General features: G+C 42.6%; 3 protein-coding genes across 6 annotated transcripts in view; 2 read left to right on the forward strand and 1 right to left on the reverse strand.

Annotated features, from left to right (window-relative positions):
* Window positions 1-19,106: 19,106 nt before the first annotated feature.
* Window positions 19,107-28,186, reverse strand: LOC118375016 (protein kish-A). Its single transcript, XM_035761509.2, has 4 exons — window positions 28,053-28,186; window positions 25,185-25,294; window positions 20,080-20,114; window positions 19,107-19,948 (listed from the first exon to the last, which is right to left on the reverse strand). The coding sequence occupies exons 1-4, from the start codon at window positions 28,053-28,055 to the stop codon at window positions 19,878-19,880; spliced, it is 219 nt and encodes a 72-aa protein (XP_035617402.1). The 5' UTR covers window positions 28,056-28,186; the 3' UTR covers window positions 19,107-19,877.
* Window positions 28,187-28,192: 6 nt separating this feature from the next.
* Window positions 28,193-81,828, forward strand: LOC118375015 (DNA repair protein XRCC4-like). 4 transcript variants are annotated; one of them, XR_004823715.2, is made up of 7 exons: window positions 28,193-28,340; window positions 36,794-36,967; window positions 38,309-38,508; window positions 60,146-60,306; window positions 74,208-74,305; window positions 78,264-78,440; window positions 81,517-81,828. XR_004823715.2 is itself a non-coding variant. In XM_052461212.1 (6 exons), exons 2-6 carry the CDS (start codon window positions 36,829-36,831, stop codon window positions 81,588-81,590), a joined length of 672 nt encoding a protein of 223 aa, XP_052317172.1. In that variant the 5' UTR covers window positions 28,193-28,340; window positions 36,794-36,828; the 3' UTR covers window positions 81,591-81,828. The 4 variants fall into 4 exon arrangements, 2 of the variants coding, with proteins under 2 accessions (XP_052317172.1, XP_035617400.1); XR_008063791.1 differs by lacking the exon at window positions 81,517-81,828 and having other exon boundaries at window positions 73,317-74,305; window positions 78,264-78,311; XM_052461212.1 differs by lacking the exon at window positions 78,264-78,440.
* A 53,511-nt stretch (window positions 81,829-135,339) lies between these two features.
* LOC118375017 (versican core protein-like) overlaps window positions 135,340-144,179 on the forward strand; it is a 32,557-nt gene continuing 23,717 nt past the window's right edge. Inside the window, exon 1 of the mRNA XM_035761510.2 lies at window positions 135,340-136,429. Within this exon, the coding sequence (XP_035617403.2) occupies window positions 135,340-136,429 (1,090 nt within the window). The remainder of the gene's footprint in view (window positions 136,430-144,179) is intronic.

Here is a 144,179-nt window from a genome sequence, read left to right on the forward strand (position 1 = left end):
GGTGCAAAACATTTGACAAACATGAGTGCCGCTACTGTGTCACCCGACTCCTCGCTATTGTGGCTTCCATCAAACACATCAAGTACTACCTTGGTGACCTGTCCTTTACTGTAAGGACTAACCACTCTGCTCTCCAGTGGCTTATGTCTTTCAGAGAGCCAGAAGGACATGTGGCACACTGGTTGGAGGAGCTTCAGCCGTACGACTTCGCAGTGGGCACAGGGCAGGGGCACGCCCCTCTAATGCCGATGCAATGTCCCGTCGGCCCTGTACTGCAGACAGTTGCCACCACTGTGAGCTGAGAGAGGGATGGGAGAGAGAGCTGTGTGCAGAGGACGGGGTCTGTGCCACAGTGTGTCGGGTGTGTGGGCCTGTCTGCTGTGAGCTGCAGACTGTAGACGTGGCTGAATGGGCGCAGCAGCAGGGACGGGACACAGACCTACAGCCAGTGCTTAAGTGGGTAGAGGCGAAGCTGAGGGCATCATAGTAAGACGTGGCAGCGCTTTCACTCGCGACCAAAGGGTTGTGGTCAAAGTTTGAGAGACTGCGGCTGGCTGATGGCATACTACAGCGGGCATAGAAGGAGTCAGCTATGGGAGAGGATAGGTGGCAGGTGATGGTCCCAAAAGGATTGCGGGAGGCTGTGCTCCAGAGCACTCATGGGTGGTTGGGGACTGGACACTTTGGGGTCACAAATACACTCTGCCGCCTCCGTCAGGGCTTTTACTGGGGGCAGCACAGGAGGAATGTGGAGGACTTTTGCAGCCCAGTGGGGGCTCCCATGGAGAGGGTGTGAGTGGATGTATTTGGGCTGTTCCCCACCACAGACAGTGGAAACCGCTGGATGCTCACGGCCATGTACTATTTTGCAAAATGACCCGAGGCCTATGTTCTGCCTGACCAGGAGGCAGAGACCACCGTCGATGCCCTGACAGTGGGGATGTTCAGCAGGTTTGGAGCTGCAGAGTGCATCCACAGCGACCAAGGCAGAAACTTTGAATCCCTTGTGTTTGCCACCATGTGTGAGAGGCTGGGTATGCCCCGCACTACTACTCTCCATCCTCAAAATGATGGCCTTGTGGAGCGCTTCAACAAAACGCTTGGACATCAGCTAGCCATCGTCTCTGCAAAACACCAGCATGACTGGGACAAGCATCTGCCTTTGGTCCTCATGGAATGCGCAGCCTTGCGAGGGTTAACACGTTTAACTGTCTTGCTCACGTCGGCCACAGAGAAGGAGAGCCCACAGTCCTTGGTAGCGGGCTGGGTCGGTGGCACTGTGTTTTCCTCAAAGCGGGTGAAGAAGGTGTTTAGCTTGTCCGGAAGCAAGACGTCAGTTGATTGCCTTACGGAGGGTTATTTCATAGCATATTAGGGGATTTTACGCAGCAGGTTAGGAAATTTAAGTTTAGATTAGGAAAATTGTTAGCTAAAATCCCCAAATATGACTTTTTACAATAATTTGACAAAAGCTGGATCCCTTTAAGCCAGGACCCCTTTTCAGCCTAGACTACATGGTTGCTTCAAGGCGTGGTCATTTTTATTGATCTGTTGTCAGTGTCAGTAGAGTAGGCCTAGATGACCATCGGATTAAAAAAGTCTGCTAATGTCTCCAGTCATATAAATGGTAGTAGAATTGCATGATAAAAAAAAAATCAAAGACCAAATTTTTCCTGTGCAAAGGAAAGAAGCATCTCTGATATAGCCTATAAACCTATCCCACTACGTGATTATTAATAGCCTAAATTATCACCATCCAATCTACTTATCACATTAGGAATAGTAGGCTTACATTAGTCAGCAAATGTGATGATAGATGCAATCCTTTGTTATAAATGTCAGGATTTGGCCAGGGTTGTTCCGGTTTTTGGTCACTAGATGCCCCCATTGTGCCTTTTGACCTTTTGTTTTCCCTTGATCCCCATTATTATTTGCACCTGTGCCTCGTTTCCCCTGATTGTATTTAAACCCTTTGTTTTCCTCAGTTCTTTGCTCTGTGTTTGTATGTTAGCACCCAGCCCTAGTACTCTGTGAACTCTTGTTGATCCCGGTGGACTCTCTTGTGGAATTCTGTTTTTTGTTCTTGTTTGTTTGTTTTTGAGTATCTTTTGAGGCTTTTTGTGCTATACCTTCCACCTTGTGGATTGACCTTTTTGTCTTGGAGGATTACCTTTGTTCTTGTGGAATTCCTTTTGAGGTTGTGGAGTTACATGTTTTCCTGAAGAACTTCACTTTTTACTTCATTAAATACACCGTCTCAAGTACTGCTGTGTCTGCCTCATCTTCTGGGTTCTGCCGACTATTCGTGGCTCAGTTGGTTAAGTGACTGTTTCTCACTCCGGAGACCCGGGTTTGTAACCGGGTCCTGACAATAAAGGGGCATTTTTATGGTGACATTTTTTTCTCCCCAAAACTTGAAACTCAAGGGTAGCCACTCGGCTGTTGTTGTCAGACAAATTAATGCGGTGGTAATCCAACATGGCCTCCAGGAGGCGTTCGCTGTACGTCAACAGCAAGCCCTCTTTTGTCTGGACACGTTCCCTCTCCATGTAAAATTCACAAGAGAAACAATGTTTCTGAGGTCGGAAAGGCAGATAGTGAGGCTTATCGAAATTCTAAAGTGAAACAATGTTTCTTGAGGTCGGACAGGAAGATAGCAAGGATTATCGAAATTCTAAAGTGAAACAATGTTTCCGAGGTCGGACAGGCAGATAGTGAGTCTTATTTGTTATATTAGCCCCCGCTGTACCAAACCAAATACTAGCGTGGAAGCAAGGGGAAATAATGTGATTTGGACAGCAACATGACCATTATATTCTTGAGACGCAGTGATCATTTTCACAGGCATAGTGACGTGCCTGTAATGGCCAATACTGCAAGGATTGGAAGGCTGCTTGACCAATCAGCATCCAAATAACCAGCTTTATACATTTCCCTAAGATACTAACAATAATATGTTGTCTTTATGTCTGGTGACATAAACAAGCATTTCCTACATGTAAGTGTACTTTTCTTTAGATAAATACCCTATTGAATTATTTTATTGCCAAACAAAACCCCCCAAAATACAACAATGTATCAAGAGTGTACAAAGCTGTCATCAAGGCAAAAGGTGGCTACTTTGAAGAATCTCAAATATAAAATATATTTGGATTGTTTAACACTTTTTTGGTTCCTACATGATTCCATATGTGTTAATTCATAGTTTGATGTCTTCACTATTATTCTACAATGTAGAAAATAGTAAAAAATAAAAACCCTTGAATGAGTAGGTGCATCCACATTTTTGACTGGTACTGTATGTGATTGTCTAATTACATTTATGTCAATAAATTATACCATGACCAGTCAAATCAGTTAACATTTCCCTGAATATCAGCATTGCACGTAGTTTGTGGTATTATGTTTCTGTGAGATTATTGATCAATATGTGCTGTGTGAAAGGGACCATTGTTTTGCTTCCAAGAAGAAAAGCCTGGACTGAAGTGACCTTGTTCTGTGAAAGCTCGAAGAAACAGGGGACTTGGATGGAGTAGAAGAAAGTGTGGAGAGCAGTCATTGGGCAAGTGTCCTTAGAGACCTGTGCTCCACTCCCTCCCTCCCTCCCTCCCTCCCTCCCTCCCTCCCTCACCAGCCGGGGATCTCCACTTAATGTTGAGAGTTAGAATAGTAGAATACACCAGGTGAAATTTCTAAATTTCACTTGTTATATCAGTCACTGACATTCACTCAATTAGCCTGTGTCATCTAGAAATGAATAGACTGGTAACTGAAAAAGTGTGTGCGAGCAAGGAGGCCTACAAAACCTGACTCAGTTACACCAGCTCTGCCAGGACGAATGGGCCAAAACTCACCCAACTTATTGTGGGAAGCTTGTGGAAGGCTACCCAAAACGTTTGACCTAAGGTAAGCAATTTAAAGGCAATGCTACCAAATATTAATTGAATGTATGTAAACTTCTGGGAATGTGATTAAAGAAATAAAAGCTGAAATAAATAATTCTCTCTACTATTATTCTGACATTCCACATTCTTAAAATAAAGTGGTGATCCTAACTGACCTAAGACAAGGAATTTTTACTAGGATTAAACGTCAATAATTGTGAAAAACTGAGTTTAAATGTATTTGGCTAAGATGTGTGTAAACTTCCTACTTCAGCTTGATATTTTAAAACAAATACTTTTAGACTTTTACTCAAGTAGTAATTTACTGGGTGACTTTCACTTTTACTTGAGTCATTTTCCATAAAGTTATCTCTACTTTCACTCAAGTATGACATTTGGATACGTTTTCCACCACTGGTGGGAAGAACCTGAAGAGAAAGTCAGAGTATCTAAATGGAGATGGTTGTTATCATCGATCAGCTGGCTCCACTCAGGCATATGAGTGGGCAAGTTGAGTGAGCATATGATTGAGCATGTTGTGTTGTTCCCTGAGCTGACATTGTTTATACAGTATAGAAGGTCTGACGGATGAGGCCAGAAAGGCAAGAAAGACAGACATCCCTTGATCTGACTTACTCAAGCAGCTTTCTCCAAGCTCATGTTTGGAACCCTGCCTGCTGGACTCGGGTGTCTATCTCAAGTGCCTGAGTGGAAACACTCTTCAGGCCTCCTGGAAGGGAGACAGAAACTTTGAGCACTGGCAGTGAGGTAATTTACACAAGATTACTTATTTTCTGTGTCATTATCATACAGAACGCATCACAAAGCAAGTTTCCATGGACCCAGGTTTATTTGGCAAAAGCAATGTCGCAAAAACAATCAATGCAACGTGTAATGAGCATGGAATTCAATAGGGTGCTCTTGACACAAAGCCTGTTTTTGCATGCACAGCGCCATTGAGGACTTTCGACCATTTTAAAGTAGTCAACTGGGCGGGACATCCTGAAGGATCTCAGCAGGAGAGGTCAGACAATGAATGTGCTCCTGAGTCCTGAGAAAACATTATATAACTGCAGGTGGCAGTAAATCAACAACCTTGGCTTTGTTGCCTGTTCAGACAACAGATTTCAGGTGGTAGTATGCACCCTTTCAGTCTGTTTACTGACTGTCCATAGACTCTAAGTACAAGAATAATAAATTGAGTACTTTAAAATTCAGATAGCCCTCAATGGCGCTGTCCATGCTGTCAAAGAAGCCATATTGGCAAAGATGTGCCCTCTATCCAACTCCATCGGCCTAAGATGTCTGAAGGTGAATCGAGCAGAAACCCCAGCAAGGGTTTGTCTGAGAGGCCATCCTCATTAAAAAGTGATGCCCATGTATATATCTGGCCATCGCCCTGCCCCACTTTCACCAAGCAACTATAGATCAGGTAGGCTGACCTACTAAACCCAACACCACCCTGTAGAGATACAATTGAAACAATGTGGGTGGTGGGAGGACCAGTGGAAGATGAAACACTTTGTTTCAAAGAGGATAAAGTTACTGATAGTCCCGCCTGTAAAACTTCAATAGGCTTGTGGTCTGTCTTAAAATGGAAAATGTGATTGGATGGCACTAATAAAACATCCTATCCTGCATAACACTCTGTGAGCTACTTTAGTGTCATTTAAGGCTTCTGTCAGGAGTTGAGGATACACAGACACTGCTCTCTGTAAGCCTGAAGTTGTTACATTTTACTCGTAATTGTTCTGTGTCAAACTTGGTCTACACACTTTGAAAGCGTTGTACCTTTGGCTAGTGCAACTGTGTTCTAAGGGTTTGTAATAATATCTTCCCACTTGGCACAGACGTCAATTCAACGTCTATTCGACATTGGTTCAATGTAATTGAATTGAAATGATGTGGAGACTATGTTGATTCAAACAGTGTCTGCCCAGTGGGTTATTATTTTCATTGTGGTGGAATAATCTCTTCAATCTGTCTTTTCTGCTAATGCAGTGGATTGCGATGCAGACCAAATCAAAACATGTCAACACCCTCTAATTAGCAATCAGAGTTGGCAAAATAGTTGACTTGCTTTGTCTAATTTACACAAGACCGGGCTTTGGTTGTGCTCCCTCATTAGCATGGCATGTTAACATGTTTGGTCCACAATTGCTAGGAAACACCAGTGCCTGTCCAAATCATTCCCCTCCAGATGCATTTTCCCCTGTCAATTCAACCACAATAATTAGTTGCCTTTTGTTGTATCTCTATCACTCTATTATCTGACAGCCTATCATATGGAGTCAAGGCTGTAATGGAACTCATTGTGTCAATGCTATGGCAACAGGCATCCAGGAGTAAAAGGTTCTAAGAGTCCCCTTCTGTTCGATCAAAGGTCTAATTGGCTCTCAGGGATTCCATTTGTCCCATAACATGTTGCATTGTAGAGCACAGACCTGTAACTGCAGGGAACATGCTTGGAGTGAATGGCCATTTGGGACATACTCCTTTGATATGGTAAGAGTTAGTTACTGAATCCAGTTACTGAGTTAGTTACTGAATCCAGTTACTGAGTTAGTTACTGAATCCAGTTACTGAGTTTTTTTACTGAATCCAGTTACTGAGTTAGTTACTGAATCCAGTTACTGGGTTAGTTACTGAGTTAGTTACTGAATCCAGTTACTGAGTTAGTTACTGAATCCAGTTACTGAGTTAGTTACTGAATCCAGTTACTGAGTTAGTTACTGGGTTAGTTTCTCTCACGTCACCCCGCTCCTCCGCTCTCTCCACTGGCTTCCAGTTGAAGCTCGCATCCGCTACAAGACCATGGTGCTTGCCTACGGAGCTGTGAGGGGAACGGCACCTCAGTACCTCCAGGCTCTGATCAGGCCCTACACCCAAACAAGGGCACTGCGTTCATCCACCTCTGGCCTGCTCGCCTCCCTACCACTGAGGAAGTACAGTTCCCGCTCAGCCCAGTCAAAACTGTTCGCTGCTCTGGCTCCCCAATGGTGGAACAAACTCCCTCACGACGCCAGGACAGCGGAGTCAATCACCACCTTCCGGAGACACCTGAAACCCCACCTCTTTAAGGAATACCTAGGATAGGATGAAGTAATCCTTCTCACCCCCCCCTTAAAAGATTTAGATGCACTATTGTAAAGTGGCTGTTCCACTGGATGTCATAAGGTGAATGCACCAATTTGTAAGTCGCTCTGGATAAGAGCGTCTGCTAAATGACTTAAATGTAAAATGTAAATGTTAGTTACTGAATTACGTTACTGAGTTAGTTACTGAATCCTGTTACTGAGTTAGTTACTGGGTTAGTTACTGAATCCAGTTACTGAGTTAGTTACTGAATCCAGTTACTGAGTTAGTTACTGAATCCAGTTACTGAGTTAGTTACTCGGTTAGTTACTGAATTCAGTTACTGAGTTAGTTACTGGGTTATTTACTGAATCCAGTTACTGAGTTAGTTACTGAATCCAGTTAATGAGTTAGTTACTGAATCCAGTTACTGAGTTAGTTACTGAATCCAGTTACTGAGTTAGTTACTGGGTTAGTTACTGAATCCAGTTACTGGGTTAGTTACTGAGTTAGTTACTGAATCCAGTTACTGAGTTAGTTACTGAATCCAGTTACTGAGTTAGTTACTGAATCCAGTTACTGAGTTAGTTACTGAATTCAGTTACTGAGTTAGTTACTGGGTTATTTACTGAATCCAGTTACTGAGTTAGTTACTGAATCCAGTTAATGAGTTAGTTACTGAATCCAGTTACTGAGTTAGTTACTGAATCCAGTTACTGAGTTAGTTACTGGGTTAGTTACTGAATCCAGTTACTGGGTTAGTTACTGAGTTAGTTACTGAATCCAGTTACTGAGTTAGTTACTGAATCCAGTTACTGAGTTAGTTACTGAATCCAGTTACTGAGTTAGTTACTGGGTTAGTTACTGAATTAAGTTACTGAGTTAGTTACTGAATCCTGTTACTGAGTTAGTTACTGGGTTAGTTACTGAATCCAGTTACTGAGTTAGTTACTGAATCCAGTTACTGAGTTAGTTACTGAATCCAGTTACTGAGTTAGTTACTCGGTTAGTTACTGAATTCAGTTACTGAGTTAGTTACTGGGTTATTTACTGAATCCAGTTACTGGGTTAGTTACTGAATCCAGTTAATGAGTTAGTTACTGAATCCAGTTACTGAGTTAGTTACTGAATCCAGTTACTGAGTTAGTTACTGGGTTAGTTACTGAATCCAGTTACTGGGTTAGTTACTGAATCCAGTTACTGAGTTAGTCACTGAATCCAGTTACTGGGTTAGTTACTGAATCCAGTTACTGAGTTAGTTACTAAATCCAGTTACTGAGTTAGTTACTCGGTTAGTTACTGAATTCAGTTACTGAGTTAGATACTGGGTTATTTACTGAATCCAGTTACTGAGTTAGTTACTGAATCCAGTTACTGAGTTAGTTACTCAATCCAGTTACTGAGTTAGTTACTGTATCCAGTTACTGAGTTAGTTACTGGGTTAGTTACTGAATCCAGTTACTGGGTTAGTTACTGAATCCAGTTACTGAGTTAGTTACTGAATCCAGTTACTGGGTTAGTTACTGAATCCAGTTACTGAGTTAGTTACTGAATCCAGTTACTGAGTTAGTTACTGGGTTAGTTACTGAATCCAGTTACTGAGTTAGTTACTGAATCCTGTTACTGAGTTAATTACTGAGTTAGTTACTGAATCCAGTTACTGAGTTAGTTACTGAATCCAGTTACTGAGTTAGTTACTGAATCCAGTTACTGGGTTAGTTACTGAATTCAGTTACTGAGTTAGTTACTGGGTTAGTTACTGAATCCAGTTACTGAGTTAGTTACTGTCTAACATTTCGACAGAAATGGATTCATAAAAATACACAACATAACACCCACTGCAGAATGAGGGTCATGGATTATTGGAAGGGAACATGTGATAGAATATGAAAACATAAAAGAAGGTAGGTAGTAGATTCTGTAGCTACACTCTAAAAAAATGAGAGGTTCAACAAGGGTTCTTCTAAGATCCTCAAAGTTCTTAGAATAACCTCAGGGTTCTTGGCACTGAATGTTGCCCCCAAAAGGTTCTTCCAAGAACCCCATAGGAGGTGGGGTTCATCGAGGAACCTCCTTAGTTGATGGGGGTTCTTGCAGGAACCTAACAGCCCAACTGAAACATTTGGATTTGAATTTGAAAGGACAGCAGGTGCAGGCAGTTAACTGGGAAATGTAAAGATATCCACAATTTAAGGTAAGGTTTGTTCCTTGTATGATCTAAATTCATATTGATTCACGATGATCCTATCAATCTTTTCAAATTTGTGCAAATATTTCTAAAACAGAACATGAACACAATTCAATGGATATCAATCAACAGAGGTAAGAATATGTAGGCTATAAGAACATGTTGAAGGCTAACTGCATTGGGCGCAGATGACTGAACTGCTCACTTTTGTGTCTATGTCTGAAGGTAAACAGATGAGGAGGTATACAAAGGTATGTCAATTGGTATTGGTATGTTATGCACATCACATGTATCATCCTCCTCCCTTACCTCTTCAATGAATATCCCATAGGCCTCTACATTATGGACATGGTATGTTTATGAAAGCCATTATCAAAAAAAATAATGTTCATTCACATTTACCATATGAATAGTGTTCGTATGTTTTGTTAATCATCTGTATAATTGCACGTTTTTGGATTCACAGACTAAACCTCTGATGAATATAACAGGAAACCTGCTCGATCATCATGCACTGCAAAATAATTGTGGCTATGGAATTACCATAACATCAACACAACAGAGGATATACCCAGCAGTGGACTTGGGGCTCTGCTGGGAGTTTACCTCACATTTGGATTTTGTCAAATTAAGCCCAAAGGGTTCTTCAAAAGGTTCTTTGAGTGTCTATTAAAATTTTTGTTTTTGTTTTGAAGGAACCTTTTAAAGGGTTCTTCAAAGAACTTATAGGGGTTCCCCCACAGTTTCAATTTGAAGAACCCCTAAAGGATACTCCAGGAACCTTTTCTTTTTTTATAGTGTATTGTAAATGGTTGATGTATTATTACCATTCTTGTTACTATGTCCACACGTCCAAAGGTGTTTATCTTTGGGACCAACAGTAAAGGTTGTTTAAATTATGCAAATGATGGTTATATTATGCATGACTTGCCCAAGCTAGATGTGTCTAGGTGGAAATATAGAAGACAACCTGAGATCTAGTATTCACTCTCTATGTTTGTAGAAAGTAATGACTCATTGGTTCAGTAATATGAAATCCTAACTGTGGTTTGATAAGCAAAGATAAGAGACTAGCTATTTTGGCAATGCCAATTTATCTATCCACCCATGTAGGTGAGCATTTTTTTTATGGGAACTGGTGAAAACAGGATTTCTCATAAAATAAGTCAGAAAGTGATTATTCAGAAAGATTAAGAAGAGTTAGATGACTCAGCATGTTATCAATGGGTTATTCATCATTCTGGCTAGGCTAGCCAAAACCTCATTGCAAGACCTGCATGTTTCAACGCATTCACCTCTACTTCCCATAGGTAATGCTGCCAGTTTGATAATTATCAACTGAACAGGAATATTCTGAATCTAAAATGAACACAGAGATTCAATCAGATAGAGAACTATAAGACAGAGTTAATTAATATATTGTCCACCTTCAAACCTAGTTATAATCTAGTGACCCAGGCCTGTGACCCAGATTGGGGAGCTTTGACGACCCTGAATCCACCAGGTCAGGTGTTCTTTGAAGTGAGAGAGCTTAGGTTTTACGTAACCTTTCCAGGACCACGGTTAACAGCAATTCCAAGCTATGGCTGACTCAGCCATCTTGGCACAGGGAGAGGGCTCCCAGGGCCATGTGGGAATAGCCTGTTACATACCACTTCTGCCCAGGGCTGTCGAGAGCGTAACGAACCGCCCTCGGAGCGAAAGCCATCTTCAAAGGAAACACAGTGCCCCAGTTTCTGAGGCCGTGGGGAGTTGCCCAGCAGGACTTTGCTTTTCTCTTTCTCTCGTTAGTTTTCTGTAACAGATTGCATCTGTTGGGGTGAAGGTAACCTAAAAGTCACATGCACGCACGCACACACAAACACATTTTACTATCCTTGTGGGGACCAAAAAATTAACTCCCATTCAAAATCATATTTTCCCTAACCCTTAACACTAACCTTACCCCAGACCCCCACAGGCCTCTCCTGTACACCCCGTTCATCCATGACTGTGTGGCTACGCACGACTCCAACTCAATGATGGGTCCTGAGATCCTCAAAAGGTTCTATAGCTGCAACACCGAGAGCATCCTGACCGGTTGCATCACTGCCTGGTACGGCAATTGCTCGGCCGCCGACCACAAGGCACTTCAGAGGGTAGTGTGTACAGCCCAGTACATCACTGGGGCTAAGATGCCTGCCATCCAGGACCTCTACACCAGGTGGTGTCAGAGGAAGGACCTGAAAATTGTCAAAGACCCCAGCCACCCCAGTCATAGACTGTTCTCTCTACTACCACATGGCAAGCAGTACCGGAGTGCCAAGTCTAGGACAAAAAGGCTTCTCAACAGTTTTTACATCCAAGCCATAAGACTCCTGAACAGGTAACCAAATGGTTGCCCGGACTATTTGCATTGTGTGCCACCCCCCATCCCCTCTTTTACGCTGCTGCTACTCTCTGTTCATCATATATGCATAGTCACTTTAACGATAACCACATGTACATACTACCTCAATAAGCCTGACTAACCGGTGTTGTATATAGCCTTGCTACTCTTATTTTCAAACGTCTTTTTACTGTTGTTTTATTTCTTTACTTACCTACACACACACACTTTTTTTTCTCAGCACTATTGGTTAGAGCCTGTAAGTATAATATATCAAATTTGCTGAAGACACAAAAAGACCTGATTACCAAAAACGACGAGACAGCCTACAATGAGAGTCTTGACCACCCGGTACTCTACCTTAGAGACTTTTGCCCTATGTACATAGTCATTGAACATGGGTCACTTTAATAATGTTACATAGTGTTTTAGCCACTTTATACAATACATGAGTATGTGGACACCTGCTCGTCAAACATCTCATTCCAAAATCATGTTATTAATATAGAGTTGGTCCCCACTTTGCTGCTAGAACAGCCTTCAATCTTCTGAGAAGGATTTTCACTAGATTTTGGAACATTGCTGCGGGGACTTACTTCCATTCAGGCACAAGAGGATTAGTGAGGTCAGGCACTGATGTTGGGCAATTAGTCCTGGCTTGCAATCGGCGTTCCAATTAATCCCAAAGGTGTTCGATGAGGTTAAGACCAGGCCAGTCAAGTTCTTACACACCAATCTCGACAAACCATTTCTGTATGGACCTTGCTTTGTGCACGAGGGCATTGTCATGTTGAAACAGGAAAGGGCCTTTCCCAGAATTGTCTATGATGTCATTGTATGCTGTAGCGTTAAGATTTCCCTTCACTGGAACTAAGGGGGCAAGCCCGAACCATTATTCCTCCTCCACCAAACTTTACATTTGGCGGTATGCATTCGGGCAGGTAGCGTTCACCTGGCATCCGCAAAACTCAGATTTGTCAATCGAATTTCCAGATGATGAAGAGTGATTCATCACTCTAGAGAATGCGCTTCCACTGCTCCAGAGTCCAATGGCGGCAAGCTTTACACCACTCCAACTGACGCTTGGCATTGCGGATGGTGATCTTAGGTTTCCATGTGGCTGCTCGGCCATGGAAAACCATTTCATGAAGCTCCAGATGAACAGTTATTGTGCTGATGTTGGGGAGTGGAGTGTTGCAACTGAGGACAGGTGATTTTTATGGCGTCAACCATTTACATTATGAGGGTATCATTTTTCACTTTGTAATCCTTTCTCATTGGAGGGAAAAAGACTGAAGACTTCAGGAATGAGAATGTTGTGTTCTTTGCTTAGCTGCCTGTGGTTGCTCTGTGTGACACCACAGCAATAACAGATTTGGCCTCTAAAGCTTCAATAAACTAAAGAGAAACAATTAAACAAACAGAAAAGGCCATGGATAAACATGGGGTCAGACAGAAGGTAAGAAGTGAGAAACTAACTCTGTATAACAACAATGTATTAATATCCAATATAATCCCATTCTAACTAACTCCAGCCATGCATATTGCCTTTCTAACATCCTACTGTGACATCCTCCCTACCTCTCTCATCAATAAGCCATCTCTCTCTCTCCTCCCTAGCTAACATGTTGAAAGGTCTGTTAGGTCTCCTGTGTGACTCCTGTGATCCGGTCGTGGTCAGTTTATTAGCTTGATTGCCTTTGAAGATGTCAAACGAGTCCATGCTAACGATCAAAGGAGCACATGGTCTGTCTGGTCGTACCATGCAGGGCCTCAGTTTAAGATTTGATCATCGCAACATGCTCTGAAGGCAGTGAGAGGAATACATGATGAACCCATTCCACCCCAGAACCAGTAATACATCTGCTGTGCTGTTTCTCTATAGACATGTCCTCAATGCTCAATATGACAGGCTTTTTCCAGTCATTAATGTAGAGAGGAAATCTAGAGGATAGAAACTCAACCAAATGAGCTAAGCTTACTGTTGTACTGTTGTCTTAGGTCCTCAGGCTTCCCCACCAACCATCCATCAATTTCAACTTTCTAAGGAGAGGGAATACATGTATTAGAACAGGCCTGACATGAACCATATCTATTCATATGAATTAATTGCGCATTAAATTGACCAGCGTATTAAATTAGGTGTTTTGGATCAGAAATCTTAATTTCGTGCCACTTCATGGAGTCACTTACATCTGGGCTTCAGTTTTATACCTCATAAATGTAGAGGTTACATGGGTTTATCCCAAAACATACCAAATTACAATCAAAATAAAAACTTTATTTGAAACCGTATTCTTAAAAACTAAACTGTAGTACAGTAAGTTAGGTGCTGGACCAACAACTGCCAACCATGAAGCCAACATGGTAAACCAAGACCAGTCAAAACCAATTGGGGATATACATTGTGATAATGATGATGCTATTGGCTATACAGTAACTATTTAACACAGCAATAAATACAAAGTGCTTATCCTTTAAAACACTACCCAGGGAATCGGGAGAAGCAGCCTTTGCCCAGGGATGAAAGACAGGGCTTTGTTTCCTGAGATGACTCTGTCATCATTTGTCTGTATGCCACTGTAGAGGTGAAATCATTATACACAGCTAAGCTATTCATCCCACTAGTTTAGCTTGATTAATACTCCATTTAGTTTGGGGCTGGCTGTATAACAATTATCCTGTTTTGGGTCAGCCTGTCTAATTGCACAATAACTAAATAAAAAAACAACAAAAATATATCACTTTCATGATCCCTGAGTGCCAAAGACACAATTATCAAGACATTTTTGACCATTTCATTAAATTAACTAACCGTTAGTTGCTCCTGTCAAGCTAACTCTGTGTATTGTCACAGTGGGGATTGAGACCTGGGGAATAGCAGAGAGTGGAATGTTTTGTGTTGGCGTTTCCCAGAGTGAATTGAGACCTACTGTTGGTGCCATGTCAGGACAAGTCTGTTGTGATAATGTGTGGTTTTCACACGAAGTGTGTGTGTCACGGGAGGCTGCCGAGGGGATAACGACTTATAATAATAACCAATCATTTGGAAATCCAACTGAAAGGTTTAACAGGAAATGGCCAGTCTGTTTTTTTTCTGGTTCTTACCCTTTGGCATCACCGTGGGTAAATTCAGAGCAGCCAACTCAAATATATTACCAAGAATCAGGAAAGACTATTTTATTATCGACATGAATGGGTGAACTGTTGTTTTGGGCAACCTACTCCAGAGTTTTTTGCCAGTTAGTCGTTTTTTGTCAATGGTTGTTAATTGAGTAAGAGGATTTAGGCAGATTAAAATGAACAGAGCAATTAAAAGAAAGCACATCTCCACTTTCACAAGGGTTGACATGTGCCAAACTGTTTAAGTGTTAGCCAAGCTTAATGTCAATAATTAACATTAGTCACATCTCAGTCCTGCCATACTAGACTGAATAAACACTGAGGACTCCATTTTGTTTTAATAATCTGTACTATCCCTCTCCCTCCATAATGGCATTGCTACTACCATCACACAGAGAAAAACAGACCCGAGTTTCCCTTTCATCTTCAACCAAGACAGCTTGGTCCACAAGCCCAACACTGTCTCTCAGGTCCCATATCAGGCCTCTTGAAGATAGCAGCAGTGATGACTGAGGCCACTACTCCTCAGTGGCTCCTGTATCTGCGTCATGGCCTGATTATCACTGCATTACCGGCAGGCTCTGCTTGATGGGTCATCTTAATCAGAATATGGCAAAACAGATACGCACCAATATGGGGACCGAGGCATTCTATTGATGGACGCTGCCAGTTAGGCTACCATGGTTCTTGTATGTCGACACTTCTGCCTGTTAAGTTACCACAGTTGACGTTTTTCTAACAACTGACAATGGGGAAAAAGCGTAGGAAAACGTGTGTGTGTTCTGCATTGATACCTAGTGAAATGTAGTGTTTAAGCTTTTCACAAGTAGTTGGTCTCACAGACAAGCTTCAGCAAGGCCCAAAGGTTCAAAACGAATTGAGAAAAAGTTTCCTCTGCACTTTTAAAGTAGAAGACTAAACAAGAACAGAGCACTACTGCATTAAGGGTGCAGAAATGAGAAGTGGCGTCTTGTATCGTTTGTCATCCTCACCAGAGTGCTACAACCTTAGCAATAGAAGAGTGATGAGTGTGAGGTCATAGGCGACAACACAAGGGCATCAAAATCCCCTCACCGTCTCCCTCAGTCAGGAGAGAATCCAGAGGAGCTCAGATAGGGTAAGCACATTATCCTTATATGACCCTACTGTAAACATTACAATAGACGTACAGTGGAAGTTGACATACACTTAGGAAGGAGTCATTAAAACTTGTTTTTCGACGACTCCACAAATGTCTTGTTAACAAACTATAGTTTTGGCAAGTCGGTTAGGACATCTACTTTGTGCATGACCCAATTTTTCCAACAATTGTTTACGACATCTACTTTGTGCATGACCTAATTTTTCCAACAATTGTTTACAGACAAATTATTTCACTTATAATTCACTGTATCACAATTCCAGTGGGTCAGAAGTTTACATACATTAAGTTGACTGTGCCTTTAAACAGCATGGAAAATCCCAGAAAATGATGCCATGGCTTAGAAGCTTCGGATAGGCTAATTGACATCATTTGTGTCAACTGGAGGTGTACCTGTTGATGTATTTCAAGGCCTACCTTCAAACTCAGTGCCTCTTTGCTTGACATAATGGGAAAAATCAAAAGATATCAGCCAAGACATCAGAAAAAAAATTGTAGACCTCCTCCACAAGTCTGGTTCATACTTGGGAGCAATTTCCAAGCACCTGAAGGTACCACGTTCATCTGTACAAACAATAGTACGCAAGTATAAACACCATGGGCCCACGCAGCCGCCATACCACTCAGGAAGGAAACGCATTCTGTCTCCTAGAGATGAACGTACTTTAGTGCAAATCGATCCCAGAACAACAGCAAAGAACCTTGTGAAGATGCTGGAGGAAACCGGTACAAAAATGTCTATATCCACAGTAAAACGAGTACTATATCGACATAACCTGAAAGGCTGCTCAGCAAGGAAGAAGACACTGCTCCAAAACCGCCATAAAAAAAGCCAGACTACAGTTTGCAACTGCACATGGGGACAAAGATTGTACTTTTTGGAGAAATGTCCTCTGGTCTGATGAAACAAAAATAGAACTGTTTGGCCATAATGAACATCGTTATGTTTGGAGGAAAAAGGGGGAGGCTTGCAAGCCGAAGAACACCATCCCAACCATGAAGCACGGGGATGGCAACATGATGTGGGGGTGCTTTGCTACAGGAGGGACTGGTGCAATTCACAAAATACATGGCATCATAAGAGAGGAAAATTATGTGGATACAGTGGAGCCAAATAGTATTTTGTCAGACACCAATTGTGCAGGTTCTCCCACTTAAAAAGATGAGAGGCCTGTAATTATAATAATAATAATCATCATAGGTACACTTCAACTATGAAAGACAAAATGAGAAGAAAAAAAATCCAGAAAATCACATTGTAGGATTTTTAATGAATTGATTTGCAAATTATGGTGGAAAATAAGTATTTGGTCAATAACAAAAGTTTATCTCAATACTTTGCTATATACCCTTTGTTGGCAATGACAGAGGTCAAACGTTTTCTGTAAGTCTTCACAAGGTTTTCACACACTGTTGCTGGTATTTTGGCCCATTCCTCTATGCAGATCTCTTCTAGAGCAGTGATGTTTTGGGGCTGTTGCTGGGCAACACGGACTTTCAACTCCCTCCAAAAATGTTCTATGGGGTTGAGTTCTAGAGACTGGTTAGGTCACTCCAGGACCTTGAAATGCTTCTTACGAAGCCACTCCTTCGTTGCCCGGGCGGTGGGTTTGGGATCATTGTCATGCTGATAGACCCAGCCATGTGTAATCTTCAATGCCTTTGCTCATGGAAGGAGGTTTTCACTCAAAATCTCACGATACATGGCCCCATTCATTCTTTCCTTTACACGGATCAGTCGTCCTGGTCCCTTTGCAGAAAAACAGCCCCAAAGTATGATGTTTCCACCCCCATGCTTCACAGTAGGTATGGTGTTCTTACCAAAAAGTTATATTTTGGTTTCATCTGACCATATGACAATCTCCCAATCTTCTTCTGGATCATCCAAATGTTCTCTAGCAAACTTCAGACGGGCCTGGACATGTACTAGCTTAAGCAGGGGGACACGTCTGGCACTGCAGGATTTGAGTCCCTGGCGGCGTAGTGTTACTGATGGTAGGCTTTGTTACTTTGGTCCCAGCTCTCTGCATGTCATTCACTAGGTCCCCCCATGTGGTTCTGGGATTTTTGCTCACCGTTCTTGTGATCATTTTGACCCCACGGGGTGAGATCTTGCGTGGAGCCCAAGATCGAGGGAGATTATCAGTGGTCTTGTATGTCTTCCATTTCTTAATAATTGCTCCCACAGTTGATTTCTTCAAACCAAGCTGCTTACCTATTGCAGATTCAGTCTTCCCAGCCTGGTGCAGGTCTACAATTTTGTTTCTGGTGTCCTTTGACAGCTCTTTGGTCTTGGCCATAGTGGCTGTTTTAGGTTGTGGACAGGTGTCTTTTATACTGATAACAAGTTCAAACAGGTGCCATTAATACAGGTAACGAGTGGAGGACAGAGGAGCCTTAATTTACAGGTCTGTGAGAGCCAGAAACCTTGTTTGTTTGTAGGTGACCAAATACTTATTTTCCACCATAATTTGCAAATAAATTCATTAAAAATCCTACAATGTGATTTTCTGGATTTTTTTTTCTCATTTTGTCTGTCATAACTGAAGTGTACCTATGATAAATTACAGGCCTCTCATCTTTTTAAGTGGGAGAACTTGCACAATTGGTGGCTCACTCAATACCACTGTATATTGAAGCAACATCTCAAGACATCAGTTAAAGTTGAAGCTTGGTCGCAAATGGGTCTTCCAAATGGACAATGACCCAAAACATACTTCCAAAGTTGTGACAAAATGGCTTAAGGACAACAAAGTCAAGGTATTGGAGTGGAAATCAAAGACCTTACCTCAGTCCTATAGACAATTTGTGGGCAGAACTGCAAAAGCGTGTGCGAGCAAGGAGGCCTACAAACCTGACTCAGTTACACCAACTCTGTCAGGAGGAATGGGCCAAAATTCACCCAACTTATTTTGGGACGCTTGTGGAAGGCTACCCAAAAAGTTTGACCGAAGTTAAACAATTTAAAGGCAATGCTACCAAATATTAATTGAATTTATGTAAACTTCTGACCCACTGGGAATGTGATGAAAGAAATTAAAGCTAAAATAAATAATTTTCTACTATTATTCTGACATTTCACATTATTAAAATAAAGTGGTGATCCTAACTGACCTAAGACAGGGAATTTTTACTAGGATTAAATGTCAGGAATTGTTAAAAACTTAGTTTAAATGTATTTTGTTAAGGTGTATGTAAACTTCAGACTTCAACTGTACCATAGTGCATTCCAAGGGTTATCTAGGATTGACAGATACCAAATATGAAATAAGCATAGATGCATGGATCTTAAAGTACTTGACTATGTAACAAACTGGGCGCCTCAAACAGTTTCAAAAAAGGTTATTTAATAAATAGACCCATTACAACACGAAAAATACACTGCTCTGTGAAACTGACATGTAGTTAAGACAATCAGCCTTATGACTGCTGGGTGTCATGTTATTTTGATCACATTGACTTCCAACAATAACCTCTCAATAATATAAAGGAGATATGATAAGACTATGAGCTTGTGTTGTAAATGCATTATAAACTTTCCAAGTTGCAGTTCAATTAACAAATATAAAATTCCCCACGAAACAGGTGTTCCCCGATCGTAATATAATTTTCATGGAAAGCATACATGTCCTCAAAAAGTTACACTTCTCAATTACAAAAACACAGTAAAGTTAGTTTAGTGCCCAATCAAGGCAAAATACAAACCACTGTCTTTCACGATATGTTTGAAATTCTAAGACCAACCTCTAGCACAAGAGAGGAAACAATGTTTTGATCCCATGAACAAAGAGAGGGTGAAACTGAGTCATTAAAGTATTTGACTGAATAGTGGAGGAGACATTGTCCCCCCATGACTGGAGTAAACATTACACACACCGACAAGAGTCCCTGGTGAACTTCACACACTCCTTATGGGCGAGGGGACAACCACTGACAACCCCAGCCTCATACACAGACCCCTCGCTCTATCCATTACTATGGTGGAGATGAGTTTCCCCTTTCTCTCTATCCAGGTTCTGCTGTGCGCTGTGGATCGTACAGTCCATTTGAAGCTTCTTCTCCTTTCTTGTTCCTCTTCTCCCCTCCTCGTCTGGTGTGCTACTGTACAAACAGGATACTGAAAGCCATCAAGACACAGCAAAAAGCCACCCAGGGACTCTTACGTTCACCTAAAAAAAAGAGAGCAAGAGAGAAAAAGAAAGAGTTATAAGACTGTTCGGTCACAATTACTCTTATATAGCAAATCGACATATTAGCAATCAGCTAAACGATTAAGAAAAAAAGGCTGTACATAGCTTACCTATTCTGGCACACTTCCAGAATATTCCCAAAATTCTGAAAGGGAACAACATATATTTAATTCAACAGCTCAATAAAAAATGTATAACTTCATAATTAAACATGGTGGCCAAATCCTACACAATCCCTCCTCGAGCCTATCCCCTAAGCCACATCAAAAGGAAAGACAGAAATACTTGAGTCTGAAGATAGGACTTGGCCACTATCACATCCCTGCTGCTGTAGGGGGCTTGAGGTTGAGGATGAGCTACTGAGCCATGAGGTGGCAACCAGGAAGGCCTCTTTCACAGATCCACTGTGTGTGATAACACAGGAGAGACACTGGACATTGAGCATTATCTCCACAGAGGAGACACAGACAGGCCAGCCAGTTCACATCCGTGCCCATGTACAGGCTCTTATCGTGGTGGTAGAAGAGGAGGCAATGGCGCCTCCTATCTGAAGAAGCTCCATGATATGAATTCTACTCAGCAGGACTAGACACCTACAGTGCCTTCAGAAAGTTTTCCACATTTTGTTGTGTTACAGCCTGAAATCAAAATATATATGTTTTAATCATCTACACACAATACCCTTTAATGACCAAGTGAAAACATGTTTGTAGAAGTTTTTGCACATTTATTGAATGTGAAATACAGATATATAATTTACATAAGTATTCACACCTCTGAGTCAAAACTTTGTAGAAGCTGAGTACAGCTGTTAGTCTCTTTGGGTAAGTCTCTAAGAGCTTTCCACACCTCGATTGTGCAACATTTCACATTCTTTTCAAAATTATTCAAGCTCTGTCAAATTGGTTGCTGATCATTGCTAGACAACCATTTTCTTGCCAAATACATTTAAGAAGATTTAGATTTAGCAACTCCAGTGTAGATTTGGCCTTGTGTTTTAGGTTATTGTCCTGCTGAAAGGTGAATACATTTTTTTCTCCTGAAAAACACTGCAGTCTAACAAATACAAGCATACCCATAACACGATGAAGCCACCAATATGCTTGAAAATATGGAGCGTGGTACTCAGTAATGTGTTGTATTGGATTTGCCCCAGACATAACACTTTGTTTTCAGGACAAAAAGTTGAATTGCTTTACCACATGTTTTGCAGTATTACTTTAGTGCCTTGTTGCGAACAGGATGCATGTTTTGGAATATTTGTTCTGCACAGGTTTCCTTCTTTCCACTTTATCAAATTGGTTAGTACTGTGACTACAATGTTGTTGATCCTTAAGTAACTACAATACAGTTGATCTATCCTCAGTTTTCACCTATCACAGCCATTAAACTCTGTTTTGTAGTCAATATTGGCCTCATGGTGAAATCCGGCAATGGAGTTAAAAAAAAAAATGTAATGTAATGAGTTAGGAAGGACGCCTGTATCTTTGCAGTGACTGACTGGGTGTATTGAACAAGTGTAATTAATAACTTCAACATGCTCAAAGGGATATTCAATGTTTTTTTTTTACCATCTACCAATAGGTGCCCTTCTTTGCGAGTCATTGGAAAAGCTCCCTGGTCTTTGTGGTTGAATCTGTTTGAAATGCACTGCTTGATTGAGGGACTTTACAGATAAGTGTATGTATGGGGTATAGAGATGAGGTAGTCATTCAAACATCATGTTAAACACTATTATTGCACACAGAGTGAATCCATGCAACTTATGTGACTTGTTAAGCAAATCACATTTTCACTCATTAACTTATTTTAGGCTTGTCATAACAAAGGGGTTGAATACTTAATGACTCAGACATTTCAGCTTTTCCGTTGATTAAAAAACATAATTCCACTTTGACGTTATGGGGTATTGTGTGTAGGTAGGCCAGTGACAAAACATCTCAATTTAATTCATTTTAAATTCAGGCTGTACAACAAAATGTGGAAAAAGTCAGAGTGTGAATACTTTCTGAAGGCCCTGTAAAACCAATTCCCTCTCAGGAGAAAAGATTTGGCATAGGTCCTCAGATCCTCAAAAGGTTCTACAGCTGCATCATCGAGAGCATCCTGACTGGTTGCATCACTGCCTGGTATGGCAACTGCTCGGCCTCCGACCGCAAGGCACTGCAGAGGGTAGCGCGAACGTTCCAGTACATCACGGGGGCTAGTCTTCCTGCCATCCAGGACCTCTACACCAGGCGGTGTCAGAGGAAGGCCATGAAAATTGTCAAAGACTCCAGCCACCCTAGTAAGAGACTGTTGTCTCTGCTACCACACGGCAACCTGTACCGGAGCACCAAGTCTAGGTCCAAGAGGCTTCGAAACAGCTCTCTGCTGAACATCTAGTCAAATAGCTACCCAGACTATTCACCCCCCTCCCCACCACTGCTACTCTCGGTTGTCATCTGTGCATAGTCACTTTATGTCACACCCTGGTCTTAGTATTTTGTGTTTTCTTTATTATTTTGGTCAGGCCAGGGTGTGACATGTGGTATGTTTTGTCTTGGGGTTTTAGTAGGTATTGGGATTGTGGATTAGTAGGGTTATCTTGTAAAGTCTATGGTTGCCTGAATTGGTTCTCAATCAGAGGCAGGTGATTATCGTTCTCTCTGATTGGGAACCATATTTAGGCAGCCATATTCTTTGAGTGTTTCGTGGGTGATTGTTCATGTCTCTATGTTAGTTTGCACCAGATAGGCTGTTTAGGTTTTCACGTTACGTTTGTTGTTTTGTATTGTTCGTGTTTATTCGTTTTATTAAACATGTATCAAAATTACCACGTCGCATTTTGGTCCGATCCTTGCTACACCTCTTCGTCAGAGGAGGAGTTAGAAGAAAATTAAAGTGTCACAGTTAACTCTACCTACATGTACATACTACCTCAACTAACCGGTGCCCCTCTCACATAAACTCTGTACTGGAGGCACCCCCCTGTATATATTGTTATTCTTTACTGCTCCTCTTTAATTACTTGTTACTTTTCTCTCTTATTCTTATCCATATTTTTAAAAACTGCACTGTCGGTTAGGAGCTTGTAAATAAGCATTTCACTGTAAGATCTACACCAGTTGTATTCGGCGCATGTGACTAATAAAATGTGATTTGAATTCCGTAACTGGCATTTCTAAGACTGCATTTTCATCCACAGATTGAATATTTAGGTGTGTGTGTGGTCAGACAGATTATGCTCCTGTGTGTGTGCTAGTTGGCCAACAGCACCTCTCCAACCCAATCCCTCAATGACCAGAGCAGGCTTTCCATTCTAAACTCTTGCACTATGAAATAAATTAGCTCATGTATCTGAAGTAAATGTTTTTGGGGCAAACAGAATGTTTTCCAGTGATTGTTTTATTTTGCCACTGAAAGAGTGTAGTACAGGAAACAAGTGTTGTTTTAGGTCGTCACCAACAACACATCCTTTTCATAGAGATAAGAATATTGGTCGATGTAGCAGTGATACTTGCCTCAGAGATTCAATCAACCGCAACACGCATTGGACCCATGATGAAACATTTGCTGTGGCACATCACAACCAAAAACACTCAAGAACAAATCATTCTTGCGCAAAATACTTACTGCGTCCCTCCTAGCTCTAGCTGTGTGAAACTAGGTTACCTCAGCCTCATTATAGTGAATCATGGACTGTGTTCTCCCAAGAAAAACAATGACCCAATGGAGAGGAGAATAGGCTGGTCTAACATTCCCTGACAAGTTGTTTATTTGTTGAGAAATAAAGCAAAATAGTTTAACAAAAATATGAATGTGTCACTGTCAATAGCTAACAAACAAGGCTATCTAGAGGCAGGTTAATAGAAAAAGTATTGTTCTTCTAGTTGAACTTTATGGTACACTGCTTTGTCCTTATAACTGCATTATATCTGGTAGCCCAGTGCAGTAACATTCCGTCTTCGGGCATAACATTGGAGAAGCGTCCCACATTAGAATGTATATCGATAGTCGGTAGGCTGTTGTTAAATTGGCATCACTGAGCAGTGCACAATAAAGTATTAAATCCAGTTGTTAGACGCTAACAGAAAAATGCGCTGCGCACGGGCATAAAAATTGGTCAATTTATGCGCAAGTCTACAAAGTTAGACATTGTCCTTGTGTTTCTTTGGGGGGAAACATTGTTTTGCTCACAAGCTTGGTTGTTTTTCTTCTTTTTTTTCTCTTTTTCCCCCCAATTTCGTGGCATCCAATTGGTTGATACACAACCCAACCAAGCCGCACTGCTTCTTAACACAGCGCGCATCCAACCCGGAAGCCAGCCGCACAAATGTGTCGGAGGAAACACCGTGCAACCTTGGATAGCGTGCACTGCGCCCGGCCCGTCACAGGAGTCGCTGGTGCGCGATGAGTCAAGGATATTCCTACCGGCCAAGCCCTCCCTAACACGGACGACGCTGGCCGGTTGTGACAGAGCCTGGGTGCGAACCCAGTCTCTGGTGGCACAGCTGGCGTAGTACAGCGCCCTTAACCACTGCGCCACCCGGGAGGCTCAGCTTGGTTGTTTTTCAATGATAGTTTGAGTCTTCTGCTTCCACTGACAGCAAAGAGACGCCCTCGTCAGCGTATGCTCAGAGTACATGTCCTGGTAATGCGTGTGAATGTTGGCCTGTTTAAAGGTCTTACATCGGTTACGGAGAGAGTGATCACAAAGTCATCCGGAACGTCTGATGCTCTCATGTATGCTTCAGTGTTGCTTGCCTCGAAGCGAGCATAGAAGTAATTTAGCTCGGTAGGCTCGTATCTTTACTAAGAAATGTCTTGTTTTAGAAACATCACAAAGCATGGTCATCTGCTTTTAGTTTCTTCTTTTATAAATGCATGGCAAAAATATATTTTGTCTCGAAAAAAATATGAAAAAATAAATAATCTACCTGCCACAGTGGCTGGTGGTCCAAAAAGTACATTTTAGGCCCTGGTACCATCTAACAATTTGATTTAAATATTTATTGGGCACTGTAAATAATGCCTTTTTAAAATCAGAATTTTCTACCAATTAAGGACCTTCTGACATGGAAAACTTGACACAAACAGTACAATAACAGATCGGGAATTAAGTTGCACGGTTTGCTTGCGATATACTCATAGACCTTGTTCATTGCGGTCTGTAACATGGGCTACCACCCCGAGTTGCCCTTAAATGTATAAACTGAACTCAAATGGTACCTACCCTGACTTGTTCTTGTCTAGCAGGCTGGGGGCTAGAGCTCTGATGTAGGCACATGTACAGATGAGCAGAAGAATCACAGTCAGAAGACTCTGGAAGTTAAAAATGGCAGACTGCAAGAGGAGAGAGTGACAAATTAAAGAAATGCATCAGACAAAATTTCACCAAGAAAATAGGTATTTAAATAAAAAAAATTAACATATAAAACAAATTCTTAGCATCCCAACAATTGGGCATACAATATTTGAAATCAAGTTTGATCTGGTATAAAGGCTCAAAACCTAGCCCAAGCCTGTAACATTAGCTAGTGGCTGCTTTTGCTGAGGACCTTCTCAAAAACATTCAGCAGTTGGGCATCATCCTGTAGACAACATAACGTGCAAACCTCATTATACATGTGGCGTGTGCTGCATATGTATTTTTAACACATACATATTATTCAATAATTTCCCCCACACCACTGGCGTGTGTGAACGAGCATTTGCGTAGCCATCTCTAGAATACAACTTGGTTCTATTTGAGACACTCCACAGGTCCCCTCCTTACTGGATTTCAGCCGGATAAACCCATGTGGGTGCTTGAAAGACAAATGAGAAGAGATTAAAAGATAACTAAAAAGCTTTTCTTTTATAGATTTGCAGAATGTATGAGTCACATGCATAGGGTTGCAGATTTTATTGTAGGGTACAATGTAATTAATATAATTGATTCATAGTTGAATTTGGTATTTTAACCTGCGCGTCACCATTGTGTCTGGTGGGGATAGACAAAATACACATGCGCATGATGGCGCGCATGGCCGGTGTATTCAGCATGTCAAGCCTAGTTCCCATTACCCATAAGCACTCAGTCATGTTGCGCCCGGATGTCATGCATTTCAATGGGGACATCCACAACTGAGTGAAAATGGAAGGGTCCATTGCTAGACTGAGGCTGCATACTTTGAAACTTTCCAAACTTTGCATCATCTTCAGTCCAGCCAGACTCTGTTGAAGAACAGGAAGTTACCAAACCACAGAAGATGAAAATATGTGGTTTTCAGTGATGGCTTTATGGGATAGCTAGCAACTTGTAAACAATTAACCATTCCTATAAATAAGTACCATTTTAATAGTAATGTTAAATAATACACATTGGCTGTTAAGACAACAAGATAACTGTTGCTTCCCGTTTAAGTTTAATGCGATGGAAATGACGTTTTTGATGCTAATTATAAGGTGGTGGTGGTGGTGGGGGGTGCTGGCTACAATGGAATCTTCAACCTAGCCTACCTTTTAGCCAGCTAGCTGCGCTGCAGTACAAGCTAGCTTGACTTGCTATATTTAAACATTAAGGCCCAGGGGGATGTGGTATGTGGCCAATATACCACGGCTTAGGGCTGTGGTATACGGCCATATACCACAAATCCTAGAGGCGCCTTATTGTGATTATAAACTAGTTACCAACGTAATTAGAACAGTAAACAGTATTGTTTTGTCATATGTTCAGCATCCATGGGTCAAACCACCCGGTTTATAAATTAAGTTAAAGAAACAAGTTGAGAAAAAAGTAACTTTACAAAACATTTTATATTATCACCCGAAACAATATGTATCATGTCTTGAACGAAAAAGTCATATTTTGCGGTGGGTATAATTTGTGGAACATTCCAACAGGATTCCGTTCCAAAAACTTTGTAAATAACAAGGTTGCCAACAAACAACGCACACAAAGTTGTATAGCGGCAGAATAAGATACCGGGGTAGGGATTGGGCGATTTAATTACGTGTTTTACTCACAATGTTTATTCCCGAAAAAATGCCTGTACTCACTCTGGTAGCCTATCGACAAACTAAGAATAAGTTGATGCCTATTCGGCAGCTAGTTCGCTAGGTGGATTGATCATGTTACTTTGTATGCGTTGTTTGTTGGCAACCTTGTACTTTACGAAGTTTGACACATTCCTGTTGGAACGTGTCACAAATTATACCCATCCCATATTTCGCTAGCTGATGAGACAGGCCCTCCTCCATATTGCGTTACAAAGGCTCCGCCACCAGGCAAAGACTCAGTAAAGATGATGTAAGGCGTAATTCAAAACACAGGCAAAGACTCAGTGAAGATAATGTAAGGCGTAATGAAATAGGTCACGATGTAAACGGCGAATAATGCCGACTTCACATTCTAGTCGGAACTGGGATACTCGGAAGTGTTCGACTTGCTGATTCGTTGAACGCTGCTCGTGTATAAATAGAACCAGTTTAGAAAGTCGGAAATGTTAAAGTTCTGACTAGCACGTGAATGCGGTATAAAACACAAAGGCATGCTACATTGGTGGCCCGGAACGGAAAGGCTAATGCCTCGTTAGAAAACAATTGGGAGCTCGGAAAAAACGATTTTGGGAAAATCGTTTTGAACTGTCATCCAACTCGGAATTACATTTCGAAAACTCGGGCCTCTTTCTAGAGTGCCCACTTTCCAACCCGAAGATCACTGACGTCATCATTTGAGTTCCCAAACCCGGTTGTCTTTAAAACACCAGACGTGGCACCAGACGAGTTTGCGAACTGTTACACTGATTGGCATCTACCAGGATATGCAATCGACATCTAACAAATATACTATTAAATGAAAGGGCTAGGTCAGTATGATAGGAGAAACTGAGACAACCAAGATCGAGATGTTTTGTCGTGATTTATTGCCCTTGTTGGCAAAGCTAGCTAACGTTACAGTACTGTTTGCTAACAAGCAAGCTAGCTACACATATACTGTCTGCAGAAACATTTGCCAGCTACTCATGTCATATAGAGGTAATTGGATACTATATACGAAAACCTATATCAACCATTGTCACGAATTGATATTGAAAAGTTGAACAACTCTCACTCTTACCATTTTTGTAGCTAAATTTCTCAAAGCCACATCACACTTCCTCTTCGTCCTTAGAAATGACCTAGTTACGAGAGCGTCATTACGCAATCACCCAAGCCCTTCCCTGATTGGCTTACAATTTACTGGACATTTTTGTGGGGTTAGTGATCAAACTTCAAATATCTTTGCTTTCAAAACATGCGTTGATTCTCTGAAGTGCAGAATTTAAAGTATGGGGCACTAACTAGCGCAAACTATTAGCTACGCGGAAGTCAAGGTATTACTCTGAGGTGAACTCATTCATAAGAGGCAAGTTTCATGTAAGATTTGTTTCTCTTGCGTCATGCAGGTTACATGCGATGTATATCGGAAAATGTTTTTATTCATAATGAATGCGTGCAACGTTGATTGAGAAGTTGCTTGCTTACTTCCTGATGAAGGTGTGGTCAATATCAAATGAGCTACATTTGAATGGAGAAAAATAGTGAACGATACTAGCTAGTTACCAAAAGTTCGGTACAACACAGTCATATGTTATATTATTTATAGTAGAGCTCTCAGCGAACAGTGACCGTTTTCCGACAGTTTACAATCATGTAGGCAGGGAAGGAGAATATTAACAATTGGACATTACTAAAGTTTCTACATTTAAGGTTACTGGAAATTATGTGCTCTCTTTTTCTCTGACGTTTAGACATGTTTGTGGTCATTTCCTCACGTCACAAGTTTTCACAATATGCCCCCTCCCTCTGACCATACATAGAAGACATCTTGACATGATTGCATTTAAACCATGTTTTATGATCTCCCCAACGCCTGCCTCTTAGACACTCCTAATGTACCATTAATGCAAGAATTTTGAATCGAAACCACACATAAATCAACTGTGTTCTACAGTAAAATGCAGAGGGGAATTTGGTCATGATTTCTTGGAATTGAGACTTGTTCGCTCCAGACGTGTTTATTTGAATCGGATTTGGAATGTTTGTTGTAATTCAATCTCTTTTAAATAACACACTGCACACTAGCCTTCTTCACCTAGTTATTATTGATATTAAAAAGACATGTCCTTGATTAAATAATTTAAGGTCCTGGTCATGAGTCGACAAGACAATAATCAGTTCCCAGGGGGGTATTCACTAGGATCCAAACGGGGAGGGACCTACTGGAATTTGTCCAATAGGAGTTTTCATTGCAAAACCTTTCGCTATGGTCCAAAAGTTTTGCTACGGTGTGCGACTAATGAATACACACGTGGTGTTCCAATGAATAGTATGTTACACAATTAGCCATGTAAATAAAGTGTTGCAGTGTTGGTACAAATTCTCGTTTCAACTGTGATGCCTCGTGGTTTATGTATTTAGGCCGACACAATTTAATATTTTCATTTTCCATGATTTAGATATGCAACATGTAAGCTACAAAGTAATATCCATAGTTAATGAGCATATCTACAACATTGTGCAAGCCATGGACAGGTGGGTTTATATAGCACCTGCCAATGTAATGACCATTAACATTGGTTTCAGTGCCACTTGATATGCCCTGAAGCTCACTGTTAACAAAAAATATTGAGACACCATATTTTTCAATCATGCCCAATCTGTTCAAACTCCCATGGGCTGATCATGAAAGACTGGTGGCGGAGGGGCGAGCAACTTCATGAACTAGGCCTAGTAGCAAAACAAAGTCCTAATATTTCACAGTGCTGTTGTCATGCCGCCAAAGTGATTCTCTGATGTTTCTGCCCATAGGCAAATCATCAGTTTTGCAAGTGCAGAGCATCTTGGGAATGTCAGTTAATTACACTGCTGGTTATCCAGGCCTTGGCTGCAGTGACTTGGCTATATGCAATTAGAGAATCACTTATCTCTTGGAAGCACCTTGAATTAGTGGCTGGGGTTGTTTGACTTCATATCCTCCATAACTCATCCTCTATAGAGAATTACCTTTTATCACCTAGGCCTAGTTCACATTTTTTCAGGCAGCTCAATGTGCCCTATACAGATCATAGTGTCACATGGCCCTAATCTTTATTTCTTTCTGGTACATTTGTTTTGATTTTGACAAAATAATTTCCCTTGTATCAAAAGAGATTTGCATACAACAGTTTGTAATGTTTTTTATTTTTTTTATTTCACCTTTTATTTAACCAGGTAGGCCAGTTGAGAACAAGTTCTCATTTACAGCTGCAACCTGGCCAAGATAAAGCAAAGCAGTGTGACAAAAACAACACAGAGTTACACATGGGATAAGCAAACGTACAGTCAATAACACAAAATAAAAATCTATGTACAGTGTTAGGGAGGTAAGGCAATAAATAGACCATATTGGCAAAATAATTACAATTTAGCATTTCACTGGAGTGATAGATGTGCAGATGATCATATGCAAGTAGAGGTACTGGGGTGCAAAAGAGAAAAAAACAAAAACAATATGGGGATGAGGTAGTTGGGTGTGCTATTTACAGATGGGCTGTGTACAGGTCCAGTGAAAGCTGCTCTGACAGCTGATGCTTAAAATTAGTGAGGGAGATGTAAATCTCCAACTTCAGTGATTTTTGCAATTCGTTCCAGTCATTGGCAGCAGATAACTGGAAGGAAAGGCGGCCAAAGCAGGTGTTGGCTTTGGGGATGACAAATGAGATATACCTGCAGGAGCGTGTGCTACGGGGGTTGTTGCTATGGTGACCAGTGAGCTGAGATAAGGCAGGGCTTTACCTAGCAACCCCACTGACCTGGAGCCAGTGGGGTTGACAACGAATATGTAGCGAGGGCCAGCCAACGAGAGCATGCAAGTTGCAGTGGTGGGTAGTGTATGAGGCTTTAGTGACAAAACGGATGGCACTGTGATAGACTGCAATACCGGTCAAAAGTTTTAGAACACCTACTCATTCAAGGGTTTTTCTTTATTTGTACTATTTTACATTGTAGAATAATGGTGAAGACATCAAAACGATTAAATAACACATATGGAATCATGTAGTAACCCCCAAAAATTGTTAAACAAATAAAAATATATTTTATATGTGAGATTCTTCAAAGTAGCCACCCTTTGCCTTGATGACAGCTTGGCACATTCTTGGTATTCTCTCAACCAGCTTCATGAGGTAGTCACCTGGAATGCATTTAAATTAAAAGGTGTGCCTTGTTAAAAGTTAATTTGTGGAATTTCTTCCCTTAATGCGTTTGAGCCAATCAGTTGTGTTGTGACAAGGTAAAGGGGTATACGGAAGATAGCCCTATTTGGTAAAAGACCAAGTCCATATTATGGCAAGAACAGCTCAAATAAGCAAAGAGAAACGTCAGTCCATCATTCATTTAAGACATGATTGTTAATCAATACGGAAAATTTCAAGAAGTTTGAAAGTGTCTCCAAGTGTAGTCGCAAAAACCATCAAGTGCTATGATGAAACTCTCCCATGAGGACCGCCACAGGAAAGGAATACCCAGAGTTACCTCTTCTGCAGAGCATAAGTTCGTTAGGATTACCTGCCTCAGAAATTGCAGCCCAAATAAATGCTTTACAGAGTTCAAGTAACAGACACATGACAACATCAACTGTTCAGAGGAGACTGCGTGAATCAGGCCTTCATGGTCAAATTGCCAAAAATAAACCACTACTAAAGGACACCAATAAGAAGAAGATACTTGCTTGGGCCAAGAAACACGAGCAATGGACATTAGACCGGTGGAAATTTGTCCTTAGGTCTGGAGTCCAAATTGGAGATTTTTGGTTCCAACCGCCATGTCTTTGTGAGATGAGGTGTGGGTGAACGGATGATCTCTGCATGTGTATTTCCCACCTTAAAGCATGAATGAAGAGGTGTTATGGTGTGGGTGTGCTTTGCTGGTCACACTTGTCTGCGATTTATTTTGAATTCAAGGCAAACTTAACCAGCATGGCTACCTCAGCATTCTGCAGCGATACGCCATCCCATCTGGTTTGGGCTTAGTGGGACTATAATTCGTTTTTCAACAGGACAATGACCCAACACACCTCCAGGCTGTGCAAGGGCTATTTTTAACACAAAGGAGAGTGATGGATCAGATGACCTGGCCTCCACAATCCCCCGACCTCAACCAAATTGAGATGTTTTTTTGATGAGTTGGACCGCAGAGTGATGGAAAAAGGCAGCCAACAAGTGCTCAGCATATGTGGGAACTCCTTCAAGACTGTTGGAAAAGCATTCCAGGTGAAGCTGGTTGAGAGAACGCCAAGAGTGGGCAAAGCTCTCATCAAGGCAAAGAATGGCTACTTGAAGAAACTCAAATATAAAATATATTTTGATATGTTTAACACTTTTTTGATTACTACATGATTCCAAATGTGTTATGCCATAGTGTTGATGTCTTCACTATTATTCTACAATGTAGAAAATATGATGAAAAACCTTTGAATGAGCAGGTGTGTCCAAACATTTGTGTATATATATATATTTTATTAACCTTTATTTAACTAGGCAAGTCAGTTAAGAACAAATTCTTATTTTCAATGACGGCCTAGGAACAGTGGGTTAACTGCCTGTTCAGGGGCAGAACGATGATATATATATACACTGCTCAAAAAAACAAAGGGAACACTAAAATAACATATCCTAGATCTGAATGAATGAAATATTCTTATTAAATACTTTTTTCTTTACATAGTTGAATGTGCTGACAACAAAATCACACAAAAATATCAATGGAAATCAAATTTATCAACCCATGGAGGTCTGGATTTGGAGTCACACTCAGAATTAAAGTGGAAAACCACACTACAGGCTGATCCAACTTTGATGTAATGTCCTTAAAACAAGTCAAAATGAGGCTCAGTAGTGTGTGTGGCCTCCATGTGCCTGTATGACCTCCCTACAACGCCTGGGCATGCTCCTGATGAGGTGGCGGATGGTCTCCTGAGGGATCTCCCAGACCTGGACTAAAGCATCCGCCAACTCCTGGACAGTCTGTGGTGCAACGTGGCGTTGGTGTGGATGGAGCGAGACATGATGTCCCAGATGTGCTCAATTGGATTCAGGTCTGGGGAATGGGCGGGCCAGTCCATAGCATCAATGCCTTCCTCTTGCAGGAACTGCTGAAACACTCCAGCCACATGAGGTCTAGCATTTTCTTGCATTAGTCCTTCTGTAGCTCAGTTGGTAGAGCATGGGGCTTGTAACGCCAGAGTAGTGGGTTCGATTCCCGGGACCACCCATACGTAGAATGTATGCACACATGACTGTAAGTCGCTTTGGATAAAAGTGTCTGCTAAATGGCATATATTATATTATTATTATTAGGAGGAACCCAGGGCCAACCGCACCAGCATATGGTCTCACAAGGGGTCTGAGGATCTCATCTCTGCACTTAATGGCAGTCAGGCTACCTCTGGCGAGCACATGGAGGGTTGTGCGGCCTCCCAAAGAAATGCCACCCCACACCATGACTGACCCACCGCCAAACCGGTCATGCTGGAGAATGTTGCAGGCAGCAGAACGTTCTCCACGGCGTCTCCAGACTGTCACGTCTGTCACATGTGCTCAGTGTGAACCTGCTTTCTTCTGTGAAGAGCACAGGGCGCCAGTGGCGAATTTGCCAATCTTGGTGTTCTCTGGCAAATGCCAAACGTCCTGCACGGTGTTGGGCTGTAAGCATAACCCCCACCTGTGGACGTCGGGCCCTCATACCACCCTCATGGAGTCTGTTTCTGACCGTTTGAGCAGACACATTCACATTTGTGGCCTGCTGGAGGCAATTTTGCCGGGCTCTGGCAGTGCCCCTCCTGCTCCTCCTTGCACAAAGGCGGAGGTAGCGGTCCTGCTGCTGGGTTGTTGCCCTCCTACGGCCTCCTCCATGTCTCCTGATGTACTGGTCTGTCTCCTGGTAGCGCCTCCATGCTCTGGACACTACACTGACAGACACAGCAAACATTCTTGCCACAGCTCGCATTGATGTTCCATCCTGGATGAGCTGCACTACCTGAGCCACTTCTGTGGGTTGTAGACTCTGTCCCATGCTACCACTAGAGTGAAAGCACCGACCAGCATTCAAAAGTGACCAAAACATCAGCCAGGAAGCATAGGAACTGAGAAGTGGTCTGTGGTTATCACCTGCAGAACCACTCCTTTATTGGGGGTGTCTTGCTAATTGCCTATAATTTCCACCTGTTGTCTATTCCATTTGCACAACAGCATGTGAAATTTACTGTCAATCCGTGTGTCTTCCTAAGTGGACAGTTTGATTTCACAGATGTGTGAATGACTTGGAGTTACATTGTGTTGTTTAAGTGTTCCCTTTATTTTTTTAGCAGTGTATATATACATTAAAGAAATATTACAGTCGTATTTTACATATAGAATTGCCATCTCTTTTAATGAACAGACTGAGCAAACGTGTAAAACCCCCAAATAAATACAAATAATAAAACAAAAAACACAGTGTGGTCTATTCAGGAATCAAGTTACAGTGATTATTATAAAGTGTTTGTTTGGATTTAACCCCAAAAAACATTTCATTGTTTTTATTTCCAAGATTTCATCATGACAAAATATTTCATTCACAAAATGTATTCCCACCCTGTTTTAAATTTACCCCCCGTGTTTTTTTGTCTTAATAGACAAGGTAACGTTTTTATAATCATTCTTAGAAATTGTTTGAAATTTTTACAAATTAGATGCGCTGAAATAAAAGTCCCTCCCGAAAAATAATAGTGATTATTATGTCTAAACTTGCAAACAATGGAATGCATTTAGCTACACTCGCAATAACCGGCTCCCCGTTATTTAAAAAAAACAATCAGCTAAATATGTGTATGTGACCAATACAATTTGATTTGATGTTTACATAGGTGTGATCCAATCGTGTTGATTTTTATTCTGAGGGTATCCTGCTATTCACACACTTGTTGAATAAGTAATTGAGGCAGTCTAGGCTGTTCAGGTGAGTGCTGGTTGCAGCCCTGTTTAAACCCTTTTTTGTTAATGTGTTCATATATGTAAATATACCCTGTGGAAATGAGGAACATATAATATTTTTTTTACACTAAATATATTAAAAAAATATACCTGATACAATAAGAAAATGTATATATGATTTCATTCTTAGAATAAAATGTAAAATTTGACAATACATTTTATACACAAATTAAAAAGTTTGGAGTATCTTTGTCGATTTTCCGACTGTTGCATTTATTAGAATAGTTTTTAAACAATTAGCTTTTTGGTCTTAATTTAAGGTTAGGGTTAGGCATACGGTTAGGAGTGTGGTTAAGATTAGTGTTAGGTTTAAAATACACTTTTAAGATGAGAAATTGAAGATATAGGCAGGGTTTACTTTGTGGCTGCGGTAACTTTTGATGACCCCTACAGTAGGGTACTGCACCATTGAGACTTCAACCATTGAGACCCTGTCAAACGTGCTTCAGAACAGAAAGGACAGAACATAACATTGGGAAAGAGGGGAGGAGTGAACAAAGAATTACAGAGTTAGTGAGAGGAGAATAGAGGAGTGAGGGGCTGGAGGTGAAAGGGAGGGAGTTTGTGTCATGATTTAGGGATACAGGGATGATTGTGTGTAAGGGATATGAGGATGACATGGCCAGAATTCCAGCATTGGCTTTGAAGCTCTATGGGCATTGCTCCATTCCTGAGAGTCAGCACAGTGTTTATTTAATTGGAGTGTCCTGTCATTACTGCAGGGTCATCGTCCCTTCAGACAGATGTTACAGTAACTAATGAGAAGCTGGGCTCTCTTTATGAGGTTAAAGTTTACCCTGCCCCCCTTCTCTCCTTATCCTTTACCCCTCCATCCTGCCTAACCAAACCCTCCTCAGAGCACAAAGGGTCAACTTTAATCTGCTGTGTGTGTGTCTGTGTGAGAGAGGACAGGTCTCAGCTGTACCACTGATTTTGAATCACCTTGACCTGCTCCTTGGGCTTTTTTAGGGAGAAAAAAATGTGTGTACACATAACTTTTGGCTCCCTCTCCGAATGGGCTCCTTTTCATTTCTTCAAATGTGTCCAAATGGCCAACTGCCAATGAAGCTGTTCTTTTCACTCAGCCCTATACTTTGGCAGGCAATAGTCCAACTCACCTCTCACTTCACCTGGAAGCTGTAATCATGCTTTTTGGCATGGACATTCGTAATCAAGTAAAAGTTTCCCTGGCTTTGTCGAGGAAAACACATTTTCCAATACATTTCTAATCCATCAATGGTTTCTGTATTGGGAGATTTGAAGAAATGTTGCAGGTAGGGGAATCTGAGATTGGTTTGTAATCCTCAGATTATCATTTTTGTGATTGAGGATACATTTTTGTCTGGCAAAACCTGCAGGGATTCAAGTGATTCAGTCTAGGCCTAACATATATGTTTTGATACACAACATTCTAATTGAGTTAGCAGTTAAACAACCAGGATGTTGTGCTCTTTTCTTTTATTCTGCACTTTGTTGGTGGTTAGAGAGCCAACACCCCAATGCCAGACCCCATGGATGTCCCCTGTGGTTTTAACGTCACACACACATATACAACCTCCTAAAAGGCCCTTTGTTGCAACACACTGTATGACACTGCCCAATCCCTGAGTGAATTTGCATGGGGGCTTGTATTCACAGTAAACCATGAGCAATGAAACAATGCCCGGCATTGATGCAACCACTGTTAATACTCCAAATACGTAACATATATATATATTTTTAAAAGTTGTCACATCAAGAGTGTTTTATGTACATGATGAAGATTGTCCTTGTCTAAAGTCTGTCCCTTGGGTCTCTATCTCTGCAGGTCTGGAGCTAGAAGTGGGACGGTATTTGGGAGGCATGAGTGGTACGGTCCGTCAGATCAGTGTGGTGTTGGACCCAAGCATCCCATATTTCCTGCGGGTGGACTGGGCCGAAGACCTGGGTGCTGGTTTCACTCTCGCCCTCAGTGACGGCAGCTCGTCCTGGATCGGAGAAGGTAAGGTCTAGATGCGGCTTACACAAGCATGTATGTAGATGCGTGCACACACACACACACACACACACACACACACACACACACACACACACACACACACACACACACACACACACACACACACACACACACACACACACACACACACACACACACACACACACACACACATGGTAGAGGCCCGACTCCTTCACCATCCTCCAGACTGTGTTGTCACCAGGTGTGTTTGGGGTTCTCTTCATAAGGCTTCTTAAGTAGGCACCTGGCCCAACTATGTACCTCGACTCATAGCACTGTGACTGCAGGTCTGTTAGCCAGAGGGACAGCAGCGGGCTTGTTTCATCATCCATATTCACTCATATGGTGCAGCTTACAGGTGTATTACATTGATGAAGCCTTACAAGGCCTGTCTTTGTGTGTGTGTGTGTGTGTGTGTGTGTGTGTGTGTGTGTGTGTGTGTGTGTGTGTGTGTGTGTGTGTGTGTGTGTGTGTGTGTGTGTGTGTGTGTGTGTGTGTGTGTGTGTGTGTGTGTGTGTGTGTGTCCGAGTGAATGCCACACTGTCTTTCAACTAAGAAGTTACTTAGTGCACCATTTGTTTTGTGTCATTTAGGAATGGCAACAAAGCACTGCTATGTTTGCTTTCATGTACACATGGAACAAAGCTACTCTCTTCTCTGGCTGTCCATCTGGGAGATGACAGGCAGTAACAGTATTGTGACAGATATGCACGTGCATGTGTGAGTGTGTGTGTTTGAACCTGTGTTAATTGGGCCCCTGGCCCCTTGGAGAACAGCTAATGATCTTCTTCTTGGCTTACTTGCATGCTTTCCTTAAAGCTGGAATTCTTAACTGGTGAGACTGCCATGTCTGTTTGGGATGTTACAACAACAAAGAACTTACTGAAAATGAACCCCCCCCCTCTGATATCGTAGCACGTGCGATAGGACAGCAGTGTACTGATTTTTAGATTTTTTTTCACACTGCCGAATGCCCCTCTACATTGTTTTTATCAACAAAACAAAAACAATAGCAAAGGCGCTGGGGCAAACAGTGGTGCTGTCTCCCATAATGCACATTTTCCCCTAATCTTTAAGCCTCCTTTATACATGCATTGTACATGCATTGTCCTTCCAGTGAGACTTCGGTATAGTCACGTCAGCAATTTTACACAACTCCAGTCCTATTTAATGGCATCAATATCATTGACTGGCCAGTCCACACACCTACATGTAGGTAGCTAAGTAGAATCTCTGATTAAAAAGTGAGGATCAATGCCTGAAGAAACCTTGGAGACTAAAGTTGTGTCTTCTTGTTTTAACCCCTGCTTTGTACTCTTACAGTACCAGAGGAGGAGATGACTGGGAAAGCCACAGAGTTGGGAGTGAAAAGGGAGAAATATGTTGAAGATCTTCATCAGGCACTGACCGGAGGAGGAGAAAGCGAAAGAGGAAGAGTGGCAGAAAAGGAGGAGTACCTGTTCCACCTCTCCTCTGACCACTGTTGTCTGTCGTATGACAAGAAGACCCAGAGAGGCGTTTTGGTAAGTGTCAGCCATGGCTACTATAGCATGACACCCCACACGACTCCTTCCCTTTCAGATGGAGATACAGGCTACATCCCAATGTTTATGCTAACATACCAGGTAGAATAGTAGCCCAATCCACTGCTTGTTTTTACTCATATAGATGTAGGATATGAATTTGATCACACTGTTGCAGGAGAACTTTCCTGCAATACAGGACATTTAAAACATATAGTTCATTTAAAGTTTAAAAAGTATTCTGTAGTTTGTAAATTCCACTTTGAAATTTCAGACTTGATTTTACCTTACGAAAGATTTATCCACCCCTATAAAAATGTACATTTTTTATAATTCACATTTCTTGTTGCTGCAGATTTATTTTCCTGCTGTAGCAAACTGGTCCAAATTAAGATCCTACATCTGTACTACTCCTGGACCAATGGAGAGTTTCCATTGAACATTCTTTTTAGTCAAGGATTTGAAAGTCGGCTTAATCTGGGCCTGTGAACATGTCCCCAAATGTACACTGTTACTTGGCCTAATGGCTCTTATTGCAAGATCCTCTAGTCTTCTGGTTTCCCATAGGTTTTTCTTTTGTTTGACCACAATTTGTTTTACCACACACTTCATTTCCCATGATGCCCCAAGGACGTAGGTCACTAGCCACACACAAAAAATACACAGGAAGAGGGTTTACAAGGGGCTGTTTAAAGATAAGATGTATTGTTTCTCCACAATCCAGGATAAAGAAGGTTGTGTTCCCTTGAGGGCCACTTGAGGATAAACCAAGATAACAATCTGGCAATTTATTACCCATCTTATCAGAACAGAATGGTTTAGTCCCTGTGCGTAAATCATGCATAGAAATCAATGGGGGATTTGTGAGAACATTCTTTAGTCTTCTTAGTCTCAAGGTAGGATTTGGTCCATATTGTCCTGTGAGTGGGTGTTTAAAGCCCTGGGGGCCAGGTCACTGGGCGTCCTGGGACCCCTGTCCTGGTAGAGAGAGGGAGGGCTGGAGGGTAAGAAGCTCTGTTAGCAGGGGCCATAAATAACCTGTTTATGAACTAGGGCCGGCTCCATCTAAGACGATGTGAGACAAAAGGTCAGTTACAGAGGACTAATACAAACTGTGTGTGTGTGTGTGTGTGTGTGTGTGTGTGTGTGTGTGTGTGTGTGTGTGTGTGTGTGTGTGTGTGTGTGTGTGTGTGTGTGTGTGTGTGTGTGTGTGGTAGGCCTTTGTTGAGGATTCCTGGGCTCTGTTTGCATTAAACTTTAACAACTTAGCTGGGTTATCACCTGCTTCTTTTCTTAGCTCTTTTTCTCTCTCTCTTTCTTTTTCAACACACACAGAAGTTGAAAGTATAACATGTCTTCTTAGCAAGATAATTGTAGTGTACAAAAGTGACTAAGATGAGGCAAGTTTCCTTCGGGAGCACAAGAAAGGAGAAGAAAGAGTACAAAAAATATGTTGAACTTAACCTGACATTAATATCTGATGCACATGACCCCTAGAAGTTGTAATGATACACTATATATAATATACGGTTTTGCTGTTAAACTGCTCTTAAGCAGGTGTTTTAGATGAGTTACTCTGACATCAAACTCCTAACAGTGCATTTTATAGCCTCACCATTGCTGGTGGAAAAGATCAAGCTTTTAAATCGACTTGAAGATTGTGTATTAGCAAACATTGCTATGTATTAGCATTAGCAATGTTTTTAATACTGTTATTATGGTAGTTCATGACACAGTATGCTCTTGATATTGATATTGCTTGAGTTAAGTCACTGTTGGAAACATTAACTAACGTTCTTTCCGAGAGGGAGAGGGAGAGGGAGAGGGAGAGAGAGAGTGTCTCTTGCCAGGTGGTTAACAGTCTACACCTGTTGCTTCAGAGTCTGAGGTAGCATTGTGGCACCAGGTGGTATTCCTCATTTTGGCTTGAATGTCCACAGCAGCTTGCCCAATCATTATGTCATCACAGTGTCCCTTCACACTAGTGATTGTATAATATAGCTATGTAAAGTCGGAGTGTTTGCAAAAGAAACGACCTGGGTGCTATTGCTATCACATTCACTATACTCGTAAACTCTGATCTCGGGTCAGGAACACTGATCACACAATCTATTAATCTATAGGTGCACACACCCAGTCTCTGCCGAATAGTGGACTATCTCTGTAAAATGTGTAACATTTTATATTGCCTGTAAATGTTAAGTTAACCACAGTACTCAGTAGTGTGGTCTAGTTGACAATGAGAACAGTGACAGATAGCTGTAAAGAGTGGTGTGTGGAGTGATGAATCAGGCTTCACCATCTGGCAGTCCGATGGACGAATCTTAGGTTGGCGTATACCAAGAGAACACTAGCTGCCCGAATGCATATTTCCAACTGTAAGGTTTGGCGGAGGATGAGTAATGGCCTGGGGCTGTTTTTCATGGTTCAGGCTAGGCCCTTTAGTTCCAGTGAAGGGAAATCTTAATGCTACAGTGATATTCTAGACAATTCTGTGCTTCCAAATTTGTGGGAAAAGTTTTGGGAAGGCCCTTTCCTGTTTCACCATGACAATGCACACAGCGAGATCCATACAGAAATGGTTTATCGAGATCAGTGTCGAACACCTTTGGGATGAATTGGAACGCCGATTGCGAGCCAGGCCTAATCACCCAACATCATTGCCCGACCGCACTAATGCTCTTGTGGCTGACTGGAAGTGGTGTACTCCTTGCAAGTCCCCACATCTAGTGGAAAGCCTTCCCAGAAGAGTGGAGGATGTTATAGCAGCAAAGGGGGGACCAACTCCATATTAATGCCCATGATTTTGATGAGCAGGTGTCTACATAATTTTGGTCATATAGTTAATGAGTGCAGATTATACTGACATGCTTCGTTGAATTTTAGATGTCAGTGGATTATCACAAATGGTAGAAGGGATATAACACTCTCAGTCAGCTGGGACTTCTGTGGCAATGACGCTAACTTTGTGGGTTTTTACATAGCTCCCTTGGCCTCATTTCAACAGACACCAATTCATGGTTTTCTACAGTAGCATACTGTATAGCCTATACAGTATGCTACTGACTATACCTTGTCTGTTTTTTTTTATTTATTTGACCTTTATTTAACTAGGCAGGTCAGTTAATTAAGAACAAATTCTTATTTTCAATGAAGGCCTAGGAACAGTGGGTTAACTGCCTGTTATGGGGCAGAACGACAGATTTGTACCTTGTCAGCTCGGGGATTTGAACTTGCAACCTTTCGCTTACTAGTCCAATGCTCTAACCACTAGGCTACCCTGACACCCCAGGAATTGTCTATACCTTGTCTGGGATTCCCTTCCTGCTTAAAAACACCTACAGGACCTACTTGCATTGATTTCAAGCATAGTTACACATACTGTGAATGCGTTCATATGCATATTGATTTGTTGGGCTTCAGTAAAGAAGTCCTGTGTACTATGGTATGTTGGACTATACTCTTGTAGAGCCTCCCTACGTTATGAATCACTCTTTACCCTTCTACACAATCCACTAGCCACTGTATGCTTTTTCCCCATTCGCACAAACTGCCATGCCTGGGGGAAAATAGCACCCCCATGTTCAGTATATGGCACACACTCCACACTACGTTCCCTCATGACAGGCCTGCCTGAGTTGTCACCATTCCACACAGACCACAGCCTGATGTGTGGCTGATGTTGTTGGCTAGCCTAGCTGATGGGGGAACACCCTGACTGTCACTGCTCCTCTTATTCCCAGAGGACAGGGCAGGTCCAGGAGCATCCAGTCCCAGGGAATTCCCAGAGGCTTCCTATGGAGGCTCTCCAATATTTTGAGGTTTTACGTGTTGAGTCACTTCTCTCATACCCTGTCATCCCCATTGAAAAATGGCACCGGAAGAAATGGCAGCAGTTTTACGGGCACCCAATCAATTGTGCTATTATGTGGGGTTTTTCCGCGTTATTTGTAACTTATTTTGTACATAATGTTTCTGCCACAGCGATCACTCACCTCAGATAAGAAGAAGATTTTTTCTTCAACATGCAGGATGCACAAGACATTCTCCTAACACCCGACAAGACCAACATCCCAGTTATCTGCAAGAGGAAGAGATGCAGGTACAGAGGACACAGAGCAGGATGCCTCGTGAGGATCTTCAGAAAGCGAGTGGGAAAGCTGCCGTTACCGTCAATATTACCCGCCAACGTGCAATCATTGGACAATAAATTAGACAAGGTACAATCACGAATATCCAACCAACGGGACATCAAAAACTGTAATATCCTATGTTTCACGGAATCGTGGCTGAATGATGACATGGATATTCAGCTTGCGGGATATACGCAGCACCGGCAAGACGAGGGAGGGCAGTCTGTGCATATTTGTAAACAACAGCTGCTGCACAAAATCTAAGGAAGTCTCTCGATTTTTCTCTCCTGCAGTAGAGTATATTGTGATACATTGCAGGCCACACTACTTGCCTAGTGAGTTTTCAGTTATACTTTTCGTGGCTATGTATTTACCACCACAGACAGATGCTGGCACTAAGACTGCACTCAGTCAGCTGGATAAGGAAATAAGCAAACAGGAAACCATTCAGCCAGAGGTGGCGCTCCTAGTGGTCAGAGACTTTTATGCAGGGAAACTTAAATCAGTTCTCCCAAATGTTAAATGTGCAACAAGAGTGGAAAAAATTCTAGATCACCTGTACTCCACACAGAGACGTGAACAAAGCTCTCCTTCGCCCTCTATTTGGTAAATCCGACCACAACTCTATCCTCCTGATTCCTGCTTTACAAGCAACAATTAATGCAGGAATCACCAGTGACTCGGTCTGTAAAAAAGTGGTCAGATGAAGCAGATGCTAAACTACAGGACTGTTTTGCTATCGCAGACTGGAACATGTTCCGGGATTCTTCCGATGGCATTGAGGAGTACACCACATCAGTCACTGGCTTTATCAATAGTGACTGTACATAATATATAATAATAATAATATATGCCATTTAGCAGACGCTTTTATCCAAAGCGACTTACAGTCATGTGTGCATACATTCTACGTATGGGTGGTCCCGGGAATCGAACCCACTACCCTGGCGTTACAAGCGCCATGCTCTACCAACTGTGCTACAGACACACCCCAACCAGAAGCCATGGATTACAGGCAACATTCACACTGAGCTAAAGGGTAGAGCTGCAGCTTTCAAGGTGCACGATTCTAACCCCGAAGCTTATAAGAAATCCTGCTATGACCTGCGACGAACCATCAAACAGGCAAAGTGTGAATAAAGGGCTAAGATTGAATTATACTACACTGGCTCCGACGCTCATCTTATGTGGCAGGGCTTGCAAACTATTACAGACTACAAAGGGAAGCACAGCTGCGAGTTGCCCAGTGACACGGCGGATTACCAGGACGTGTGCTCCGGGCTTGTGCTGACCAACTGGCAGGTGTCTTCACTGACATTTTCAACATGTCCCTGATTAAGTCTGTAATACCAACATGTTTCAAGCAGATCACCATAGTCCCTAAGCCCAAGAACACAAAGGCAACCTGCCTAAATGTTTACAGACCCGTAGCACTCACATCCGTAGCCATGAAGTGCTTTGAAAGGCTGGTAATGGCTCCCAGAAACCCTAAACCTATTCCAATTTGCATACCGCCCAAACAGATTCACAGATGATGCAATCTCTATTGCACTCCACACTGCCCTTTCACACCTGGACTAAAGGAACACCTATGTGAGAATGCTATTCATTGATTACAGCTCAGCATTCAACACCATAGTACCCTCAAAGCTCATCACTAAGCTAAGGATCTTGGAACTAAAAATCTCCCTCTGCAACTGGATCCTGGACTTCCTGATGGGCCGCCCCCAGCTGGTGAGGGTAGGTAGGAACACGCTGATCCTCAACACTGGAGCCCCCCAGAGGTGCATGCTCAGTCCCCTCCTGTACTTACTGTTCACCCACGACTGCATGGCCAGGAACGACTCCAACACCATCATTAAGTTTGCAGACGACACAACAGTGGTAGGCCTGATCACCGACAATGACGAGACAGCCTATAGGGAGGAGGTCAGAGACATGGCCGGGTGTTGACAGAATAACAACCTATCTCTCAACGTAACCAAGACTACGGACATGATTGTGGACAACAGGAAAAGGAGGACCGAACACGCCCCCATTCTCTTCGACGGGGCTGTAGTGGAGCAGATTGAAAGCTTCAAGTTCCTTGGTGTCCACATCACCAACAAACTAGAATGGTCCAGACACACCAAGACAGTCGTGAAGAGGGCATGACAAAGCCTATTCCCCTCAGGAAACTAAAAAGATTTGGCATGGGTCCTGAGAGCCTCAAAAGGTTCTACAGCTGCAATATCAAGAGCATCCTGATTGGTTGCATCACTGCCTGGTACGGCAATTGCTTGGCCTCCGACCGCAAGGCACTACAGAGGGTTGTGCGTACGGCCCAGTTCATCACTGGGGCTAAGCTGCCTGCCATCCAGGACCTCTACACCAGGTGGTGTCAGAGGAAGGCCTTAAAAATTGTCAAAGACCCCAGCCACCCCAGTCATAGACTGTTTTCTCTACTACCGCATGGCAAGCGGCACCAGAGTGCCAAGTCTAGGACAAAAAGGCTTTTCAACAGTTTTTACCCCCAAGCCATAAGACCCCTGAACAGGTAATCAAATGGCTACCCGGACTATCTGCATTGTGTGCCAAACCTCTATTTTTCGCTGCTGATACTCTCTGTTTATCATGTATGCATTAACTATACAATCATGTACATACTACCTTAATTGGGCCGACCAACCAATGCTCCCGCACATTGGCTAACCGGACTATCTGTATTGTGTCCCACCACCCCCCATCCCCTCTTTTACGCTACTGCTACTCTCTGTTCATCATATATGCATAGTTACTTTAACCATATCTACATCTACATACTACCTCAATCAGCCTGACTAACCGGTGTCTGTATGTAGCCTCGCTACTTTTATAGCCTTGCTACTGTATATAGTCTTGCTACTGTATATAGCCTTGCCGCTGTTAAGGTCATTCTTGCAGCCGCTCAGTTGCATGCATTGCCCAGAGCCATATATTTAGATGAATACCTACAGTACACTGCACTTGACACATGTTCAGGTTCTCTTGTTTGGATCTTCAGTTGATCCATTGATGCTCCTCTGTGAAAGCATTACTTGAACGAATTGACATGTGCTAGTTTGGTGTTGAGGTGAATTTGGATACTATCAGGATATTGTCAGCAACATCATCTGTCAGGGGTTCTAGAGAACTAACAGGCTGGGGGATAACTGCTTTACCGTGTCAGACAAATCCTTTTTTATATATTTACATATACAGTACCAGTCAAAAGTTTGGACACACCTACTCATTCAAGGGTTTTTCTTTATTTTGACCATTTTCTACACTGTAGAATAATAGTGAAGACATCAAAACTATGAAATAACACATGTGGAATCTTGTAGTAATCAAGAAAGTGTTAAACAAATCAAAATATATTTTATATTTAAGATTCTTCAAAGTAGCCACCCTTTGCCTTGATGACAGCTTTGCAGGCTCTTGGCGTTCTCTCAACCTTTGGTCTGAGAGAGAGGAAAAATATCATGCTTTTTGCGGACTATGATGCTTCCTATTGGATTTATATGGACTAGGAAAGTTCCCTGTCCTTTTCTTTGCGCTACATTAACTCACATTAAAGATTGTACTTATCCATATTATGACTAGCCTATACATGGCCTTTCTCACTGTGTTGCCAGTATCCATGCTATTGTACTACTGTAGGGTGTCTAAAGGTCCATATCATGTCCAACCCATTCTATACCAATGATACCACTGTCTCATCTAGCTGTCTCTACTGGGCGTGGAGCTGCTCCAACGAAGGAAACTAAAGAAAACAGTGTGATTGAAATGAAAATGAATTGTCCCCACCCAGCCCAAAACCAAACACGTCTGTGAATACCACACATACGTCATTGTTGGCAAACAGTCATATGGTGGTGCCCTTGTCTAGGGTACTGTGGCTTTTGTTATGCAGAATGGATTGATAGATACGCAGGGCGACTTGACTGTTGAGCTTGCCAACCGAAACAGACAAGCTCTGATACAGGTAACACTGCAAGGAAAATATCTAGATGCCTGTTTTACTTAAAGAACTGCAGATAATGTCTTACTAAGAACATGTTCAGTGTTGGGCAGAACAAGTAGTGTGAAATCCAGAATCATTTCAGTCCTAATCCAGACCCCTCTCAGATACAATAGTATCCTCTCCAAGAAATAATGGCGTCCCGTTTTGTGTTTCCATTTTCACAGTTTTGTGTAGTGGTGCAATGACGCTAATTTGTGTTTGGATAAATCGCTAAACCAACAAAAGCAGACAGGGACCAGAGTGACTGAAAAGTAGGGCAATTAATGCAACTCAAATAGTGTATTTGGTTGCAAATTACAAAGAAATTGAGACGGCCAGTTCTGTATGACAATTGGAAGAAAGCTGAAAATGAAGATTCCCCAGACCACAATGGAGGATACAATTTAGGACTAATCCATGTGGTCTGTCTGGGTGTCCATCATTCATCTTTTTATCTGTTTGCACAAGTTGCACTTACAGGTATTTGTTAAAGAACTGCAGTCATTTTGACATGCAGATTTCTCCCACAATCTTGCTGGAGTCTTTCTGGTACAATCAGAAATGTGACCCAATAGTGTCATCATGTTCCATGGCACACTAAACTGTTTAGAAAGCCTCAAATTATCAGTCTTTATCAGGGCATTGCCGCCTCTCACTTCCGTCTCATTATCTTCCCCACAGCCTCTGCAAGGTGGATCTCCTGCTGACAGGGCAAGCTTTCCGCTAGTTGCCCACACTTCCCATAATAAAGACCCCCTCCCACCCCAAAACACACACACAGTGCTATACAATCACACACACACACACACACACACACACACACACACACACACACACACACACACACACACACACACACACACACACACACACACACACATCATTGTTTTCCAGAGATACATGCCATTTTGAGCTGGGAAAGGGGTATATGGCTATGATTAATGGTTGGGTGGGCTCCAACAGTAGTCCTGTCTGTTGTAATAATCTGTACTGTCTATTAAGTCCTGTCTGTTGTAATAATATATACTGTCTATTAAGTCTTGTCTGTTGTAATAATATATACTGTCTATTCAGTCCTGTCTGTTGTAATGATGTGTAGTCTCTACTAAATCATGTCTGTTGTAGTAATATATACTCTCTACTAAATCCTGTCTGTTGTAATGTGTACTGTATATTAAGCAATTAATGGGGTTTCACCTTGTGGACTCTGCAACAGGGTCATTTTCCTTAAAGTTTCTTATATCACAGTATGGATGAAATTGCTTAACTTTTTGGAAAACCAAAGGATGTCTAGATTATCAAGTAGACTTTGCCTTTATGAATGAGTTCATTGTGTCCCTGCTCCCAGTGTAACCAGGGTGACTTCAGGACATTCACTTGGAGTTGGAGGCTCCCAGTGTAACCAGGGTGACTTCAGGACATTCACTTGGGAGTTGGATGCTCCCAGTGTAACCAGGGTGACTTCAGGACATTCATTTTGGAGTTGGATGCTCCCAGTGTAACCAGGGTGACTTCAGGACATTCACTTGGGAGTTGGATGCTCCCAGTGTAACCAGGGTGACTTCAGGACATTCACTTGGGAGTTGGATGCTCCCAGTGTAACCATGGTGACTTCAGGACATTCACATGGGAGTTGGATGCTCCCAGTGTAACCAGGGTGACTTCAGGACATTCATTTTGGAGTTGGATGCTCCCAGTGTAACCAGGGTGACTTCAGGACATTCACTTGGGAGTTGGATGCTCCCAGTGTAACCAGGGTGACTTCAGGACATTCAGTTGGATGCTCCCATAAGGAATGCCTTGTTCCCCTCTATGCCCACTATGTGTTTCCATTTTCACTGGGGTCATGTCCCTATCCCTTTGTCTCCAGTCCTACATCCCACCTCCCCTCCCTGTTGCTGACCTTCTGTTCTGGGCACTGACTGTCTGGACTAGGTCTCTCACTCTCTCTATATCTATATCTATATATATACATATGTATATATATATATATATACATACATACACACACACACACACACACACACACACACACACACACACACACACACACACACACACACACACACACACACACACACACACACACACACACACACACACACACACACACACACACACACACACACAAGGGAATCCCCTCAGACACTTACACTGATTAGCACTAGTTTATGCCTCTGATTGAAGCAGAGTGGTGTGGGTGTGTGCTGTGGGCAGCCATACTACAAAGATCTAGATACCATATAGAAAAAGTAGGTATCCCAACTCCAGTCTTCCCCCCTCTACTTCAACAGGCTCTCTGCTCTTTTCCTTAGGCTATTACCCTCCCCTCACCCCCGTCTGTTCCTCTCATACTGTGATTCCTTACTCTGTTATTGATGTGAGGGGGGCTGACAGGAGAAGCTGGTAAAGAAAAGCCTGGGCCCAGTTTTTCAAAAGTTATCTACCTGTATTTCGCCTATCGGATAGGTTGCATATAAATACAACGAATAGAACAGGCAAATATTTTTTCACTTGTTTGGGACTCCTGTTCTATTCATTCTATTTCTATGCATTTCATTCACTCCAATAAAACTGAGCCCTGGCGTATTGTCCTAAGCTGTACTCCGCACGCTACCGCTGGGATTTATCTGTGTCGGATGTATAAGACAGGGGAATAATGGAAGTGTGTCTGTGTGATGGGCATATGGGCACTGTATGGCGGATGGGTGTACATATACAGTATGTTGGCTGTTACGCCTGTATTGAGAGAGCACATGGAACATGTTTTCTTTGAGGATATATTTCTTAAGGATGTGTGTGTATGGCAGTTGTGTGTTAAACTACAAAGTGGGGAGGTATATTCTGAGTGTGGAAGATGTGTTTGTAAATCTGGACATAGCGGGTTGGGGTAATAAGGCTGGGGAATGTATGGTATGTATAAGTCATTTTGTATGTGAATGGATTATGCCTATCAAGGCCATGTATCTAATTTAATAAGTTATTTTTACAAACATTTACAAATGTGTGTGGTATCCATTAGCTTAGGTATTTTTTGTTTTTTTTTGTATTCTGAAATGTAACCTTTATTTAACTAGGCAAGTCAGTTAAGAACAAATTCTTATTTACAATGACGGCCTACCAGGGAACAGTGGGTTAACTGCCTTGTTCAGGGGCAGAACAACTGACTTTTACCTTGTCAGCTCGGGGATTCGATCCAACAACCTTTCGGTTACTGGCCCAACGCTCTAACCACTAGGTTGCCTTCCGTCAAATCCATGGCTTCTGTTCTCCTTTCCCTATTGCTTACACAGTGTAAGTGTAACTTTCAACATGAATCTCATACATTTCTCAAGGATGTCATGTACTTGGACTGTTCAATATTCATAGAAAATATACCTGGTCTATAGTGTTTCCTTGCAACAATTCCTCACAGAGATACATCTCAATTGTCTGAAGGACCTTCCTCCCCTTGACCTTCCTTCCCTTGACCTACCTTCCCTTGTATCCTTGCTTCCTTTTCGTTATATTCACTTACAGAAATAACCAGACAGGTGAATGCAAATTTCCCTATTTAATAGCAAGTATAGATGTGCTATGGAGTGTGTTCACAGCACTAGCAATATGCAAATGCACAATTCACAAGTTAACAAATTCCACATGAAAACAGAAAGATGTGTTTGCTCTGTCTGAAAGGAGGCCTTTTTTTCAATACCCCCGCTCTCTGTGAAAGGGTAGCCTATATCAGTCACACAGGATGGCAGTTCTGGTCCTGCCCAGTTATCTGCCCACACCCTGGCAAGGCCTGGCACATGGCATAGACTTTGACCTTTTAGCTTTATCACTGCGTCTCAGAAGGAAAAGAAAAGTAAAGGAATGATAGAAGCAAGACTTCATCCTGTCTGTCTTTCCATGGAGACTTCATCCTGTCCGTCTTTCCATGGAGACTTCCACCTGTCGGTCTTTCCACGGAGACTTCATCCTGTCAGTCTTTCCACAGAGACTTCATTCTCTCGGTCTTTCCACGGAGACTTCATCCTGTCTGTCTTTCCATGGAGACTTCATCCTGTCCGTCTTTCCATGGAGACTTCCACCTGTCGGTCTTTCCACGGAGACTTCATCCTGTCTGTCTTTCCATGGAGACTTCATCCTGTCCGTCAATCCACGGAGACTTCCACCTGTCGGTCTTTCCACGGAGACTTCATCCTGTCGGTCTTTCCACGGAGACTTCATCCTGTCTGTCTTTCCATGGAGACTTCATCCTGTCCGTCTTTCCACGGAGACTTCCACCTGTCGGTCTTTCCACGGAGACTTCATCCTCTCGGTCTTTCCACGGAGACTTCATCCTCTCGGTCTTTCCACGGAGACTTCATCCTGTCTGTCTTTCCATGGAGACTTCATCCTGTCCGTCTTTCCATGGAGACTTCCACCTGTCGGTCTTTCCACGGAGACTTCATCCTGTCTGTCTTTCCATGGAGACTTCCACCTGTCGGTCTTTCCACGGAGACTTCATCCTGTCGGTCTTTCCACGGAGACTTCATCCTGTCCGTCTTTCCACAGAGACTTCATCCTGTCCGTCTTTCCACGGAGACTTCATCCTGTCCGTCTTTCCACGGAGACTTCATCCTGTCCGTCTTTCCATGGAGACTTCCACCTGTCGGTCTTTCCACGGAGACTTCATCCTGTCGGTCTTTCCACAGAGACTTCATCCTGTCCGTCTTTCTGCACCTCTTCTAGTATAATACGATGTGGTGATCCTTTGGTGATTTTCTGAGATGGAGAAATCAACAGTTCCTGAAAGAATGGCTGTTCTGCTCAACAAGTCTGAAATATGTTTTGTTTTTCACGGTGTGCATCACACACACACACACACACACACACACACACACACACACACACACACACACACACACACACACACACACACACACACACACACACTGAGTACGTTTACATGCACAGTAATAATTTGATATTAAACTGATTATGCCAGTAGGCAGATTATGCAATAGTCATGTAAACACCTTACTCTGCTTATCTTAATTGGCATAAGGTCAAAATCAAAGTAAACTTACGCCGATTAAAACACCTGGTTTTCAGGGCAGTCTTTCGAATTATTAGGACATATAAACACCTTAATCGTTGTTCCAGCAGTGTATTTGATCTGCTCATGTGTTGACGCCAGCCGGACGAGCCTCCCTCTAGCGTGAGTGAAGTGAATTCAGAACAACTGAATGTATGCATCTTAGAAGTAGTTTTCACATACAAGCTTTATATGTCCCAAAAATAACATGGTTGCTGCGGTAGAACGTTTAGTTTGCTTGGTGATTTTCGGCATTGATCAGAGTGCCATCAGGTAACCTGATTTCAGATGTGTCCATGTAAACAGGATTATTAAGGAAATCGTTCTTCCAAAGCATGTAAACGTTTTAATTTGAACTATTATATTCATCTGACTTTTCACAACAATCACATTATGTAACCATACTCATTGTTTGCATTAGTCCTGTGATCTTTTGTCTCAAAATGTCTTAGATGGAGCCGGCCCTAGTTCATAAACAGGTTATTTATGGCCCCTGCTAACAGAGCTTCTTACCCTCCAGGCCTCCCTCTCTCTACCAGGACAGGGGTCCCAGGACGTCCAGTGACCTGGCCCCCAGGGCTTTAAACACCCACTCACAGGACAATATGGACCCAACATAGCCTAAACACATTACATTGGTCAATGGCAAGAAGGACTTGTGTCAAGGAAACAGTTTGTCGTCAGAATGAGAGGGAGCAGAGAAACAAATGTGCACATAATGATCTTCAAAATATAATGAGCTGCAAAACCAACTGAATACAAGAGGCCCAGAACAGGAGTAGCCAAGCTGCAGTCGACTTCAGGGCTCACTCTGACTTGTCAGCAATGCTCAGCGTGTTAGTGTACACAAGGGTTATAGTTTACCCCATGCTATTATGACCTCTTCTACTCCCCTAACCTATCATTATAGTGATAAATGAAACAGCACATCTTACAGGCAGAGTAATGTGAACCAGGGTTGAACCACGGGGTCACAGAGATGTACTGTACATTACAGTATAGATAGACTGACCTGTGATTAGCCACACTGAGCTGACTGACACGCTGCCCTGGCACGGGGGTGAAGGGGGAGATCTGACGAAAGAAGTGAAGGGGGTTAGAGGTAAAGTAAGAACAAAGCCTTAAGTGTTAGTCAGTGTGACACATCATTCCCTGAACACACGTACACTTTCTAAACCTTTGCTCAGATTCACCTTTGCGCGTTCAGACATGTAACGGTCACTCACACAGACCTGTGTACAAACACCCTCTAGTTAAACAGCTCTCTCATTTGAAACTCTGCAAATTACTTTTATCATCTCTTATTAAGCACGCCTACAGTTTCATAGACTCTCAGGCTGTGGGGCTCAGCCTGCATAGGATCAGTCAGTAACATCTTCATTTTGGTCTTATTTTTACGAGGTTGGAAAGCTGTCTTTCAATATAACCTGGGTGGTCTCCTCTGAATCCTGAAGCCATTAGTGCATTGTTAAAGTGCTGATTTACATGGCCATGTCGTAATCAGCCCTCGTTGTTGGGGCTCTTTCACAGCCGTTACATCGGCTGTTTGGCAACACCAAGGCCGATGGCAGCGCTTAGGTTAGCAATCACACAAAACAATGACAGGGAGTCTGAGGGGGGTTTAATGTGCATTGTGTTGTCATGTTTTTGAGTGTTGAAAGTTATATAGTTAGTGAACAATAACATATTATGCTGTATATTGAAAACAGAAGAGCATAACTTTGTTTATTGAGAAATGAATGAGGCAGAGCTGTATAAAGGGCCCTATTCGGCAAGCCAAAGTATTGAATAACATATAAACTAAATCAGTGATCTCCAAACACAATGAAATCCTTACAGGAATTAAACATTGATTTTAGTACCATGAAATACAAACACTGGTGGAAAGAAATGTCAAATATTGGACAACAGTTTGTCCAAAATTGAAATTACTTGCAGAAGTCAGAATAAACTAGCATTGTGCAAGTTATTTAAATACTGTATAAGAGTGAACTAGCATTGTGCAAGTTATTTAAATACTGTATAAGAGTGAACTAGCATTGTGCAAGTTATTTAAATACTGTATAAGAGTGAACTAGCATGGTCTAGTCACAGTAAGAATGAGGAACACTGTGCACATATAACTTCTCACAAACTTGTGTTCAGATTTCCTTCATTTTACTGTGACTGGGCCTGAGTATTTTCTGAAAAGTGTGGTGTGGAGGTGTCGTCTGATTTCTGCTTGTGTTTTCTTCTTCTTTGTGAGAGAGAATACACGGGGAGAAAGAGACCAACAGAGAGCAGGAAGGGAAACATAGTGAGAACGGTGATGATGAGGAGTGTCTACTTTGACACGATCAGGTTCACCGTGCCAGGAGAAAACAGCTGTGTGGCCTGCCAGGACAACTCTGGCCTAGACAAAAATTACAAGCATTTAATGAGAGCTTTTGAAGACGCCAGCCTTTATTACAGTGGGTCAACGACCCCAACACAGCCCAGAAAAGATTTAGCACCTCACTACCTTCTGGTTTCCCAACTCATCATGAGGCATTGCATCCTCTTTCTCTATGGGGGATTTGGACCTGAGGTATGCATACGTAAAATTAACTTAATTCCTTTTTTTACACACGTCCCTCTTGAATTTAAGTATGTGGAAATGCATGTATTAATTCTCTCATAGTTCCACCACCTTTAAACGTGAGGAAACTATGAATAAGGTCCAGCAACCTATCGGTTCCAAGTGGAAAAACATCAACTTTCTTTTTTCTGATAGAAATAACACCATTCTCCATGCACTGTAATTTATAACTTGATAAGAGCTATTAATAAGACCTAGGTAAATGATTCATCTGTTTGGATAAGGGGATTGTAAATATAAAATTACACTTGTTTTAGATCTATTTTAACTTGTAGTCGGTGGAAACAAATGTGAAACCAGTCATATCACACACACACACACACACACACACACACACACACACACACACACACACACACACACACACACACACACACACACACACACACACACACACACACACACACACACACACACACACACACACACACACACACACACACACATACATTCATGCTACACACACATCACAACTGCTGCTACCAGACTCTTATTTACTAAAGATTACGTGCAGGAGCTTGCAGGGATTTGTAGTTTTACATGATGTCTACTTTGATGCTAATTAGCATTTATGAATCTGAGAGTAAATAGAGGCGAATAAATTGATAAAAGTCACCTTGTCCGCGAGAGATTTACATGGTTATCAAAACGTCATGCCATGGTAAGGATACACGAAACACAGCCCTTTAAGTGTTTTTAAAATTCCCTATGGGAAAAGTGAATGGTAGAAAAACGATTGGAAACTTTTCCCTGTTTGACCGCTAGGTTTTATGGGTATTATGACACCTCCACCGTAGGGCTCTATATCGTGAAAAATGTAATGTAAACCAAAATTAGCTTTTTGGTCTTAATTTAAGGTTAGGGTTAGTGCATAAGGTTAGCATTGTGGTTAAGTTTAGGGTTAGATTTAAGGTTAGGGTTAGAGAAAATCCAATTTTAAGAAGATAAAATGCAGAAATAGGTTGGGTTTATGACTTTGTGGCTGTGAGGCCTGAGTTTCCCACTTGGAAAGTATCAAAATCAACCAATAGGAAGCTCTACGCAAATAACTTAATTTTAACTCAGAGGTTCAGATTTTCCAACTTGAATACACTATCTGGCAAGCCAAAATAGTTATAGAGTTAGCACGGTGAACTTGCAAGCACCCCTTTTGAGCAAGCTCTATCCTCAAGATTGACCTCTCTTCTTTAATCTTCTAATCATATTAAATCAAAGTTTGTCACGTAAGCCGACTACAACAGTGAAATGCCTACTTACAGGCTCTAACCAATAGTGCACAAATGGTATTAGATGAACAATAGGTAAGTAAAGAAATAAATAACAACAGTAAAAAGACAGTGAAAAATAACAGCAGCGAGGCTATAAAAGTAGCGAGGCTACATACAGCCACCGGTTAGTCGGGCTGATTGAGGTAGTATGTACATGTAGATATGGTTAAAGTGACTATGCATATATGATGAACAGAGAGTAGCAGTAGCGTAAAAGAGGGGTTGGCGGGTGGTGGGTTGCGGGACACAATGCAGATAGATCGGTTAGCCAATGTGCGGGAGCAGTGGTTGGTGCTCCTGCATGTATGTACATGAACGTATAGTTAAAGTGACTATGCATATATGATAAACAGAGAGTAGCAGCAGCAGCGTAAAAGAGAGGTTGGGCACACAATGCAGATAGTCCGGGTAGCCATTTGATTACCTGTTCAGGAGTCTTATGGCTTGGGGGTAAAAACTTTTGAAAAGCCTTTTTGTCCTAGACTTGGCACTCCGGTACCGCTTGCCATGTGGTAGTAGAGAAAACAGTCTATGACTGGGGTGGCTGGGGTCTTTGACAATTTTTAGGGCCTTCCTCTGACACCACCTGGTGTAGAGGTCCTGGATGGCAGGCAGCTTAGCCCCAGTGATGAACAGGGCCGTACGCACTACTCTCTGTAGTGCCTTGTGGTCGGAGGCCAAGCAATTGCCGTACCAGGCAGTGATGCAACCATGCTCTCGATGTTGCTTTCAATCTGCTCCACTACAGCCCCATCGATGAGAAAGGGGCGTGCTCGGTCCTCCTTTTCCTGTTCTCCACAATCATTTGGAGTCGTTCCTGGCCATGCAGTCGTGGGTGAACATGAAGTACAGGAGGGGACTGAGCACGCACCTCTGGGGGGCTCCAGTGTTGAGGATCAGCGTGTTCCTACCTACCCTCACCAGCTGGGGGCGGCCCATCAGGAAGTCCAGGATCCAGTTGCAGAGGCAGATGTTTAGTTCCAAGATCCTTAGCTTAGTGATGAGCTTTGTGGGTACTATGGTGTTGAACGCTGAGTTGTAGTCAATGAATAGCATTCTCACATAGGTGTCCTTTAGTCCAGGTGGGAAAGGACAGTGTGGAGTGCAATAGAGATGGCATCATCTGTGAATCTTTTTGGGCGGTATGCAATTTGGAATGGGTCTAGGGTTTCTGGGATAATGGTGTTAATGTGAGCCATTACCAGCCTTTCAAAGCACTTCATGGCTACGGATGTGAGTGCTACAGGTCTGTAGTCATTTAGGCAGGTTGCCTTTGTGTTCTTGGGCACAGGAACTATGGTGGTCTGCTTGAAACATTTTGGTGTTAAAGACTCAATCAGGGACATGTTGAAAATGTCAGTGTAGACACCTGCCTGTTGGCCAGCACATGCCCGGAGCACAGGTCCTGGTAATCCATCTGGCCCGCAGCCTTGTGAATGTTGACCTGTTTAAAGGTCTTACTCACGTTGGCTATGGAGATTGTGATCACACAGTCGTCTTGAACAGCTAATGCTCTCATACATGCCTGAGTGTTGCTTGCCTCGAAGCGAGTATAGAAGTGATTTAGCTCGTCTGGTAGGCTCTTGTCACGGAGCAGCTCGCGGCTGTGCTTCCCTTTGTAATAGTTTGCAAGCCCTGCCACATAAGATGAGCATCGGAGCCGGTGTAGTATGATTCAATCTTAGCCCTATGTTGACGCTTTGCTTGTTTGATGGTTCGTCGCAGGGCTTAGCAGGATTTCTTATAAGCTTCCATCACCTTGTCTTATAAGAGTCCCGCACCTTGAAAGCGGCAGCTCTACCCTTTAGCTCAGTGCGAATGTTCCCTGTAATCCATGGTTTCTGGTTGGGGTGTGTACGTACAGTCACTATGGGGACGACGTCCTCGATGCACTTATTGATAAAGCCAGTGACTGATGTGGTGTACTCCTCAATGCCATCGGAAGAATCCCGGAACATGTTCCAGTCTGTGATCACAAAACAGTCCTGTAGTTTAGCATCTGCTTCATCTGACCACTTTTTTATAGACCGAGTTACTGTTGATTCCTGCTTTAATTGCTGCTTGTAAGCAGGAATCAGGAGGATAGAGTTGTGGTTGGATTTACCAAATAGACGGCGAAGGAGAGCTTTGTACGCGTCTCTGTGTGTGATGTACAGGTGATCTAGAATTATTTTCCCTGTGGTTGCACATTTAACATTTTAATAGAAATTGGGTAGAACTGATTTAAGTTTCCCTGCATTAAAGTCTCCGGCCACAAGGAGCGCCGCCTTTATGTGAGTGGTTTCCTGTTGGCTTATTTCCTTATACAGCTGACTGAGTGCGGTCTTAGTGCCAGCATCTGTCTGTGGTGGTAAATAAACTGCCATGAAAAGTATAGCCGAAAACTCTCTAGGCAAGTAGTGTGGCCTGCAATTTATCACAATATACTCTACTTCAGGCGAGCAAAATCTAGAGACTTCCTCAAATTTCGTGCATGAGCTGTTGTTTACAAATATGCACAACCCCCCCCATCTTACATCTAATTTTTTGTCCAATGATTGCACATTGGCGAGTAATATTGACAGTAAAGGCAGCTTTTCCACTCGCTTTCTGAAGATCCTCACGAGGCATCCCACTCTGTGTCCTCTGTACCTGCATCTCTTCCTCTTGCAAATATCTGGGATGTTGGCCTTGTCGGGTGTTAGGAGAATGTCCTGTGCATCCTGCTTGTTGAATTAAAAAATATTTGTTTAATCTGAGGTGAGTGATCACTGTCTTGATATCCAGAAGCTCTTTTTTTGCCATTAGATACGGGTAAGAACAGCCTCAATTAATTTGTTGCATTTGATACCATTCCATTTATTCCATTCCATACCTTAGAATGAGCCCACCCTCCTATACTGTAGCTCCTCCCACCAGCCTTCTCTGGTTTTCTACCTACCAAATGTTATCATGAAATAATGTTTGATAGCTTGAGGGAACATTACATAAACCTAGCTACGTTTAATGGTGAAATATTGGGAATCTATCTATCTATCTATCTATCTATCTATCTATCTATCTATCTATCTATCTATCTAGCTATCTAAATATTAATATCTGTTCGCTACCTAACGTTAACCGTAACCTCGTCCCAAGGCTCAATTCCTTCCGCATCTGGTGGATGCATCCTTGTTGCATTATTGCTAGCTGACCTTCTAATCTCTGACCTTCCTTGACCCTGTCATTTTCCTTGCCCTCATCAATGATGCTTCACATGAAGCTGCCAACCGTGTCACAATATGACATGAATCTGCTTGAAACCACGAAACTTCAGCAACCATCATCAATGCAGAGGGAACTGGATGATCTCAGCACCTGGACCGCTACCAATGACATGCTTCTCAATGAGAATAAATGTGTAGTGATGCATGTCATCTTCTCTGAAAACCCAGCCTGCACCACCCCCTCTTCACCCCCTGTCATAGACATCAAAGTTCGGGGTGCTGGGTCTCACTGTCCAGCAGGACCTGCGCTGGAGCAGCCAGGTTGACACCATGACCACAAGTACCAGCAGGAAGCAGTTCAAGCGCATTAAGCACTTCTCTGTCACCACAGCAGACCTACTGTACATCTACATCTGCTTCGTATAACCAGTTCTGGAATATGTTGTCCCTGGCACCCTGGCCTCACTCAAACCCTGACTACTCAGTTGTTTTGCTAGTTTAGGATTTTACCATTTGTTCATTATTTATGATTGATTTTATAATTGTAAGTATATGTACAATTCAGTCTATGACTGCGAGAAACCAATATAAGGTACTACTAGCCATGGCCTAACTACCTAACATAGCTAGCTAGCTAATTCATCTAGCAAGCGCCATCCGGTATTTGGACCACTTCATAGAGAAGGAAAGAGTGACTGAGAGAGAGGGTGGAGCTGTGCGTTATGTCATTCAGTTAGCTACTCCAGCCACCTTGACCTCAACAACATCACAATCTTTGACAACATATTAGCTAGCATAACTCAATTGATGTGATTGAGTTACTACTGCAGCTACATTTCCACTTTGTTATAGCTACATGCACTAGTAAGGACCGTCACAGGTCACTTTGCCATACAGATTTTAAAGGTGCTTTTTTGGATGCCTATAGGTTAGTCGATATGACCCAGACAAGTGCCCATTTGTAGGAGGGTGAAAGATGGGAGATGGCTAGCCAGAAGCAGAGACAGCCCCCCTCAAGCTGACAGGTTTATAAGGAACACTCACTATACCACCAGTCTGTATCCTTCAGGAAACAACAGCAGACACACAGCGGGCTACCTCATTACCTGAGAGAGTGAAGCTTAGAAGTGTGTTCAACATGTTATAGAAAGAGAGGGAAATGCAGTAAACCAACTCCCACCCTGTCTCTGTTTGATGACCTCACCTTGGCACCATTTGATGACTTATTTTCTCTCTGTCTATGCGCTCAGATCAATGGATGTTCACTGTGTGCATGTACAGGCATTCCTGTGTTATTAACCACCTCTCTGTCTGTTTCTGTCTGTTTCTCTCTCTCCCTCTACTTTCCCAACCATCTCTCTATGTGTAGGTGAACATGGGTGCAGTGGAGCTGCACCCTGCCCCTGTGGATCTCAACAGGGAGATGATAGCCCACACTCTGGAGCACAGCGCTGACCTGGAGGCAGAGAACAGACGGCTGCAGGAGAAGAATCAGACACTCCGGCAGGAGCGACAGCACCTCCTTGCAGAGTAAGGACTGTGTATGTGTACACGCGTGCACGTATATGTTTAAATTGACGGCACGAAAAAAGGAAGTAACTTTCCATTTTTACGATGCAGTCCACTTATCTGTGGGTTGTTGTGCCCGTGCTCCTCGTCTTAGGTCTACTCCCTAGCCCTCTTTCCCCAGAGACTCAACAATGACATCATCACTCAATAACATCATCACTAGCCGCCCAACTGAGAGGAGAGAGTTACCCACGTCCAGGCCACAAAGACTATTGGGGATTTCTGGGAATTGACTTCAATTAATTAATTAATTTATTTTTTGTTGTTGTTTTTCCTCTTTTTTACATTTTTTATTTCCTCCCTGATCCCTTGAGTAGCTGAAAAAGCCAGACAGTAGAGTGGCTCATGTCTGGCCAGGGTGGGGCACATCATCATCCCAATAACACCCACCCAAAGTTCTCTCTCTCTCAATTCAAAGTGGCTTTAAAGCAAGTGAAATAAACCATTAACAAAAGTGAGAAGAAACAAAAAAGCACATAAAAAACATAAAAAAATATTCAGTTAACATTGCACTCATAAAGGTTTCAAAGGGATACATATATTTCAAATGTATTATTATCAGCTCTGTACACTGTTTTTAACATTGTGCACATAGTTGTAGTATGAATAGTAGGGGAAGATAAGTACACAGATAAATATTGGTTGTATTTACAATGTTGTTTGTGCTCCACTGGTTGCTCTGTTTTCATGGCGATGGGTCACAAATCTCACTGCTGTGACTGCACATTGCGGTATTTATCCAAACAGATATGGGGGTTTATCAATGTTTGATTTGTTTTCACATTCTTTGTGGATCTGTGTAATCTGTGGGAAATATGTGTCTGTGATATGGTCATAACTTTGGCAATAGGTAAGGAAGTGTATCTCAGTTTCCACCTCATTTATTTGGGCAGTGGGCACATAGGCATACCTGGCTCTCTCTCTCACAGAGTCTACATAGTCAAGGATTTACTTAATTTTGGGTCAGTCACAGTGGTCAGGTATTCTGCTACTGTGTATTCTCTGTTTAGGGCCAGATACTATTCCAGTTTGCTCAGTTTTTTTTTGTTTGATTCTTTCCAGTGTGTTGCTGTCCTGGGGTTCTGTGGGGTCTGTTTGTGTTTCTGAACAGAGCCCCAGAACCAACTGGCTGAGGGGACTCTTCTCTAGGTTCATCTCTGTAGGTGGGGGCTTTGTGGTTGTAGAATTTAACAGTTATTTATGGATTTTAATATTTAGCGGGTACAGTCCTAATTCTGCTCTGTGCATGCATTGTTTGATGTTTTGCATTGTTCATGAAGGATCATTTTCCCATGTTGTGAATTCTTGGTTGGTGAGTGCTCCACAGACCTCAAAACCATAGAGAGCAATGGGTACTATAACTGATTTAAGTATTTTTAGTCAGAGTTTTATGTTCCTTTTGACAGCATGAAAAGCACTTCTTTCCTTGTCTCTTAGATTGTTCACAGCCTTGTGGAAGTTACCTATGGTGTTTATGTTTAGGCCGAGGTAGGTATAATTCTTTGTGTGCTCTAGGGCAAAGGTGTCTAGATAGAATTGTCCTGGCAACTGGACATTTTTTGGAACACCTTTATTTTTGTCTTAGTGGGATTTACTGTCAGGGCCCAAGTCTGACAGAATCTGTGCAGAAGATCTAGGTGATGCTGTAGGCCAGAGTTTCCCAACCGGCGGCCCATGGATCGAATTTGTCCCCCCAAGTTGTATGAGCAAAACTAACTTTTAAAAAATACAAATGTTGGACATAAAATACTGTAAAAACACCAGCAAATCAGCTCCAAGTGATTTAATTTAAGTACTGCCGCACATAAAAGAGTGATCGTATACAAATGTAAGCAAGGTTTGAAATTATTATGTTTTAGTCAAATATATCTGTTTGGGCTTCTTGTGGTCAATTGTTAGTCTACAAATTATTTCTTAAAAACGTTCCGACCATCCGCTCAAGAACAAAATGACCCCTCCCTCGACTGAATCTTGTTGATGATCCCTGCTGTAGGCCCTCCTTGGATGGGGACAGAAGCAAATCATCTGCAAACAGTAAACATTTGACTTCAGAGTCTAGTAAGTTGAGGCCGGATGCTGCAGACTGTTCTAGTGCCCTCGCCAATTCATTAATATATATATATATATATTCATTGAAGAGGGTTGGGCTCAAGGTGCATCCTTGTCTCACCCCACGGCAGTGCCAGTGCCTTCAGAAAGTATTCATACCCCTTGTCTTATTGCACATTGTGTTGTGTTACAGCTTTTTTTTCACTCATCTACACCCAATACACCATAATGGCAAAGTGAGAACATGTTGTTTGACATTTTTGCAATAAACCACTTCTCCAACCTTTTTGACCATATAACAAAGAACCAGGCGCAAATACATATACAGTACGTGATCATTTTCCAAACTTAGAATAAGATATTTAAAGACTACCAGAACCAGCTGGATTCTCCAATTACATTGGATGAGCTACAGGACAAAATGCAGACCCTCCAACCCAACCCAAAAAGTTGGTATACTAAACTAAATAATAAAATATACAGACCACAAATTCAAATGGGCTATTCTTAGTCTTCAACTGACTGGCATATTCCCCAGTATTTGGAAGCAAGGTCTGATCATCCAAATTCACAAAAGTAGAGCTAAATTTGACCACAGGGCGCTGAAATGTTGCGCGATTTTTAACAGAATGTTCGAAAAAGTAGAGGGTAGGAGTAACAGGTTATACGCTGACTCGGTGAGCGAGTTTATTAGGAAGTGTATCGGAGATGTCGTTCCCTCTGTGACCATATAAACCTTCCCTAACCAAAAACCATGGATTGATGGCATCGTTCGTGCGAAACTGAAAGCGCTAACCACCGCTTTTACTCATGGCAAGGCGACCGGAAACACGACTGAATACAAACAGTGCAGCTATTCCCTCCGCAAGGCAATCAAACAAGCAAAGCGTAAGTATAGAGACAAAGTAGAGTCGCAATTAAATTCAACGGCTCAAACACGAGGCGTATGCTGCAGGGTCTATAGTCAATCACAGATTACAAAAAGAAAACCAGCCCGTTGCTGACACCAACGTCTTTGCTCGCTTTGAGGACAATACAGTGCCACTGACACGGCCTGCTACTAAAACCTGTGGGCTCTCCTTCACCGTGGCCAACACTTAAACGCGTTAACCGCCGCAAGGCTGCCGGCCCAGACGGCATCCCTAGCCGCTTCCTCAGAGCATGCGCAGACCAGTTGGCTGGTGTGTTTACGAACATATTCAACCAATCCCTATCCCAGTCTTGTCCTTACATGCTTTAAAATGACCACCATTGTTCCTGTCCCCAAGAACGCTAAGGTAACTGAACTAAATGACTATCGCCCCATTGCACTCACGTCTGTCATCATGAAGTGCTTTGAGAGACTAGTCATGGACAATATCACCTCCATATCCATGACCATATCAGCTGTGCATTGACTACAGCTTAGCATTTAACACCATAGTACCCTCCAAACTCGTCATCAAGCTCAAGACCCTGGGTCTCAACCCTGCCCTGTGCAACTGGGTCCTGGACTTTCTGACTGACCGCCCCCAGGTGGTGAATATAGGGAACAACATTTCCACCCCACTGATCCTCAACACTGTGACCCCACAAGGGTGCGTTCTCAGCCCTGTCCTGCACTCCCTGGTCACCCATGACTTCGTGGCCATGCACGCTTCCAACTCAATCATCAAGATTGCAGACGACACTACAGTGGTAGGCCTGATTACCAACAATGACGAGACAGCCTACTGGGAGGAGGTGAGTGCCCGGAGTGTGGTGTCAGGAAAATAACCTCTCACTCAATGTCAACAAAACAAACGAGATGATCGTGGACTTCAGGAAACAGCAGAAGGGGCACCCTCCCCATCCACATTGACGGGACAGTAGTGGAGCAGGTGGAAGGTTTTAAGTTCCTCGGCATACACATCACGGACAAACTGAAATGGTTCACCCACACAGACAGCGTGGTGAAGAAGGCGCAACAGCACCTCTTCAACCACAGGAGGCTGAAGACATTTGGCTTGTCATCTAAAACACTCACAAACTTTTACAGATGCACAATCGTCTGGGGCAAACTAACTACCCTCCAGAACGACTACACCACTCGATGTCACAGGAAGGCCAAAAAGATAATCAAGGACAACAACCTCCCTAGCCACTGCCTGTTCACCCCTCTATTATCCAGAAGGTGAGGTGAGTACCGGTGCGTCAAAGTTAGGACCGAGAGACTGAAAAACAGCTTTTATCTCAAGGCCATCAGACTGTTAAACAGCCATCACTAACATTGAGAGACTGCTGCCAACATACAGACTCAAATCTCTGGCCACTTCAATAAACACACTTAATAAAGGTATCACTAGCCACTTTAAATAACGGCACTTTAATACATTTTACATAGAGGTATCACTAGCCACTTTAAATAACGCCACTTTAATACATTTTACATAGAGATATCACTAGTCACTTTAAATATCGGCACTTTAAAAATGTTTACATATGCTACATTACTCATCTCATATGTATATACTGTATTCTACTCCATCTTCTGCATCTTGCCTATGCTGCACGCCGTCGCTCATCCATATATTTATATGTACATATTCTTATTCATCCCTTTACATTTGTGTGTATTTGTGTGTATACGGTAGTTGTTGTTAATTTGTTAAATTTGTTGTTAGATTTTACTGCATAGTCGGAACTAAAAGCACAAGCATTTTGCTACACTCGCATTAACAACTGCTAGATCAATGCTATGTATTTTCAGCCATTCCTGATCCTGAGACCAGAAACAGGCTACCTGAGGGCAATACCAAAATAAATGCTCTATTGATTCTGTATCCTGACAACAAAATCTGCAGAGCTTCAATGATTTTATGCCACAAATATTCAACATTTTGTTGGTGGCAATAATTCTATATTACACTTTTAGCTGAAAAGTCTTGAATCTTGCGTTGTTTTATATATCAGCTCGTAAACCCTGTACTCTGGAATCGGTGTATCAAAAATCTCTTCCCGACTATTTTGCAATCTATATATTTTTTAATATATTTTTATTTGACCTTTATTTAACCAGGCAAGTCAGTTAAGAACAAATTCTTATTTTCAATGACGGCCTAGGACGGCCTGTTCAGGGGCAGAATGTTGTCAACATCCTGGTCCTCAAATGAAACTGGTATACTTTCCTATTTATACTATTTTTATTCCTCTGCCAGTTTTGATCCTTTATATTGGGCAGACAGACCAGTTCCATACCTCTTCCCACTGCCACCTGCCTCTTCCATTTTTGATCCTTTATATTGGGCAGACAGACCAGTTCCATACCTCTTCCCACTGCCACCTGCCTCTTCCATTTTTGATCCTTTATATTGGGCAGACAGACCAGTTCCATACCTCTTCCCACTGCCACCTGCCTCTTCCATTTTTGGGGTAATACTGTAATCAATTGGCTGTACTCTTGGATTGAGCAGACCTTCCCGTACAATTCTGAAAACTCCACGAAGGACATAACTCCACCTTTCCAATTTACAATATAATTTAAGAACAAAATACAATTTTAAAACATCTTTCCCATTAATACAGGTATTTTATCAACCAGCACATTAGAGTTCAGCCATAATATTTGTTGTTATATTTGTTCAATATTTTCAGGGGGATGAAATTGATATTGTAGCTAGCTTTGCAATTATTGTTTTGAAACAGCGAGATACTTTGAAAAAAGTATAATTTTCAATTAATCGAAAAAAGCCATTTTTAAACAATGGATGAGCTTTTCTTAGTAGTCTACTTGGGAACCATTAAGGGTTCAAGTAAAGTAAAAGTGAAGCTTTTAGAGAGGGAGAGAGGTTTAGTGCAGGGGTTCTTAAACTTTTTCAACCTGGGACCCAAATGAGAAATTCTGTGTTTACCTGGGACCTAAGCTTAGGAAAATATGCAACTATACATACATATCGGTACATTTCATTGCCCTTATGCCTTAAACAAATGCAATATAGACAAAAACAAATAACAATGCAATTAAATATCTAAATATCTATTAATGTTTATTTTCCCCCATTAAAAACACTCTTACATATCTGTCTAGGTTGGAACTGTTGCTGTTAAAATACAATTAATCATTTTAATTCTGAACTGTAAAAAACGGATTGATCACATCACACAGATGAATAACAGAACACACACACAGGCTCAGTTTTTGATAGTGAACCCTAAGTAACAGTACAGATGAAAAAGTGATCAGGCCTACTGTACATCTTACTGTATAAATTATTGTTGAAAGAAAGTCTAAGAAAAGTCTAAGTTGGAACTGTTGCTGGTAAAATACAATACATTTTTATTCTGAATTGGAATAAACTCATTGATCACATCACACAGATGTAGACCAGAAACACACACACACACAGTCCTAATGAGAGGTGTGTGTCTGGTTGAAGTTTTCAACAAGCATGTCTATTGCCCCGTTTTTGACATTGCAACACTGAGGTCATGCTCAGCCGTAACTTTTTTCTGTACTTGTTTTTTAAAAGTCTGTCAGAGTTGAGAACAATGATTCGCATAGGTACAGTTGACATCGGAAGTTTACATACACCTTAGCCAATTACATTTAAACTCAGTTTTTCACAATTCCTGACATTTAATCCGAGTAAAAATTCCCTGTTTTAGGTCAGTTAGGATCACCACTTTATTTTAAGAATGTGAATTGTCAGAATAATAGTAGAGAGAATAATTTATTTCAGCTTTTATTTCTTTCATCACATTCCCAGTGGGTCAGAAGTTTACATACACTCAATTAGTATTTGGTAGCATTGCCTTTAAATTGTTTATCTTGGGTCAAACGTGTCAGGTTGCCTTCCACAAGCTTCCCACAATAAGTTGGGTGAATTTTGGTCCATTCCTCCTGACAGAGCTGGTGTAACTGAGTCAGGCTTGTAGGCCTTCTTGCTCGCACATGCTTTTTCAGTTCTGCCCACAAATCTTCTATAGGATTGAGGTCAGGGCTTTGTGATGGCCACTCCAATACCATGACTTTGTTGTCCTTAAGCCATTTTGCCACAACTTTGGAAGCATGCTTTGGTTCATTGTCCATTTGGAAGACCCATTTGCGACCAAGCTTTAACTTCCTGACTGATGTCTTGAGATATTGCTTCAATATATTCTCTTAATTTTCCTCCCTCATGATTCCATCTATTTTGTGAAGTGCACCAGTCCCTCCTGCAGCAAAGCACTCCCACAACATGATGCTGCCACACCCGTGTTTTATGGTTGGGATGGTGTTCTTCTGCTTGCAAGCCTCCCCCTTTTTCCTCCAAACATAACAATGGTCATTAATGGCCAAACCGTCTATTTTTGTTTCATCAGACCAGAGGACATTTCTCCAAAAAGTACGATCTTTGTTCCCATGTGCAGTTGCAAACCGTAGTCTGGCTTTTTTGTATGGTGGTTTTGGAGCAGTGGCTTCTTCCTTGCTGAGTGGCCTTTCAGGTTATGTTGAAATAGGACTTGTTTTACTGAGAATATAGATGCATTTGTATCGGTTTCCTCCAGCATCTTCACAAGGTCCTTTGCTGTTGTTCTGGGATTGATTTGCACTTTCGCACCGAAGTACATTCATCTCTAAGAGACAGAGCGCGTCTCCTTCCTGAGCGGTATGATTGCTGCGTGGTCCCGTGGTGTTTATACCTGCGTACTATTGTTTGTACAGATGAATGTGGTACCTTCAGGCGTTTGGAAATTGCTCCCAAGGATGAATCAGACTTGTGGAGAGGTCTACCATTTTTTTCTTAGGTCTTGAGTGATTTCTTTTATTTTCCCATGATGTCAAGCAAAGATGCACTGAGTTTGAAGGTAGGCCTTGAAATACATCCACAGGCACACCTCCAATTGACTCAAATGATGTCAATTAGCCTACCAGAAGCTTCTAAATTCATGACATCATTTTCTGGAATTTTCCAAGCTGTTTAAAGCCACAGTCAACTGAGTGTATGTAAACTTCTGACCCACTGGAATTGTGACACAGTGAATTATAATTGAAATAATCTGTCTGTAAACAGTTGTTGGAGAAATTACTTAGATGTAGATGTCCTAACCGACTTGCCAAAACTCTAGTTTGTTAACAAGAAATTTGTGGAGTGGTTGAACAAGGAGTTTTAATGATTCCAACCAGAGTGTATGTAAACTTCCGACTTCAACTGTATGCTGTGCCAAACTGGACCAGAACATCCACTGCTTTCTCAGTCAAGCAGGAGACCGCTTCCTGCTGTAGATGAGCAAACCAGAACTGTGTGAGTGTGTTTGCCTCAAAAAGCATCTTTCGGCAATGTGTTTATTCCACTTAAGAATAACAATTATTTTATTTTAACAGTAACAGATCCAACCTATACTAGTTTTCAACCATCATTTCTACAGTAACATGTACAGTAGGCCTGATCATTTTTAATCTTCTGTACTGTTACTACGGTTGCACTATCAGTAGCTTGTTTGCTTTGGCGAATGTTAGCTGTTGGCTGTGTACGAGGCCAACGGATTGTTTGAAAGAGAAACGCATATAAACTACTATGAGAGTTAGTTAGTACTACCTTATTTCTGCTTATCATCACCTGTTATAAAATGACTACAATGCCTTGCTAGCTGACTTACTTTTCCACTGTCGCAGCAATGTTTCATGAAGCATTCTGCCCTGTTCTGAAAGAACTCCCTGGGTTTACCATCATGCTGTGGATGTTTTGTCTTAGTTAAAAATAAAGTTGTCCTCCAGTAAACTTTGATTACATTTCCAATATCCCCGTCCACATGGAAATTCTATAAGAGTTATGTGAAGGCCAATTAGATGATGATCCGATCGCATTCTGTCTCCTATTAGAACTTTTTTAACCTTTGACACAAGAGAGAAAATGACAAGAAAGTAGTCAAATCGACTAGCTTGATTATGTCTCCTCCATGTTTATCTCACTAGGTCTGGGTTGTTTAGTCTTCAAATATCCACTATTTCTAATGTGTCCATAATATTTGTGATTTCCTTTACCGTTTCTTTTAGCCACGTAAAGACTGATATTCTTTCTTTATAATCTGCTAAACCTTTACAATTTTATCTGGCAATATTTCTTTCACCCATTACCATAACTAGATACTATATTCTCAGTCTACATTGACCATAATTAGTGCTTGTAAAGTTACTTCCATCAGAGGTATTATGATTGCCACAATTAGAGCTTTCAAATGTCTGATATTTAGAATTCAAGAAATAAGTTCCAGCAATATTTGTTTTATTCCCTTGCCTGTTTGCCTGTGAGCCAATGCCAGCAATGTTAGAAAATTCAGACAAGATTTGTGTGTTGTAAATTGAGTAGTGTATGATATTGGATGTGATATGCTGTAGTGAGAGTGTGTACGACATCTAACAGTAAGACTATAATGTGTGCTGTCCAAATCAATAATAACTCCGGCAATTTGCATGGTTGAGTGTCTATATGTGTAACATTTGGTGCGTATAGCCTTAATATTCACGACTATCATAGTTGCATCATAATTATCTTTAACAGCATTGAAAAACACTTCCCAGCAATTGACGTTTCGCATGATCATGAAAGAGACCTTGCATTACTATAGAGACGGCTTCACTACAGTACAAATGTATGTCATACAATATGTTATTATTCCCCAATGCCTCTATTCTGATATCTTAAAAAAGATAGACGAACAAGAAACATATTCAATTATAAAACTGTTCATGACAATAGAGGGAGAGAGAAGAGAGAAAGAGAGAGTGAGAGAAGAGAGTTAGATCTAGTGTGTATGTGTAAGTATAAGTCCGTATGTGTAAGCGAGCATGTCATTGAGTACATGTGTGTTCATATCCACTTCATAGTGTTCAGATATTTTTACAGTCCCATACTTTCTGTTTTCGTAACCTGAAATCCCTGTAGAATTTAGTACAGCTATGGTGTTATGGAGCTATCTCGGAATAGCTGTCCATCTATAAAGAGTTTGTCCACAATGAGAACGGCATGCTTAACCTTCTCCCTTTGTTGCCTCTGTACCGGATACAGGTTCTTGCGACATTTGTTTATCTCCCTTCGAAATTTGTAATTGAGACCGAATTTGGTCCCTTTAAACTCCCTTCTCCTGCTTTTGATCAACTCCTTTTGTTGGTAGTGTTCAAATTTGATGATCGGTCGAGGAACCCGTGCTCTTGTCATTCCTAGCTCCAAGTCTACGTACTCGGTGGAAAGCCACCTTGTTTACAGACTCTGTAGAAAGTTTCAAGGCGGATTGCATGAATTCTCTGATCGCGCCCTCTGGATTATTGGACAATGCCTTTTTTTGCGACTTTTTTGAATCATAGTTGCACACCTCATGTAGCCTAGCCCATAGGCCTAGAAAGGCCAAATAACTTCTTAAAATTAAGCACATTCATCTGCAAGTGAAGCGCCTAACTGCCATACATAAGTAGCACTTGAGTTTCAACTTTGTAGAAGAACATTTTCACCATACAAATGCACCTTTATAATAAAAGCTTTACATGCATAATCACATTTGCGGTCTCTTTTGATAATGGTGTTTTTCCGCTAATGGAACATTCGCACGTATAGCCTACTGCTATGTGCACATTGCTGCACTTATAATGTGAAGAAATAGCCTTATCGTTTATCAACATTTTAAGCTAAACATTCTGATCTGTTGCGTCAGCCACATTGCATAATAAAGGTTTGTTGATGCTAGTTATTGTATTCTTTTGAGATCTATCGCATCCCACAACTGTCACAGACTATGTTTGGAATATTTATTCCTTGCACAGAATAGAATAGTTCAACTTTTGTACTATGGGGAATAGTAGATTGACATAGGCTAGTGCTTTTGCTGTTTGTTAGGCCTACTCATCTTGTTGGCTGATGAATATCTTCAATATGCACCTCAGAATTGGATAAGGACAGGCGCAGTTGCCTCCCTGATGTGTCTGTTTTCACTATTAGCCTGTGAGGAAGAACCGATCGATCACGTGAGGGAAAGCCATGTGAGTGAGAGGTGCTTCGGAGCTAGCAGCACTCAGGGAGAAGGGCACAACACAGCAGTCCGGGCCATGAGCACAACGGCCACTGGCCTCAAAAGGCATGGATTTTTTTAGGGTGCATTACAGCCACACAAAGTGGATGCCACCGTGAAATTCGAGGCATTATCAAGTGCTTGTCAAATTGTGAATGAGAGACCGCCTGTGCAAGTGTGTACAGCCTGCACAAAAAAAACAAAGCAGAGCTATTGCCTTTCAAGCTACTTTTTTCAAATCATGATTAGTGTCGCATCATGCAGCCTTACAATGTAAAACAAATCAAGACATATAGCCCAATGTTTGTAGGATAACTGAAGTTACATTAATAACTCTAAATTAAGCATATAGGAGTACCTATTTCTTTGTTAACCTCTAAAATAAAGGTTATATAAAATAAAACACATGATAGCCGCATTTGCGGACTCCCTCAAATCGTTTGGAGAAAATATCCTTTTATATTTTATTCAGCTTTGTTCAATTGTATTCTTCATACTATCAAGTAAAATAATGTCACGGAATTCTAAGCAAATTAACTAGTGTAGCCCGTAGCCATTTGGCATAGCCAGATCAGGACCTACCATAAGGACAACTCAGAGTATGCTATTCTGTTCTTCTGAAATAGACTACATTTTCTTCATATCATGCTTCTTTAGACCTGTCTAAAATAAGTATTGGATTTATTGTGAAGGTTTAGGCTATATTACATGGATTTATTGTGAAGGTTTAGGCTATATTACATGGATTTATTGTGAAGGTTTAGGCTATATTACATGGATTTATTGTGAAGGTTTAGGTTATATTACATGGATTTATTGTGAAGGTGTAGGCTATATTACATGGATTTATTGTGAAGGTTTAGGCTATATTACATGGATTTATTGGGAAGGTGTAGGCTATATTACATGGATTTATTGTGAAGGTTTAGGCTATATTACATGGATTTATTGTGAAGGTTTAGGCTATATTACATGGATTTATTGTGAAGGTTTAGGCTATATTACATGGATTTATTGTGAAGGTTTAGGCTATATTACATGGATTTATTGTGAAGGTGTAGGCTATATTACATGGATTTATTGTGAAGGTTTAGGCTATATTACATGGATTTATTGTGAAGGTTTAGGCTATATTACATGGATTTATTGTGAAGGTGTAGGCTATATTACATGGATTTATTAGACTTTTTACAATGCAGATGTTCCAAAGGTCTGCATTCCAATGTTCCATCAGTGGCTTGTAGGATATGTGTGGAAGCCAGGAGATGCTAAATGTGTTCATTAACAGTCAATTACCATGAGACCGTCAGTTATTTGCTTGTCAATCACCGGCTGACAAAATGTTGTGCCCGCCACAGCCCTATCCCTGTGTCTGGAAATAGTTGATCTCCCCCTCTAGGTTGGAGAAGTTGTCTTGATTAAAGTATGGGGATTCTAGTGGGGGATAAAGGTACATTTCTCTCTTTTGAGATTATTTCTTTTTTAATTTCTAGCCAAATGTAAAATGTTCCTGCTTTGATTAATTTAACGGAGTGCGTTAAGTGTGATCTATACCAAATAAGCATACCCTGATTCACACCTGGTTGTTTGGTGGATGGGACTACCAGCTCTCTGTAACCTAGAGGGCAACCAGTGGGTCCATCTGCTCTATACCATTCTTCTTTCAGGAAGAGAATGTCTGCATTTCTGATTACTTTGGTGAAGTCTTGGTTCCGGCTCTTTAGGCAAAAAGCAGATGACCTCAAACCTTGAATATTCCAGTCTCTCTCTCTCTCTCTCTCTCTCTCTCTCTCTCTCTCTCTCTCTCTCTCTCTCTCTCTCTCTCTCTCTCTATCTATCTATCTATCTATGGCATTGTGGCATTAACAGTGTGCGTGCATCACACACACCACTAATGTGATGATACCACCTGTGATCCCCAGTCTGGAGAAGCATGTCCAGGAGATGGAGACAATGGAGGGAGATTTGTTTTCTCGTTTCATCATGCTGCTTAATGAGAAGAAGGTCAAGATCAGGGCCCTGCAGGAAACCATCAGACACATCCAACAGCGGGTGGAAGAGCAGGAGAACCACCGGCTTCTTTGTTTTGTCTGTCTTCATGTCCCCGGCACCCCTGTCTCTTTACCAGCTTGTCAGTTTCTGACATAGGCCGCCGCATCATGATTGTCCTATAAAAAAGAAAACATACAATCGGTGTCTTTTGAGGGACTAACTTGTCTGAAAGTAGTTGACTTGAGTTGTACTTTTTATTGGACAAAAACCTACAATGATGGACGTTATATATCATTTCATCATGCCTCTGAATGAGCTGTAGCCATAGTCAACCCAAAGTGGAAAGACAGCCACCCTACTGTTGAAGTTAGTTAGAGGCCCAAGTGGCTCAACCTGGCAAACCTGGCCAACCTGCCTGTGTCTGCCTGCCTGCCTGCCTGCCTGCCTGCCTGCCTGCCTGCCTGCCTGCGGGTAACTGAGCAGACAGTCCAGTCCATACTACATTGAAAGCTCTACATGGGATACTATCGGAATAGTAGATTTTACACATAATTTAGTTGCTTGTGCTTGGCTCTCTTGCTGTCCCTCATGGTCTTGGATTTAATTTGATTTAATTTAGTTGCTTGTGTAACCAGGAAAATCTGTTGAGATTTTTAATTACATTTTAATCGATTGCTAATTTCAGAAAAAGGTAAACAGATGTAAAAAAAAATCTAATTATTGAGAGAGATGTCAATGATGTCCCCAAATAAAGTGTGATGACTTAGTGAGTGATCCCTCTCTCTCTTTGTCTCTTCTCCCTCACTCCTGTCTCTCCATAGGTTAACTGTCAAATCCAAGGCTGGAGACAGCATTAAGGAGGAGGAGGACCTGCCTCAGAGCTTCCACCCATCTCAGGCACCCACCGTGCTCATCAGAGGTTTGTGTGTGTGTTTCTATTCTGATATTCCAATTTTTCCCACCATGAATACAGCAGCCAAATACTGAACTCATTGTAATTTAGACACCATGACAAGGCTTGACTAATGAATTTCCCTAAAACACACTGTTGATGTTGATTCTGTGGCACTCTGTCATTACGTGAGTTTTTTTTCCATAGGTGTTCTTCCATTGGTTCTCACTTCCATTTGTTCCACCAAGATGGAAGCATGGCACATGCCAATTCACAAATAAATGCACTTTTATTTTAGTTGAAAGGGTTGAATATGTTTAAGAAAAAATCTCACCTAGCCCATCAGAAGACAAGGAGATGCTTTTACCATATTGAATGTACCTATCCTATCATTTCAGATCTCCACAAGGGTATAGGGGATTGGGTCTAAGAGTCCATTTGGAATTTGGAGTCAATCAATCAAGCATCCCATTGGTCTGTGGAAGTGTCATTTTGCCTTGGCCGACACCCACAGAGAGGTGCCAAGAAGCATTCTTAACCACAGGGTTCACCTAAAGCTTTCTAGATCACTGTGCAGTTCAGGAACACTGACATAGCAGCTTCTACCTGTGGTAAAATCTGATTCATGTGTGCTCTATTAAGTCTACTCCAGCACCACGAGCACAAGCAACAGTTTGGGTGGGGTGTTCAACTGGGTTTCATTTTTCGCCCATTCCCTTTACTGCTCATGATGCCATAGGTCATGATATGAATTACCATGACGACATATAGGTCAGGCTCTCCCAGTCCATGTCTGCGAGCTCCCAAGTTTATCCATGTTCATTTTTACTGCTCCATAAACTCCACATGGCAACAGAACTGATGTTAGAACAGTGGTTTAGATCGAAACGCCACCGCCTGGGGTATTGGATGCCTGGAAAGCTCTCACCAGTGAGTCATAAACCCACTGTGTGTAGTCCTCTCTGCTTCCAAGGGGTTCAGCACGTCCGCCTGCGAGGTGGTCCCTTGTCTGCGTCAGAGAGAGCCACCCCCCTGTCTCTACTGTACGGGGGGAACCGGGGCCTCCTTGTGTCTGGTCCAAACCCAGCAGAAGGATGGAGCAGGCAGTTTTGAAATGCAACACAGTCATGGTTCTCTCATCTGTACTGTAGCATCGGGATTAGTTGTGGTGGCTCTGTCCAATGGGTCGGTCTATTCTGTGTGTGTGTGTGTGGTGTGTGTTAGCACTGTTCAATATTCTCAAACTGACTATATATTCTGTTTATAACCACATTTCCATCCACAGTTTTCATGCGAGTAAAGTCTTACAGGTAATTTGTTCATTCGACATGGTGGGATCGTTTTGTGTCGGTAAAGTTCATTTTGCGAGAAACTGTGGTGGAAATGCCTTTATGCGCAAATACAGATTATAATATTCATCATATCGTAGCAAACTTGGAGTCAACGCGATGATATGGTGTGTGGTCCTCCCACTACAACTTGGGAAACCATGCAGTTTATTAGGCTATAGATGAAAAAAGTTACAATGAACTTCAGTGTGGTGAGAGTGCCCGATGATGAGCTTGGTATTCCTTTCCAATAAATATTGAGGGTCTTATTTTGATGACATGATGATCAATGCTTGACTGCCGTTTTTATAAATTTGAATATTCTCGCTCTTATCCATAATAATCTCATCATGCGGACTAGCCTACCTGCACTGTATCTGTGAGCTGTTGGCTAGAGTGCACGTGCCAAAACCAGAGTAGGCACAACTGCTATTTAATGCAACAGTTTTTGGGACAAAACATACAACATTATTAAGTTGAAAATGCGATGGAAACACATTAAACTTTCAATTTTTATTCAGCACATAAAACATTTCATTTTGTGTGTACTATGTAATCGCACACTGACTTTTTCTCAGCAACAAGTCCATTTCGTGGAAACACCACTGAAGGGAAACTGTGCCTATTTTCTTTATGCTGATTTTAGAATATTCTAATGAAAATCTGTCGCCATATGTGCTTCTTTTTGTGTTTTTGTGTTTGTCTGTGAACATGACCAGACCAGAGTAAGCCCATGTGGCTGTTTTGACCCTAGTTAACCCATGTCCGTCTGTGAGTGTCCTGGTTTAAGTTTTCCTCTTGATTATGGCCTGATAAGAGAGAGTAGGATGACAGACAGATAAGTGTGAGGGAAAAGGAAATCTAGCCTACAATTTTCCTGTCATTTTTTTCTGTGCTCTGTAAATGTCTACGTGACTCTATGACACACTCTTACAGGAAGTACATTTAGGACCCAAAGACCTATGGAGTGGAAACAAAGGAGAGAGTGTCAGGGCTGAGAGAGGGAATGGTAGGGAGGGAAGGAGAATAGGAGTGTGAGGGAGCAGAGAGGGAAGTGGGGATGATGAGGGATTGTCCTTTAGACTATGACAGACCTCTAAATCTACGCCATCCCCAGGTGACCCCCTTGTATATTCTATAATGTATGTAGGCTACACTAAATGAGGCATTACATTATCACCCCTGCTCTCCTATGAATGAGGGGGGAAAAGGTTTAAAGGTGGTAACAGAGTGATTACAACCTGGGGAGGTTTTCAGCATCTCAGTTCATCAACCATGGCCAGTCACTCTCCTTGAGATCAGTTGACCTTAATCATTTCTGACCATCACTCATCACGACACTGACAGTTCCCTGCCAATTATTCTACAAAGGAGACAGTAGTACAGGCAAGTGAATAGGTTAGGACCCGGGTTGGAGTAAAGAATTAGGGTTAGGACCCGGGTTGGAGTAAATAATTAGGGTTAGGACCCGGGTTGGAGTAAATAATTAGGGTTGGAGTAAGGAATTACATGCTGACCACACAGCTCGCATCACGTGCGCAAGCGTTGCAAAATACATTTGCACGTATATGTTATTCAATCATTGCACCAACACTGCTCATGGGCGTCAGCAAGCGTCTGCGTGGCCAGGTGCTAAAATAGAAATTGGTTCTATTTGTGACGCTCAACATGCTCCTCATTGGTTTTTAGGAGCATATACCCATGTGCCATCTCCTCATAGGTTTTTAGGAGCATATACCCACGTGAGTGACTGAAAGATGAACTTAGGTCCACACTCCGGTAATATAATAATAATAATAATAATATATGCCATTTAGCAGACGCTTTTATCCAAAGCGACTTACAGTCATGTGTGCATACATTCTACGTATGGGTGGTCCCGGGAATCGAACCCACTACCCTGGCGTTACAAGCGCCATGCTCTACCAACTGAGCTACAGAAGGACCACGGTAGGTTGAAGTAATGCTGTAAAGTTGATTGCCAACTCCAAAGAAGAAAAAGAAGCCTTAAGGAAGGAGGAGAGATGATGAGAAACAAATTAGGTTTACCGTTTTATCTGTGGATTAATTGTCGTAGAAGTGGACCTTGTGCATTTCAGGTTAAATAACAACCCAATGTTTATATACCAGGACAAATTAGCTAGCAACAGCAAGCTAGCTAGCTAACTTGTCATACATTTTCAATGCTTTTTGACCTGTCCCCAAATTAATATAATTGGTTCAGAGTTTGTTTTGATATTTCAACCTGTGTGTCCTGATCGCTTCTGGTGTGGTTGAACAAAATCGAAGTGCGCACGAGGACGGATGCGTGCGTCCAGTTTGGTCAGCATGTTAGGTTTAGGATAATAGGACCTTAGACACAGTCATTTGATACATGTGAATTAAACCTCAAGGGGCAGTTGCATACGTAGGTGTAAACTGGTTCCGTACAATCACCTTTTTTATAGACATTTCATAGATCTTTTCATAACCTTGGTGTGTTTTCTGGCATTGTGAATGAATGAGCTCATCAAAGAATGTGGCCCTGAATGGCCCCCCTTAATCACTTTACAGCCAAACTGACTTAAAGTAAATACAGTAAATACATCACCTGACTACTGACAGCTTTGAGAGGGTGTCTTTTATGTAATTTGTGTGTTTATGTGTTTGTCACCCAGACATGTCAAGCCAGACGAGCTCTATGGAGGACATTGTGCAAGACAGTAAATAAGTGTTGCCCAGCAGCAAGCATGTGCTCTGTTACCATCAGAACCCAGAGTTAAAGGTCAAGAAGCCCTCTCCAGACCAGAAGTAAACTCACAGGCTAGTGCAACAGCCAATGAAGCCCTAATATGGTAGTTGATCCTATTCATTACCTTTGACCTCCCTACCACCATTATTATTATCAAAACGTCATATGTCAACATTGTATTGAATGAATATTATTATGATTTTGGCATCATTGACATCATATATGTATGATACTTAGGTACAGTTGAAGTTGTAAGTTTACATACACTGAGGTTGGAGCCATTAAAACTTGTTTTTCAACCACTCCTCAAATGTATTGTTAACAAACTAGAGTTTTGGCAAATCAATTAGGACCTACTTTGTGCATGACATGACAAAAGTCATATTTGCAACAATTGTTTACAGACAGATCATTTCACTTATAATTCACTGTATCACAATTCCAGTGGGTCAGAAGTTGCACATAGATGTTATTCAATCATTGCACCAACACTGCTCGTGACTGTGCCTTTAAACAGCTTGTAAAATTCCAGAAAAGTATGTGATGGCTTTAGAAGCTTCTGATAGGCTAATTGACATAATTTGAGTCAATTGGAGGTGTACCTGTGGATGTATTTCAAGGCCTACCTTCAAACTCAGTGCCTCTTTGCTTGACATCATGGGAAAATCAAAAGAAATCAGCCAAGACCTCAGAATTGTTTTTGTAGACCTCAACAAGTCTGTTTCATCCTTGGGAGCAATTTACAAATGCCTGAAGGTACCACGTTCATCTGTACAAAAAATAGTATGCAAGTATAAACACAATGGGACCACGCAGCCGTCATACCGCTCAGCAAGGAGACGCGTTCTGTCTCCTAGAGATTAACATACTTTGGTGCGAAAAGTGCAAACAATCCCAGAACAACAGCAAACGATCTTGTGAAGATGCTGGAGGAAACAGGTACAAAAGTATCTATATCCACAGTAAAACGAGTCCTATATCGACATAACCTGAAATGCCGCTCAGCAAGGAAGAAGCCACTGCTCCAAAACTGCCATAAAAAAAGCCAGACTATGGTTTGAAACTGCACATGGGGACAAATATTGTACTTTTTGGAGAAATGTCTTCTGATCTGATGAAACAAAAATATAAATGTTTGGCCATAATGACCATTGTTATGTTTGGAGGAAAAAGGGGGAGGGCGTGCAAGCCGAAGAACACCATCCTAACCGTGAAGCACGGGGGTGTCAGCATAATGTTGTGGGGGTGCTTTGCTGCAGGATGGACTGGTGCACTTCACAAAATAGATGGCATCATGATGAGGGAAATTATGTGGATGTATTGAAGCAACATCTCAAGACATCAGTCAGGAAGTTAAAGCTTGGTCACAAATGGGTCTTCCAAATGGACATTGACCCCAAGCATACTTCCAAAGTTGTGGCAAAATGGCTTAAGGACAACAAAGTCATGGTATTGGAGTGGCCATCACAAAACCCTGACCTCAAACATATAGAAGATTTTTGGGCAGAACTGAAAAAGCATGTGCAAGCATGGAGGCCTACAAACCTGACTCAGTTACACCAGCTCTGTCAGGAGGAATGGGCCAAAAGGCTACCCGAAACGTTTGACCCAAGTTAAACAATATAAAGTCAATGGTACCAAATACTAAATTAGTGTATGTAAACTTATGACCCACTGGGAATGTGATAAAAGAAATAAAAGCTGAAATAAATAATTATCTCTACTATTATTCTGCCATTTCACATTCTTAAAATAAAGTGGTGATCCTAACTAGGATCAAATGTCAGAAATTGCGAAAAACTGAGTTTAAATGTACTTGGCTAAGGTGTATGTAAACTTCCAACTTCAACTGTAAGTGAGTGCCCAGTTTTTTTAACAGTTGAAAACCAGTTATCCATGCCAAAAAGTTAATGTCTACACAATCATCCCTGAATACTCATACTAATATCATGCATATATAGCCTGAATGAATATCTATTCGAGGGATTTAATCATAGTCAAAACTAGCAGCTTGGTCACTTCAATAATTTTACAGAACCTTAAAGGCCCATTGCACTAGAAAACATGATGTTCTTGTGTTTTTTATTTCCACACTATGAGGTTGGAATAATACTGTGAAATTGTGAAAATTAAGATAATGCCCTTTTTAGTACAAAGGCTGTTTAGAAATTTCAGCCTGTTGTGGTGGGATGGAGTTTTTGTCTGCCTGGTGACATCACCAGGCGGTAAATTAGTTAATTAACCAATAAGAAAGAGTTCCAAACCTCTCTGCCAATAACAGCTAGTTTTCAGTTTCCCCCTCCCCACTCAGACCACTGCCAGACAGTCCTAGCAATATTCTTGCTTGAGAAATTGCTCTTTTTGCTAAGATGCTATTTTTGTTAATTTTTGACAACAATCGCAGTAAGGTACTTAATTGTTTCCCTGAAATGTTTTGATATTCAGATAAAAACAGCTGTAGTGTAACTTTAAACTTTCTTCAGACCCCTTCACCTGTTCTCTTGCCCCGTATCTTACTTATTGCACCTTTTGTGACCCCTTGTGGTGTTCAAAACTATTTTCAGCTTTCATAGTGTCCGGCAATGTTCACTAATACAATGTACCTTATGCAAACATCCATAAATAGTGCAAATGAACCATTAAACTGATAAGCTTAACGGCTAATTTGTAAAGGGTGGTTAACCAGTCAGCCACTGGCATCCCGATTCGATGCCTACATCAAACAAAGAGTACCTTTTTGTGCATCATTCAGGCTTAAAAGTTATTTTGGCAAGAACTTGATATTGCTAATCATGTAATAAATACTACTACTACTAATAACAATCACCAAAGGGTCTTTCAAGGTTGAGATAAAAAATACATGCAAAAACTAGATGTAGGTCGGCTGGTATTTCTTTGCAGAAACAGAAAGTTTTGGCCTAATCCTAAAGGTTTCATGGTTGTTTGTGTAGCCCGGTCCATATGTGCCTGAAGCTGATCTAAGCATCTTTCAAATGGTAAACATACTGAGTCATTTCGACAGAATTATGCTTGATCTCGTTAAGCTTTCCACATCCTTTAAAATTGGCCATTCCTCCACATACACAAAGAGGCATTGGGAGAACAATTTCACCAGTATGTGACGACCCTCCCATTCTGTCTGCCGAATTATTTATATTTGCTCTTGTTTTCCTTAATAGGATGTCGGTGGGCGGAGCCGGGAGGGTCGTCAGCAAAATGGGACACACCTGGGCTCGGGTGTGTCCCGGGATAAATACTCCTCTTCCCCATTTATTGAGGAGACTCACTCCATGCAGACATTGATAGATTTTTGTTGCAGCATTTTTGTGGCTGTTTTGTATGTTTGATTTGTATGTTTGCTTTGGCACCTTTCAACACCCCTCATTATCACATTTATGCACGCAAACACTCACTTACACTACTGATTACACACACCATTGTTAATTGTATTTAGTTTACTTCAGTTAATAAATATATTTTGTTATTCTTTATCTCCATGTGGTCTCCTTTTTGTTACAAACTTCGAGCCGGTTCGTGACAAGTAGAACTAATAGCACATAATATCAACAGTAATTAATTCATTCAAATCAAACAAAATCCAAATGCCCCCAAAAGTCTATTCTGACTCACGAATGCTATTTATGACCCAATTTGGGGTTAAAACGATCTGGAAATGAAATCATTCTTGGTTTTCTGAGTGGACAGTTTCATGCAAAGAAAATGTGTGGTCTGTTGTTTGGTGGGTGGATACTTGTAAATCATTGCTCTCTGTCAAAGTGCACTGCTATAATGGGCTTGAACATATACCTTAGCTACTGGCAGAGGACCCATCACACTTTCTGAATGTAAATGTGATGTTATGATTTGGTGTTTGCGTTTTGTACATTTTAGCCTTTGTGAGTTTTAATTTACACATTAGTATTGGTTCTTCCACTGTAGATGAGTCTGTGATAATTGCTCAACTCTAAAGCTTTTAGAGTATTTTTTCAAATTGGTTTTTCTTCTATGCATGCTGCCTCCAATTTTCAAATGAATTTGCGTCGCATCACTTCCTCTCGCCTTGTTTTTGAGAACCCATCCCTTCTTCCTCAAGGTGTCTGCAAATAAACAGCCACCCAAAAGACTGCAGCTGAACACCATGACGCAGCATGTACAACAAGGCGTTAACAGCTGCATCTCATTAGCTCCAGTAAAAACATGCAGTTCTCTCATTTGCACTCTGGCCAGTTCAAACGGCATGAGTTAATTTTTTGCTACCCTCTTTTTCTTAAACAAATATCACGGTTGCCCTGAGTGGAATACTCAGGGCAATTTAGCCCTAGCCCATGCAATGCAATGGAAAAGAAAACCGATCTACGACAGTGAGCACTGCTCAAGGATTTTTCTTCCTCTCCATCCCTTGCTCCCTCTTTCTTTCAAACACTGTCCCTTTCTCTATCTCCCCATCCCCCCCACCCTCTCTGTATGGCTGGACTTCAGCCAGAGCTCCCAACCAGCCTGATTAGAATCTTCCTTAGTGCTGTGGATAACTCCCTGTAAACCATGAAACCTCTCCAGCCAGGAGATCCTCACACCAAAACCCACAACAACAACAACTATGCACCTGTCTTCTGAAGATCTTTTATGTTTCATTCATATTCAATGACATATCATTAGGTCACATTTATTACCATTAGATCTTTGTTGCTTGTGGAAATGTTACACAACATTTTCAGTAGAATTGTATCTGGCACGGGTCTCTTGACAAGTTGCGTCTTATCCTTCTGTAATTTGAACATCTTGATCCAATCAACAAGGTCACAAGGTTGACTTGACTCCTTGCTCCGGCCAAACGTTTCTTAACCGCAATGAGTCTGTTTGAAAATGTGTCATTGACTTTGATAATCTGATTGGTTAGAGATGATCCAATCGCTGGTGACTTTGTTTTGTACGTAAAAACGACTTCAATGATGGCAGTCTCTGACCAAAGTATGTAGCAAACGACAGAGCAGCGGAATAATTTAGTGTGAGTCGTCAGGCTATGATTTGACACCATCCCATCTTTCTTACATACTGTAAATGCCTCTGGCGGTTTCCTCCACGCAGTGCTGCGTCAAAAACACACTACAGACATGTTTGTGGTTTTGTGACGACAGTGACTTATCCATCTCCAGTGCATCCCGGGAATGGCGTTGGGAGTTAATCACTTGGAAGACGCGGTCGCAATTCGAGGCCAAAGATATGGAAGCAATTTCTCAAGAGCTTGACTTCGCCCCAGAGCTGGAGCTGCCAACTTCCAGACCTAAGTTCTGAGTCAGACCATGCAGCGGCACACCATGGGGGAATGTCAGAGACTGTGGAGACTACTCCCTTCACATGGTGTCTTTTCTAGTCTGATAACATTCAGACCTGCCACCACAGTTCTAAAAAATACAAGTGATTCATTGTCACATATACCAGATATGTGCAGTGAAATGTGTTGTTTTACAGGGTCAGCCATAGTAGGAGGCGCCTCTGGAGCAAACTACGTTTGTGTGTTCCCAGTGGTAAGTCTGATCAGTCAGACTCGGGGAAGGGTCTGAATTTGTTGTTTGTGTGGTTTCTTAAACCTTACAGCAATGATTACCTTTGATTAATGGTTAGAATACGGATTGCAAATTGATATGGTGCCATTATGTCTTGATCACCTCAACTTGCAAATATTTAGCATTGAACGGTAGTGTAAAGGTTCAGTTTTACAATGACTTGACTTCGGCTGCTGTCGTAATCTATTGTATCATGGTCTGTTTTAACAGAATTGCTAGTCTTGTAAAGGCATTATGAGCACCTATACCTGAACTGTTGTTAAAAGCCCAGTGCACTCAAAAACAGGATTTTCCTCTGTTTTATATAAATGTCCACACTATGAGGTTGGAATAATACTGTGAAATTGTGTAAATTATGATAAAGCCCTTTTAGCGTTAAAGCTGTTTGAAAAGGCCGCCTGAAATTTCAGCCTGTTTGGGTGGGATGGGGTTTTGGTCTGCCTGGTGACATCACCAGGTGGTAAATTAGTTAATAGACCAATAAGAAAGATAGCTCCGAACCTCTCTGCCAATATCAGCTAGTTTTCAGTGTTCCCCTCCCCAGTCAGACCACTCCCAGACAGTCCTACAAAAATTATTGCTTGAGAAATTGCTCTTTGCTAACAAGCTATTATGGTTTCTTTTTGACAATTTTAATTGAAACCAATCCCATTACGGTACTTAATTGTTACTGAGAAATTATTAGATATTGAGATAAAAACCTCTGCATTGCACCTTTTAAGAGAACTTGCTAATCTCGCACTCTTTTAAAGAATGACCCATAAAGGATCCACAGCAAACCTGACACACACGAGACACAAAGAGACACAAAGAGAAACAAAGAGAAACCATGAATATGCAGTGCAATAAAGGGTCTTCACAAACATGTTGCGTTCACTGTCTTTTGTTTACAAAACTAGAACCATTGACACTTACACTGTACACACGCACAGAGGCACATACTGACACATAGAACATTTCCTCATAAACTAGACATGTTTACTCAGAGCCCTGAAACTTGGCCATTAAAATGGAACAGCAGAATGTTCTGACAAATGTGGCTTGCAAAAGTATTCACCCCCTTGGCGTTTTTCCTATTTTGTTGCCTTGCAACCTGGAATTGAAATAGATTTTTGGGGGGTTTGTATCATGCAAAATATTTTTTATTGTGTATCAAACAAGACATTTGTCACGTTCTTCGTAATGATGAGACCAAGGCGCAGCGTGATAAGAATACATTCTTCTTTTAATGAAGAATAAACACTAAACAAAGTACAAAACAACAAAACGAACGTGAAGCTATGAGACACGGGTACTGACAGGCAACTACACATAGACAATAACCCACAAACTATCCAAGGCATATGGCTACCTAAATATGATCCCCAATCAGAGACAACGATAAACAGCTGCCTCTGATTGGTTCTCAATCTAGGCAACCATAGACATAAAAACACCTACACTAGGAAACCCCATAAACATTCAAAAACCCTAGACATGACAAAAACACATATACCACCCTTGTTTCACCCTGACCTAACCAAAATAATAACGAAAACGTGACAGTACCCCCCCCCTCCCCAAAGGTGCCGACTCCCTGCCGCAAAACTAAACCTATATGGGAGGGTCTGGGTGGGCATCTAACCTCGGTAGCGGCTCTGGTTCTGGATGCCGCCCCCCTTCTTTACTCTGAGACCGCTCTTGTAGCACAGACCCATGGATCATCGTCGGAGGCTCTGGACTGCAGAACCTCACCGTAGGCCCCGGGCTGGGGACCCTCGCTGCGTGGATCATCGCCGGATGTTCTGGACTGGGGACCGTTGCTGGAGACCCCGGACTGGGGACCTTCGCTGGAGACCCCGGACTGTAGCCCGTCGTTGGAGGTTCCGGACTGTGGCCCGTCGTAGGAGGTTCCGGACTGTGGCCCGTCGTAGGAGGTTCCGGACTGTGGCCCGTCGTAGGAGGTTCCGGACTGTGGCCGTCGTAGGAGGTTCCGGACTGTGGCCCGTCGTAGGAGGTTCCGGGCTGTGGCCCGTCGTAGGAGGTTCCGGACTGTGGCCCGTCATTGTAGGTTCCGGTCTGTGATCTGTTGCCGGAAGCTCTGGACTGGTTACTGTCGCCGGACGCTCTGGACTGCGTACTGTCGCCGGACGCTGTGAACTGGGCACTGTCGACGGACGCTCTGGACTGGGCACTGTTGCCGGACGCTCTGGACCGGGCACTGTCGCCGGACGCTCTGGACCGGGCACTGTCGCCAGACGCTCTGGACCGGGCACTGTCGCCGGACGCTCTGGATTGGGTACTGTCGCCGGACGCTCTGGACTGCCGAGGCGCACTGTAGGCCTGGTGCGTGGTGCTGGCACTGGTGGTACTGGGCTGGTGACACGCACCTCAGGGCGAGTGCGGGGAGGAGGAACAGGACATACTGGACTGTCGAGGCGCACTGTAGGCCTGGTGCGTGGTGCCGGCACTGGTGGTACCGGGCTGGGGACATGCACCTCAGGGTTAGTGCAGGGAGGAGGAACAGGGTGTACTGGACTGCCAAGGCGCACTATAGGCCTGGTGCGTGGTGCCGGCACTGGTGGTACCGGGCTGGGGACACGCACCTCAGGGTGAGTGCGAGGAGCAGGAACAGGACGTACTGGACCCTGGAAGATGCACTGGAGGCCCGGTGCGTGGTGCCGGAACTGGTGGTACCCGGGCTGGTGACACGCACCTAAGGGTGAGTGCGGGGAGCAGGAACAGGGCACACTGGGCACTGGAGGCGCACAGGAAGACTGGTGCGTGGTGTTGGCACTGGTGGTACTGGGCTGGTGGCCTCGTGTGCCTCCCCCAAAAATATTATTGGGGCTGCCTCTCGGACTTCCGTGCTAGCCGTGTACCTTCATATCGTCGCCGTTCCACTATTCTCCGGTATTTCTCCTCGTAGTATCGCCGTTCCACTTTCGCTGCCTCTCTTTCCTCCTCAGAAAGGCGATACTCTTTTTTTAATGAAGAATAAACACTGAACAAACTATACAAAACAACAAAACGAATGTGAAACTATGAGACACGAGTACTGACAGGCAACTACACATAGACAATAACCCACAAACTATCCAAGGAATATGGCTACTTAAATATGATCCCCAATCAGAGACAACGATAAACAGTTGCCTCTGATTGAGAACCAATCTAGGCAACCATAGACATAAAAACACCTACACTAGGAAACCCCATAAACATACAAAACCCAGAGACAGGGGAAAACACATATACCACCGTCATCACACCCTGACCTAACCAAAATAATAAAGAAAACAAAGATAACTAAGGTCAGGGCGTGACAAAATTTGACCAAAAAAATTCAAACTTGAGCGTGCGCAACTATTCACCCCCCAAAGTCAATAGTTTGTAGAACCACCTTTTGCAGCAATTACAGCTGCAAGTCTCTTGGGGTATGTCTCTATGAGCTTGGCACATCTAGCCACTGGGATTTCTGCCAGTTATTCAAATAAAAGCCGCTCCAGCTCCTTCAAGTTGGATGGGTTCCGCTGGTGTACAGTAATCTTTCAGTCATACCACAGATTCTCAATTGGATTGAGGTCTGGGCTTTGACTAGGCCATTCCAAGTCATTTAAATGTTTCCCATTAAACCACTCAAGTGTTGCTTTAGCAGTATGCTTAGGGTCATTGTCCTGCTTGGAAGGTGAACCTCTGTCCCAGTCTCAAATCTCTGGAAGACTGAAACAGGTTTCCCTCAAGAATTTACCTGTATTTAGCGCCATCCATCAATCTTTAAATTTGGACCAGTTTCCCAGTCCCTGCCAATGGAAAACATCCCCACAGCATGATGCTGCCGCCACCATACTTCACTGTGGGCATAGTGTTCTCGGGTGATGAGAGGTGTTGGATGTGCGCCAGACATAGATCAATTTTAGTCTCATCTGACCGGAGTACCTTCTTCCATATGTTTGGGGAGTCTCCCGCATGCCTTTTGGCTTATTTTTTTCTTTAAGCAATGGCTTTTTTTCTGGACACTCTTTCGTAGAACCCAGCTCTGTGGAGTGTACGGCTTGAAGTGGTCCTATGGACAGATACTCCAATCTCCGCTGTGGAGCTTTGCAGCTCCTTCAGCGTTATCTTTGGTGTCTTTGTTGCCTTTCTGATTAATGTCCGCCTTGCCTGGGAGTTTTGGTGGGCGGCCCTCTCTTGGCAGGTTTGTTGTGATGGCATATTCTCTCAGTTTTTTAATTATGGATTTAATGGCGCTCCGTGGGATGTTCAAAGGTTTGGGTTATTTATTTATAACCCAACCCTGATATGTACTTCTCCACAACTTTGTCCCTGACCTGTTTGGAGAGCTCCTTGTTCTTCATGATGCCGCTTTCTTGGTGGTGCTCCTTGGTGGTGTTGCAGACTCTGGGGCCTAGCAGAACAGGTGTATATAAATACTGAGATCATGTGACAGATCATGTATTTGGTATTTGGTATTTCCACAATCACCCGATCTCAACCCAATTGAGATGGTTTGGAATGAGTTGGACCGCAGAGTGAAGGAAAAACAGCCAACAAGCGCGCAGTGTATGTGGGAACTCTTCAATTCTTTGAAAAGCATTCCAGGTGAAGCTGTTTTGAGAGAATTTAACCTTTATTTAACTAGGCAAGTCAATTAAGAACAAATTCTTATTTACAATGACGGCCTTCCCCTGCCAAACACTAACCCGGACGACGTTGGGCCAATTGTGCATCACACTATGGGACTCCCAATCACGCCGGTTGTGATACAGCCCAGGATCAAACCAGGGTCTGTAATGACGCCTCTAGCATTGATATACAGTGCCTTAGACCGCTGCGCCACTCAGGAGCCCCCAAAGAATGCCAAGAGTGTGCAAAGCTGTCATCAAGGCAAAGGGTGGCTACTTTGAAGAATCTAAAATATACTTTGATTTGTTTAACACTTTTTTGGTTACTACATGGTTCCATACGTGTTATTTTATAGTTTTCATGTCTTCACTATTATTCTACAATGTAGAAAATTGAAAAAATAAAGAAAAACCCTTGAATGAGTAGGTGTATCCAAACTTTTGACTGGTACAGTATATGAGGAAGAGTTTGAAGTAGAGAATTTGAAATTATTTTCTCAATCTCCAGAGACTCTAGACTTCCATGTAATACCATATTATGGCTTATATGTGTCAAAGCCAGAGTATCCCTGGCAGCTGAAAAGGTTAACACTGGTAGTGAGAAAGCGTTGATTGCTATGCCAGCCTCAAATTAAGCGTCCAATGACTTGCTTATCATCTTAATTCACTTAAGTGTGCACCTGCACCCTTCTCTCAGTCCTGGTGATGACAGGTCTCTTCCTGCTCTGCTGCTTGTCCTGCCATGTTGGAGGAGAGAAATAGGGCTCCTTGTCTGGGGAATAGGTATGCGGTGTTCAGACTACCCACTGTGCTGGTACTGTAATGTCTGACACAGCTCCTGCAGTCAACAAGCAATATTTAGAGAATGTTGTGTTCCCTGTACAACTTTGCCGTGCAACTTCTGTGTTTTTTAATTTGAGGGTTTTGCAGCATTCTGTTACTGAAACAATTGTAGTGAATTAACTGGTTCATTTTACCCAGGCAGTCTGTTGTAGGTCATCCAGTATTTTTAGATAACTATTGGAATGATCTTGTTTGTTGGGAAGCGTTTTCTTAAGGCTTGGCAGATACAAAGGTTCAGTTTGCTCCCAAAAAACATAGCATCATGGGTTATGTTTGGCTCTGAATCTGATTTGAATCAATGGGACTTGAAAATCAAAAAAATAGTTTTTTTTCTAGAAAGGAAGACATTTGAACAGTTCAGTGCTCCTCTTAGTTATGGTAACTTTCCTTTCATGAGTTTATTTGGTTTTGTTGGCCCAGCAATGTCAGACCACATTACCCATCAAGCTTGGTGTTCGCAGTGGGCAGTGCGGCTCTTCACGCCGGGGGTGGTACAGGTATGTAGGTCAGGCAGCAGGCAGGCTGTTGGAAACTGGAGGAATACATTTCAGGGCATTACAAACACAGCAGTAGGCCTTCCTTCTGCCCCTCTTTGAACTGACTGTGCCATCTTGTGTGTGTGAGAGAGAGAGGGGGCCATATTTTGCCCTGGGGCTCAGGCCTGTAAGTCTGTTTAGCCCCAAAAAGGGAACATGATCTGCCATTTCACGAATGATCAGAACGTGGCTACTGTAGCCTCTCAGTGTGGGTATGTGTATATTGCATATGACTCCTGTTCTTTACAATTCACACAATGTTGACAAGGAATATTGTGTCACGATAAGGACCTGTAAACTCATGTTTTGTGCTTGATTGAGATTCTATTCTATGAAGCTGTTTTTTTTTAGCCTGTCCCTATTTGATGCTGCATGCAAGAGTGGAACCATAGAATTAGGAATTAGAAGACTAGAGCGGATATGAACCTTCTTACGATGGTCCTAAGGTCAGCCATGTTGGTCAGGGAGTTGGTCAATCATGGTTTGCCAGTGCTGTGGAAATATATTGTGTAAAATAACAAATTTGACAGTTTTAGAGAAATTATTCTATAAATCTGTACGAGATAATCAGTGAGGGGCTATGCGTTCTATGGAAAATAGTGAATGACGTGGAAGGTGTGTTCCACGATGCACTAGCGGAGTGGAACTAACCTTCCACTGAGTTGCGTTATTTTCCAGAGAACGCATAGAGCCCTGAGTTGATTATCCCTTTTATACCATCGCTATAATTGAACAAATTTGCCACTAGAAACGTGTTTGTTTGCCGGTGGAATTGTGTTCAACATCCACTGAAGCAGCTAGCAAGTTTACTAGATAGCTACAGTAATTACCTTGGTAGCCAAATAGACTTGCTAGTTTAGTAAACCAAACCATCAGTCCTATCTTGCTAAATCTAAATCAACAATGCAATAATGTTAATGTTTTCAATTCAACTTTTGCTTTCAAAAGCAGCTCAAACATAGAACATGTAATAATTAACTAGCCATTGAATTATATCGTGGTGATATACCATGCATTATAGGGATTTAATGCACACTCTAGAATGACCTTCAAGCTATTCAAAAACGCCATGGTATAATTAAGCAATAAGGCCTGAGGTGTGTGGTATATGGCCAATATACCATGGCTAAGGGCTGTTCTTATGCAGATTTAATTCAAAACTGTATCTCGGACACTCAGGAACATGCACTGTCTTCTTGGTAAAAATTCCGGTCTAGATTTGGCCTTGTGTTTTATGTTATTGTCCCGCTGAAAGGTGTATTCATCTCTCAGTGCAAACTGAACTAGGTTTTCCTCTAGGATTTTGCCTGTGCTTAGCTCCATTCTATTTATTTATTTATTTTTATCCTGAAAAACTCCCCAGTCCTTAAGAATTCAAAGCATACCCATAACATGATGCAGCCACCATTATGCTTGAAAATATGGCAAGTGGTACTCTGTAATTTGTTGTATTTGATTTGCCCCAAACATAACACTCAGGACAAAAAGTGAATTGCTTTGCCATGTTTTTTCCAGTATTACTTTATTGCCTTGTTGCAAAAAGGATGCATGTTTTGGAATATTTTTTATTATTTACAGGCTTCCTTCTTTTCACTCTGTCAATTAGGTTACAATTATGGAGAAACTACAATGTTGTTGATTCATCCTCAGTTTTCTTGTATCACAGCCTTCAAACTTGAACTGTTTTAAAGCCACCATTGGCCTCAAGGTGAAATCCCTGAGTGGTGTTCATCCTCTTCGGCAACTGAGTATCTTTGTAGTGACTGAGTGTATTGAGACTGAGTGTGCATGTACAGTACAACCAGATGAGCCCAGTGTTTCCGAGTCAAATTGGTGTGTGTGTATGTGTGTGTTCTAAGACGGTTAGCTTTTTCTCCTGTATTATTAGTAATATATGTTCACTTGGCCTACTTTAGTATCATTACAATCTTCCCCAAACTACTAGCAGATGGTGGCAGGTAGCGTAGCGGTTAACAGCATTGGGCCAGTAACCAAAAGGTCATTGATTTGAATCCCCGAGGCAACTAGGTGAAAATTCTGTAAATGTGCCCTTGAGCAAGGCACTTAACCCTAATTGCTTCTGTACGTCTCTCTGGATAAGAGTGTCTGCTAAATTACTTAAATGTTGTTGTTTTTTTAAATTGCAGGGCCAAGGGTGACGTGGGAACAGTGTATATGTCCGCTGGTCACCCAATTATAAACGTATACCTGCACTCAAGCTCATCCTTTGGATTAACAAAGCTATGGTTGATTCTTAGCTCATAACCACATTCTTGACCTCTATCTTTCTCTTGAAGTGATTTAACATGGACACAGTAAACACTATCTTGTTTAGTGTTATATGATTCGGAAGTTTATCTGACGGTACGGTGTCTCGTGTGAAATATTCTTATGTGAATTTACTGGGCAAACGCTATGGATTGAATAGGACCATCGTCTTGAGCATGATTCTGACTGATCATTTTCAATGAGACTGATGAAAACATGGCAAGATCTTTATTGTCCCTATCATAAATTCATACCTCAGGCTGTTACAATGGGTGGTCCAAAACTGTTATTATTGGGCTTTGTTCAAATAAAATGCTTTGAAAATCGTAAATGGATTTTATTCAAAGTCATTATCCTTAATTGCATGAATTAGATTATTCTCATCAGCAATCTGTAATATTATGTTGTTATCATGCCTCTTGGTCAGACTAGGCAATCGACAAGCTTCCCACCCATCATGCCTTCTCCCATGTAATTGCAACCTGGCTAGACTGCTGACTGTAAAGCGTCTCACTCACTTAGCTCTTTTCATTTAACTGTGGCTGAGCTACAGCAAGAATCAATGTTTTCATTGTGAGTTGCAATTTTAAACCAATGAATTAACGCACAGTCGGCTGAATTCTAGCCCACGTGATGTTTCTCATACCGTGTTCGGTTGCAGAATCTGGAGATTTTCCCCACAAATATGTGATTCTGAATCCCCTATGAAGCAGTATGTACTGATTAACTTATTTACAGCAAGGGGGTAGGGAATGAAATGGATACCACACTTCTGCAATCTATTTACTGTAACTGACTCAAGTCTATGAGTACGCAAGCAGTCTGTTTCTTGTTATCAACTCACTTTTTCTCAGAAGGAAATTTCAAAAGTTGGGTAGATTGTAGGTGGATGAAGTTATCCATTCACTCAATCTCATTTCATTATGCTGGGAATTACTCGGATTCATTGGAAGAAAAAAATGTGACCTCTTTTCTGACAGAAGTGTATTTGCAAATCGTGTAGGACTGTGTGCAGGTATGCAGATTTGGTCTTTGGTTAGTCATCTCATTGGGATTACTGTTCTGGGCCTGGTTTCCCAATAGCGATGGAATTTGTGTTTTAACAGTGTATTGTTCCTATAACGGCCAAACAACTCACATGTGTTTCCCAAAACAGTACGTAGGAAGAAGTTCCACTAAGTGCTTAGTTGGAGCATGTGTCAATACTGATAGGATGGAAAGAAAGGCAGCTCTGGTCTTGGATCCACTTTCTCCGTTCAAATCTTACATTAATATTACAATTATTCTACAATACTGATGACGGATCAGCTCTTAGAGAGATATTATCACCTATATGGAATATTGCGTCTTATTCTCATGCTTACCCTACACAGTTTAGCAGATGTTATAGCGGGCACAGTAAAATGCTTATCTTACTAGCTCCTAACAATGCAGCAACATGTTGAACAATTCAAATGTAAGAGGAAAAAATACAAAAAAGACAAGAAATCAAGAATGGCGGGACAAACTGATTAACAGCCCAAGTAGCACTGTAGCAATAATCAAATACAGTCTATACGTATGTAATCTAGGAACATTTACACAAAATCAACTAAGAATGATTTTTACAGCAGTAGATATATTACAATAAGCTATGTCAAGAATCCAGTGTATATAAATCAATATGCAGTGTGTATAAACAAAACTAAAATACAATGTACAGTTGTAGAAATATTATGTTGAGTTACGTCAGGGATACAGTATTTAAATACACAGTGTGGAACGGAAGTGACCAGTGGTTCAATGTCTCTATAAAAGGCTAATGCAATAAATCACAGATTTGGCACATCATTGTTACACATCAAGAAATATACTGGAAAAAAATATAAACGCAACATGCAATCATTTCTATGATTTTGTTGAGTTACAGTCCATATAAGGAAATCTGTGAACTGAAATAAATATATTAGGTCCTAATCTATGGATTTCACAGAAGGGCTTTATTACAGACATAAATACTCCTCAGTTTCATCAGCAGACGATCCCGCAGGTGAAGAAGCAGGATGTGGAGGTCCTGGGCTGGTTACACGTGGTCTGCGGTTGTGAGGCCAGTTGGACGTACTGCCAAATTCTCTAAAAAGATGTTAGAGGCAGTTTATGGTAGATAAATTATCATGAAATTCTATGGCAACAGCTCTGGTTGACATCCCCACAGTCAGCATGCTAGTTGCACTCTGCCTCAAAACTTGAGACATCTGTGGCTAAATTGCATATTTTAGTGTAGCCTTTTATTGTCCCCAATACTGTGCACTGATCATGCTGTTTAATCAGCTTCTTGATATGCCACACCAGTCAGATGGATGGATTATCTTGGCAACCCAGTAAATTCAATGAGAACACGTTTTAATTTACAGCAATGACCTGGGGAATAGTTACAGGAATGAATGAACCAAATGTAAACCAGAGATGATTAGGTGGCCATGAAGGCCAGATTGGGAATATAGGCAGGACACCGCAGTTAACAACCCTACTCTTACGATAAGTGCCATGGGTTCTTTAGTAACCACAGAGAGTCAGGACACCCGTTTAACATCCCATCCGAAAGACAGCACCCTGCACAGGGCAATGTCCCCAATCACTGCCCTGCAGCATTGGGATTTGTTTTTAGACCAGTGGAAAGGGTGCCTCCTACTCACCCTTACACACTACTTCCAGCAGCATCTGGTCTCCCATCCAGGGACTGACCAGGACCAACCCTGCTTAGCTTTAGAAGGATGCAGGGTGGTATGCTGCTGTTTTTTTTGGTCAATAACAGGGAAGTACACAAATGTGTGCATAAATTGGAGAGAAATAACCTATCTGTGCGTATGGAACATTTCTGGGATTTTTTATTTCAGCTCATGAAACATGGGACCAACACTTTACATGTTGCCTTGTACTGTATTGATCTTTTAATGCACTCATCTCAGTTTTAATTTGAAGAATATTTTTATATTTTGCTTGTTTGTACCAATTGCAAAAACATTGGCAACTTTTGTATTTTTAGTCAACTACTTTTGAAGTTATCAGCGACCACAGTGTAACGATTGTTGTCGTGAGAAGGAGAAGAGGACCAAGGTGCAGTGTGGTAATTATTCATAATGCGTTTAATAAATACGAACACTTGAACAAAAATCAACAGACAAACAGTTTTGCAAGGTGCAATACACAAAACAGAAAACATAGAATGAAAAACATAGAATGCCCACCCCAACTCACGCCCTGACCAAACCAAAATAGAGACATAAAAAAGGAACTAAGGTCAGGACGTGACACACAGAGACAGATAAACATCTTCATTCTATGTTTAGCAGAGATCTTTTGTGTATAAAGTGACATGTAAGGGCAAAAAAGCATCTAACTATGCACTTAGCTGTTCTACTGGTGGTCTGAGGCAGTCGGTAATAAACAAGCGTTTTCAAGAGTAACTTTAGTAATAATGGTTTTGGAAAAGAGCTCGGAGATTTAACGATGCTCCTACCAAGGTTCCAACGATTAACTTAGCCTTCAGACGCTTTTGCGAAACCAGGCCCAGGAAGCTTCCTTGATAAGTTCCTTTGTATGTTTCATGTTCCCTAGCTGTGCGTCTCAGGACACGTTAATCTGACTCACAGACCAGTGAAGGGTCCAACATGTGTCTGAACATGAAGCCCACTAACTTAAAGCAGCTGTCTGAGGAAGGCCCTCTTATCTCCCTACCCTGTTACAACCCACTGTCTCTCCCTCTCTTTAGGGGTGAGGGAAGAGATGGGCCCCCCTTGTAAAATCTGTTAGCCCCGTCAAGTCATATGGTGTGTTGACTGGAGGATGCCATGGTGAGCAGAGTATTGGCACAGACAAGGTCAATGGCAAAGTTCTTTAAGCAAGGTGGTCTGGGTAGAAATTGCCCTTAGTCACAGATCTAGGATCAACTAATCTTCCTCAATCCTAACCTTATTGCTAGTGATCATTCACTACCAAAATCGAAGTGTTCCAGTTGTTTCAGACCTCGGAAGTCAATGCCCCATGCCATTGGTCTTGTGTAACATCTCTGCAACTCTGTGTTATTCCTGATGACTGACTTGCTGTCCAAAGGTGATGGATACCTGTCCTAAGATTCAAATAAAAATCTAAGTTTATTGGTCGTGTACACAGATTTGCAGGTGTTTTAGTAGGTGCAGTGAAATGCTTGTTTCTAGCTCCAACAGTGCAGTAGAATGTCTCGCAAATACAATACTAATACACAAATAGTAAATAACGTAACAAAATATGGAAAAAGTCAAGGGGTCTGTACTATAAAATAACTCTGATCAACACATTTTACCCTAGTCAAAAATCCTATAGGATTTTCAAACCAGTCCTTTTGGACCCCAAAGGATTATATTCTATAGATACAGTGCAAAAGGTTAAAATCCTATAGGATAGGTTCCAAAATCTTTTGGATTGTCTTTTGGATTGTAATAAATTTGATTTTTTTGACAAGGGTAACCCTCCTCTCTTTTCCAGTTTCACCACTCTAGGCCAGACAGCTGTAGGGAGGGGGTATAGTAGGTACCTGGTGGTCAGCCCGGGGATGATTGCAGTGCAGACAGGCATGGAGACGACACCTAACACTTTTACAAGGGCCCCCAGTGGGCCAGGACCATCTTCCCTAAAAACAGGCTGATCACCCCTGCTCGAGCTCTCATCTGGTCTGAAGAGTCTCTGAGACAACACAGTGATGTCACAATACAACTTGCCTACACTGCTAGACCAGACCTGCCTGTCAGCTTTGATTCACAGAGCCTGTTCTCAATGACTACTATTAAGGGCAGTCATTAGTGTTGTTATTAGCAGCTAAATTTGCTTAAGGAAACTAAACGACATCCAACTTTCACATTTTCAGGAAGGACCCACCAACGTGAGCTGAGCAGATAACCAATCAGGATGCCATTTCAAGTTTGGTCTCAGCATCATAGCCAAACTAAAGGAAGACAGACTTTCAATGACTCACCACTGTCAATGCAGTGCATTGGTCTACAAAACCAGATGATTTCATTTGATGTGTTGTTTATTGTCAAGGGGAATACCATTGTACGATGTGGAAGAGGAAGGTAATATTTGTGAAATATTCACCTCCTAAGAAATTTTCACCATACACATTTTATTTTGTATTGGGACATGGTTCTTAGTTTATCTTGATAAGTATTTTTCTTTTTCATATCTCATATTAATTGTCCTAATAAAGTTTGTAAGAAATTCACTATGATGTTTATGTTGTCTATGTTTTACTTCCTGCTTGTATTTAGCCTGAGGTCACACAGGAAGACTCAGGCCTCGCACAACACATGCAGTGTCAAAGGTTTAGAGACAGATCAGCTTGTTTGAGAAGTCATGCGAGAGGAAATCAGCATTCCAATGCCAGATGTATGTATCCTTGCATGTTCGAACATCAGTCAGCACACTAGAACTGACTCTCAAACAAATGTATTTATAAAGCCCTTCTTACATCAGCTGATGTCACAAAATGCTGTACAGAAACCCAGCCTAAAACCCCAAACAGCAAGCAATACAGGTTACCATTTAGCTTCAGGGCCTGGTCCTGTAATCCGCCTTTGCGTGCTGCGCCTTACTCGGTACCTGGAGCTATTCCCTTCCAGACATGATATATCTAAGCCCCCTTGATCCATACTCTGTTTTAGGCCTTCTGTGTGTTATGTTCATTTCTGTTTGTCGCGTGCTGTTGTGCTAGTGTTATTTCCGCCTGGTTCACGGGGTGTTGTTATTGCTGCACTTGCATATGCATGACTTGCAGATGCATGACTGGTGGCCATGCTATTTTTGCTCATCCGAGGCCAACGTGTTGTTATTCTTCTCCGAGGCCAGGCTGAGGTGTTGAAAGCAGTCGTTAAACTGTGGCACTCAACACTTTCCCAAGGTGAACTGGCCGTACTTTGATCATAGATAAATTTGATCTCCGTTATATTCTCTGCATCACCCAGCTGTCCCCTCCACTGGCCGCCTTTATATGAATTCATATATTGTCCATTCTCACGTCTGATTAGCTAGAACGGGTCCTTTAGTTATATTTACTATATACCCTTGGAGTGTGTTATTGGTAACTGATTTCCACAACACCACTATGGTATTATTATGATCCCAGGTCAGATTCCATTTCGTAATATTATATCTCTGTTTTAACTTTACTGATGGATATCCAGGGCAGTCTGTTCTATTATTCGGGGTGCATTGTACTGGTACCCCCCATCACTTAGTAAATGCCCTGTATACGGGTATTGAATTCTGGCATCTTTCTTGTTCTATCTCTAAACCTTGTATAATTTCTCTTTCTTGTTTTTCGTATATATTACCCCTAGGGTTAGTCCAAATAATATAGCGCTTGGCACTATGATTATGGTGGAAAGAATACTTACCCCAGTCTCATGCTTCCCTGTGGAGACAGAGGAGGTTCTAATTGGTTTTATTTTTTAATTTTTACAAATGGGGGACCTAGTATGGCCTCTATCCCTTTGTCTAGATGTGCCCTCTCCAGGGTCTTGTGTGTCTGGAGTTGGTTTCCTTTTTATTAGGTTAATAAACCTTGTAATTTTTCCTTGTGGATCAGGTGGAGCAGCTTCATTTCTACCCCTTCCCTCTCCAGGAGCTGCTTTCCTGTCCACCAACATGTGGCACGAGTATACACAGTCCAATTTAGTCTTAAGGTCCTGGGCAATGTATATTTGCCATCCCAATTTCACCATATGCCTTTCTCCTTTGTCACCTCGGACGGGTTCTGTATCCTCTATAGCCATAAAGCTTAGAGACACAGCACATTGTCTTTTCTTTCCTCATTAACCTGCCCCAGTGATGTTCTCTCACTGGCTTACATGTTCCTTCCCACCAGCATCTTCTCATTACTCCATGGTGGTCGTTTCTCTCATGGTTATTGTCTGATTCATATTCATCATCTTGTTCCCGGTCACGTCTGTTTGTCAACATCTGACTTAGGTAATTCCTAGGGTTCCATAGGGAAAATTTCCCGTCTACCATCATCCAACATTCTGGTTCTCCTTTACTGGTCCAATATCCCGTAAGGGGTACTGGGTCTCTTTCCCTGGCTTTTAGCCACTCTTCACTGTTCCTATAGGTACCAGACCCTTTTGCTAACTGGAAAGGTCCTTGTTCTACCGGCCAGAGAGGGTCTTCTAGCATTACTGGCGTAAGCAAGCTCCCTCTTAGCAAGACCGTATTTCCCTTAACTTGCTGATTTCTACACTCCTAGGTTGTATGATTCCCCTGTGGTTCCACATGCATAAGCATCTTTTAGGGTCCCAGGTTCCCGATACTACTTGTACTCCCCGTACACAATTTGGCGCATACTCTAAACATGAGTATGCGGCCTACTCTTTGTCTCCCACCTTTCTCTCCGCTATCACTTCCTGTGGCCGATTGCCTAAGGCTAAGATTAGCCAGTCCCTGTAACATCCATACACTTACGTTCTTGCCACCTTTGTGTTCACGGCCACCACCACCCCAACCTTGACTAAATCCTCATGCCAGGTGTGTGAGGCAACCCATATAGTATCTCCAGAACAGCGCACTTGCAGCCCTGACCTGCAGTTAAGCAGATGCAACCATTCTGGCACAGACATACTTTCTTAATTTTTTTTTATTTTTAAATTTGACCTTTATTTAACCAGGCAAGTCAGTTAAGAACACATTCTTATTTTCAATGACGGCCTGGGAACAGTGGGTTGTTCAGGGGCAGAACGACAGATTTGTACCTTGTCAGCTCGGGGGGTTGAACTCGCAACCTTCTGGTTACTAGTTCAACACTCTAACCACTAGGCTACGCTGCCGGGAGATATCTACTTTTATATTACTGTCTACTTTAACTGGGTTAGCACTGACAACCTCAGTTATTTGCTGCCTCTTTCCGTGTTTTTTATTTTTTATTTTTAATTACTCTGTTCCCTGTTCCCTGTATCAGCTCCTGGTGGTTTCTTGATCCCAATCCAGTCTCCCACATTTAACACAATACATTGTAACTGGTACTTTGCTGTTTCCCTGTATTGCCAATCACATCTGTACCTGATGTCTCACTGAGTGACTGCCACTTCGTCTGTATTCAAGAGGCGTTCTCGGGGACTCAGTCTCGGGGACTCAGTCTCGGGGTCACTAAATTCAACCAAGTATATTCAGATATTGATCCAATAAGTACTTAGACAAAATAATCCAGTTCTCAAATATTGTTATAGTCTAACAAAAAGTGTATAGTGCAATAGTACATTTACCTGTGATGATTCTCCATATGAAGTCTGTTTCATATGTTAGTGAGGATCATGCTGTCTTATGATCTCTGTTCTCTTTATATACCTTTTTACAGGGGAAGTTCCCACTGGTGCTGTAGACCTACGTAACCTTAGGCCTGTGTGTTAAACGAAAGCTTCCTATTATTACCAGTTAAGGTCATGCACTACTGACTCTCACATTGCTGCTTCCGTGTTACTGTTGGCTGATTCTACTCAATCATACCAGCTGGTTGTTTCTACTACTGGAGGTGGCGTAGGTGGTATGTCAAGCGTCAGCCGGGAGAAGTCTATGATAGGTATCTCCTCTGCTTCCCCCTGTTGTCCAGTTTCTGCAGGTGCGGTCCATGGTTCCATGAGGTCCCGTGAATGCCCTGTGTTGTTGTCCCCATTGCTTGATGGAGTGGGAAGATTCTTTTCATCTCTTGTCACACAACCACCAACTTACCACCCTGAGACGAGGCCGAGTATAGCCCACAAAGATCTCCCCCACGACACAACCCAAGGGGGGGCGCCAGCCTGGACAGGGAGATCACGTCATTGACTCAACCCACTCAAGTGACTCACCCCTCCTAGGGACAGCATGGAATAAGCACCAGTAAGCCAGTGACTCAGCCCCTGTAATAGGGTTAGGTCCTTCTGTAGCTCAGTTGGTAGAGCATGGCGCTTGTAACGCCAGGGTAGTGGGTTCGATCCCCGGGACCACCCATACGTAGAATGTATGCACACATGACTGTAAGTCGCTTTGGATAAAAGCGTCTGCTAAATGGCATATATTATATTATTATTATTATTATTATAGGGTTAGAGACAGAGAATCCCAGTGCAGAATCCCAGTGCAGGCAGAGACAGCAAGGGCGGTTCGTTGCTCCAGTGCCTTTCCATTCACCTTCATACTCCTGGGTCAGACTACACTCAATCATAGGACCTACTGTAGAGGTGAGTCTTCAATAAAGAGTCTGCGTCTCTCACATGGATAGGCAGATCATTCCATAAAAATTGAGTTCTATTGGAGAAAGCCCTGCCTCCAGCTGTTTGCTTAGAAGTTCTAGGGACAGTAAGGAGGCCTACGTCTTGTGACCGTAGCGTAGGTATATACGGCAGGACCAAATCGGAAAGATAGGTAGGAGCAAGCCCATGTAATGCTTTGTAAGTTAGCATTAAAACCTTGAAATCTGTAACGTCTCTCGTCAGAATGAGGATCGGACCAAAGCGCAGCGTGGTGAGTGTACATGATAATTTATTACTCAAAACACTCAAACAAAATAACAAAGAGAAAAACAAACAGTTATGTAAGGCAAATCAACTACTATACAGAAAATAACTGTAAAAATAACCCACAAAAACACAGGTGGGAAAAAGGCGGCCTAAGTATGATTCCCAATCAGAGACAACGATAGACAGCTGCCTCTGATTGAGAACCACACTCGGCCAAAAACAAAGAAATAGAAAACATAGAAATAAAGAAACTAGAATGCCCACCTTAGTCATACCCTGGCCTAACCAAAACAGAGAATAAAAGCCTCTGGCAGCTCCGGTGCGGGACGTAGACCTCCATCCACCCGCAGATCCCTTCGCTTTGGTGGTGGCCCCGGACAGGAGGCCGTCGCTGCAGGATCCAGACCGGGGACCGTCGCTGGAGGCTCCGGACCGCAGATCAACGCTGGAGGCTTCGTGCCATGGATCCTCACTGGAGGCTTCGTGCCATGGATCATCACTGCAGGCTTCGTGCCATGGATCAACACTGGAGGCTTTGTGCCATGAATCATCACTGGAGGCTTAGTGCCATGGATCATCACTGGAGGCTTCGTGTCATGGATCATCACTGGAGGCTTCGAACGTGGAGCCGGAACAGGTCTCACCGGACTGAGGAGACGTACTGGAAGCCTGCTGCGTGGAGCTGCCACAGGGCTTACCAGGCTGGGGAGACATACTGGAGGCCTGGTACATGGAACCGGAACAGGTCTCACCAGACTGGGGAGATGCACTGGAAGCCTGTTGCGTGGAGCAGGCACCGGATACACTGGGTCGTGGAGGCGCACTGGAGGTCTCGAGCGTAGAGCTGGCACAACCCGTCCTGGCTGGATGGTTACTTTCACCCGGTAACTGCGGGGCACTAGCACATGACGCTCTGGGCTGTGCAGACGCACCGGAGACACAGTGCGCAGAGCCGGCATAGGATACCCTGGGCCGAAGAGACGCACTGGAGGCCAGGAGCGCTGAGCCGGCACCATCCGTCCTGGCTGGTTGCCCACTCTAGCCCGGCCAATGCGAGGAGCTAGAATATAGCGCACCAGGCTGTGACTGCGCAGTGGAGACATGGTGCGCATCGCCACATAACACGGTGCCCGACCAGTCACATGCTCCCCGCGGTAAGCACAGGGAGTTGGTTCAGGTCTAAACCCTGACTCTGCCAATCTCCCCGTGTGTCCCCCCCTTGGGAGCTGCCTCTCGGGCTTCCGTGCTAGCCGTGACCTCTTGTAAAATTGCTCCCTCCTTTCTGCCTCCGTCTGCTCCCATGGGAAGTGATCCCTCCCAGCCAGGATCTCCTCCCACGTCCAGGATCCTTTCCCATTCAAAATGTCCTCCCACGTCCATTCCTCCTGACCACGCTGCTTGGTCTTTTTGTGGTGGGTAGTTCTGTAACGTCTCTCGTCAGAATGAGGATCGGACCAAAGCGCAGCGTGGTAAGTGTTCATGATAATTTATTACTCAAAACACCCGAACAAAATAACAAAGAGAAAAATGAACAGTTCTGTAAGGCAAATCAACTAAACAGAAAACAACTACTCACCAAAACACAGGTGGGAAAAAGGCTGCCCAAGTATGATTCCCAATCAGAGGCAACGATAGACAGCCGCCTCTGATTGAGAACCACACTCGGCCAAAAACAAAGAAATAGAAAACATAGAAATAAAGAAACTAGAATGCCCACCCTAGTCACACCCTGGCCTAACCAAAATAGAGAATAAAATCCTCTCTATGGCCAGGGAGTGACAAAATCAGCCCTTGCCTTAACAGGAAGCCAGTGTAGAGAGGCTAGCACTTGAGTAATATGATACAATTTTTTGGTTCGAGCCAAGATTCTAGCAGCCGTGTTTAGCACTAACTGAAGTTTATTTAGTGCTTTATCCGGGTAGCCGGAAAGTAGAGCATTGCAGTAGTCTAACCTAGAAGTGACAAAAGCATGGACTAATCGTTCTGCATTTTTGCAATGTTATGTAGATGGAAAAAAGCTGTCCTTGAAACAGTCTTGATATGTTCGTCAAAAAAGAGATCAGGGTCAAACTCCTTCACAGTTTTATTTGAGACGACTGTATTGTACAACCATCAAGATTAATTGTCAGATTCAACAGAAGATCCCTTTGTTTCTTGGGACCTAGAACAAGCATCTCTTTTTTTCCGAGTTAAAGTAGAAAATGTGCAGCCATCCACTTCCTTATGTCTGAAACACAGGATTCCAGGGAGGGAAATTTTGGGGCTTCACCATGTTTCATCAAAATGTACAGCTGTGTCTCATCCGTATAGCAGTGAAAGTTAACATTATGTTTCTGAATGACGTCACCAAGAGGTAAAACATATAGTGAAGACAATAGTGGTCCTAAAACTGAGCCGAAATGTACAATTGGTTTGTCAGAGGACAAACCATCCACAGAGACAAACTGATGTCTTCCCGACAGATAAGATCTAAGCCAGAACTTGTCCGTTTCGACCAATTTGTGTTTCCAATCTCTCCAAAAGGTTGTGGTGATCGATGGTATCAAAAGCAGCACTAAGGTCTAGGAGGACGAGGACAGATGCAGGGCCTCGGTCTGACGCCATTAAAAAGTAATTTACCACCTTCACAAGTGCAGTCTAAGTGCTAAGACATTAATTGTCTTCAGAAAGGCAGTGAGTTGCTGTGCAACAGCTTTTTCTAACATTTTTGAGAGGAGTGGGAGATTTGATATAGGCTGATAGCTTTTTATATTTTCTGGGTCATGGTTTGGCTGTTTCAAGAGTGGCTTTACTACTGCCACTTTTAGTGAGTTTGGTACACATCCCGTTGGATAGAGAGACGTTTATTATGTTCAACATAGGCGGGCCAAGCACAGGAAGCAGCTCTTTCAGTAGTTCAGTTGGAATAGGGTCCAGTATGCAGCTTGAAGGTTTAGAGTTCATGATTATTTTCATCAATGTGTCAAGAGATATAGTACTAAAAAACTTGAGTGTCTCCCTTGATCCTAGGTCCTGGAAGAGTTGTGCAGACTCAAGACAACTGAGCTTTTAAGGAATATGCATATTTAAAGAGGAGTCCATCATTTGCTTTCTAATGATCTTTTCCTCAAAGAAGTTCATGAATTTATCACTGCGGAAGTGAAAGCCATCCTCTCTTGGTGAATGCTGATTTTTAATTAGCTTTGTGACAGTATCAAAATAAATTTAGGATTGTTCTTATTTTCCTCAATTAAGTTGGAGAAATAGGATGATCGAGCAGCAGTGAGGGCTCTTCGGTACTGCACGGTACTGTCTTTCCAAGCTAGTCGGAAGACTTCCAGTTTGGTGTAGCACCATTTTCATTCTAATTTTCTGGAAGCTTGCTTCAGAGCTCGGGTATTTTCTGTATACCAGGGAGCTAGTTTCCTATGACAAATATTTTTTAGTTTTTAGGGGTGCGACTGCATCTAGGGTATTGCGCAATGTTAAATTGAGTTCCTCAGTTAGGTGGTTAACTGATTTCTGTACTCTGACATCCTTGGTAGGTGGAGAGAGTCTGGAAGGGCATCTAGGAATCTTTGGGTTGTCCAAGAATTTATAGCATGACTTTGATCCTTGGTCGGGGTCTGAGCAGATTATTTATTACGATTGCAAACATAATAAAATGGTGGTCCGATAGTCCAGGATTATGAGGAGAAACATTAAGATCCACAACATTTATTCCACGGGACAAAACTAGGTCCAGCGTATGACTGTGGCAGTGAGTATGTCCGGAGACATGTTGGACAAAATCCACTGAGTTGATGATGGCTCCGAAAGCCTTTTGGAGTGGGTCTGTGGACTTTTCCATGTGAATATTAAAGGAACCAGAAATTTGAATATTATCTACCATGACTACAAGGTCCAAAAGGAATTTGTGGAACTCAATGAGGAACACTGTACATGGCCCAGGAGGCCTGTAAAACAGTAGCCTTAAAAAGCAATATTTTTTTTGTAAATTGAAATTTGCTATCATAAATGTTAGCAACACCTCCGACTAGGCAAATACAGTGCAAAAGTAGGCTACATCATTCACATACTTTACAGAGAAGGAACACACACATTCCCACTGTTGTTGTCAGTTTTATGTTGTCAGTTTTATGTGATCAATGATCATAGACTGTATTAAAGTCTATTAACACATCTAAGCACATAACAGGTGTGGAGGTCCCCATTATACTATGTAGACATCCCAAATGGAGCTGTTAGCCATCTCCACTATCCAAATGGTAAGACTTAAATCACCTATAAGGCATGTAGGGGATGAATTATGTTGGATTGGACATCCCTGTGTAAATAGTTGAGGGGAATGTCTGAATACAGTGTCTGTTGGGAATAGTTATTTTAAGGAACTAACAATTCCATAACACATATCATGATAACATTGTTTAATGAAAAATTTGTGAATACATATTATTGACCAACATGTCATGCAAAAGTAGGTGAAACATTCTAACATTTATATTATCTTAAAGCACTTTTAAATGACAACAATTCATCCAAAAACAATAACTACTTAAACAAATATATTTTCCTATGCCTGGCCAAGCATTATTTTCATCATGAATTGTTTTATGGAGAAGTGTGGTATTCGACCTAAGAATACTGTAAGTAGCTCTGGATAAGAGTGTCTGCTAAATGACTAAAGTGTAAAATGTGAAAATGTAAATATATTATTTCTCCCAAACAAACCAAATGTACTTTATAAAATGGCAGTACACATAGTGTACCAAGAACTATGAGAGTTGATTATCGGCTACATAAGAAAGGCTGCATCCCTTGTTTGATTTAACAACGAACAAGCTCCTCTGACAACGATTTCGGAATGGAATCCTTTTTTTGAGTTTTGGTCACACACACACCTCCCCCAAAGGTTCATCCAGCCTCTGTATCATGACAGTAGCCAATGAACGTTACTATCAGCTCGGAGGAAGAGCGGTCCGGCCTCTCCCCCGTGTGGAAAGGACAGGCAAAGGGGCTTCACTGTCAGATCAGTTACTGGTTACTGGCTCTCAGGCTCTGGCTCTGTCGGGTCATGTCAGTGGTCTCAGTTATCCCACCAACTTAGAGCCGTGAAGTAGCCTTGTTCTTAGATCATATTTGCGTTGCCAATGGTGAACTTAATGAAATGCCTGCAACAAATGAAGTGAACTTGCCAACTACTCATGCAGTAGGGTACATTAGATTTTTTCATTTAATTATTATACATTTGCTTGCGTTTCTCGCGGGACCCCAAGGTTGGCAGGAATAGGCTTTCGCGCAAAAGTGTATGTTTACGCAACATTTGTAGCCTATTGATTCGATTGGGTTGTATCGACATTTTGTCAAAAGTGGCGACCTCATCCCTCTACAGTTGTGTGTGTTGTCCAACCTGTTAGCCCAGGGAGCTTTATCCAGATGTTGAATTACACATCAGTCCTTAAAGCGCTCCGTTCCATTACGCGCACCCTTAGGTAGGAGCGGTCTACACCTAGAATCATTTTGGACACCCTTTTATTCCAAAAGAATCCGTCATCTTCAGTATTTTCTTGGATCAAAGTATGGAAAAAAGATGATGGCTCTGACTAGTGATTTGAATATTGAACAGAAACATATCATTATTTTGTATTGATTAATTTAATTGACGCATGGGTACATCTGGGTTCCAAATGGAAAGTTAAATGGTTTCATTGCCAACGGTCTGACCAGTGCAAGTGAATGGTGTGGTGTAGCAACAACGTTATTGGATGAGGATGTTCGTGTTAGACAAAGGGTCTAATTATGTTTTTTTTTTCTCCCTCCCAAAGGTGTCCACAATTTTTGGGGATGGGCAGTGGGCCCCTCCTCTCCAACAGTGACGAAATAACAGTGGGTGTAAAGAGAATTTGAACTTGCAGCCGGCTACCACTTCTTGGTTGCTCTTGCCCGGATCAGAACAAGCAACATACTGGAGTGAGACACTGAACCACAGAAGCAGTGATTGGAGAGGATCGGCGCACCCGGGAAATAAGTGCTTAGTGAACGACTTTCAGATCAAATATTTATTGGCCACTTTTTACGCATGACTACACTGGGAGTAACTGGAATTCCAAGGATATAAACTGATTCTCTTTCTATATTTCATGGAGTTAAAACCTTGTTTAAGGTAATGTTTGTAGTTGTTATTTTATTATACTATATAAATTACGCCTTTACTTAAAGCATCCAGGTATAATGCTTTATAACTTGTTATAAGCATGTATGAGCCTTTATGTCTTATAAAAAATCGTATCATATTTTATGTCTCTATTGGCCTATACCTTTTCTTGGACCAGGGATACAATAATTAGTTATTAATTTATTTTGACATTCTATTTGAGCATCCTTTGCGGATGATAGCATCATTGGACAAACAGTTCAGTGCGTGCATATTTGTAGACTAAGTTGTATTGTATTGTCTGTGTAACTCACATTCCGTGTTATAAAAAGTACTAAATGTCCTACTTGAGTAAAAGTAAAGACACCTTAATAGAAAATGACTCAAGTAGAAGTGAAAGTCACCCAGTAAAATACTAGTTGACTAAAAGTCTAAACGTATTTGGTTTTAAATAGACTTATGTATCAAAAGTAAATGGAATTGCTAAAATGTACTTAAGTATCAAAAGTAAAAGTATAAACCATTTCAAATTCCTTTTATTAAGCAAACCAGAAGGCACATTTTTTAAAATGTATTGGCAGATAGCCAGGGGCACACTACAACACTCAGTTCAGTGAGTCCGCCAGATCAGAGGCAGTAGGGATGACCAGGGATGTTCTCTTGATAAGTGTGTGAATTGGACCATTTTTCTGTCAAAATGTAACGAGTACTTTTGGGTGTCAGGGAAAATGTATGGAGTAAAAAGCATATCATTATTTTAGGAATGTAGTGAAGTAAAAGTAAAAGTTGTCCAAAATTTAAATAGTAAAGTAAAGTACAGACACCACAAAAACTACAAAGGATTTTTATTTAAGTACGGCACACCACTGCCCACAGTTCACATTTTGTCCACACTTGTTGGACACCAAATGTTTGTTCTTCTTCTGTAGACTACGGTTGAGGTTTGTAGTCTGACAGGTGAACCAGTTTCACTCAGTTATGCATCACCTTTCTCAAAGTTGGTATTTTAACGATATTGGTCATATCAAGTCCTGATTAAATGTATGTGACATTTACATTAGGTAGCCCACAGGTGTCCCTATATATGTGATTGTGGGAAATGTTGACAGTGAAAATAATCAATGTTTCACATTTTAGCAAACTCAGAACAAGGAAAGTTCTTGGGGATTTAAACAAGTGTATAGTCTACATTTCTTGCAATGCGCTTGTATGCACAACTCGAGAAAGCATTACAAACACTGGGCTATTGTAAGCCTATTTGTGTGCCATTGGTTACCGCTGTTAGCCTGTTCAGTGGTATAGGGAAGTCTAGCCAAATTGAGTTTGAGTCGTTTTAGACATTCACTGGTCGATGAGAGAGTAATCTCGTCCACCCAGCCGAGCCGGCTCTCTCAAGCAATTGAGCCTGGAAACGAGGTTAATGATAGAGCAAGCTGACAGAACGCGGAGCGTTACATCAAACAGACAGGTTTGAGATTAATACATGGTTAATGTGAATTGGCAACTCATCGACTACCCCTCCCCTCAACAAAAAATAAGGTAGAAAAGTAACCAGCCGCCAGAGATTATTTTTTCTTTGAATTACTGTTTTTAGGGTGGAGTGCATTGAATCAGGACAGCCAGCCAGCCAACCCAGCCCCTCTAGACGAACATGTCACACAGCCTACCCGCCCTGAACCCTCTCCCACAATCAACTCAAATAACCGAGTGGCTGCTATCAGAAACATTTATTACCTTTTAATTTCACGTCGGGAAACGTGCCCAGCCGACCGAGAGGCTATAATGTGCCAACTGATTTACCTGTCACTCGTGTTTACATTTCCGAGGTGCAAATTAAATGAGGCCACTCACAGCCAGTCTGTTGAGCGTCCCCCCTTTTCCCCCAAACATTTGTGATTTGACCCAACAGGAGGCTACCTCCATGGGGTTCTCAATCCCACCACTCACATTCGGAGGAAGTGACAAGACAGACAAATTGTCCTTAGCGACCACCGGGGCATCATACTAACCAAGAGCCGCTGGACACTCGTTCTGGGCTGTAGAGTGACACCGCAGAAACGGGGACGGACAGAACCATTCCATTAACCGCTATCAGGATTATATTTTCTAATCGCTCCGTTGGAGTTCGCCTGTAACAATTAGCTAATTTTGTTGGTCCACCGCTATCGCTCACTTTTGAACATGCTGACATGTCAATGGACGCATCACTGTAATGAATGAGGAATGTGTATCTTGCTAGACCTTATAGCAGAAGGCTGGTGTCTCATAACAATCAGTTAATTCATTGTGTTTCCCTCCTACCTTCAGGTTCAAGATGATAGTGAAAATAAAACATATCCTCTGGTTATACTGCCTGTGTCAAAGTGCATCTGGGTTCGGTAAGTGTTGCCAACTACTACTTCTACTTCTACTATTACTACTGCTATTAATAATAATACTTAACTATTAAGTGGGTTAAAATCCTCCTTGAAGTGGCACAGGTTTTGACAGAGGGACATCTCGAAATGCTGAATTTTGGAACTTTAGCAAGCCTTTAATGCATTTTCCATGTGGTCTATTTCATTTTTTAATTTTACCTTTATTTAACTAGGCAAGTCAGTTAAGAACAGATTCTTATTTTCAATGACGGCCTGGGAACAGTGGGTTAACTGCCTGTTCAGGGGCAGAACGACAGATTTGTACCTTGCCAGCTCAGGAGTTTGAACTTGCAACCTTCTGGTTACTAGTCTAACGCTCTAATCACTAGGCAACCCTGCCACCCCAATCCCAGTGGGTAAAGAGCACTATATTAAGGGGCACTTAATTTAATATACAGTTGAAGTCCGAAGTTTACACACACTTGTGTATGAGCCAAGTTGAACAGTTTAAAGGCAATGCTACCAAATACTAATTGAGTTTATGTAAACTTCTGACCCACTGGGATTGTGATGAAAGAAATAAAAACTGAAATAAATATTTCTCTCTACTATTATTCTGACATTTCACATTCTTAAAATAATGTTGTGAATCCTAACTGACCTAAGCCAGGGAATTTTTACTGGAATAAAATGTCAGGAATTGTAAAAAACTGAGTTTAAATATATTTGGCTAAGGTGTATGTAAACTTCCGACTTCAAGTGTATATAAACATCAAAGCGATGCAAAATGCACTTATTTTGAGGAATGACCCATGCATGTGTTTCAGCACAATTCAGGTAGGCAATTAGTCAAACACACTTTTTGGTACTAAGTCAATTGGAAAGTATTATAATAATAATAATAATAATATATGCCATTTAGCAGACGCTTTTATCCAAAGCGACTTACAGTCATGTGTGCATACATTCTACGTATGGGTGGTCCCGGGAATTGAACCCACTACCCTGGCATTACAAGCACCATGCTCTACCAACTGAGCTACAGGAGGACCATATTGTGCTTTGGGTGGCAGATATTCTAGCGGTTATAGCATTGGGCCAGTAACCGAAAGTTTGCTGGTTCACATACCTGAGCCGACAAGGTGAAACATCTGTGGTTGTGCCCATGTGTAAGGCACTTAACTCTAATCTGTTCCAGGGGTGCGTGCTTCCTTTGCTGATGTTAAAACAACAGATTCACTGTATCTATCCGGTGTATGTGAAAACATAATTTGTTTTTATATGGTTGACAGTAACCATTACTGTTATAAGGTCCTAAACGATATCATAACCGCCATCAATAAGAGACATTACTGTGCGCCGTATTCATCGACCTGGCTAAGGCTTTCGACTCTGTCAGTCACAACATTCTTATTGGCTCCACAACCTTGGTTTCTCAAACGATTGCTTCGCTTAGTTCACCAACTACTTCTCCGATAGAGTTCAGTATGTCAAATCGGAGGGCCTGTTGTCCGGACCTCTGGCAGTCTCTATGGGGGTGCCACAGGGTTCAATTCTCAGGCCGACTCTCTTCTCTGTATACATCAATGATGTCGCTCTCGCTGCTGGTGATTCTTTGATCCACCTCTACGCAGACGACACCATTCTGCATACCTCTGGCCCTTCGTTGGACACTGTGTTAACTAACCACTAGACTACCCTGTGGGGCGGCAGGGTAGCCTAGTGGTTAGAGCGTTGGACTAGTAGCTGGAAATTTGCAGGTTCAAACTCCCAAGCTGACAAGGTACAAATCTGTCGTTCTGCCGCTGAACAGGCAGTTAACCCACTGTTCCAAGGCCGTCATTGAAAATAAGAATTTGTTATTAACTGACTTGCCTGGTTAAATAAAGGTAAAATATATATTTTTTAAAACACCAAATGAGCTTCAATGCCATACAACTCTCCTTCCATGGCCTCCAACTGATCTTAAATGCACATAAAACTAAATGCATGCTCTTCAACCGATCGCTGCCCGCACCTGCCCGCCCGTCCAGCATCACTACTCTGGACAGTTCTGACTTAGAGTATGTGGACAAGTACAAATACCTAGGTGTCTGGTTAGACTGTAAATTCTCCTTCCAGACTCACATTAAACATCTCCAATCCAAAATTAAATCTAGAATTGGCTTCCTATTTCACAACAAAGCATCCTTCACACATGCTGCCAAACATTTCCTCTTAAAACGGACCATCCTACCAATCCTCGACTTCAGCGATGTCATTTACAAAATAGCCTCCAATACTCTACTCAACTAATTGGATGCCGTCTATCACAGTGCCATCTACAAGTCCGTTTTGTCACCAAAGCCCCATATACTTCCCACCACTGCAACCTGTATGCTCTCGTTGGCTGGCCCTCGCTTCATACTCGTCGCCAAACCCACTGGCTCCAGGTCATCTACAAGTCTCTGCTAGGTAAAGCCCCGCCTTATCTCAGCTCACTGGTCACCATAGCAGCACCCATCCGTAGCACGCGCTCCAGCAGGTATATCTCACTGGTCACCCCCAAAGCCAATTCTTCCTTTGGCTGCCTCTCCTTCCAGTTCTCTGCTGCCAATGACTGGAACGAACTACAAAAATCTCTGAAGCTGGAGACACTTACCTCCCTCACTAGCTTTAAGCATCAGCTGTCAGAGCAGCTCACAGATCACTGCACCTGTACATAGCTCATCCGTAAATAGCCCATCCAATCTACCTCATCCCCATGCTGTATTTATTTATCTTGCTCCTTTGCACCACAGTATCTCAACTTGCACATTCATCCTCTGCACATCCTACCATTCCAGTGTTTAATTGCTATATTGTAATTACTTTGCCACCATGGCCTATTTATTGCCTTTACCTCTCTTATCTTCCCTCATATGCACATGCTGTATATTGATTTTCCTACTGTATTATTGATTGTATGTTTGTTTATTCCATGTGTAACTCTGTGTTGTTGTATACAGTATGTCAAACTGCTTTGCTTAAATAAAGGTGACATAAAATAAATGTAAAAAAAAAAATAATAACTCCATGTCTCAGAGCAATGAGGTTTCACCCCAATCAAGAACAAAAAAGCAGACAGACAACGCCAAGTCAATGCCTGTGAGCCCTGCAAGCAGAGTAAGGTCAGCCCTATGATGGGCAGCAGTGGGCAGCTAGAACCTCAGGCCCTCCTTAGCCCTGTACAGACAGGATACCTTTCAATTAGGCCCAGGTCCCAGTCTGGATTCAGCTAAAACAGCTGGTTTCACCTCTCAGCCCTAGTAAGGCCCTCTGTTTAGAGCCCTTGCTCACGGCTGTCCCACACCGCTTCCAAAGCATTCTGTACATCGTTGCTCCGAGCGTTCATTGATTCCCTTCAATGTGATAATCCCGTGCCGGTGGCCAAGGGTGATTCATCCCGTTGCCATGGCAACGCATCTGGCATCGTGAGGATGTGCGCTGTGTGTGGTGTGGTTCTAACCGGAACATAAACAGAGACTGGGAGTTACTCTGTGTTGATTACTTTATAAAAAGCAATACTTGAGGGAATTGTGAATAACCTTGCTCCAGAGGACTGTTTGCCTGTCCGACCTGCTGCCAGAAATTCTGAGTTGTTTAGAAAGACCAGATGCGATGCTCATAAACGGTCATAGCTGTGTCATACTGTAGTTGTGCCCCACATAGCAAACCTTTTTTTTGCGGTGTTGGCCTTCATAGAGAGAGAGAGAGAGTAACAATATATTTTAAGATATGTGGACCAAATAAAAGCTTTTACTCTGATGACTTGAAAACTCTTAATTTATGACTTGACATTGCATTTGAAGTATCATTCGTAGTTTATAGGGTTTCCCATACACAGATTAAACCTAATCCTGGATTTAAAAGCATGTCAATGTAGATTATCTGTTGAACGTGCTCCTTAGTCCAAAACCAAGGTAAATCTGTGTCTGGGAAATCAGCCAATTGTGTATTTTTAGCTCTGATAGCCTGGAAGAACAGTGAATCAGTTTTTCTTATGGTTCCTGACAGGTAGTATAGTAGTGGAACAACTTTTAAGGCTGCAGACATGCCTTCCCTGTTTGACTATTTTATGTCATACACATTTTTATGACCATACATCACATTCTGTGTATGTCACTGGGAGGCTCCCCACCCATAGTTTTGAGGATGAGGCTTGACTTTCCAAGGGCTACTTTGGTGCTATGATGCATGTCCTTTAGTTGTCTGGGACTTAATGTTACACCCTCTGTGTCTGTTATTGAATAAGAGGTTCATAGCAAACTAGCAATACGCTTGACTAATTAGAAGTCTTTGCAGAGTGTTTCAACTTTGAATAAAAGGTTGAACTTTTTATGAAGAGCTTGTCCCAGACTATATTTAACAGATGTTTTAAGCTAGAGGAAAAGCTTGGGTAGTGTGGTTGAAGGGGACAACCTTGAATCAATGTATTGTTTCTTGTTGCTTATATTGTTGTTGTCCTTTATCACCCATACTGATACTGCACCAGAGTTAAAGTTGTTATTCTCTGAAAAAAACATGCCATTGTTCAGTAATCTCTCTATACATTTTCAGCTGCCTTACCTAGTCTTTTTTGTTTTAAATATTTCCCAGCATCCAACACGTTAACTATGATGAGGCCAGTGAGTGGCTCCCTCTCGGGGAAGGTGGTTTTGCCGTGCCACTTCTCCAATATGCCCACAGCCAAGCCCTCCATCAACGCCAACGGCACAGTGACCCCCACCAGCACAGACTACCTGCGCATCAAATGGACCAAAATGGATGGAGAAAAGGAATCCACGGTGCTGGTGGCCCAAAATGGCATCATTAAGATAGGCTCCATCTACAGAAACCGTGTGTCAGTGCCCAGCCACCCAGAGGATGTGGGGGATTCTTCTCTGACCATGGTGAAGCTCCGAGCCAGCGACGCCGGCACCTACCGCTGCGAGGTCATGTATGGTATCGAGGACACGCAGGACATGGTCAACCTCGACGTCAAGGGTTGGTGTCATCTGTTTATTTCTGTATAGTCAGTTTCTCTGCCTATTCCCTTTTGCTGGAGAAAATATCTGCTTAAGCACATTGACATATTGGCAAGTTCACAATGGAAAATGTTTGATAAGCTTATGAAGTGGATGAGCCAACCTTTGAATGAAGTGGTGGAGACGTATTAGTAACAAATCAAAGCAATTTCCCTCAATGTGTCATTCAGTAAATATGAAAGTAGGGAGCACATGTGTCGACTGTAGACTTGGGGTTTCCTGCATTTTGTGCTAGAGACACCCAACTCTATATATATCAATATATATACCTATGGCTATGCCATAGGGAGGAGTTACTCAGCTACGTTATAGGCCTAAGTATTGTGTGCATTTGATGATACTGGTGCCTGTTGATGGTTCCCATCCGTTTTACCTGAATGGTGAGAGACATCTTGTTTTATCCCCTTGATTTAGCATAGGAAACAATCATGTTGGAATCATTCATCAGGAAGTACATCTGGTATTAGTGTAACATTCTTTCTCCCAATGTTTTGCAAGAAACAGTTTCTCATTGAAAACAGTGGCATGCAAAGTTAATCTTCTCACCAGGAAAACTAGATATGATCTGATAAAAGACAAACACAGTAAGGTCAGTCACTGATGAGGTGTCAACATACAATTTTGAATCTTGGCATGTTTACAGTCTATGTCCCAAGTGGGATATTATGCAGAACAGTTCCAGAGCTATGGCAACTGAGGTGTAAATCTTAATTTTTGTGTATAAGGATAACTGTGTCCCAATCATTTAATATGACTATATTCTCAATCTTTATTTGGGGAGTTACATTATCTGGCAGACATAACTCATATTCGGGACATTGAAAACAGGGATGGGTTGATTAGGGATCGCTTTGGCTTTCACAGAGACATAACCACCCATTTCTCCAACTTGTTGCAATTATCATTCATTTCTTCAGAGTCAGTCTACTGCCACAAATATGAGAAGTCAGGGTCATGGTATCGTCTCTAAATCATCCAGTGCTATCTTCATTTGTGGTCATTGCAGAGGGTTCTAGTCATCTTAAACTAAGCTCATCACAATTAACATATTAGACCCCGATTTATTTCACACGTGTGTGCTATTAGACAGGAGTCATGACCCCCAGTGTTTTACTCTTTGATTATTAATAGATTATTTACTAGAGCACTTTTCTACACAGGAACTCATTTGTGTTTTTGTGTGTGTGTGTATGTGTGTTTGTGTGTCTGTGTGTGTGTGTTTGTGTGTGTGTGTGTTTGTGTGTCTGTGTGTTTGTGTGTGTGTGTGTGTGTGTGTGTTTGTGTGTCTGTGTGTTTGTGTGTGTTTGTGTGTGTGTGTGTTTGTGTGTGTGTGCGCGTGCGCGTGCGTGTGTGCGCGTTTGTTCCCAGGTGTTGTGTTTCACTACCGGGCAAGCACCAGCAGGTACAACATGAACTACAAGAGCGCTGTCCAGGCCTGCCAAACCATAGGAGCCTCCATCGCCACGCTTGACCAGCTTAAATCAGCCTATGATGACGGCTTTGACCAATGTGACGCAGGCTGGATCGCAGATCTGTCAGTAAGGTGAGATGATCTTCCATGTTCTTTTCTGTTTGTGTCAAAAAGTAAATAGACGTAATTGGCTAAATCAGAAAAGGACTCTCTCCCAGGCTACTGGTAACTGGTTGTTACAGGGCCTGAAGTCTAAAACTCTTTAGTTTACCCTCTCTGCCATAGCTGTCATTGGTCTGAATTTGCATGTGTACTGACATATACTGAGTTTAAGCCAGTGACAGTACCAGCTCTATTCTGACTCCCTGGCTTTCTCATTTATGACATGATGTACAGGTTAGCTGATGCAATCACCTTTCCCTTTGGGGATCAATTACATGACGTGATCTTATCCTCTGTTTGCATGTGTAGATACCCAATCACCAGACCTAGACCTGGCTGCTATGGCAACCTGCAGAGGAAGGCTGGGGTGAGGACGTATGGAGCCAGGAAGGCCACAGAGACCTATGATGTCTACTGTTATGTGGACAAGCTGGATGGTAAGAGAACAACATGTTGGATGTAGGGTCGGCTAGTGGTACGTCCAATGAAAACCAAGATGAGAACATCCAATTTGAACCATACACAGACAAGTTGCTAAACTACACTGATGCTAGTCAGGGGGAGAAATGGCTTTCTACACACCTGGTGATGGAAAGAGTTGGCAATGTACCAATTTAGGTCTTTATTCTGGTATTGTAAGCAAGTAAATGCATGTGGCAAGGCATTTCCTCTTTAAATATTTACTGGATTCTATTTTGTTTGTTGCCTGTTTATAACATACTTGCAGTCTGTAAATAGGAATGAGTGAAGGTTACAGTAACTCTACGTAACTTTGACAAGCAGCATGGTGCCAAACGTTATTCCCCTGACAGGCACAACCATCAAAAGAGACAAACTGCCAGGCTCTTAATGTTGGACCAGATCCTTCCTTCCTTCCTTCACAAAGGCTCTAAAAACGACACCAGAAACTATGTGGTGATGGGAGCTTTAAATGCTTCTGGCACCATAAAGGGAAAGCCTGAGAGCGGCCAATACAGTTTATTATCTGTGTTTATCCTTCACGCTGAGCCTGCTGACAAATTGAATGTGAGTCACAGCGTGCTCCATCACTTGTCTCTGAGCGCTAACGTCACTCCTCCACTCATGCTGGGAAAGTATCACACGTGTCTTCCTTGTGGTATTATCAGGTCAAATCCTCTTGGATCATAAGGAGTATGATAATACCATTAGGGTTTTTATTTTTTAACCAGGTAGGCTAGTTAAAGTAGTGTTGATCTTAATGCACTGTTATGGAGGCTAGCTGAGGAACGCATGTAGTTACTCCAGTATAATGTCAGCCAGGAAGCAGCACCCCACCCCACCCGTACCTCACCATGTTCTGCTCACAGTTCAACCCTCTCATTTACAATGCACATACACTGTATGCATGTCAATAATGCACAGTACACAAATACACATTTCTGATGGAATTTAGGAAGGTGAGCTTATATCAAATGTTCATTCTTTTAATGCATTTTATAAAAGTTCAGACACATAGCTTCAAAATTGTATATCATACACTGCAGTTGGGGAAAACATGATAAAAGTTATGCTTCTTTGAAATTGGATAAACTTGTTATCCCACTTTGGAGAGAAGTAGGAGAAAACAGACCTTGAACGATTTTCACACTTCCTAGAGAGCTCCTTTTTGTTTATGCCCATTCAACATTGTTAATGCCCTCTAAAGCCTTAGGCCCACCCATCTCTTTAAAAAACACATTTAAACGCATGAGTCAGCATGGCATTGTCCTCCAGAAAGTAGTCTGTCTATTGTCCCCCCTCTATTATCTCAGCCAATCATGGGTCCTAACTTTCTCCCTATATAGCTCAGTGTTTTCTCCTTGGCTAAACTAGGCTCATAATTTAAATGTTTTATTCATATTTACGGAACCCATACAAATTTGTAATTCAGGCATATGAAAGTTCACATGTTCAAGAAGGCATATATATATATATATATATATATATATATATATATATATATATATATTTTTACAATTTTGCTGTGAAGTAGGAAATAGCATCAAACAGCCCTGATCCTGAATTCAAAAGGGTATCTGTATTGTATGTACACTGTCATACTGTACCTTATACATACTTCCTCTGTATGGTATATACACTGTCATACCGTATACTACAATGTTTCTGTATGGTATTACTGTGCATATCAATGCATAATTATGGATTCTGAGACTTTCAGTGAACATTTTTCAATGTTTAGCAAGCCAGAGTATACTTCCCTTGACACTGAGACACATGGCAACAGAACAGAAACAGACGGTTGTGTGTTGTGGTATTTAATATGTCTCACGCCTGCTTTATTAAAGACAAATTTAACACCAGACACTGCGACTGGGGATGTCCGAAACTTACAGCAGTAAATCTGTAAGGTTTAAAGTATGGGACAATTCATATGGAAACTACTGAGAAGACAGTGAACGTTACACCCAAATCTTAACTGAAAACATGCTGTTTTTTTAATCCCCACTGTCGCTTGTTTTGAACTAGATTCCACTCCAGGCTGGTTGAAAACATAATCAATAAGTGTTGACATCTTTAAAAACAACTTTGGATCATGAGTAATGAAGTTGACTACATTAACTATGGACTGCCACACCCACTGTGGGGGACCTAATGGCATGAGGGACAGACTGTCTTTGATAGTGAAAACACATAGTCAGCATTGCTAGCCCACCTCAGGATAATGGAATGAATGCTGTACTGTAGTCCTAAATGAATTAGTGGGAGAAGGTTTAGGCCCAGAGCCCTCCACTGCACTGACACTGGCTTATAGTTATGGCTCTATATCTTCATGACACTGCTACCATGGTCAAAATGGAATGACATATTTGTTATGGATGATACCAGTATTGTGATACTCGTTAGTATCATGGCAGGGAAACAAACATCATTATGTTGTCATCCAGAGTCACATGTATTTATTTTCCAAGCTACAGCACACAATATTATGCCTGCAGCAGCTTTTTAAAGGACCAAAAAGTTAGTGATAACACTATAGTCAGTGATAGCACACATATAAGTTGTATTACAACATCCTGATGCCCATTCGCTAGAAAGTCACAATTGACATGTAATGCCTGTTTGTTTTCAGGTGAGGTGTACTATGCGCCTGTGATCCGTAAGATGACGTTTGAGGAGGCGAAGAAGGAGTGTGAGAACAGGAACGCCGTACTGGCGTCGCCGGGTCAGCTCCACTCCGCCTGGAGACAGGGTCTGGACAGATGTGACTACGGCTGGCTCTCCGACGGTAGCGCTCGCCATCCCGTCGCCGTACCCAGAATGCAGTGCGGTGGAGGTCTACTGGGCGTCAGGACCATGTACCGCTACAGGAACCAGACTGGCTTCCCAGAACCCTCCACCCAGCTGGGAGCCTACTGCTTTACAGGTAAACATACATAGGCATCTATGTGGAAAGAGTTCCTTTGGGATTTTAACAGAGTACTTTCAGAGCACACTACTCAGACACAGACTGAGGTCAGAGAATGTTTAATATTTCTGGTCAAGGACAGTGCTGTGATGTCCCCCCTTTAGAGTGCAGCTGCTTCACTCCCACCCACCAATCCTCATCCTGTCTGCACCTTCTCTGACACAAATACTGAAATGTCTACAAAACAGTCCACTCTCAATATGTTGTGTATAACTCACCTTGTATTGAGTGTATGGTTTATTTGCATGTTAATTTTCATGTGTCTTTTGTCAACAAAACAAACTTAACAGATCCCTATGTAGAGTGTTGTTCGTTTCGTGCTAGATAGACTATGTAGCCCATTACAGTGAATTACTCACCTCATTGTAGGTCCTTTTGTGTCCCGCCCTCAGCAACTAAATTGGGATTGGATAACAGTAGAATGAAATCATGACTCTAAACTCTTGCTGCCTTTGATCTCGATGCACAGCCCAATCTAATGGGTGTTTTACTTGATGCATAGCCCAATCTGATACTAATGGACGATTTATTTACCAATAGTGTGTTGGAGGGTCCTACACAGTCATTATTTGTCTGGCTGTAATAGCTGTATTACTTCAAGGCTGGGCACATTTAGTGTTTTCTTTCTCTGTGGCTAGCTTTGAATAACCTCATTGGTGCAGTTGAGCAGAGAAAACAGTCACATACTACCTCATAAACTATACAAATATAAGATGTAAAAAAATAAATATATATAATACTTAATATACTTATTTGATCCAAGTTATTTAAACTCTATCTAAACATGACATCTCCAGGTGATGCCAAATGACTTGGCCACCAAAAGAAAGTGCAGATACAGGTCTGTCACCGTTTCTCCTCTCCTTATCGTTCTCTTTTCTCCTCTCTCCTCTCGTTTCCGCTGTCAGAGTTTGCCCCTTTTCTGTAACACTCACTTGGAGCTACTGACCAGACTTCTAAAACCAGTCAGCCTTGGTGACCTCTGACCTGGCCTTTCCATCTTTTTAAACGAGGGTCGGTTAGATAAGCCGACCTCTGACCTAGCCATTCCATCTTTTTAAACGAGGATCGGCTAGATAAGCCACCCCCTGCCAGGCCATTGGGCCTCCCTGAGAGACGCTAGAAGTCACAGGGTTTGGAGGTCACATAAAGAGGGCATCCTTACCTCCACATTCCTGTATTCCATTTTAGATCTCCCTGTGTTGCCTTTTAGCTCTCCCTTTTTGGTTTTGTTCTCATCTAAGTGCTTTTCAAGTACCCCCTTTTCCATTGACATGAAAACTTCATCATTTCCCCTTCGAGGAACACAAAAACACCAAATAGACATTATATAAATATTAGTCAGTTAGATCAGTGGCAGAGGAGGAAAATGGAGGGATAATTTGGTCCCTGGACTGGAGAAAACAAAGGACCGGGTAACAGTGACAGCACACAAACATCAGTGAGAAAGTGCACTCCCTCTGCTTTCTAACAGACCACGGTCTGTTTTTCCTGCTATGGAAAAAATGGTCTCACACCTTACATCAGAGATAGCTGGTAGAGAAGGAGGGAAAGTACGTAATGCTGAACAGCTGTCATTTGCTTTACACAGCCTGTTGCGCCGCTGGGGAGAGGAATGTGTGTGTATGTGTGTGTATATATATATGAGGGAGAGGGGGAGAGTGAGTCAGACATAGGGACAGGGAGAGAACGAGCGAGGATGTGCCTTCTGAACAATCAAGCTTTGATCCAGTCACTGAGACCAGACTGGGAGGAATATAGTCTTGATCACTTAGCAGCTTAACCTTTAAGCTTATAGGGAGGGATCATAATTCTGATTAGTCTATGTAATGGGAATATTTGAGGAGCTGTTCCAGTAGCCACATGAAGTCAGGAGCTGGAGCACAGCGAGGAACAACACTAGTAAACCCAGAGACCGTGCGATGACAGGCACAAAGAGACCAAAAAGCAAGAGCTCATCCACAAAACTACAACAATAGACATCTAAAAGTGAATGTGCTGTTTTATTCCAGTGGTGGAAAAAGCACCCGATTGTCATACTTGAGTAAAGATACCTTAATAGAACATGACTCAAGTAAAAGTGAAAGTCACCCAGTTAAATCCTATTTGAATAAAAGTGGTTGAAAATATATCAATGTAAATGTAATTGCTAAAATATACTTAAGTATCAAAGTAAAAGTATAAATAATTTCAAATCCTTATATTAAGCAAACCAGATGGCACCATTTTCTTAATTTAGGAATAGCCGGGGGCACACTGCAACACTCAGACATAATTTACAAACGAAGCATGTGTTTAGTGAGTCCGCCAGATCAGAGGCAGTAGGGATGACCAGGGATGTACTCCTGATAAGTGAATTAGACCATTTTCATGTCCTGTTATGCATTCAAAATGTAACGAGTACTTTTGGGTGTCAGGGAAAATGTATGGAGTAAAAAGTACATAATTTTCTTTAGGAATGTAGTGAAGTAAAAGTAAATAGTAAAGTAAAGTACAGATACCCAAAAAACGGCTTAAGTAGTACATTCAAGTATTTTTACTTAAGTACTTCACACTACTGTTTAATTCACACTTAATGGCTACATGCATGCCGATAGACACGGTTGGAAATGTAAAATTACTGTTCGAAGTTTGTACTTGTTTTAACATTTAAAATGGAAAACTTAGAAAATGACCTCACCTACATTACAGTATCTTCTTGTGCTAGGGAATCTAGCCTGTGCTAGTGGGGAGAATGGGGGGAAAGAACGTTCTGAGTGGATCAACATGATAATACTGGACTTCTAGACACAATTTATGACCATTGTTTGGTCATTTGAACCTTTGTTATGATTACAAACCTCAGGGGTGGGAAACTGCTTCCAATACTGATGCTCTAGGGACTGTCAACTCCATAACATGTCAAAAAATTATTTCATAATAATATCATTATTTCTTGGAGAGAAAATTAGAATTTATGGAGTAACTAGTGATAAATACTACAGCTGTGTCTCTAAGCGTCATATTTACACAGAGTTCTTTCATGCCCTACACTCAAATGCCATGGCAACACTAATTTATTAAGCCATGCCCGGTATTTTACACTGATTTGGTTATTTTCTCAAAAGAAGAAACACTTTTGACCAAGTGTTACAAATTATTATAAACTCTGCAAGTATATTTAGAACGTTGTAAGATGAGACCCAAATTTAGTAAGGGGAATTACTTTTGAAGGGGATTACTTTGCATTGTTTCATAAACAATTAGCCAATAATGCTAATCAATCATTCTTTTGTTGCTCTCCTTTTATTCCAGAGTTTGCATTATTAGACTTATTGTGGCTGTGTGAGATGATGTCATGATAGAGGCTGGGTCTTCTGAGGACACTCACTGTAGGGTTTATAGTGAAGTCTATACTGGCATCGTGCCATACACCAGCGTGTGTGCTGTATTGTAAGTGGGTAGTGCTGTGTGAAATCTGGCAGATTGAGTGAGTTGGCAAGGTACAGCCAAGACAAACGTACCATTCTGGTGCCAGCCAGTGAGCCTCAGACAGGAACTGGGTAGTTTGAAAATAGAATGAAAGATCCCAGATTAAATAGTTAAGTGGTCCAAAAATAAGACAGTGGGATATGATTTTACTGTCTATTAATCATGCTGTTCTTATGTAACAAACTATTTTTGGGCCTGACCAAATTTTTATGTGTCGGTCATTGGTTCTTTTTGTTTCAGGCACTTTTTTTTTTTTGTGTTGCGGATTTCATTGACAGTAATACACTCTATTTCTATTCTTCTGTCCGCAGCTAGGAGGGAGCTGAGAAATCAGACTACCTGGGTGGATGTGTCTGTGGAGGGTTCTACCACGCCCCCCCCCATGCTGGCCACGTCCCCCATTGGTTCCACAACAGAGCTCTCTTCTCTGGACAGAAGCAGCACTACCCAGACCCTGAGTTCTGAACTTGTCACAGAGACAGGAGAATCAGCTGAGACAGCAGTGACTCCGTCTATGTTCTCAACCAGCATGGTCCCGCCTCGCCCCACCCCGGTAACACATGAAGATGATCTTGAGGAGGTGACCCCGCTACACACAACCGCTGCTACAGAGCCACACACGACCATTGCCACCATCACCAAGCAGACCATTGACAATGTCATTACAACGCCCTTCCCCGATTCCGACGTCAATTACTTTGAGGGAATCTCAAGCCATGTTGAGTCATACCCAGGCCGTGGAGACTCGTTCCAAGCTCCACCCACTACAACAGGAAGTCCAACAGCTCCACATCCTGGTGATACTACCTCCACTGCTCCCCCTCCGGCCACTGCAGCCATCCAGGTGGAAGATGCCAAACCTGAAGAGTCTTTAGGCACCATTGTTGCCCAGCCACAGAGCACAGAATCTGGGCAGAGATTGGCCGAAGCCACAGAAGAACCAGAGGATCACTCCATGATTGAAGTCGGCACAGTTCAGCCTGACATTCTTCTAGAGGCCTCTCCAAGCACAGAACCCATGTTTGCTCATGGAAACACAGAGGAAACCGTCCTGGAAGGGATCACTCCAGAGATGACCTTAAACCTGAAAGACGCCCAATCAGTTTCGACAACCAAAACAACTGAATCAATCACCACTGAAGAGACTACAGAAGAACCAATCACCTCTGAGCAAACTACAGATGAACCTATTAGTACCGAGGACACTACAGATGATTCCAGTCTACGTGTAACTGAACTGTCCTACACTCTTGAAACCACAGATGATTCCACAATGATGACTGCCTCTACCACTCCAGATGTGTCAGTAAGTGGTGCTACTTCTCAACCAATTGATCATATTGACGTTGAGGCTAGTGCCCAATCCTCAGCAGTAGAGGTCCTTGAGGGATCCGCTGCAGGAATTGTAGAGAGACTTCCACCAGTTCTTCCAACTCAAGAGGTACATGATGACCCCTCAACCAGCACATCTCCCACCACTCTCCCAATTGTGTGTGATACAGATCCCGGCACCTGCACAGAGCCCACCACCACCCCGACACAACCAGGAACCACACACTCAGCAATACCAACGGATTCATCATTGAAGCCTTTAGATGGCTCAGAAACTGATGCCCTGACCACACACTCATCCCAAGATTCAACCTTGCATGCCGTCGCTCACCCGGCTGAGACAGAGGGTGTTTCTGAAGCTGAGGCCACCCAGAAACCTCGTCCTCATGATGTAGAGACACCAGCCACCGTGTACAGGGAAGAGACAAGTCAAACACAGGCTCCACCAACTGAATCCACCACACTACATGCAACCGGGACATCCAAGCAGCCTTCCTCTGTGAGCACAACAGCAGTTGCCATTCTCATCAACATTGAGACGTCAGCTGAGGATGTGACCTCAGGCGTCCAGGTCATTGAAGAGTCCACCACTCACATCCCTGAGTTCCCCTGTGAAACCCTGACTGAAGACCCAGACACCCCCACAGACATCGACACAGAATACTTCACATCTGCCCCCATGACCTCCACCGTGATCAAGCCCACCAGGGCTCCAGCCACCGTGGGCCCAGACGGACTTCCAATCCATGTCATCATTGTCAATGTTGACGAGCAGAAGCAGAACAAGTCAGGTAAGAAGAATACCTCTTGTTCACTGTATTCCATTACGTCTAATGCTATGGTCATATGATATAGGCAAACAGAGGTAAACGTTGATCTGTAACAATTCAACGTTTGGTGACCTATATAAAGTATGACATATAAAGGTCAAACTTCCAGTAGCTCTCCAGATTATGTTTATTTTCATGACAGTGATAACCTGGATGTCTGCAATTAAGTTGATTGCAGTGGTTAAGGTTTGCTGTGCATCACCTGGAAAGATCAGGACCTCCCTATAATAGGATTAGGCCTACTACACAGTCATGTGGTGCACATGTGCTTAGTAGTCTTTCAGGTCTGTCCCTACCCGGGATCCTTTATGTCTGCTCTTGTAGGAGGTCAGATGTGTTATGCTACTGTTACTAGGGTGGGTCTTCAACATGATCACTCTCCTCCTGTCAACTTGCATTTTAAAACATAAGCACAGTACATGTTTTGGTATAACTGTGAATAACAGCTATTTTTCTTTTCAATATGTTTAGGCATAGGCCAATATGACAGAGAGTCTGTAACGCAGGCATGTGTTAACACTTATTGCCTACTGTGCTGCTGCTCTCTGCCAATGAACATGAATGTACAGTAGAGGGGTTTTTGGCAAGAGACAGTAAGACCATGTGCTGTCCAGGGTGCTGAAAGGGGGGTGGGGGGGTTGACTCTCTGCCAAGGAGAATGCATGTGCTGCTCTCTCTCCCTCTCTTTCTCTTTCTCTTTCTCTTTCTCTCTCTCTCTCTCTCTCTCTCTCTCTCTCTCTCTCTCTCTCTCTCTCTCTCTCTCTCTCTCTCTCTCTCTCTCTCTCTCTCTCTCTCTCTCTCTCTCTCTCTCTCTCTCTCTCACACACACACACACACATGGAGGCGCTGCCATATCAGCATTAGCTTTGGTGTGACTGTTGTTCATTTCAATACCATTATGTTTGTAGTTTTTGGCTTTGCAAATGGTGTAGCTGTTTTCTTTTGGAGATGCTGTAGTTTGGAGGAGCATGGAGCGCTAATATTCTATACTCTCTTGATCGTGAAACAAAGATCGTCTTTGTGTAAACCTATGTGCAAAAACTAAGCATAGTCGAACCGTATTCTGATTTAGCATGGGTGAAGTTCATTCTATTTGACTGGAAACATGCATCTCTATGTATATTGCCACAATGGCTTTTTTTGAGCTGGATACTTGAAAAGGAAGATTCTGACTTGTCTTGTCATTTGGATAGCCAATTATAGTGTGGAACCACTACTGCACTGAACACATACATTGCTATAGCAAATTAGCTTGTCTAAACAATGCTGAAGAATACCGACGTTGCTTTGCCTTTATAGTGTCATACTATTCTCATATTTTACAACATTTTACTCTATATAGGCTACTTGAGTGTGTTTCATGAAAACCTTAGACCAGGCAAGAATCATGTAGGTTATTTACATCAGAAGACCATTTGAAAATGACAGAAGACAAAGGTAACATTAGCATATTGTCACAATTGTACATCTTCTGACACTTACAGAGCAACAAAAAACAAATAAACATTATTTCTAATCATTAAATATATTAAATATATTTCCACCCTTGTAGACCTGTCAAGGGTCCCCTTGAAAAAATTTTTTTTTTGTAAATGTTTTCCTCTCCCCTGCTAGCTAGTGAATTCTTCAGTGGATCCTCTCTCCCCACATCTGTTAAGAGACTACTTGGTTCTTAGTGCCTGGACCACCTCAGTTCAGTCAGTCAGTCCAGCTGAACAGATGTCCAGACAGACTGGGGGTTCAGAGGGAAATTAACACAGAATGAGAAATGGAGAACTTCACACTCTCTCAGAAAGCAGCTGTTTATTTGATTAACAGGTTTTGTGGTCAGCATAGCAGTGAGGCCTCCAGGACCTGAGTTATGTCAATTACCAATGTTAAGAATAACTCTCCCCACGTCGCGTTTTGCTATCGCTGGTATTCTTCTTCACTGAGGCAGCCGCAACAGTGTAGGACGAGGGAGTGTGTGGCCTCACCTCACAGTCAATCAGCCAGTGGGAGGGATTACTGTACAGGTGCCTGACGATTTATTCAGCAGGTTACTGATGGTTGCTCACAGTGCCAGTGTGTTTCAGGTGTGATTACTCATGCTTTTTGAGTAATGCTGGATTATAGATTAATAGCATGATTGTAATATTTTACCAAGTGTCAATATGCCACTTTTCCTCTTTAATTTCAATCAGTGTAAGGCAATAAAATCCTTAATGTGTTGTAAGCAAATTGGCATGCAGTTTCTGCTGAAGTGGCCTTTTAAATGTGTCAGTAACATTACCTCACCCACTTCAGATTACAGTAAATGGGGATATTTGCTACTTGTCCCTCAGCATTTATGCCAAAATGAGGAGTAGGCTGGCCTTGAGGATGAGAAAGATGAGAAGGAGAAAACAGGGGGGTTCTCCAGTGTTTACTGACCCGCTGTGGTGCTAAACTAGTTGTAAAGGAGTGTGGTGATCTGGCACAGTGCTACAGGACGTGCTTGGTTTGGCTGCCATTGAGCCTGGGTACAGGTGATCTGGACTCCCTCTTAGAGTGCAGGCCTGCTGGTGCAGCCTGCTGGGGAGAAAGCCAACACTGTGCTCAGAGGAGCCACACAACAGACCTAGGGCACAGCCTGTGCGTGTGTGTGTGCACGCACGCACGTAGCTCCCTCTGTCAGCCTGACAGTAAAGGAGGAGGCTTGGCAGCCTACCTGAGTAAGCACAGATGCCTGTCAGCACACTGAAGCCTGGACACCACCTCTAGGGTGATGTCACCACTAAGAAAAAATCTCCCCTCTCTGTGAGGGCATCTGAGTAGCTGGTGGCTTTTGTGCCACCACAGCAGACACCACTTGCTTATGGGAATTGGCCTCAGTTTTCTGTGCTCACTGGAGTCATTGTAGCCTATAAAAAGGGCTTGATAAGTGACAATAATCACTCACATCTCCCTGATCAGAATGAACAAAATGATCCCATAAGGGTACAGTGATATTTTATTGCATTAAAATATCACTGTGGCCTTATGGGATAATTTTGTTCATTCTGATCAGGGAGATGTGAGTGATTATTGTCACTTATCAAGCCCTTTTTATAGGCTACAATGACTCCAGTGAGCACAGAAAACTGATATTTGTCCACTTATAATTTGATCTTCAGTTATGTGCCCTCCAGTACAAAATGATTCCTCCAAAGCAACCACATGACCTACCTGCCCACTGAATTAGAGTCAGGAGATAGGTCTGGACTCTGGAGCAGTGGTGCTGTGCAGCTGGTGAGTTTTGTGGCTGAGGTCATGATTCGCACACAGCAGAGTGTTTGTGCCTGTCCTCAGCATGGAGCACTGCTCTCCCTCCAGAGCCACTGCTGGCCTGGGTTTATGTGGGCTGCTGGTTTTATTTTAACAGATGTGTAATATGTCACCAGGAGCTTGGGCACCCGCCACGGAGCAACTGAGGCAGGGAGGGCCAAGAGGGAGGCGGAGAGGCATGGTGGTGGGGGTGAGGGTAAGTTAGTAGTAGTGGTGGTGGGGGTAGTAGTAGTGGTGGGTGTAGTGGTAGTGGTGGGGGTGGCGGTAGTGGCAATGGTGGGGGTCGTGGTAGAGGTGGGGTTGGGGGTAGTGGTGGGCGTAGGTCTAGTGGTAGTGGTGTGGGTGGGGATAGTGTTAGTGGTGGGGGTGGGGGCAGTGGTGGTGGGGTGGGGTGGGGTGGGGTAGAGGTAGTGGTGGGGGTAGTGGTGTGGGTAGTGATAATGGTGGGGGTAGTGGTAGAGGTGGGGTTGGTGGTAGTGGTGGGGGTAGTGGTAGTGGTGTGGGTAGTGGTAGTGGTAATGGTGGGGGTAGTGGTAGTGGTGGGGTTGGGGGTAGTGGTGGGGGTAGTGGTGGGGGTAGTGGTAGTGGTGTGGGTGGGGGTAGTGTTAGTGGTGGGGTGGGGTAGTGGTGGGGGTAGTGGTAGTAGTGGTGGTGGGGGTAGTGGAAAGGGTAGGGCGGTTGGCAGTGTGTGGTGAGGTAAGATGCAGTGATTAAAGAGGGTGTGTGTGTAACAGGTGGGTTATTGCTCTCCTGTGTTCCCAGGCTCCACTGGCCTTAAACAAGTGTCAGCCTCTGCAGCTCTCGGCTCCTGCAGGTGTTCTCTCTTCCAGCCATTAATCTATCTGAGCCACAGCTTGTGGGAAACTTTTCTTTTCAGATGGGAGAGAGAAATAGATGGAGGAGGAGTGTGTGGTGAATGGTGAATGAATAACCATTATCCCCTACCCTGGCGCTGGTTGGATTGCAAGTAGAAAACGGTAAACAGATCAAGCCAAAGAATGGTGAGCTGATTACCATGACAGAGAGACGACCACACTGCTCTGTGTTCTGCCAAGCCATTTACCACCTTGTTTATAATACATTTTAGTGCCGTCAAATCAGGGCGTGAAGCACTGGCTGACTCACAATGTTTGTTATTAATAAGGGGAAGGGAAAAACGAGTGTGCATCTCGAGGGGACGTGTGAGGACTTATTTTCCAAAGGCTGTACGGTTGTGTGGGCCGATCATCAGATGTGGCACGCGTTCCTCTCCAGGGAGACACTCTGACATCCAATGGATCTGCTCAGGGTTTGACTCCGAACAGCCGTTCTTGTTTGCAAAGCAGGGCAGGAACAGGATGTCTGTCTTTACTCAGGGCCTTAGTTGACTTGGGGTCTGAGGGGAACCTTTTAGCCCGCAGGACATGGGCTTAAGGGCCGTGTTACACCGAGCATACGCATTCTTTAATGCTCCCCATAACACCCTGATTGAAACATCACTGCCAAGTATTGTGAGGTATACCAGATGCCATCCTCTTAACTGGTGAAGCATGTCACTTAGTGTGCTTTCCAAAGCAAGGCATAAAGCGTGTTGGACGATGGGGATAGCTTGTTCGATGTTCCACGATGTTCCATGAAGATGTTTGGAAGTGTCAGTATTTAATTTGGAATCCTCAATGTTAAGCCTAAATGTTACATTTCTGACTCACTTAGATGGCTTGTGGTCATATTTTCTTAGAAATTAATTGGGGGATATAAATCTGTGGATTATGGTTTGGATAGTATTCAGTTGGCAGACAAGCCAAAGTTTCCAAGTATGTACGAGAAGATTTGATTTATAATATTTGTATTATTTGTAGGCTGGCCTTTAAAGTGACTAGTCCTCTCATGCTATCTTTGTTGTGACGATACTGTGACCATATCAAATCATTAAGTCATAAGCACATAACAGGCATTAGCTGCTGGGATCTACTTAGTGCCGGATCTTGCCCCTCGATTTTACCATCCCCTGCTATTTGTGACTAGACAGAGGACCTAGAAATAATAAAGGTTAACAGGAGTAGAAGCGGACTCCTTCCCCCCCACTGATCACCTAGGCCTAGGTGATCTTACATGATTTCAGGTCCAATGTTTTTGTAAACCATGGAGCTGAATAGAGTTCAGCTGAAAGAGGAAGGGCAAACGTGGAATTGTTTTTATTTGGATTTCCACTCACTAAATACAGCCTGGACGGAGAACTGTGAAAGTTGAGACAACCCACTGGGCAAAAACTGGTTGAATCAACGTTGTTTCCACGACATTTCAACCCCCTATGTGATGACGTTGAATCAACATGGAAAATGTGTTGGATTTGCAAAAGGTCAGAGCATTTTGTATTTTTTTCACCCAACTTTCAACCTAAATCCAATGACATGGTGAAATGTGTTGTTGATTTCACGTTGAATTCACAACTTAATTAAATGTAAATCGAAACTAGACGTCTGTGCCCAGTGGGAATGCTTTTCAATTTCCGTATGGATAGGAATGTGTATATTTTCACATAATCTACTCTTTGTATCTTTGGAAAATCCACACCTTAGTAAAATTATAGAGAATGACCATTACTGTGTTCAGTGAGGTTACATTTCAGGAAGAAAGAAATCTAATCATAAGTTTAAGAACAATGTCACACTTGTTCATTTTGTGCACTTTATCAATCACTTTCAATAATTATTGAGTAATAAGTATAAATAAATGCATGAACTAATGTTAGCAATACAATTACTTTTTATAGTGTCATTGTCATGTATGCTAATCAGTCTTTCTCCCTCTATCCCTCTCTCTCTCTATCTTTCTCTTTTGCACTCTCTTTTCTTTCCATTTCTCTGTCTATTTTCAGTGGATGCGACTCTGCTGATCTTAGACACTTTGAGTCAGTTCCCTATCATCCCTGCCGTTCCTGACCAGGCCACCCCCTCCCTGGTGAATGGTGAGCCCATGCTGGCCAGTGGAGAACCTGACTTATTCTCCTCTGCTGCTGTCACCATCACCCCAATGCTGAGCTTCATCAATGGAAAACATGAGGTGACCCTGGAGCCAGAGAGAAGACGGGTAGAGGAAGAGGTTGGGAGGAGACCAGGAGGAGACCAGTTCCAGTTTGAGGGCAATGTGACCGCTCTGGGGGGCAGCGAGGAGGAGATGACCCCCACCGTTTTTGATTACTCTGTGATAGAGATTGGTACTATAACAGATGAGACTGAGGTTCAGAATGAGATCTCTTTGGTGCCCAAGGAGGAACTGTTCTCAACTTCCCCACTGCCTTTGTCAATGTCCACTCTGGACACATTTTTTGAAAGCTATGTCCCTGAGATGGTTCATGTGGAGTCAACTCCTCCTCTGTCACCTCCAGAGCAGGTTGAGGAAACCACACAAGGCCCTGCTGTAAAGACAGAAGTGACTGCAACCTCTGCACCTGTCACAACAATTGTGGAAACCACCCCATCCAAAACAGAGCAAACAGCTGAGGGTGTATCGTCTTTTTCAGAAACCAGAGAGGGACCAAGTGACATCATAACTACGTCCACTGAAGCAGTGTCCACTGTTTCACCATCTGGCACAGCAGTAACCAAAGCTTCAGAACAAACCCAAACATCTCATACACCCACACCCCCTGAAGGAAGCCAGCAAGTCAGCACCTCTGTGTTTGACAAAGAGGTGGAGGGATCAGAGGCACAACCCCCGGATGATGACAGTAATGCTGAGGTGACTCAGCCAGAAGGGTCTGTGGAAGAGCTCTCTGTCTCTCCCACAACTGAACTGCACGTGTCCACAGATGCGCCTGAAATTGCTAAAGGAACAAAGAGCACCTCTGCTGTTCCAGATGTTGTAATCTCCACTCAAACCCCTTTACTGTCCGTCTCTACACCCACTTCTGTTGATGTTGAAGATGGCTCACCGCCAGCGACCCCCAGTGACATTGAGGGCTCCACCTCAGGCGAGGAGGAAGGATCAGCACAGGACACACACACTCCTCAGGAACCAACCCGCACCACTCTGCCTTCCTTAACAACAAGTGCCCAAACAACTTTAGGAGAAACAATCACGCCTGAGGTGACGCCATCCAAAGAGGCAGGCAGCACAAAATCGCATTCCTTGAGCTCTACCACTGCTGAATTTTTGACAAGCCAGAAAGAGGGAACAACAGTTAGCCAGCCTCTTGTGTCTCCCACTGTGAAAGACACGACTGCAGCGCATATGGTTTCCACACCAGAGCAGGAGACCACAGGAGACCAAACTCCTGATATGTTCACAACCAGCTCTCCATCATCCAACATGGAACAGATCTTGTTAGGATCCACAACAACGTTACCGAGAACAAGCTCAGCAGACACTACACAGGAAAGTGAGATAACAGCACCGACCAAAGACCGAACAGGCACAGAGAAACCATTAGTTGTTCCTGTCATTGATGAGACTGAGACAACTTCAGATGAAGAGGGTCCTGAGAGTCCGGCAATATCTCCAATGTCCAGCAAAGAATTTCCTTCAACAACTCCAATATATAATACTATTCAGATGATTAAGACAACCATGGTAACTCTCTCAGACTTAGTCAGCCGATACACCACACAGGGCACAATTCTGACAAGTGAGGTACCTAAACAAGATGAAGAGACCACAAGCAAAGATAAACCTTCAGTTACCCCAACTATTACGGAGGAAGAAAGTTCAGGTGACTCGGGTATGTTTACTAGCACATCTACTGCAACACTGCTCTCTCCTCTTCATAGTACAGTCAAAACAGAACATGATGTGACCACAAGCTCAATAGCAACCAGTGAGGCTACAGAGCAAACAGAGAATCCATCAGCTACTACGATTAGTGATGACACAAAGACTAGCACAGCCGTCACCCCAAAAGATGAAGATGAGATTTCTCCGATGTCCACTAAGGAGTCTCTTGTGACAACAGCATCTCCTATGTTCAGCATGAGCAAAATGGAGGATGAGAAATCAACATTATCATCAAGCATTGAACCCAGTAAAAAAGTTGATGTGTCACCAACAGTCTCACCTTCTGTGATTTTCAGCCCAGCTGTTTCTAGTGGAGCTAAAGTGGATACTCAAGTGACTGAGAAAAGCTCAACCCTATCATCGACAGTGACCTCAGGTGACCAGACAAGTGAGATTTACACCAAAAACACTGCAACTCCCACAGTAATTACTACCACAGTGTCATATGAAACAGCAGAGAGTGCAGGTAGAGAGCAGGTTGAGAAACTGGCAGGCTCAGAAAAACCTTCATCTATTCCTGTTACAGAGACAAGCTCAGCTCTCACCACAGATGAAGAGAGCTCAGGTGATCAGACTCCTGATATGTTTACCAAAGAGCCTGTCACTTCAACAGTTTCTTCTGTTTGTAGCACAGTCAAAGCAGAACAAATGACAACCACTGAAATGCCACATGTAATGATCACAACAGGAAAGAGTGAAGTTACAGGGAAGACTGAGAAGTCATCGGGTTCAGAAAAACCATCAGTTACACCTGTTATTGATGAGGTGGTGACGAGCACAGTTATCTCCTCTACAGACGAAGAAAGCTCAGTTGACCAGACAAGAGATACGTTCACCACAGACTCTGCAACTACAACAACCACCACTTTTCCTCTGTTTAGTACTGAGAACCCAGAACATGTAGAGACTACAGCATCACATGGAACTGCAACAGGGGAGTCTCCACAGACAGCTACTTCTCTGTATAGCACTGAGAAACCCGGACAAGTAACCACTTCATCACATGAAACTGCAACACCTGACACTGCGACTGCTACTACTACAGTTTCATCTGTATATAGCACAGAGAAAATTACGTCACAAGAAAATGCAACAGCGGAGATAGTCACAGAAGTCACAGAGAGGCCAACAAGCACAGAAAAACATTTAGGTACCCCTGTTACTGTTCACACAGAAGAGGATACAAGCTCAAGTGGAGCAACAGCTGAGATGTTCACCAAGGAGTCTGTTGCAACAATTACAACCACATCAGAGTCACTTAGTGATTTCACTACATCAAGACTAACAGTGACCTCAAGTTCAATCTTGACCCTGACAGAGGAAGTTGGTTCTGGTGACCAGACACCTGATATGTTTACCAAGGCACCAGTCTCAACGATTGAGTTTTTCAGTAGATATACCACTGTTCATACATCTACTGGAAAGGTGATGGAACAAACCGGGGCATCAACACATTCTACCCACAGCACCTCTTCACCCATGGACTTGGAGGGATCTGGAATCTCAAAGACAGAGGATGACCAAGAGACAACTCAGCCAGAAGGATTACGTGTGGAGGTAGTAGTTGAAACCACCAGTAAACCACAGGACCAGTTCGCTGTAGCCACAGATGAGACAGAAATCAGAGAGACCGAGAGTAAATCTGAGGCTCTAAGTGTTGCATCCTCAACACAGTCCACACAGCTCAGCCAAGAATCTACATCAACCCAAAACCCTATATCCACTAGCACAGCTGAGACAATAGAATCAGCTACTGCTTCATTGTCCGAGCAAGGAAGTGGAGACTTGACAGAGCCCTCTATTTCAGAAAGTGATGCCACAGAAGGTGAGAGTTCAGGTGATGACACATCTGCTATTACAACAGTCCCACTGCATACTACATCATCTTCAACAGACTCATTGGTTACAAAATCAGTAAGCACTGAAGTAACTAATGGAACCAAGGGGGGTGAGCAGACAGAAGAACCAACAGGCACAGATGGACCTTCAGCTGGCCCTGTCTCAAGTGTGACAGCGTCAGTGGTCACATTCACTGATGAGGAGAGCTCTGGCTACCTGACACCTGAAATGTTTACCAAGGAATCTACTACATCAACATCACTAGGTTTAGAAGCTTTGATGATCACATCTTCCTCCCCAATCATCAGCATTGCCCAATTCCAAAGCACAACTGTCGGAAAAGTCATCACACCCACAGAAGAAATAGATGAATCACCCATAGAATCTCCCACTGCAGCAGTTGAAACTTTGGAGCCTTCTGTGGACCAAGCAACTGGACTAGCAAGCACATCATCACCATTTGTCACTGCATTCACTTACGTAGACATGGGGGTCTCGGGAATCTCAGCAGCAGATGACGACCAGGAGACAAGTAAACCTGAAGGGACAGTTGAGGAGGCACCAGTGGAAACCACCACTAAACCACAGTACCAGTTCACTGTAGCAACCGATGAGAATGAAATCAGAGAGACTGAGAGCACATCTGAGAGTCCAAGGAATGTTTCTTCAATAGAGATCACAGAGTCCCAAGAATCCACATCAACCCAATCTCCTTCCATGTCAAGCAAAGGTAAACCAACAGAGGCTTCCACAGCCTCCTTCACAGAGCAGGGTAGTGGTGACTTGACAATAGACTCTATAGCTGAGGATGAACGGAGAGAGCACGAGAGTTCAGGTGAAGACATCTCAGATGTGTCCACTAAGCAACCTGCAAGAACGACTGCTCCTCTCCTGTCTAGTCCAGCAACAACAAAGGAGAAATTTACCACATTGTCTGTCAGTGGTGACGCCACCCTTGAAACAGCTGTTGAGGTTGATGCTACTCTATCAATCGGCACAACTGCAGAGGTACCTACGTTTATTTCTAGCGCAGTTCAGACACCGGAAAGTGAGGTGACAGAAAAAGATGCAAGCAGCACAGAGAAACCATCAGTTGCTTTAATTTCAAATGTAACACTCACAGGCGATAAAAGCTCAGGTGACCAGACCCCTGATATGTTTACCAAAGAGTCTGTTACTACAACGGTTTCTTCTGAATACAGCACAGTCAAAGCAGAACAAATGATGTCCACGACTAAAGTTTCTTCTCTGTTTAGCACTGAGAAGCTAAAACAAATAGTGACCAGAGAACCTCATGAAACTGCAACAGCTGAGACTGCAAGACATGCTACAAATACAACTTCTTCTCTGTATAGCACTGAGAAACCTACCACAGTGCAACAGGACACTGCAACAAAAGACAGTGAAAAGACTGCTACAATTTCAGCAACTTCTCTGTTTAGCACTGAGAAACCAAGTCATATAACGACGTCAGTACCAAAGGAAATTGCAACAGTGGACTCGATAATGACTGCTGCTGCTAATACATTTTCTTCTCTACATAGTACAGAGAAAATTGCTCATTTTGAGACTACCATCCTAGAGGAGGAGAGCTCAGGAGATCTGACTTCTGATATGTTTACTACTCAGTCAGCTGCCACCCCTCTTTCTCCAGTGTATGGTACAGTCAGACCAGAACAGCCATCAAGTTCTGAAGTGCCATCAGTTGTTCCTTTTATTGATGAAACAGAGACAAGCACCGCCCCCACTTCAGAAGGCGATAGAAGGTCCAGTGGTTCAACACCTGAGATGTTCACTAAGGAGTCATTTGCAAGAACTGCATCCACATCAGAGTCAGTTAGTGCTTTCACTACAACAAGACCAACTGTGACCTCAAGTTCAATCTTGACCGTTACAGAGGACGATGGTTCTGGTGACCAGACCCCTGATATGTTTACCAAGGTATCTACTATTGCAACATCTCTGGATGTCACCTCACAGACAACAATTGCAATTGCCCAGCCTTCAGTCACTGCCATTGTCGAGAAAACAACAGGTTTGATTTATACCCCCAGAGATGAGGGATCAGGGGACACAGCTGAAATTATTCCCCAAGAATCATCTACGACTTCCATTGTTACCCTGATAGATCAGACATGGGAACCAATGGAGACATCAGCTACAGTGATCGGAACCTCACAGAAAGCACTCACTGATATAACAGATTCTGGACAGACTAGAGAAACAGGAAGGACATCAGGTATTCCCCTTATTGATGATACAGAGAAAAGTTCAATTCTTGATATGTTTACCAAAGACGATGCAACCACCCCGGTCTCCGCTCTTTTCAGTCCGAAGAAACCAGGACATGTCGGAATCACAGCGTCACATGAATTTGCAACAGATGAGACCTCAAAGACAGCTCCTACTTCTGGTTCGTCTCTATATGGCACAGAGAAAGCAGGACAAGTAACAGAGAAATTAACAGTTACCACTATTACCAGTGACATAGAGTCAAGTTCATTCCTCACCTCTACAGATGAAGAAAGCTCAGGTGACCAAACAACTGAGATTTTTACGAAGACTTCCTCTGTGACACCTATATCTTCTTTGTACGGCACAGAAGCAACAACTTTAGCTTACATTGCTGTCACATCATCCATATCTCCAGACATTGAAGAGGTGTTCAATGACAGTACCGCAGAGGCTTCACTCGTTGAAGATAAACCTTCAACTGCTCAAACTACCAAACAACTTGAGGGAGAACTTACAATCCTCAGCACTGCCCCTGACAAAAGTTCAGTCCTCACCACAGAAAAAGTGAGCTCAGGTGATCAGACACCCTATATGTTTACCAAAGACACAGGAACAATAACAGTTTATTCTCTGTTCAGTACTAAGAAGCCAGTACAAGTAGTGACTACAGCATCACATGAAAATGCAGCAGCTGAAATATCAAAGATTACAATCACTTCAGCTTATTCTCTGTATAGCACTGAGAAGCCTACCACAGCATCACAGGAATCTGCAATAGCAGATAGTAAAAATACTTCTACAACTATAGCAACTTCTCTGTTTAGCACTGAGAAGCCAGGACATATAACGACGTCAGTAACACAGGAAACTGCAACAGTGGAGTCGAAAATGACTGCTGCTGCTTCTACAGTTTCTTCTCCACAAACTACAGAGAAAACTGCTCATGTTGAAACTACCATCCCAGAGGAGGAGAGCTCAGGAGATCTGACTTCTGATATGTTTACTACTCAGTCAGCTGCCACCCTTCTTTCTCTAGTGTATAGTACAGTCAGACCAGAACAGCCAGAGGTACCATCAAGCTCAGAAATGCCATCAGTTGTTCCCATTCTTGATGAAACAGAGACAAGCACCATCCTCCCTTCAGAAGAGGATACAAGCTCAGCTGGAGCAACAACTGAGATGTTCACCAAGGACTCTGTTGCAACAACTTCATCCACATCAGAGTCAGTTAGTGCTTTCACTGCATCAAGACCAACAGTGACCTCAAGTTCAATCTTGACCCTTACAGAGGAAGATGGTTCTGGTGACCAGACCCCTGATATGTTTACCAAGGCACCAGTTTCAACGATTGAGTTTGTCAGCAGTTATTCCACTGTTCATACATCGACTGGACAGGTGATGGAACAAAACAGTGCATCAACACAGTATACCCACAGCACCTCTTCACCCAGAGACTTGGAAGGATCTGGAATCTCAAAGACAGAGGATGACCAAGAGACAACTCAGGCAGAGGGATTAGGTGTGGAGGTAGTTGATGAGACCACCACTAAACCACAGGACCTGTTCTCTCTAGTCACAGATGAGACAGAAATCAAAGAGACCGAGAGTAAATCTGAGGCTCTAGGTGTTGCATCCTCAACACAGTCCACACAGCTCAGCCAAGAATCTACATCAACCCAAGACCCTCTATCCACGAGCACAGCTCAGACAATAGAATCAGCTACTGCTTCATTGTCCGAGCAAGGAAGTGGAGACTTGACAGAACCCTCTATTTCAGAAAGTGATGCCACAGAGGGTGAGAGTTCAGGTGATGACACATCTGCTATTACAACAGTCCCACTGCATACTACATCATCTTCAACAGACTCATTGGTTACAAAATCAGTAAGCACTGAAGTAACTAATGGAACCAAGGGGGTTGAGCAGACAGAAGAACCAACAGGCACAGATGGACCTTCAGCTGGCCCTGTCTCAAGTGTGACAGCGTCAGTGGTCACATTCACTGATGAGGAGAGCTCTGGCTACCTGACACCTGAAATGTTTACCAAGGAATCTACTACATCAACATCACTAGGTTTAGAAGCTTTGATGATCACATCTTCCTCCCCAATCATCAGCATTGCCCAATTCCAAAGCACAACTGTAGGAAAAGTCATCACACCCACAGAAGAAATAGATGAATCACCCATAGAATCTCCCACTGCAGCAGTTGAAACTTTGGAGCCTTCTGTGGACCAAGCAACTGGACTAGCAAGCACATCATCACCATTTGTCACTGCATTCACTTACGTAGACATGGGGGTCTCGGGAATCACAGCAGCAGATGACGACCAGGAGACAAGTAAACCTGAAGGGACAGTTGAGGAGGCACCAGTGGAAACCACCACTAAACCACAGTACCAGTTCACTGTAGCAACCGATGAGAATGAAATCAGAGAGACTGAGAGCACATCTGAGAGTCTAAGGAATGTTTCTTCAATAGAGATCACAGAGTCCCAAGAATCCACATCAACCCAATCTCCTTCCATGTCAAGCAAAGGTAAACCAACAGAGGCTTCCACAGCCTCCTTCACAGAGCAGGGTAGTGGTGACTTGACAATAGACTCTATAGCTGAGGATGAATGGAGAGAGCACGAGAGTTCAGGTGAAGACATCTCAGATGTGTCCACTAAGCAACCTGCAAGAACCACTGCTCCTCTCCTGTCTAGTCCAGCAACAACAAAGGAGAAATTTACCACATTGTCTGTCAGTGGTGACGCCACCCTTGAAACAGCTGTTGAGGTTGATACTACTCTATCAATCGGCACAACTGCAGAGGTACCTACGTTTATTTCTAGCGCAGTTCAGACACCGGAAAGTGAGGTGACAGAAAAAGATGCAAGCAGCACAGAGAAACCATCAGTTGCTTTAATTTCAAATGTAACACTCACAGGCGATAAAAGCTCAGGTGACCAGACCCCTGATATGTTTACCAAAGAGTCTGTTACTACAACGGTTTCTTCTGAATACAGCACAGTCAAAGCAGAACAAATGACGTCCACAACTAAAGTTTCTTCTCTGTTTAGCACTGAGAAGCTAAAACAAATATTGACCAGAGAACCTCATGAAACTGCAACAGCTGATACTGCAAGACATGCTACAAATACAACTTATTATCTGTATAGCACTGAGAAACTTACCACAGTGCAACAGGACACTGCAACAAAAGACAGTGAAAAGACTGCTACAATTTCAGCAACTTCTCTGTTTAGCACTGAGAAACCAAGTCATATAACGACTTCAGTATCAAAGGAAATTGCAACAGTGGAGTCGATAATGACTGCTGCTGCTAATACATTTTCTTCTCTACATAGTACAGAGAAAATTGCTCATTTTGAGACTACCATCCTAGAGGAGGAGAGCTCAGGAGATCTGACTTCTGATATGTTTACTACTCAGTCAGCTGCCACCCCTCTTTCTCCAGTGTATGGTACAGTCAGACCAGAACAGCCAGGGGCACCAACAAGTTCTGAAATGCCATCAGTTGTTCCTTTTATTGATGAAACAGAGACAAGCACCGCCCCCACTTCAGAAGGCGATAGAAGGTCCAGTGGTTCAACACCTGAGATGTTCACTAAGGAGTCATTTGCAAGAACTGCATCCACATCAGAGTCAGTTAGTGCTTTCACTACAACAAGACCAACTCTGACCTCAAGTTCAATCTTGACCGTTACAGAGGACGATGGTTCTGGTGACCAGACCCCTGATATGTTTACCAAGGTATCTACTATTGCAACATCTCTGGATGTCACCTCACAGACAACAATTGCAATTGCCCAGCCTTCAGTCACTGCCATTATCGAGAAAACAACAGGTTTGATTTATACCCTCAGAGATGAGGGATCAGGGGACACAGCTGAAATTATTCCCCAAGAATCATCTACGACTCCCATTGTTACCCTGATAGATCAGACACGGGAACCAATGGAGACATCAGCTACAGTGATCGGAACCTCACAGAAAGCACTCACTGATATAACAGTTTCTGGACAGACTAGAGAAACAGGAAGGACATCAGGTATTCCCCTTATTGATGATACAGAGAAAAGTGCAATTCTTGATATGTTTACCAAAGACAATGGAACCACCACGGTCTCCGCTCTTTTCAGTCCAGAGAAACCAGGACATGTCGGAATCACAGCGTCACATGAATTTGCAACAGATGAGACCTCAAAGACAGCTCCTACTTCTGCTTCGTCTCTATATGGCACAGAGAAAGCAGGACAAGTAACAGAGAAATCAACAGTTACCACTATTACCGGTGACATAGAGTCAAGTTCATTCCTCACCTCTACAGATGAAGAAAGCTCAGGTGACCAAACAACTGAGATTTTTACGAAGACTTCCTCTGTGACACCTATATCTTCTTTGTACGGCACAGAAGCAACAACTTTAGCTTACATTGCTGTCACATCATCCATATCTCCAGACATTGAAGAGGTGTTCAATGACAGTACCGCAGAGGCTTCACTCGTTGAAAATAAACCGTCAACTGCTCAAACTACCAAACAACTTGAGGGAGAACTTACAATCCTCAGCACTGCCCCTGACAAAAGTTCAGTCCTCACCACAGAAAAAGTGAGCTCAGGTGATCAGACACCCGATATGTTTACCAAAGACACAGGAACAATAACAGTTTCTTCTCTGTTCAGTACTAAGAAGCCAATACAAGTAGTGACTACAGCATCACATGAAACTGCAGCAGCTGAAATATCAAAGATTACAATCACTTCAGTTTATTCTCTGTATAGCACTGAGAAGCCTACCACAGCATCACAGGAATCTGCAATAGCAGATAGTAAAAATACTTCTACAACTATAGCAACTTCTCTGTTTAGCACTGAGAAGCCAGGACATATAACGACGTCAGTAACACAGGAAACTGCAACAGTGGAGTCGAAAATGACTGCTGCTGCTTCTACAGTTTCTTCTCCACATACTACAGAGAAAACTGTTCATGTTGAAACTACCATCCTAGAGGAGGAGAGCTCAGGAGATCTGACTTCTGATATGTTTACTACTCAGTCAGCTGCCACCCTTCTTTCTCTAGTGTATAGTACAGTCAGACCAGAACAGCCAGAGGTACCATCAAGCTCAGAAATGCCATCAGTTTTTCCCATTCTTGATGAAACAGAGACAAGCACCATCCTCCCTTCAGAAGAGGATACAAGCTCAGCTGGAGCAACAACTGAGATGTTCACCAAGGACTCTGTTGCAACAACTTCGTCCACATCAGAGTCAGTTAGTGCTTTCACTGCATCAAGACCAACAGTGACCTCAAGTTCAATCTTGACCCTTACAGAGGAAGATGGTTCTGGTGACCAGACCCCTGATATGTTTACCAAGGCACCAGTTTCAACGATTGAGTTTGTCAGCAGTTATTCCACTGTTCATACATCGACTGGACAGGTGATGGAACAAAACAGTGCATCAACACAGTATACCCACAGCACCTCTTCACCCAGAGACTTGGAGGGATCTGGAATCTCAAAGACAGAGGATGACCAAGAGACAACTCAGGCAGAGGGATTAGGTGTGGAGGTAGTAGATGAGACCACCACTAAACCACAGGACCTGTTCGGTCAAGTCACCGATGAGACAGAAATCAAAGAGACCGAGAGTAAATCTGAGGCTCTAGGTGTTGCATCCTCAACACAGTCCACACAGCTCAGCAAAGAATCTACATCATCCCAAAACCCTCTATCCACTAGCACAGCTGAGACAATAGAATCAGCTACTGCTTCTTTGTCCGAGCAAGGAAGTGGAGACGTGACAGAACCCTCTATTTCAGAAAGTGATGCCACAGAGGGTGAGAGTTCAGGTGATGACACATCTGCTATTACAACAGACCCACAGCATACTACAGCATCTTCAACAGACTCATTGGTTACAAAATCAGTAAGCACTGAAGTAACTAATGGAACCAAGGGGGTTGAGCAGACAGAAGAACCAACAGGCACAGATGGACCTTCAGCTGGCCCTGTCTCAAGTGTGACAGCGTCAGTGGTCACATTCACTGATGAGGAGAGCTCTGGCTACCAGACCCCTGATATGTTTACCAAGGTATCTACTATTGCAACATCTCTGGATGTCACCTCACAGACCACAATTGCAATTGCCCAGCCTTCAGTCACTGCCATTGTCGAGAAAACAACAGGTTTGATTTATACCCTCAGAGATGAGGGATCAGGGGACACAGCTGAAAT

Source organism: Oncorhynchus keta, chromosome 14 (assembly GCF_023373465.1).
Source record: "Oncorhynchus keta strain PuntledgeMale-10-30-2019 chromosome 14, Oket_V2, whole genome shotgun sequence".
In the NCBI taxonomy this organism is placed as follows: Eukaryota; Metazoa; Chordata; class Actinopteri; order Salmoniformes; family Salmonidae; genus Oncorhynchus; species Oncorhynchus keta.

Bases quoted from the DNA above. Each gene is read 5' to 3' on its own strand.
- LOC118375016 (XM_035761509.2), bottom strand. The intron at 20,115-25,184 runs GTAGGTACCATT...GTTCCCTTTCAG, and splicing joins CTAGACAAGAACAAGTCAGG to AATTTTGGGAATATTCTGGA. The intron at 19,949-20,079 runs GTAAGCTATGTA...TCTTTTTTTTAG, and splicing joins CTGGAAGTGTGCCAGAATAG to GTGAACGTAAGAGTCCCTGG.
- LOC118375015 (XM_052461212.1), top strand. From the start codon at position 36,829: ATGAGTGGTACGGTCCGTCAGATCAGTGTGGTGTTGGACCCAAGCATC. The intron at 36,968-38,308 runs GTAAGGTCTAGA...GTACTCTTACAG, and splicing joins CTCGTCCTGGATCGGAGAAG to TACCAGAGGAGGAGATGACT. The intron at 38,509-60,145 runs GTAAGTGTCAGC...CTCTATGTGTAG, and splicing joins AGACCCAGAGAGGCGTTTTG to GTGAACATGGGTGCAGTGGA.